At 38.1% G+C, this 101,966-nt stretch overlaps 1 protein-coding gene across 1 annotated transcript; it reads right to left on the bottom strand.

Moving 5' to 3' along the window:
• Positions 1–19,025: 19,025 nt before the first annotated feature.
• usp54b (ubiquitin specific peptidase 54b) lies at positions 19,026–90,940 on the bottom strand. The gene is made up of 18 exons (XM_067369537.1): positions 90,618–90,940; positions 68,515–68,607; positions 56,645–56,779; positions 51,832–51,945; positions 51,660–51,742; positions 45,141–45,246; positions 41,116–41,262; positions 40,138–40,287; positions 39,874–40,045; positions 35,696–35,872; positions 34,929–35,544; positions 34,058–34,185; positions 33,782–33,940; positions 28,367–28,535; positions 24,096–25,018; positions 22,720–22,841; positions 21,944–22,084; positions 19,026–19,232 (listed from the first exon to the last, which is right to left on the bottom strand). The coding sequence occupies exons 1-18, from the start codon at positions 90,762–90,764 to the stop codon at positions 19,146–19,148; spliced, it is 3,669 nt and encodes a 1,222-aa protein (XP_067225638.1). The 5' UTR covers positions 90,765–90,940; the 3' UTR covers positions 19,026–19,145.
• Positions 90,941–101,966: the final 11,026 nt, after the last annotated feature.

Raw genomic sequence — 101,966 nt, 5'->3', positions numbered from 1 at the left:
GTTCAATGTAAAACTGCACAAAACATAAATAAATAAAGCACTGTGCATGATGAAAATAAATAAATAAGCATGGCATAAGTTTTACAAAACACTGTTTTCAACAAAAACTTAAACTATGTATGCTTTTTGGGCGTTCATTTACTTTACAATGTGGGCCTGAAAACACAAGCTTTTGAAAAGGGGTTTCAAAGGGTACGTTTACAAAACAACGATATACTAAAAACGGAAAAGCTTTCTTTTGCGTTTTTCATGTACAGATGACAATGTTGTCAAAATGTTCACATGGATCCAAGAAAACGACTAAAAACGCTGTATTCTGCATGCCAGGCCAGTAGATGGCGATGCCACTTTGTAAAGAAACATTAAATTCACATTTTTGTTGTTTACATGGAGACAATAACAGTTTTCATAAACTTGCACTTTGAAAACCATTTTCAAAAGCTTGTGTTTTGAGGCCCCCAAAACGCCATTGTTGTGTAAATGAATGCTCAAAATGCATAAAGTTCACCGTTTTAGTTGAAAACGGTGTCGTGTTAAACGGCTCCAAAATGCAAGTTTGTGACAGGATACTGTTATTTACATGAATTTGCGAAAACGGTGACGTCATGCGCATGCATATTATGTGTCTATAGGCACATAGTGTTTCTTTACAAAGTGACATTGCCAACTACTGGCCTGGCATGCATAATACAGGGTTTTTAGTCATCTTTGTGGATCATTTTGACAATGTTGTCGTCTCTACGCAAAAAAATGCGTAGGGGAAACGTTTCATTTTTTAATACATTGTTATTTTCGTGTAAACATACCATTATTGTCACAATGGCTAAACGACCATCTAGAAATCACAATAACCAGAAATAACTAAATTGTTTTAAATTGCATGTCTTCATAGAAAGTTGACCTAAATCTTCGGTTTCAAGCATATCTGCTCTGTTACAGGGCACTTTCGCAAAGGACTTTAATAAACATCAAAATGAAAAAAGAAAAACTTTAATAAAAAATAAAACCTTCTGAAACCAGATAAACCAAATATCCCAAAGGGTTCTGAGTTAATGAGAAATGTTTCTTTCTTTCCATCAATTCTAAAATGCTTTTATTAAATTAAGTGGACATCTGTTTCTGTCTAAGAATAAAAAGATAATAAAAAAAGGAAACTGTGATAAGTTTGGAATTACGAGAGAAAATAAGTTACATTTTCTTCTTTTTTACTCTGAGACATAAACAGGCTTTCATGTTTTTATTTACTCTACAATCAGACACTTTTCTGCATTATCCAGCCAGAAATATTTCTGAATAGAATCATTTTCTCTGCCGCATTTAGCCTAGAGCTTTGTGGCTATCTATAGATCTGTCACCTCTTGTGCTGTTTGCACATGGGAATAATTGTCTCTTGAATGCACACAGCCTCAGATTCACTCTGGTCTGGAGAGAGCACACTCTTGCTAATGCTTATCAACTGTTACAGGGCTTTAGGCTTTTGGAATTCTGGGTGTGAAAGGCATAGACAGAAATTTTATTAGCCGTACAAGGAAAGATTTCAGAGAAATATTTCATTATTCCTTCGAATCAGATGAAGCGAGAAAGTGCATTTTGACTAAGTACATGAAAAAGCATGACATTACTGCGGAGGGAACTCAATGTAATTCTCACACGTTCTGTTATAAGGTTGAACTTGTGACTAGAGCACCACCTGATGGAGGCAAGGGCATAGTATGCTAATTGAGAACAAGATTATTGTGATTGAAGACTTTCTAAAGCAAAAACATGAATCTGACCTTGTTGGGTTAGACCAATTGGAGTCTCCAATGTCCCACACTTACAACAAAACACAAAAGAGTGCCATGGAATTTATCTCTGTACTTGAGGACTAAGCATTTATATATATATATATATATATATATATATATATATATATATATATATATATATATATATATATATATATATATATATATAAAAAAACCTGATGGCATTGCCCCTTTTTTCTTGACATTTCACAAATTAGTGACAAGGTGATAGCCCAGCTATAGCTGTTGCTATGCAACACAATTGCTCTTGCAGCCACGAGGGAATTTTTCTGTCCTGTCTGGCTTTGGCGTAAAGCACATTGCTGCTCAGGACTCCGGCAACAGGCATTCACTTCATTACCAACACTGGACTAATATCTTAATAGCTGGCTGACAATTAGAGCATGATATGTGGCGTTTTCATGTTTTCTGAATCAATGAACGTGTCCTGAGTGACTGGCATGCTGAACGCAACAAATTAATGAATTTCCACGGAAGGCTCAGTGTGTCTCTGGAAACTCATTAACATAAACTAATCACACAGACCGCATTCACCTGCTTGAGCTACTACTTTCCCAAGTGTTCAGTGAGTTGATTAAAAGATAAATAAAATTTTGGATGATCATATCATTTACCTGTTGTAATGGATTTCGTGTACATTGTACTGTAGTTCAAAAGTCTGAGACCACCAAAGAGAATGCTTTTATTTTGCACAAGCGCATACTTACGTGCATACTTCAGCAAAACTTTTGCTCTGCCATGACAGCAGTTGTACTGAAAGAGAAAACTGACATTTTAATTAATGCTATAACGTCCCTTGTGGTAGCACTGAGAATTAAGTAAGCACTCGTTTAGGTTAAGTTTGTTAAATTTCATAATCAGTAGAGTACACGCATACTGGCTGCATCCGGAAACTTAAAAATGCTGCCTTTGGAGGCTGCATTCCAAGGCAGGAAGGATCATGCCATGTCCGAATTCAGTGTTAGCTTCACTTCCTGTCTACTGAGATAGCTTTATCTGAATGATTTTTGAAGGCAACGTAGGTGTATCCTTCGCTGCCTTTGATATCCCACAATCCCATGCTTTCCATTCTGTTTAGCTGAGCTAGAAAAAGAAAGATTGTGTCTGAAAATTGTGATTGTTGTGCAGTTTGTGTGTGAATGTACATGTTAGACCAACGTTTTCCACTTCTGATGTCATTTGTAGTGAGAAATAACTATTATAAATATTCACTTAAAATTAAACAACACCAAAGCTTTAATTTGCTGTATCATTAAACTGTTACGCTGCATCAGAAGTCTGTCTGAAATCAGTTTTGTGAGGTACCTTTGTGCTCAAAGGCTGCCTGCAAAGTCATTGCCTATTAGGCAGCAGGCAACAAGTCAGCTTTCGGACGCAGCCAGCGTCTGCGCACAGATTTTTCAAACCGCACAAACTCTGTATGCTCAGCTCGTGCATGCGGCTTGAATTTTTTTCTCATACCTTCTGGAGAGAAATGGCATAGACACTGGACGAGGATGAAACTTTCTAGTATGCGCATGTGTGAGCGCCTGTGTCAATGCACGCTATCGAATAGTGTATACTTCGAAAGGCTATTGCTGCTTCTGAAAATCGCATATTCTCTGAGTAGGTACTTCTTTTAATTAAGTAATTGCTTCACAACCATTAAAAAGTTTGCTCTATATCAGGATGTACTATATCACTCATGTTGTCACTGCCATGTGACCTTCCATAGTCAGTTGCGTCGCTTCACTTCAATTGGTAAGTCATCCAGATAACTTTTCACCTACTGTTTTATAAATACATACTACTCTTTTCACACACTGTTTTTGCCTACTTTATAGTAGGGAAGTGTGCAATTCCAGATGTAGCCTATACATGATATGTTCGTGTCAAAACTTTGGGCTTTATAAAATTGTGCTCTGATGCACTTCAAACCACAACAATGCGCTTGTGTAGCATTCATGTACTTGTGTACAGTGTATTTTGCATAGGCAATTTGAGTGAAAAGGTGAATATAAAACATTAAAATATATCTCTTCGCATTAGGTTTGTTCCCCTGTTTCTTTAATGACAGTAACACTCAAGCTAAATGACCTTCACAAGTTTGTGTCAAACTTGATAATGTTCTCCACTATGATTTGATAATGACTCAAAGCATCTTGAGCTTCAATTAGACCCCGAAGCCGCCGCCAGGCGCCGCCATTTGCGCCATTTAGAATTTCAGCCGCCGCCAGCCAACAATTTCCTAAGCCAAATTGAGCCACCATCTGATAAAGTTTGGCTGAGCCGGCTAGAATTATTTGCATCAAATAATAATTCTATCACATAGAGACACACACACACAAAATATATAAACAATACACGAGATCTATTTTCCCACTGGTTTCATAACAGCACAGTCTTGTGCTCGTACCGATTAAAATGGCTCGAAGAAGCGATGCATATTTTTTTTTCTCGCACTGATGTGAAAAAGCGGAAAGAAGCAAGCAAGGTTATTTCAACGCTATCTCACGACCAATTCGTACTTATTCTACGAGGTGGCTATTTCGTATAAATTCATACGACCTCACTCGTATTTGTCTAAACCCCAGTGACGGTTAGGTTTAGGGGCGAATTTGTCAACTCGTAAAATACATACGATTTAGCAAAAAACGTATGAATTAGTACGAGTGAGGTCGTATGAATTCATACGATTTAGCCACCTCGTAAAATACGTACGAATTGCCGTGAGATCGGGTTGGTTATTTAGATCTTTTCACATACTTTCCTAATTCCTACTTACTTTTTTTTTTTAAACTTAGGCCTACCCAGACTTTTGTTAAATCTTCAGGGCACGGTTGCACAAACACCTGAATCAAAGATGTTATGAACCAAATATTCTGGAACGGAGAGATTTATAGCACTGAACGTGATATTGCTGCAGTAACAAACCACCGTTTCCACATTGCTAATTCACGACGCATGCGCCATTGTACACTGTACATTGAAGTGAAATGTGCAAAACTTTGTCCAAAATAACACTGATAACGGTGTGTGTTTATATTAAGGCGAGACACGGCAGGCAAAAACATCGGTTTTTTTTTTTCCTGGTCAAGTTTTAGATTTTTGGATATTTGTCTTCAATAACATGTCTTCTTTCAGACTTGTGGTGAAAAAAAGTCCGAAATACACATTTAGGTCTTTATTTTACTACACTTCGTCTGTTTGCGTCTGTATATTTCTCATAAATTCAACAAAAGTTTGCGTTCTTAATCAACATACTTCTCCGCGATCTATGCCGTCACCCTCTCATCGCATGCATCGTTAGGAATCTCTCTTCTGTACAATCCTGTTGGATCCAAATATGGTAGTTTCCTTTTTATCAGCAACCATACGTTGTGAAAGTAAAATCTATTGTTTTCTTTATTACATTGTATTGCATTTTGTAGAAATATAGTGTAAGCCATGCATTAGTGGAAAGATAATCAGTATGACATCTGTAGACATGGAGTGGCAGCTTCAGCCATTTGCAGCTATGAAAAGTTTGGCGGCTGCAGCAGCCATTTAGGTTTTGGCTGAGCCGGCTAGCCAGCCAATAACTTCATCAGCCAGCCATTATTCTCAAAAGAAATGGCTTCGGGCTCTAGCTTCAATATAGAAGCAAGTGCTTATTACCATCTGCACAAAGGAGTTCAAACGACCAATGCTTATTTTACTTAGTGCAAAATCTGAAATATTTCTTATTCAATTTGTCAGTGATTTATGGTCTGGAATCTTAAAACCTTACATAACCAGATTCAATGTGGACCCCACTGTAGAGGTAAATATAGGTGTGGGACACTTTTTGATAATTTGTGTGGAACTTAAAAGAAGACATTTTGAAGAATTTTGATAACCAAACAGTTTTGGTTACAACTGACTTTCATTTGTCAAAATATATTTTATGTTCCACAGTAGAAAGTTATACAGGTTTGGAAAATTTTTGTTTTGGGTTGAAATATCCCTTTAATGCTCATTTTTAGTGGAAGAATATACATACAATGACATAGGACTATGTCTTACTTTACCTGTATTCAGCCTATCTAAGTTCCACATAAACCTTACAAAGGAGTTAGTTTAGTGCTTAATTCATCCTTGACAAACCAGAGAACCCAACTGTAACTCAGCTGAGAAACTCTCTTCAATTGACCAAAGGTGAAGCCCGTGGGATTTTCTGAGGAAGCGTGCAGAGGAAGAGAATGAATGTAGGTGTCTTTGCCATTACCTAGCATGCAAACCTCCTCACTCACCCGTTATGGTAGAAATTTCCTCCAAATAAACCTGCTGTGAGATACAAACAAATAGATAAAAAATGAAAAGCTCAAAGAACCAGTGGGCCAAAGAAGTCACGACTCTTAGTCAGTCAAAGAGAGTAAAAATAACCCTCTGGTTTCTATTTCTCCCTTCCTAATGTGTGAGGGATATTTTTAGCAACTCAAGACGTGTTTCATTGAGGCAGCAGACCCACTCGTCTATGGCTGGGCACACGTGAGGCTGTGGCACATGCAGGGATGAGAAAGAGAGAGGAGGGGAAACGGATCAAGTGCGCATCCAGAGCTGAATCACCGGAAGCTACAGCATCACTTTGCTTTCAACAACTCAACTCTGCTTTTGCAAGCTATACTTAAATCCATCATTCATAAGAAAACAGCACAAACATTTCATAGTTGAATGTATGACATTGTTTGTGTCACAACATTGATTCACATTGACACAACAGCAGTAGGTCAACCAGTGCAAGTGAGTTTTTTTTTTTTTTTTTTTTTTTTTAATTAGACATTCTGTAAGAATTCAAACGCTTAGTGTATGTTAATTATGATGTTTACTTGTATCTTTAGAAGTGATGGGAAGATTTTCCTGACTTGATCTTTGAATATCTTTCAGCAAAAATGAGCAAATCTTTATTCAAGTCATTTCGGTCATTTGAGCAGAGTTAAATTATAGGCCTACATTTTCTCAATAACCAAATTACCTCCACATCTATTCATGCAAGCTTTGATCATACTCCGAATTAGGAAATCACGATAATACCAGCCAAAGACAAATCGGAGAAAAGATTAATGATTAATTCACCTCTCAACTGTTTTTGTCAGAGTCGTTGAATAGTTCACCTCCCGAGTCATTTTGTTCATGAACGAGATGATGTTGCACATGCGTACTCACAAAACCAATGAAAGAATCCCTCTCTGTGACAACTTGTTACACTTGCTATATGTGTAGTTCAATATGAACAAATCATTCATGAGCAGCCATCACTAATCTCTAGTCTTGGTCTATTAACTGTGGCAATAATTATACAAATAAGCCTGATTTTTTTGTTTTTTTATTACTGATAGATCTGGCCTTTAAATGTCATTTCAAGGTCTGTGCCCTGGCCTTGCTCGAGTTTGGGTCTGGTTTAGTCCAGGTCCTTATCTGATTCAGGGATACTCTTGGAACCATTGCACTTTTTAACTGTAATTGTATTAAATACTCAGAAAAAAAAACAGACCGACTTATATATTTATATTTCTGTTTTCTTCAGGATTCAGGAATGCCTCTTGAGTACATTTGAGTCAGATAACATGTACATTTGGGTTCATCTATTTCCCTCTGGCAACTTTGGAAAGGGCATCTCAAAACAGCAGTGCATGCACAATAATGAAAAGCTTTGTTTTCCTGAGCCACATCCAGAAATGCTGTGGTGTGTGAAACAGAGTTCATTTGAGGATCTGCAAATGTTTCATTTTCTATCACTGTCAGTTGAACTAAAGAGAAATGTGCAATTTACCATTCTTTTCGGGGACAAAACCCATTGAGCACTTCTTGGCAAAAAAGGAAGCATTGCTGGAACACAATCCTTCCTGTAGAAAAAAAAAAGAAGACTTCATCTTTTCTTCTGCATGGACTGTCACAATTGTAACACAAAAACTGCTGTATTTCACCACAGACTCACTGCAGGGGTATCCTTCACTGCACTGAATTTATGACAACATAGTTAAGAAGAATTTGCTTCACAAAAAAAGAAGAGGAAAAAAAACACTAAAAAGGAGATTAAATAAATAAATATTTAGAAGACTATCTATACTGACACCTTGTGGAGGAAACTGTCTAAACAAACAGAAGTTGTGGCCATCACTTCTAAGCAGTTGTTACAGTGCAGTCCCAAGAATACTTCAGGTTTTGTAAGGATGCTTCCATTCTGGTATAGAGGCAATAACCAAAAAAGGGAGTTACTCTTTATTTTGGTGGTCCACTTTAGACATTCTACTAACTAAATGTAACTTTGCAACTACATGTCAACTAACTCTCATTAGAGTTTTAGCAGATTGTTGTAGACTGTTAGGGTTAGGTCGGTGTTAGGGTTTAGGTTACTATAATAAGTTAACATGTAGTTGCAGTTACTTATAGTCAGTATAGTCTTTGTTTGGTGCTGTGCCTAGGACAACTAGACGAGGAGTTGTACAGCTGGCTGAGTGCTCTCTGTTCTCAGTCTTGTCTCACTCACTGTCTCATTGGACATGCACCTGAAGTGGTCTCCACAGCCTGTGTCCACAGGTGTCTATACACACGGCTCTGGAGCTCTCACACATACCCTTTTGTCTATGTGTGTATGATGGTTTGGATGATGGTTATTTCCAAAAGTGTCTAATAAACTGTTGCACTAAACCTCTGCTTTTGAGTCCTCCATTCACACACTCTGACAGAATCTACTGACCAGTTATGGACTCAGCAGAGGAAGCAGATGTTCACTGGGTCCTCAGGCAGCAAGGAAGGGTGGGCAGAAGGAGGAAAAAAACTGCCTCTTGCTGTGCCTTTCGGAGCTGTCTCTCCAGCTAACGCAGCTCATAGAACAGCTTGATCGGTTCCAGGTCAACCCTCCAGTGGCTCCTATTGTACCACCTCAGCCTGAACCTGAGGTGGCCATTCTCCATTCCACCTACACCATACTCTTGTGAGCCCAATTCATGCTGTTCTTTTCTGTCACACTGTTCTCTGACTTTTCACTCCAGCCCTCCTGTTTTCCCCTGAAGCAATCTAAAGTGGCCTTCACCATCACACGGGCAATGATCGGGCAAGCGAGAGAATGGGGAATAGCCATGTGGGATTGATGTCATCGGCCTTCGAGCTCTTGCATGGGGCAACCATGTTTACAAAGTTGGACCTCTGCAATGCTCATCACCTAGTTCGTATTAGGGAGGGGGAGGAATGGAAGACCACCTTTAACACTCCCACGCGGTCTTTTGAATATTTGGTCATACCTTTTGGGCTTTCAAACTAACCAGCGGTCTTCCAGGCACTTGTCAATGACGTGCTCAGAGACATGGTCAACCGGTTTGTATTTGTTTACCTCAACGGCATCCTGATCTTCTCACACGAGTATGACCATGTCCAGCATGTCAGGCAAGTGCTCCAGCGGCTGCTTAAGGATTGTTTATTCTCCAAGATGAAGTGCCAGTTTCACACATGGCCGCTTCCATTCCTGGGATTTACTCTTTCACCCAAGGGTATCTCAATGGATCCTGCCAAGGAAAAACTGGTTGCTCATTGGCCTACCCCAGGCAGTCGTAGAGTGGTGCCACACAGCACAAGACCCTGTCCAGAGGTTAGGAGGTTAGCACCAGGAGGACCAAGAAGTTAGCACGCTTGGCCTGACCAATAGTTTGCGGATGAACCTCATGCAAGAGAGGGGCCATCCAGTGGCCACCTCTGACAGCATCATCCAATCAAGGATCTGAAAGGTGCCAGTTTGCACTTCCCTCCTTCTAAGGACAGATTAAATGGCTTGTCTCTGAGACAGAGAATCGTTCCAGTTTTCAGGTTGCTGCAGTTTCCTGTTCTGGTTCCAGGCTCCAGTTCCTGTTCCAGTCCCGGTTCAAGGTTCTGGTCCCAAGATGTGCTAAGCTCAGTCCAACTCCATAGAGTTGTGAAGTTGCTCTTTCAAGACTCTGAAGCTCTAAAGAGAGAAACAAGAAAGTTCTGCAAGAAGTGAATTTGGGGAGTTTGAAAACTGCAACTGAGACAACAACGACAAGCTTAGCCCCCCCATCTTCAAAATATCTTCTGCACCAACTTCAAAATCCTCTCATCAGAGATCCTCCAGACCTGCATGTTCCAGACTGACCAGATCTGCACAGACCTCAGAATCTAAAGATCCTTCCGTCTGCATGTTCCAGAGAATAAGGATCATCTGCAGAGATATCAGAACCTTCAAGGCTTCTTCTTCTGCGTGTTCCAGGAAAGGACCTTCTCTGTGCTCCAGGAGTTCAACGTTCACAAGTACTTTGTGTTCAAGGTTGTGAAACGGATTCCAACTCCTTTCTTCCCACTGCAACACTACTCACCCTCGGATTCAGCATGACCAGGCAGACGTAAATATCACCTACCAAACCTCTTTCCAGAGACCTTGGCATTAGTGTGTATTGTCAGTATAGAATTATCTAATTTGCATTAGATTTTGCATAGCTGATAACAGTTAATAACAAATAATCTCTCTACCTTATTTCTTCTACAGAAACTAGTTTATCTTCCATAAGATTAACTTGTAACTGCCATAGTAACATCCAACTCATTCACTTGCATTTATCAATCTTTTTGCATTTTATCCATTCAGTACACTGTAAACAATTTCTGTTGTTTTCACAGTATTATTGCTGTATTATCAGAGAAAGCTTACTGTAGAAACAGTTTACAGTAAGTTGCTGTCAATTTTATAACTTTTGCAGTATTATTGCTGTAGTTCCAGCTTTGTCTTACTGTAGAAACTATTTACAGGACAGTTGCTGTCAATTTATGCTATTCTTTGAAAAAAACAATAGAGTGGGAAAATAATTACAGTAATCCTTATATTACTGTTAAATTGATGACAGTAATAATCCAACAGACAAGGAATTTTATTTATTAATTATATATTTATTTATAAGGAATTTTATAATACATCGTTTCATAAGGTAACCCATATATTAAGGCATTTAGCATATAGTTAAAAAAAGTTTAATGTTTTATGTGGGTGTTTTTTAATTGCGTATCTTTATGGTTGCCAGATTTTGACAAAACCAACTAATCTCATAAGTTATAGCCAACAATTTTGTGGGTGGGAGGTAGTTGTAGAGATGTAGATGTCAATAATATAGGCTAGGTAAATAGATAAAATCAATTCCCATGATATTTTTTTATTATTATTATTTTGCTTTCTATTAAACACACTAATTACATAAAGAGCGGAATCGCAAGGGATATACCTGGCAACCAATCATCTAAACCGTCAGCCCGCACTCATTTTCCAGTTCATTTGCTGAGCCTTTGAGGATGAGCAAGACCAACAAGAACCAGTCAGGTGAGATATACAATTTTATTCAATATCTTAAAGATGTGTATTTCTAAAAGTTTCACCCCAAATGGGAAGATATTCGTTTTAACGTTACCACTAACGTTAACGTTAAATAATCGGTGGTTTGATAGTAGTTTTGTAACACAAACATTCTAACTTTAACGTTAGCCAAATACTAATTATCACAAGGTTTGCTGTTAATGTTAGTTAATAATTTCAAGTTCAGAACAAAGTAATCGAAATGTTCTTGTTTCTGAACATTTGTGTGTAACTTACACCGTGTGTGTGTGTCCTGTCGCGATCAAGGCCTTACGCGCCTAAGCCTAAAGCTATGTTCGAAATCGACCTGTTGCACTAATGTTATGCATGACTTTCGGTTAATAAAGAGGTAAGTCATTTTCAGCTATTGAAGAACGCAGTAAAATTCATAAAATGAGAGCGGTTTTAGCTTTGTAACGGATCGAGGAGATCAGGATGCCTATGCAGTGTTGAATTTGTTTTTCATTTCTTTTAGCGTGTATGTTGTTCGACATTGCAGCGTGCTGATGAGTATCTCTCTCGGTTAATAAAGAGGTAAGTCATTTTCAGCTATTGAAGAACACTGTAAAATTCATAAAATGTGAGCGGTTTTAGCTTTGTAATGGATTGAGGAGATCAGGATCATTCAGAAAGGGGATGCATTGTGAAACGAATATCTCTGTGTAGGTCTATGCAGTGTTGAATATGTTTTTCATTTCTTTCAGCGTGTATGTTGTTCGACATTGCAGCGTGCTGATGAGTATCGCTCTTCGGTTAATAAAGAGGTAACGTTAAGTCATTTTCAAGTCTGTTTATCACATTGATGTCTGTCAAGCTGTAGTGCAACTCAATTTTTGTGTTTTGTTCTCTATAGGCAGCAAAAACCTGGGATCTGCATTGGCCCTGTCAAGTCTGGAGAGTGTTTTTACCGTTTAATGAATTAAATTGTAATAAAAGTTTTTAAATGGACTTCTGAGTGTTGTCATAATTTATGTGACATCTAATAATCAGTAATATAACTGTGAAATTTTTTTTTGCATACAAGCCTTTATATTTAATTATTTTTTAAGCATGTAACAGATTGTAGTTAGTTATATGTTGTGTATATATGCGTATATGTGAATATAAAAACTACCGTAATCAATTATACTGCATAATAACTTTACTGTATTTTAAAATACAGTGCAAAAACATGAACTGTAATTAATTTTACAGTATAAATATACTGTAAGTTATTATACAGTATGTTGTGAACTACTGTAGTCAGATTTACAGTAATATTACCGTGGAATAAAATACTGAAGCTTGCTGGCTATTTGTTGCCAGTAAGTTACTGTTGATTTTACGTTAAATTTTTTACAGTGTAGTTGTTAGTTACTCGTCTATTTCTTTTGTTAATAAAATCCATTTATTACACTTGTGTCTTTCTTGTGTTTATAATACAGTAAGAGGCTCTACAAGTTAATGATATCTTACAAATCCTTCAGATTGGTCAGATGATGAACTTCCTCTAATTTATATAATTGTAATTCAGTCAACAATCTTCCAGGATTGTTCTTTATTGGCAAGGTGAGAGTCCTTGCCTGGTGCCCTGAAATATTGGAAGGAATCATCTGACTCAATAAAAATATTAATAAAAAATATTAAAATTATTATTTAAGACTATAAATAACTACATTTGTGGTGCCCTTATGTGAGGCTAATACAAAATCACTACATTTGTGGTGCCTTCATGTGAGGCTAGTCCAAAATCACTACAGCTGGTGTGCCCAGGACGCCTAGACGAGGAGTTATACTGCTCGCTGAGCGCATACTATTCTCAGTCTTGTATCACTCCCAGTCCTGTTGGGCGCGCACCTGAAGTGGTCTCCACAGTCTGTGTCCGCAAGTGTCTGTACGGACAGCTCTGGAGCTCTCACACATCCCTTTTTGTCCATGAGTGTATCACAACACTTTGGATGTTGGTTATTCCCAAAAGTTTCCAATAAACTGTTGCACGAACCTCTGCTTTTGAGTCCTCCATTCATGCACTCTGACAACTACCATTTTTATTGACATACAGCTCTGGAATCACAAAATTAATTGTGGTTAATTTAATATAGCATTAATCCCAGTTTGAGCACAAAAGCACAAATCATTATGCTCAATATGATGGCTGTAAAATGGCATCTATAGTTCCATGAAGAACCTTTAAAGGGGACCTATTATGCCCCATTTAACAAGATGTAAAATAAATCTCTGATGTCCCCAGAAAGTGTATGTGAAAGCTCAAAATACCCTACAGATAATTTTCTATAGCATGTTAAAATTGGCACTTTTTGGGTTTGAGGAAAAACGCGCCATTTCAGTGTGTGCCCTTTAAATCCAAATGAGCTGCTGTGCTCTGCCTAAGAGGGCGGAGCTTCAAGAGCTCATTCTCCGGTGTCAGGAGTCAGTCAGGATGCACTATAATGTCAGAAACTGCGAATATATGCTGCATTGAGATACAGTAGAACAGATATAGTGTAGTTTAATTACGGTTATAACTTATATTGTCTTCTTCCACTATATTAATACAAGCCTGTTGTATCGGACCCCATCTGAATGATGGACAAAACTTTACCGATGAGTTTTATGACGTTTGTTGTACTTCACACAAAAGATGAAGCGTCCATTTTCACTCTAGAAAATCACTGTAAGAGCTTAATAAAACACAGTGCACGTGTGCATTAAAATACTATCCATAAACTCTCTCTTTCTCCCTTGCATTATCATCAACATACACAGCAAATTACACAGAAACACTCGTAACAACTAAGTATAAACAAATATATAAAGACCTTATGCCCTTTCGGGTGATGCTTAATAAACTGGTAAACTTTATATCCGTAAATCAACTCCGATTAACTGTAATAAAGTGCTCTCACCTTCATTACTGACATATCCAGTATCACTCTGGAGCCTGTAAGCTGAATCATGAACAGTTTACTGATCTATCCTTGAGTAACACATTTTTAGCACAACCTCTGTTTTGTATTGACCCTTTGTATTGACATTCGTTCACAAAGCAGTCCGGTGTGAAATGATTTGCGCAGACAAACGAATTTCGGTAGAGTTGAGGGAGCATTTTCTTTGAAAACAAAATTAATTCATCTCATCTTCAGCAGCTCAGATTTAGGGAGTAAATGGAGAGAGCTATGTGGATTAATCCATCCAGCTACAGAACACCTAAAATGCTTGGGAGACATTCTCGTCAGTTCAGCAATGGTGGACTGTACAACTGGCTGTGAACTCGCTCAGGGTGGTTCTATGTTTAAATGGCAATGTCTGTCAACATCCGTGGGCAGGGCCTGTGGCTAATGTGACGTCACACTGCCAGGGATCTGGAAATGTCTTGTTCTGAGACACTGTTTATGATTTATAGGGATAAAAAAAAAAAAAAAAAGAGATGTTGGATTTTTATCATTATAGGGTGGTTGTGTACACACACTGCCAACACACATTTATGTTCAAACACCAAAAGTGAATTTTGCATAATAGGTCCCCTTTAACATGCATGGAACCTTTCTACTGCACAAAAGGTTAATATTTAGATTATTAAAATGTTCTTTACACCAATACCAATAAAAAAAAAAAAAAATGGTTGTTTTAAGAGCTGATTACTGAAAGTTTCTTGTTCTTGTATGGCATCGTTGCGAAAACCCCCTTTTTATTTTTAAGAGTGTATGAATGTAAGTCCTGCCTTTTTGATAAGTTTTTTACTCTAAAATGTATATACATTAGCTGTACCAGCCTGAAAATGACTGCAAGCGATTTGAGCTAAAGAAATGTATGATTTTACACATTTTATCTTATTGAAATACATAAGCATGACAAACACTTTTTATAGTATAATTTACACTGTGAATATGGAAGTTGAATTAGAGCATTAGAGAGAAATTCTGACTGGCACGATGCAGATCATATGTTGAGAAATTAGCCGGATGCTCATTCAATACTCCCATTGTGAGAGGTTTAGAAATGGTATACATTACAATAGCATTTGATATAGACTTTGTAATAAGAGAAAAACATTTCCTATGAAAAAAAAGAAACACTCAGACACAGAGTGTAGGCGTTTGTGCAGCGCCCCTGCTGGAGTGCATTGGTAATAACTTTATTGCAAAAATACAAGTTCACTCAACCTCAAGCATTTACAAACGAGTCCCGAAATGGAAAACCCTTGAAATGCCATTTCATCTTTGAGAAATCCACCTCCCACTGGCTACAACTCGCATTCAAAGGCTGTTAACTGTACAGACATTAATAAGTAAAGATTCAACAATTCAGCAGGAAATCATTTTCTTCTCCAGTATATAGGAAAAGAAAAGAAGAAAAAATATTTGATTTTGTCCCAGTCTGACTCTTTGCTGGTAGATCAGGAGAGAGCATTTTGCATAGCATACTCATACACCACCTTTGCTACATTCTCAAACATCCTTTAAACAAAAGTAAAGATGAATAAATGACAAAAAAACAACAACATATCTTTGTGTTAGAGCCAATCTTTGGTTAAGACAAAGTTAAATAAGATCTATTTCTCTTTAAGTTATATATTTTATAATAAATTATATTTTAGCACTCAGAGGCTTTTAATGAAAAAAAAAATACATATCACAGCACAATATGATTAGAATGAATAAAGTTAAATACCACATTAATCATATTATATTGTGATACAACATCTGTTGTTCAGTATTAGATTTTCGTTATATATCTCACAAATCTTACTTGAATAACAGTATGAAAGCATTCCTTGCACAAGGCCCCTTACTGTCCAAATTTCAGTCTAGTGAAGCTTTGCATAAGCTTCATGTACTGTACTCTATCAAGTCCAAACATTCTTCAGCGGTGTTGCTTAAAAGTAAAATCTATTAGAAACAATGTATATTCTACAAAATCGAATGGGATGAGAACCTTCAACTATTACAGGCCTGAAGATCCATCATGTGCCAGACTCATAACTGTGGTTTCAGTGTCACTGCAAGTTAAAATAAAAATCGAATCGTAAAATAAACAATAAAAAGGAAGCTTAACTTGGCATATCTCCCTGTATAAATGGGAGAACTGTCAATGGAATTAAAATAGCAGATTTTCTCCAGCTTTACACTTCTGAAGTGTACTATACTTGTCTTAATGCAGATAATAATTATTACCACTAGAATTGATTAACATTCCATAACGTCATTACGTAGTTTCTCCATTCCTCTGTATATTTCTTAAGATGTCATAGTTTTTGTTTTTTAATAACAATAAATTTATCTATTAGTGTATGTTCAGTCAAACATGTACACAGTCTTTGCCTGTAACACGAGACACAAAACAGCTGTGTGCTACAGGGAATGCCCGTATCAGAGAAGTAGGAGGAAAAAGGTTAGAAGAGACAGTCTCATTCCATTCTCCACGCCAGGGCCGCAGATTTACATGCCTGCTCCGACAAAAAGCACCAGAGCTGAGAGATGACACCGTACAAAACATCTCTATTCACTTAGTACAGGTTAAAGTACTTAGCAACTACATGACATTAACCCACCCGCTACCAAAAAAAGTTTGCAGGAGAGTTGGGAAAAGAAGTTCAGCAAAGCGAAGATTCCGGGACATTGGTTTGCTGAGGATTTGCATCTGTGGGACAGGCGAGGAGGAAGGGTAAAGTGTGTTTTTCAATACACTACTGGTCAAAAATTTGGTTTTTATATATTTTTGAAAGAAGTCTCTAATAATCACAAAGGCTGCATTTATTAGATTAAAACTATAGTAAAAACTGTAATATTGTGAAAAATGATTGCAATTTAAAATAACTGTTTTCTGTTTAAAGCCACAATGTGTAAAATTTTGCCGCTAGAGGTCGCTTATTCAAAGAAAAGTTTATGACGCCTTGATTTCGCGGAATCATGGGAGGTGTTGTATTCACGTCTACAGCCGGTGGAAAAGAATCGGGATGGGACTTGGGCAGAAATCATGTTCATGGATGAGATTATTAGTGTTACTGAGATCTGTGAGAGCTGAACGAGCTGCTGGAGCGATTGCTAATGAGAAACAAGCGACACACTGATCGAGAGCAGTAGAGCTTTTATTAAGTTGCAGTCGCCGGTCATGCGTATGTGGGGTAACGCAGCGCTGTTTTATCATATTAGACACATTTGTGTATTTAAAGTTGCTATAATGCTACTCTGTATTCGCTCAGCGGCTGCTATGAGACACTTGTTGCACACTGCAGTATGCTAGATTGATATTAGTCATGGTAAAACAAGTAAAATACGAAAATGAGATTTAAACAATAAAACACTTACTGTGTTGAGCTTAGGGCTGGGCGATATATCGCATGCGACTGTCACACGCATTTCGTCAGTAAAGCCGGTTCCCTGATTACCGCTAAATCGCCATCAACTGCTTTCAAATGGAGCGGCATTTAATAGACAGAACCGTAGTTCACTGACAAGCTACGCAATATCGCGCTCATTATTGAATGCGATTCATCTGCGATAATGAATGCGATAATGCGTGGCTTGTCAGTGATCTACTGCTCTGTCTATTAAATGCCGCTTCATTTGAAAGCAGGTGATGGCGATTTAGAGGTAATCAGGGAACCGGTTTTACTGACGAAATGCGCGTGACAATCGCATGCGATATATCGCCCAGCCCTAGTTGAGCTATATAACAATGATTAGTTTTCTGTAAATAAATGTTTCCAAACAGTTGCTCACCTGTCTAATAAAACATATAATATACTAAAGTGTCTTTGGTGTTTACATGGTTTCTACAAAATAAAACTAGGTATGAAACCGAGGGTAATGCAGGTATAATGTCATTGATAGGCGACGCATGGACATGGCCCGTGTCCTGGTTAAAATTGCTTATTTCTCTGGATTTAAACATTCTTGGAAACATTTGGCATAAGAGTCAACAAATAAAATATATAACATTTTTCTAGTGGTTTTTGGATATTTTAATCCAACAATCCTACATAGTGTTTATTAAATATATTTTAAAAAGTTATTTATTCCTGTGACGGCAAAGCTAAATTTTCAGCAGCCATAATTCCAGTCTTCATTGTCACATAATCCTTAAGGAATTATTTTAATATGCTGATGTGGTGCTCACGTAACATATGAAGTAGCACAACCTTTTTATTATTGATAAGAAATGTTTCTTGAGTAGCAAATCTACATTAGAATGTTTTATGATGGATCATGTGACTCTGAAGAGTAATGGCTGCTGAAAATTCAGCTTTACCATCAATGAAAAAAAAAAAAAGTTATATTAAACTGCAATAATATTACAGTTTTTACTATATTTTTGACCAAATAAATACAGCGAGCATATGAGATGTCTTTCAAAAATATAAAAAAAACATAATTTTTCCAAACTTTTTACCAGTACTGTAAAAGTCAAAGAGGGCAAGGTTACAATAAGCCCCTCTCCTTTTACTACCCAACACATGCACACACGCATACACACAAACACACATTTACTGTTTAGTGCAGCATGGAGGTACCATATGATTCTCCTCTGCAGTTAATTGAACGAGTTAATTAAGTTAAGTGCTTTGGGTTGGATGGCTCACTGCGGGAGGTCCGAGTCTGGACCCCACGCTCCTATCATTGCATGCTGCAAGTCTGACCATAGGTTAGTCATACACACACACCTGAGCCCCAAAGCATCACACCATACTAGTGCTTGAGGAAAAAAAAAAAGTTGGTTTCTGTGTCTCTTTCCTGCATGCTGTGGATCGAGCTTTGGGGGCTTTTGCATGGAAAGATTTACCAACTAGCGCAAGGTAACGGAAGGACATCATCCCAGGACCAATACAGAGTGCAGGGTGACTGAGGATGGCATCAGGTTTTGGGACGTGCTCCTTCTAGTTCTCCAGGAAACTGTGAAGAGAATGGGACTGGTGTTCAGAAAGGTTGTCCAGAGGAACAAATGCATCTGTTGGAACCTTCCAGGGCTGGAGGACCTGGTTGCATCCAAAGCCAATTGGTTGGGACACCTCAGTGCTGGACCGTAGCGCTTCCCACTGGAGACAGTTTGACGCCAGTCAAACACAGCCAGAAACTTGGAGAACCTCTGGAGACGTCCTGCAGTGGGGTAGGATGGAGTGTGAAGGACAGGATCCAGACCAATCAAAGAAAAAAAAAGCAACAACAAAAGAGGAGCTCCTTCAACAGCAGTAAGGAAACGAAAATGAAGCAAATGCAGACTGTTTAGCAGGGTGGCCACTGGCACCTGGATTCAAATGCAATGCGATGGCAGAAACATGAATGTGGAACAAGCAGGAAATGGCCCTTTGAATGGAGGAGGTGGTCATGGAAGTGGAAAACGAGAATGAGCTTTACCTGGGGCCTCTCTGCAAGGCCCAGGCTGCTGAGACAGAGGTGAAGATGATGGAAGGAGATGAAGACAGCTGGGTTGGAGCAGATGGAGGTCTGAATGAGACAAAGGAAACTGAAGGCAGCTAGGTGAGTACATGGAGCTGTGATATGGTGTAACCCCGGAGTCCCCCAGCTAAGGTACACAGACATTGATATGCACAAGGCAGAGAAAACACACAAGTGCATTCAGTCAAAAGAGAGAAAAACAGGAAAAGAGAGGGGTAAGATGGGGAAAGAGGAAAAGATGGGGAGCACAAAAGTAAGGCATGAAAAGAATCAGGGGCCTCATTTATAAAATGCACATAAGATCAGATCTGATCCCAAGTCAAAAATGAGGAACAAATTGAGATTTATTAAAGGGATAGTTCACCAAAATGAGCACTCTATCATCATTTATTCACTCTCTTACATAGTCAAATCTGTATGACTTACTTTCTTCCTTATGTGGATCCAAAGAAGATATTTTGAAAATTCTTTTTTCTTTTTTTTTTCATTGTCCATACAATGTTTTGGACCCACTGACTTTCATTGCAAGGACAAAAGTGCATTCTTCAAAATATCTTCACTTCTGTTCCACAGACTAAAGAATGTACAGCTAATACAGGTTTGTAGTGATGAGAGGGTGATTAAATGATGTCTGAATTTCCATTTTTTGGTAAACTATACTTTTAAAGCAAAAACTGATGTAAAAATGTTCTTACACGAACGGCAAGTGAAAAGCAGCTGTACAAACTATTTTTGTGCTCATGCATTGGTATGCCAGTGCACGCTGACAAGATTTTCTAATGACTTTCAGTGATGCAAATGCAATAAGTCAGTGAGTGAGTGAGTAAATAAATGGATGAAATGAGTAACCACATTTACATGATATATTAATATTCAATATGCAATATTTATATTCAATATCAATATCAATCCACGTATTGGCCGTACTATACATACTGTACTTTACATATATATCATATTTCATATAAAAATCTTATTTTATATCTTTGTTTTTTACAAACCTAAAAAATAAATGTGACCCTGGACCGCGGGTATATTTGTAGCAATAGCCAACAATACATTGTATGGGTCAAAATTATCGATTTTTCTTTTATGCTAAAAAAATCATTAGGATATTAATTAAAAATCATGCTCCATGAAGATTTCAGATAGATTTCAAAGTAGCTGTATCTCAGCCAAATATTGTTCTATCCTAACAAACCATACATCAATTGATGAAATGATGTATGAATCTCAATTTCAATAAAATTGACCCTTATGACTGGTTTTGTGGTCCAGGGTCACAAATAAGCATATATCAACATAAACAAAATAAATAATTAACTACAACAATCTTACATTTATAAAAAGGAATTGTTGAGGGTTTGAATGACAAATAATTATTTAAAAAATTAATGAAACATAATAAATTGCAAAAGCGGGGACTAGATAGTATTTATTTTATTTATAGTATAGAGTAGTGAAAATACATAAATTCTCCAGTAGCTGTACAGTCTTTGGAAGCAACTAAACCTCTTTTCAGAATTAACATTTAATGAGAACATGGCCTTAGAAATAAAGTGCATGTAAATTAATTAATGAATTAATTAATCTAAAATGAATAATAAAAAGGTATCACTGACAGGATAATAAATTGAATGAATATGTAGATATACAGTATGGTCAGGATCTAGGATCTAGTAAGATTGACCTAACAAACCAAATTTGATGCATTACCTTTTTCATATGTGCTCATTCATGTACATAATGATTAATGAAGCAAGATGGACATGTTTAAAGTGTATACAAATGTTTACATTTGGAAAGATGATTACATGCATGTCTTTATAAATGGGACACCAGGCCTCTTTTCAAATGTAGTGAAGTTACAGCATATGGACACAGGATGGCAGTATGACTCAGTAAGACAATGAGAAGTTGTGCATATGTTTGTAAGTGTCCTTGCCTGTGTTAGTGTACGCGGATGTCATGTGACAATCCAGTTATGAATTCATATATTTCTGGCATACATTACATATTAGAAATTAATGAATGCCAAAACACAATATATATACACCAAGCAGCTTGGGATAGACAGCATCTGCCATGAAAATATGTAGATGTAAATTTAGAGTGAACATAAAATGACCTAAAGCTCAGCAGTGATTGACAAGGGACAGGCAGCACACATTGATCAAGCTAAAGTGGCAGTAGCTGCGTGTTAGCACTCTTCTGCATATGTGACAGCACTCTTATCAGGTTTCTAAAGCAGATATCTGATCCCTTACCCTCTTTTGGCCCCTCTACCAAACCCTTGAATGCCAGTCACTAGCCCCAATATTTCACTCATATTTTAGCCATTAGTTTGCTCCACAGATTAAATAAGCCAGTTGGAGCTCCTTTTTAGTCTTGTTCATGAGTGGGATACTTACGAAACTTCGGGAGACAGCAAGGCGGTTCTGGCGTCTCCCTATCATAGTTCCACTCAGGCTGCGAGCAATACGACGCAGGTGATCTGCGTCATACTGGTCTTCCTCTCCTGACTGCAGCTCTTGATGGGCCACTGACAGGGGCTACAGAGAACAAAGAGTTACTGCAGCAAAAAAAAATCTGGATGAAACCAGACACAACACCCAAACAAAATCAACATGTGCTAACAGATTGTGCACGGTAAGAAAAACAGGCTTTGATGTGGAGAGAAAGCAGACATAACAAAAACAAAGTGAAGAGACAGCAATCCCTCATTAAAGAACCAGCAAATAATAAACAAACAAAATAAGTAAATAAAAGCTAGACAATTTGAACTAATGCTGCCCACGCATTATACGATTTTAGCTCTTAATTTTGCTCTTGTCGAAAGTTAATGGAAAAGATACAAAAACCTGAAATCTGAAGCAAATTGGGATATGATCCGATGCATTGCAGATGCCTGAGCATGTTAACTTGACCTTGACTTGACATGTCCTGCAGTGTGAAATGTGTTTTGAATGGAACTGACGTCGGCAACAACAGATAGTTGCGTTCAAAAAAACAGCAGGAATAAGTCCAGAAATTAGGGACTTGTGGCCAAGTCTGCTAGATATAACATGAGACTCCATGATATATTAAAAAATGCAGAGAAAGAAAATACCCATGATTTGAAAAATGAACCTTGGTCAGAGTTTTGCAATTTGACCAAAAGACAGGAGTACAGTACCTAATTTCTTACCATGCTCATGTATCCAGTAGGGCTGCTACAACCTGGTGGTCCATAAGCGGTTCTCTCAAGCTCAGCTGTGGGGGTCCGAGAACGTCCAACTCCAGTGAGCAGCTTTCGTGCAGCAGGAGGTACTGTCCGAGAAAATCATGACAACATATGCTTCAATTTGTTTACATTAGTTAATATATTAATCATCATCAACTTTTCACAATATCTATATTTACAGACACGCTTTTGCATAGTAGAGTTACAGTCTCCAATGCATAAATTAAAGGGTTAGTTCACCCAAAAATGAAAATTCTGACATTAATTACTCACCCTCATGTCGTTCCAAACCTGTAAGACCTTCGTTCATCTTCGGGACACAAATTAAGATATTTTTGATGAAATCCGAGAGATTTATTACTCGCCCATAGACAGGTATATAACAACACTTTCAAGGTCCAGAAAGGTACTTGTTAAAACAGAAAGACATTGTTAAAACAGTCAACGTGACTACAGTGGTTCAACCTTAATTTTATGAAGCAACGAGAATACTTTTTGAGTGCAAAAACAAGACAAAAATAATGACTTTATTCAACAATCTCTTCTCTTCCCTGTCATTATCCTTACATAGGTAAAGCAGTAAGCACAGTGCAGCGCTTCCGTGTTTACATCCGAATGCCGGCTCAGTATTGGCCAAAGCTGCACAAGTGAGCAGCACGCCACATGCGTGTGATGCTGACGCAGGAGCCAGCCAATAATGAGCTGGCGTTCTGGAAGTGCTGGGCGTAAACGTATGAGAATGACACAGAAGATATTGTTGAATAACGTCATTATTTTTGTTTTGTTTTTCCACACAAAATGTATTCTTGTCGGTTCATAAAATTAAGGTTGAACCACTGTAGTCACGTTGACTGTTTTAACAATGTCTTTAGTACCTTTCTGGACCTTGAAAGTGTTAATCATATTGCGGTCTATTGACGAGTCATGTACCTCTCGGATTTCATTAAATATATCTTAATTTGTGAACAATGGATGGATTAAAAGGACTGGATTTTGCCCACCAAAATTCACTGAACAATGGTAAATATGACGATACCTTTAGTCTGTCTGAGACTGAACTTTTAAAGTGCATGTAAACATACTTAGTTTGAGACAATCTATAGCCTGGTTTTACAGACAGGGCTTAGACTAAGCCAAGAGTAGGCTTAGGGACTTTTAAGTAGCTTTCATAAACGTGAAAAAACATTACCGGTGTGCATCTTGAGACAAAACAATGGAACTGACATATTTTAAGACATGTCAGAGCAAGTTGCTTTCAGTAAAAACAGCACAAATGTGCATTTTAGTCTGTGACTAAGCTTAAGCTTTTCTCTGAAACCAGGCATAAGACTTTAATTTACCTTGTCTCCCAACAGCAGGTGAGCTGGTACCACGCAGAGCTCGGCCAGGACCTGGGCCAGCCTGGAGACTGGCCTGGTAGAGTGAGTCCAATTCAGAGAGTTCCTGGTCCTCAGCCTCTGTGGGTTCCAGCTCCATGCTTTGGAAGTTTGAGTGCTTAGAGATGTTCTTCTTCCTGGTGCTAATGGGACTGTGAGGAGCAAGGTGTCTTCCAGGTGTGTGTTGATAGAGGGCGGTTCCTGTCCGCTGGTTCTGGTCAGGTGGTGTGTCGTATGGAGTGACGACAGCATCAGGGCGGTCTAGGCTCCAAGAGGACCAATGACGGGCAGCAACAGGAGGGGTCAGTTTGGTGCATGGCTGGGAAGATGCACACAGGGGCTGCCAAATGGGGGCTCGTCGGGGCATTGGCCCCTTCTCCTCAACAGGGGCAGGTGGTGGACTGGTGGCCCTGCTGGATTGGGGTATCCGGTCTGAACAATCTGCAGTGCCATGCCACAAAGGAGGATTTGGAGATTGAGAGAACGAAGCTTGAGGGTGCTGACAGCTGGAGACCTCTTCGTCCTCTCCCAAAACACCCCAGAAATCAAGGGGCAAAGAAGGTAGAGATATGGCTAGGTGTTTGCGTATGGGCATGATCCGAATGCCTGATGCTTGGAGAACGTCTGATAACCTGATGCCACCCCATTCCTCCTCATTCTGGGTTGACCAACTGCTGCGTTCATCGGGCTCTTGGGAATGCCCCTGAGAAGAGGAAGGCCGAGGATTGAGCGATGGGTGGCTAGAGGACTGAGATGGGGAGTTTGTACAAGAGGAGGGTGATTTCATGTGTTGAGGAGAGGGTGGGCCAAGCATAGAAACCTGATTGGTCTCCCAGACCTCCTCCTGATTGTCTGTCAACAATACTTGGACCGGGCCAGGGTGTTCACTGAAAAGGCAAGAAGAGTGAGAAAAGGATTTTGGTTAGACACTCGTTGAAAAAAGGAGCATGGTTATCATGTGAAATGAGTACAGTCATGTTTATTATCACTGAATTAATGATACTAATTAAATTATTGGCATAATTAATTTAATTAATGGCATAATTAATTACATTAAATCAATAACATTTTTTAAATAATTATAGGCATTCATTTAACTGTTTTTAACGTTACATTTTGTAATTAAAACATTAAGATTTGAAATGACTTCATACCAGTGTTGTTATTGGTAACTACAACTATTTTAAATGTTTTTTTAGTCGAAATAAAGTTAATAAAATAAATTGTATTACATTAAAACTGACATAAAAATATTACAAAAGACAAAAACTACTGAAAATATAAATACTATAATAAAATAATACTAAGATAATACTGCTTCATACTTTTATATTAGGTGAGATTAATTGTTTTTTTTTTGTCATTACATCACCCTATATTATGTTGAAGGACAAAACTTTGTGTCCCTTGATGACTTCCTTGTGCATAAAAATGTGCACTGTGCATGTGCTGAAAGGTTTAACATTTTTTTATTGATATTTTATACAACCAAGCGTATACAGTATGTATTCATTCATAAAGCCAAACAAAACATAAAATAAGAAGCCGAGTTCTAACGAGTCTTCAATAAGACCAATTGGGTGTTAGGAATATTTGTAAAATTGAACCTTAAAGGGAAAACAATACCCATTCATTCTCAAAACACTCATTTATGTCAATGTCCAATCCTACCTAAAAATGGCTTTGTTGTCTTAAACCCATTCTAATACATTTTCTAACTCAAAAATGTTAAGTTGCTGCCAAGGACCAAATTCAAGGAGACCTGTGTCCTTCACACCAGTATTCATGAGCCACTTCTCATAGAATGCACACACACACACAGTTCCCACGTGCTTTCCACAGCTGACGCACTACGCGACCTTGACATCATTTTCATAGTCGTTGAATAAACCAGAGTTACAGCAGCCATAAATACGCCCAAAAGCTCCCAAGAAATGGAGAGCACGGGAATGAGAGTTGGCTTTGCTCCAGAAGGGAAACCTGCTCACTATCTGCATTCACCTCTAATAAAGCAGAGCAGAGCATCCATCAAAATACCATCAATCCTCCTTCATCTCCACTGGCCCTCAGCGACCCACCGATGACCCGTGTGATAGATTCATTTTCAGATAAATCTTTATCTAATACCAGTAAAAAGCCTCTGAAAGATCTAAACACACAATTCTCAGTGCATTTAATCCGTTTGTGCTGTTGCTTTTAGTACAGTTGTACAGGGATCCCTGAAACTGACACTGTTAACATTCATGGTGTCTCACAGACAAAGGGTTTTCAAATCTCTAATATATTAGCAAGGCAAGCATGCTTTTGAAGCTGGATATGACAGTCTTAAGCATACAAGCCTAGACAACCCTTTTATCCTTTAGATTTGTTGTTTCTCTCTTTTTCTTTTTTTCTTACGGACTCCCACGGCTCCATTAATAGGGCAAGTATACCTCGTTAGCATTAAATCAGAAATGTGTTCTTAACTTAATTATTTATATTTTTAAATTGATCATTATTACAATTACTCACAAAACCTAAAAACTATCAATTACGTAGGAGGAAATATAATATTCTAAGTAGCTTTATCTCAAATTGAAGTGGTTGGAAAAACTATACAATCTAATTTTATAACAATATACATTTTTTTTAAAGGTTGGTTTGATTATGTGAGACATTTGATTTCACTGAAAAAGTAAACATTGTTTAATTGCTGTGGAGAACCACAATATGAGTAAAGTACATTGTTGCAGAAATAAAATAAAAAAATAAAAAATAAAATAAAATAAAATCACAATGCTGCCTGGAACCTGCTTACATCAAGTACCCCTGGGATACCCATGGTTGGGAATCACTGGTTTAGAAATTGAGAAAGCAGTACTGGGTGATAGGTGGTTCCTGGCTGCTGCATGCCCTAGAGTGGTTTTAGAGGCAAATGAACTGAGAGAGGTAAACATCCCTGATTAATGTGCTAGAGTGCTCATTTACTGTAAATACTTCCTCAAGCACTACATTGGGTAATTACCCAAGGGGCTTTGGCCAGGTCAGGCCATACATCACATCAACACCTTTAATCAATGGAGGGGAAAGAGAACGCAGGGAACAAGAAAAAACAAATACAGTAAAACAACCGCATTCCATGGGACACACTGCAGCAGTGACCATTGCATTGTTCTAGAAGGTTACTTTATTAGTAAAGTGGCATGCCATGTGCATGTAATATCGGTGGTTAGTTATTCACTAGTTTGGGTTTGCCTATAACTCAGCTGACTGCCTTCTGCTTTAAATATTTGGGCTTATCAGGAATCGTTAACACCCATCCTGGTCTGTATGTGTGATTTTAAATTAAAAATGAACCTCTAAAAGATCCAGCAAAGCAACTATGGCTCTTTGTGAGAGTGAAATATCAACTGCCATTCTAACAAACTGATCAGTTACAGTAGATAATGCCTGAAAGATGTTTTAAGATAACACTGCATTACAATGACAGACATAAAACAGAAATACAACACAGCCTTTTCTCATCACCACTCAACAAACATCCAACACACTGTAACTGTAATTTTTTGACTTCGGTATGATACCAGCTTTGGTACCTCAGTATCGATACTACCATACAAACAAATGTTAGGTAGACCATTGTATTATGTATAACAGATTTGCATATCATGTAACTGGAATATTTACTAATAACTAAAATATACATGAAATCTGACAGATAAGGCCCATTTGTCATGGAATAAACAACAAGTTATAACATATTTCATAACTTATGAAAAACAATGATCATCAAAAGGTGCATTTCAGCATTTAGTTTACAAATAAATTATTGCTGTTTTAAATATATTCTTATTAAATCAAAATATTCCGGTCCATAAAGGTTATATATCCTGTTTAAGCAAAATAACAGTTAACAGTCCTCAGTCTTGCATGAAGTTTTAAATGCTCTTGGCAACACAATGGGTATTATTATGCTAACAATTTATTATAATAATTGATTTATAAATTCCATAATCAATTCATTTTGATTCTCAAATCGTGCATCAATGCTTTTTCACACCCTTATACAGCAACTCTGCTTTCACGTTTCAAGTTACATAAACTATGTTTGTATGCTGGTATCATACTTTTTAAAAAAATTTTGGTACCATGGTGCTGATTTTGTATCATTATACCATACAACCCTCGGGGGGTCTGGAAGAGTACTGATCTGAACAAGCGGATTAGCTGGACACACAGGGTGACAGTACAGGTACCTGTTGGGCCCCTGTGGGCGGCTGGGCTCCTGCTGCTGCTCTTGCTGTTGCTGCATGCGCTGCTGTAGGCCCCGCGCTCTCCTCATGCATTTTTGCAGCTTGGCGTCAGCAGCCATAGTCCTGCTATGAGTGTTAGCACTGCCCTCATGCATGGAAAATCTTAGTTTAGCTATAATGCAAAAGAACAACAAAAAGGGAAAGGAAAGAAGAGCAGAAGAAAAGAAAATGCAGAAAAGAAAGAGCCGAGTTATGAGGGGCCGGCATGCGGACCATTTCTTTGTTATAGAAACGACAAAGTAGTGAAATTTAAAGAAAGAGGACAGAGTGATGGCAGGATATATTCCACCTTTCACCACAGAGTGAGGTCTAGGCTGTGTTCAATAGGCAAAGCTTTGCAAGTTAGTTCATCAATGTTGTCACACAGTTGACTGCATGTAATACGTTTATACGGTAGCTTTCAACAGAAGCGTCATGCCCAATTTAAAACTAACATTGAAATAAAAAACACTTTCATAATTACAGTACTGGTACATAAAAAAAGTGTTGTGGCAGAAATCATCTGTCTAAACAATTCACCTGTCTACATTTGGTCAGTCCATCTGGTTGACCTTTAACAGAAAATTCAGTCGGCTGCTCAAAACATATATATATATATATATATATATATATATATATATATATATATATATATATATATATATATATATATATATATATATATATATATATATATATATATATATTTTTTTTTTTTTTTTACCAGCTTTCTTTTTTCTCTCTAATATTTTTATATTATTTTAAAAATTATATTATATTATATTATATTATATTATATTATATTATATTATATTATATTATATTATATTATATTATATTATATTATATTATATTATATTATATCAGATTTAGCATTTTCCTTCAGGTCAGTCCTATGTTCATAATAAAAAATCTGTTTAAATGTCCAATGTATTATCCTGTCCTTTTAACAGTTAAGGGGTTTTCCCATGACTGACAGCGCTAGTCAAAGCATTTGTCAGTTGCGTCTTGTTCCGTGTTCAAAACAATTCAGTGTTTTCAATGTAAAAGTCTTCGCTACTGACTGACACACTCATAAAGACTTTGCTGCCATCTAATGGCATAATAATGTAACTTCTGTTGCCGTTCACGGTCATGGGACTATTTTTCCGGCGGACGGAAAGCTTTAGTGAAAGTTTACTTCATGAAAGTTGCATTGATAAATATTTTTGGCTTTAATATTTGTATTGTGTGGTAACCGTTTTATAAAAGCAATAAGGTACTCGAGGCTCGAAGCAATAAGGTACTCGAAGGTACTGCCGTGACTTATTCACAATACAACACAGCCTCTCGTACCTTATTGCTTACATATATTATATATGCTATTTAATATTATTTTATATTACATTTACAACAACAACAATAATAATAAAAAAATATATAATAATAATGATCAGCAGCATACAAAGGAGTTATCACAATGCCAAATCTCTTTTTTCATGCAACAAAAATTGCATTGTGATTGCTGGCTGATAAGATCAATAGAACTTTTGCGTGTTTTTTTAAAACAAAATTGTATATTATGTTGGAATTTGAACCCAGGCCTTCTTGCACATTACACAAAAGCTATTTGCCTATAGCTCCAGAACTGCTCAAAAAACTAGGTGCATGACGCCCCTGAGTTTCATCAATTTCACATTTTCATTTAAAAAACATTGCCTGCAGTGTTTTGCTTACTGAACATACCCATCCATAATGAGTGACATAAACAGAGTTCAGAAAGATCATATTATGGAGAAGCACTGGGCTGCTCTGCTGAACGACAAGAGAGAAACCACGACTGTAGTTGAGCTTTTAAGCCCTCATTCACAATGTGTACTAAACAACATGTTGAGATCCATCACACTGATTAACTGTTAATTGCCTTTCCAAAATGAGTTTGCATTAAGAAACAGTTGATTTGGTTGCTCTCCCGTCTGGGGCTGTAACATGGAAAACCGCATGGGAGGTTAGTGTTGCCATGGTTTCCTTGAACCCGTTTCATTTAAGTCTGGTTTAGCATTAATTCTGCCTATCATAAAAAAGCTATTTTCAGAACATTTACTGTTGTCAACACCAGCTGCGCCTGAGCTAGCTTTAACTGCCGATGACGTGCATCGCTTTCAATGGGTTGAAAGGGAGCTGACGGCATTCTGGGAGATGCAAAGGGGCGAAGTTTTAGGACGGCACACCACAGACTGAAGACACAGTTAGCAGGAGCAACAGCCAGGACAAACATATAAACGCTGACACACAAAACCAATGATGGATTGTAGGGTTGTGGCAAGTGTTGGTTTCATTTGGCCAGAGGAACAGGAAACTATTATTTTATATAATGAAGGCATGACCTTATAGGCTGCCACTGGATCTTAGAGGCCTATATGCGCTTTGGGCCAAATCAGATGTGTCTCAAGGAGACAGCGAAAGGGCTGCAGGGATCTAAAAGAGTGGAAATATTTACAAAAGCTGTCTTCCCTTTACATATATTAGTGTTGTGCCGCACACATACAGACATGCACGCACATATACGCACACACTGTGAGCAAAGCGAGACAGAGATGGAGGGTTTGCCGACCTGGATAGTGGTTTGCGAGTGGTATAAATAGCTTTGTGGAGAGTTTTGCATTGCTGAAATTGTCCTCTGCTCATTAATCATTCAAGCAGGTATGCCAGCGCTTCGGACAAAAATGTTGTTGTTCCAGGTAAGCGCGAGATACACAGCCACCTTTATTGTTTTAATTTGAAGAGTGCTGAGAGATTTAGACAGGATTGTGTGGCGGTATCCACACACAACGGCTTAGCAGAATCACAATCCAATCCTTCCACCAAAAGGGATTTATAGGGGTCGGGAATGTTATGATGGTGAATCCAGAACGGATTTCAGCTCTGTTAACGTGTGGCTGTGGGTAAGGCTCATTCAAATGGTGATCCAAATGAAGGGCTCACGCACAGAATAAAATGTTCACAAAAAAAAAAAAAAAGATTAAAATGGTTCCAGCCTCTGTCTGGCACAGATCAGTGCTCTCAAATAGCAAAAGCCAAGCGCTTTTCAATAGCACACCACTATTAGTGGTATTAACAATCAACAGGCAGAGCCACATGCCCAGTCATCCAATCAGATTGTGAAAATCTGTCCAAAAGGTGACTCAGATCACAGCTCTAAGAGAACAAAATCAGGGATGCACCAAGTATTAAACTGAAATAACAAAATAGAAAAATTATAAGATGCATATAATACAATAAATATAAATAAATACATTTAAATAAAAATTAAATTATAAATAAATTCTATTCAATACAGATAAGCCGAATATTATTTTCATGTAATCAATAACTAAATAAATAAATTCTATACTATTTATACTATAAACACAACTAAATGTTGTAGTATATTTTAAATACAAAGTATTAAAAATTAAGCTAATTTAGGCATCAAAACATGATGTACAGTATGAAATTTGATATTAATTTTGAGATTTGTTAAAGATTACATTTAGCAGTATTATGAATCTATTAGTGTATCTAATCTAAACATAATATAGATGTAATCTAAATATTAAAATAAGCATGGGTAACTTCACCAAAAAGATCAATTCAAAATTCTCTAATATTAACTGATAGTGTACCTATATATAGTGCATCCCTAAAGGAAGGATTGGATGATGACAAATAATATGCCACACACATAAGCGAGAAGAACAAGCACACAGAGTGACAAACAGAAGCAAACACACACAGGGTGCTGCAGGAAGGGAAGGCAGTGTATTAATGGTGGGTTTGTGTCGTGTTGCAAGGACATGAATATTTTGGGAGCTGCTTTCTTACAAAATGGACCTAGAAAGGGCATATATTGGGTAAGTGACGGTTACCCGAGCAGATAGCGTAGGAGTTGGGCGTAGCAAGCAGAGGCAGGTTAGAATTACTTACACACAGCGTGGTGGGAGAGCGCCAGGGCTGTAGCTGTGTCCCCAGCTTGCTCCAGGCGCAGCGACTGCTCTAAGAGAGAGTCAGCCTCCGCCAGGCAGTGCTCAAAACTGCCCCCCTTCCCTGCAATTAACACACCAAGGCCAGGCCTCTGAGAACACGCTCATTCACGCCCAAACACTGCTCACAGGAGCCCCCGTGTGTTCCCGGGAACACGCCACTCACAACTTTTGCACAGCTTATCGGAAATGGAGACGTCAACTGACACACAAGCGCACACAGTCTAATGACTGCCACCAGCACAACTCATAAACACAGTTAGACATGTAAGTACACACACCATGCACACTGACTAGGGAAAATGTTGATTTAAGATTAAAAATATAGATTTTAATTGATTAAACAATATTGTAGAGTGTATTGGTGCATTTTTATGATGCTTTAGCTCTCATCTTATAGCTCAATACTTAATACAGTGATATTTCAACTCTTTTATCATTTAAAGATCCTAAGACACTGGATTAGATGAAGAGTTAGAAGAGAGTAAAGGCTAAACTTTTACTTCTAAAACACCCCTGTTGAAAAAAAAAGTTTGAACCGGCCTAAAGTGGTTTGCTGATCTTAGCTGGTTTAAACTGGTCTAGCTGGTCTTCCAGCATGACTAATCTGGAGTTAAACTGGTTTAGCTGGTCGGTCAACCTGATCAGGTAAAAAGTGGGCAAAACCCTCTAGAACCATCAAAACAGACCAGCCAAAACAGCTTAGCCAGCCATTAATATGATCAATTAAAATATATCTAATATCAACCGCTAATTAATATGGGACCAATGTATTATGCATCCCTAGAAACCAGTCTAAAGTCATTTGCTGGTCTTAGACCAATTAAAAAAAAAAAAAAAAAAAAAAACTATAAAAAAATCTCTAATATCAACCGATAATCAATATTGTAGCAATATATTGTGCATCCCTAGAATCCAGCCAAAAGTGGTTTGCTAATCTTAGCTGGTTTATACTTGTTTGCTGGTCTCCCAGTATATAGCCAATCAGTTTGGTTTTAAATTGGTCTAGCTGGTCTCCCTGCATGGCAAATCTGGTGTTAATTTGGTTCAGCCGTTCAGTCAGCAACTTCCCACAACCCTCAAAACTGACCAGCTTTAACAGCTTGTTCAGTCATCGAAAATATCAATTAAAAAGATCAACGGATGACCAATATAGTACCAATACATTGTCCATCCCTAGAAAACCATCTAAACACATCAGTCTAACCAGCTTAGCCAGACTAGGAGACCAGTTAACCACTTTAGTCTGGTTTGAACTGTTTTTTGCACAAGGTATTGCTCATAATGCAAAGCTGTGGCTCTATTAGCTTTCTCTTTAAACAAAAATTTTATCTCTTTTCATTTGGTTTTTGACTGTTTGGCCTTGTGTGGCATTTACCCTGGTGCTGAAGTTCGTCCAGGTCCATGAACTTGCTGGGTCTGGGGTTGAAGCCCTGCGCTGCTTCTCTCTCCTTCTCCTTCTTCCTCTGGAGCTCTTGCTGCCTGGCCCTGCGAGCAACTTCCTCCTGCAATTCATCGAGCTCGCTGCGCCCCTCTCCTACACACATATACAAACACATAAATAAGTAACAGTAATATTCATGTCCAAGTTGACATGAACACCTTGTAGCAATAGTGGGTTAATGCACATAGGCAAAGACTGGCGGTGACTCACCCAAACTCAGTGGAGTGCTACTCCAAGTGGGTGATTTGAGGTCTTGAAGGATGGCACTGCTGCTTTTGGACTTGGGCACTGTGCGCCAAGAGGGCCCAGAAGTTACTGGCCTCTTACTGCCACTGTCCCTGAGGTGGAGGAGAGCAGATGTCATGACACTTAAACATCATGAGAGTCAGTCTCAGGGTCTATGTATATAGTAAATCTGTTTGTGTTGGCCTATACTACAAGGCTTATGGTTATTTAAAAGGGTTAGTTCACCCAAAAATGAAAATTATGTCATTAATTACTCACCCTCATGTCGTTCCACACCCGTAAGACTGTTCGTCTTCGGAACACAAATTAAGAAATTTTATGTTTTGAAATTTCAATAGTTAACGTGAATTTGGCAGTTTGACACGCAATCCGAACCACTGGTTCCGAACCAAGGTTGAACCACTGTACTCACATGAACTGTTTTAAATATGTTTTTAGTACCTTTCTGGGCATCTGAAAGTGTTAATTATCTTGCTGGCAATGGAGGCCTCACTGAGCCATCGGATTTTATCAAAAATATCTGAATTTGTGTTCTGAAGATGAACAAAGGTCTTACGGGTGTAGAACGACATGAGGGTGAGTAATAAATGACATAATTTTCATTTTTGGGTGAACTAACCCTTTAATATTTAATTCAATATGTATAGAAAAACTGTGTTAAAATATCAAATATGATACATTGTTTTTCAGGATTCTTTGATGAATAGAAATGTAAAAGAATAACATTTATTTGAAAAAACAAAACAAAAAACAATAATTTTTTTACAATAATTGTATTCAATATATATATTTTATTAATTTATTGCTAGTTAGTTTAGGCGAGTTGCTGTGTTACCTGTGAGCACTGGTGCTCTGGTTGTCGCTGAGGGGCATGTCCATGCTGATGGGGCTGTTGCTGTTCCTCTCACTACTTTCATAGCCACTCTCCATTCTCTGGATCAGCCGAGGCTGCTGTTCTACACCTCTTAAAGGTGGTGGAATCGGTAGATGCTCCACTGCTGTCTCTGACAAGCCCCCTGAGCCATCGTTCATGCCCCCTGTCTCTGCTGCTGCAATGTTTGACCCCTCTGCCGCAGCTCCTGAGACCAGCTCACTGTGCACTGGTGACATCGGGTCTTCCGGCAGCGGAGAGGGCCCGAGCGTGGCATAGCCAACCGGCCGATGCCTTTCTCGGCTGAAGATGCTGTCAATGTTCAGGGCCTCTCTCCTGGGTCTCCAAGTGGGCCGATAGCGCCCTCCACTGGAGCTGGACTTGGACTCACTGCTGGTGCTCTCGTCTTCCCAGTCCCTCGACCGTGCCCCAGCCTCCGAGCCACCCACTCCTGAACTAGAGGACGATGAGAGGGGTCTGCTGTGGATCATATTCACAGTCTCTTTATAATCCTGCAGATGGCCAGTAGAAGAGGTTCTTGGCGTACAAAGGGGAGTGGCCTGGTCTTTAAGAACCTCCCCTAAAAAAAAAAAAAAAAAACTTTTACAATTCTAACTTAATCAAAGTTAGAAATATTATATATTTGACAAGGCATGTGCCTTCTCAGTTGGATTTAGCATGACGATTTGTTGGTGGCATTTATATTAGAGAGCATGCTTGCGTTAATGTACCTGCAGTGTCCATGCTGTTCTGGGAACTGCTGCTGTCCTGATTACACACCACAGTTCCCTGAGAGTCAGAAGAGAAATGGGAGGCCATGGACTCATGGTGTGATCGAGAGTGCTTGTAGCTGCAGCTGTCTGTGGAAGAGTCTGTGCGTGTGTCACTTGAAATTGAGGGCTCCCTCCCTGATGACAATAACAACAACAGCAGAAAGGGCATTTAGAAAAAGAGAAAGTTAGCTTCAGCTATCTAACTGCAACTGCTCAAAGGTCAGTTCTTAAAGGGATAGTTCACCAAAAAAATGACAATTTTTATTTTTTATTTTTATTTATTTATTTTTTTAAAAAAGGACAATGCACATTAATTAACACAAGAAACAAGTCTCTTATGTAAATGTGCCAGATTTAGCCATTCTGGCTAATTTTCATCTGCAGTCCCTGGCAGGTTGTTGGTAAACACACACACAAAAACAAAAAAATACATAAAAAAACAAAAAACAAACAAGGAACCACTATTTATGAAGACATATTTGATTATCCAATAACCACCCTTTTATCATTTTAGAGAAAGAAGCAAGAGATGTAATATTTCCTAGTTCTATGGGTATAGTATTCCAAGTATGTACTGCTCTATAAGAAAATGCTGACTGCCCAAAAGCACTTCTTCTATGAGGAATTTTACAGTCCCCTCTAGTAGTGGCTCTAGTAGATAAGTTAAAATTTTGTTTAATAAATTCATTAAGTGGAGGGGGGCCATACCATGCAAAATTTTATACACAAGTAGGATATCTGCAAATTTAATCATATTTTCCCAACTTAAAAACCCATATTTAGTTAAAATTTTACAATGGTGATATGAATTAGACCTTTTGTCCAATATTTTCAAAGCCTGCTTGTAGAGTCTGTCTAATGATTGCAGAGTAGTCCCACTTGTTTGTGTCCAACTGGTCAAACAGTAATTCATGTGTGATAAAATCATAGCATTAATATATAATTTTGAAGCCTCTTTGAATTAATTATTACTAATATGTCTAAAATTGGCCAAGTTAAATTTAAATCTATTTCCAACTTTTTTAACTTGTTTTTTAAATGTGAGTTGTGAATCAAGTACTAAACCTAAATATTTATACTCATGAACCACTGATAACCTTCTACCTGCTACTGTAACATCAGGGTTGGGATCTCTATTTGCAGACTTCGAAAAAAACATACATACAGTTTTACTAACATTAAGATGTAAACAAGAGTTGTTTAACCATTTAGTAATTTTATCCATTTCTGCTGATAATTCTTCTGCAGCTTGCTTCTTACTTTTAGCATGCAAATATATGATTTTATCATCAGCATACATCTGGCAGTTTACAGTAGGTGAACAAACATCAGGCAAGTCATTAATGTACAAACTGAATAGCAAAGGACCTAATATGGAACCTTGAGGTACACCAACAGAATTAGTAAGCAATTGTGAAATTGTATTATCTACTCGAACACACTGTTGTCTATCGGTTAAATATGATCTTATCCATTTAATTACTTTTATTGAAAAATTATAATTTAATAATTTATTAATTAAAACCTCATGATTTACTGTGTCAAATGCTTTACTTAAATCCAGAAAAACAGCTCCCACCACACCACCTTTATCCAATTTTAATTTATTATTTACTAAAAGAAAACAATTCGCAGTTTCTGTTGAATGATACTTTCGGAAACCAAACTGCATCGGATGCAATGAGAATGGAGTATTATTCAAATGTGATACTATCTGCTCGGAGATCCATTTTTCTGCAATTTTTGAAACTAATGGGAGAATACTAATGGGTCTATAATTACTAACTAACATATTATGACCAGATTTAAACACTGGTGTAATTACTGCAATTTTCCAAGTATTCGGAAACACTCCTTCTTTTATAAACCAATTAATAATTTTTAAAATTGGAATAATAAGTGCCTCTTTATAAGTTTTTAAAAATATTGTGTCCATTCCATACACATCCTTTGCAGTTGAACTATTAAGAGAAGAAATAATTTTGTCATCATTTACTCATCCTTATGTTATTCCAAACCTTCCACAAAATTCAATGTATGATTGTGCTTTTCAATGCAAATGATAATACAGACTGAAGCTTTCAGACTTTAAAAATGTTGTCCATATGATTTGTGCACAGTCTTCTAAAACAGTATTTCTCAACCAAGGGGCCAGGGCCCACTAGGGGGCCTTAGCAAACTTTCAAGGGGGCCTCAATGACTTAAAATGTTTTAAAATAAGACAAAACAAGGAATAAAATATGGTAAAACAAGTAAAAATCAAGATTTAATTTGCCCCCTAAACAACATTTTTTTCTCTTTGAACAAACAGGATTCTTAAAACACCTGTAAATATGTGTCAGGTATAGGGAAGGACGAGGACTCAATAATGCAGGGAAGAGGGCTTTTTATTAATAATAAAAAAATAAAACAAAAACACAACAAAAACTACCCCGTGGGGGAAAACAGACTTAACAAAAAACAAGACATGACTTGACTTGGCTTGACTAGACTAGACTTACTAAAAACACCAGGGAAAGTATGACAACGAACCAGCACAGGACTGCAAACAAAAGGAGAATAAATAGGAGAGCAAATGAGGCAGGTAATGAGGGAGGACAGGTGGGGCAAATCAACCAATAAAGAGGTAACAAGGTGGGTGGGGTCAAGACAATAGACATGAGAGCACATGGCACAAAGAAACACATGACAAGCCATGTGCTCACATCAAACAAAACAAAGACACAAGCACATGGCCAATGAAGACAAAATCACAAGCCATGTGCTTACACAAGACGAGACATGAACACGTGACTATGAAAACTCATAAGCCACGTGTTCACACAAAACAAGACAACATGAGAGCACGCAGCCCGTGAAACACAGACTGCGTGCTACACAAGACAACACCACAACATGAAAGCACGCGGCAGGTGGAAATAACCGCGTGCTACACAAAACATGAGACAAGAGCGCACGGCAAGTGAAAGTACACACAAACCGTGCGCTCACAATAAAGACAGGACTGGGAGCGCGAGTGTCCGAATCCCGACACGAAACCGAAACTAGACACGAGTGCCGGGATCCGAACGCCACGCTCCCAACATGAAACAAGGCACGCAGACAAGAGAGCGCACAGCCCCGAGAACCCTCGAGACCGTACGCTCACACAAAAACACGACAAGAACGGGAGTGTCAGAGCTCTGTCACAAAACCAAGAAATAAACAAGACTGAAGTGACAGAACCCTGACAATATGAGGAAGCCTAATTTTAAAAAGTACGATTTCTAGACCCCAAAAACTCATAACAGAAATTGTATTATTAAAAAAATCCTGAAAGTAAAAAAAAAAACAGTTTAAAAAAAAATCCTCATTCATAATCCTTGGGCTATACAGTGAACAATGAAAAAAACCTAAAAAGTCATGGGGTCTCTGAATATTGTTGTGGACAATGGGAGGCTTTGGAGTCAAACCACTGTTCTTAAGTCATATTATACCTTTGTGTTAGAGACAGAACAAAATTTAAGTTGTTATTCACTGAAAATCTTCCTCTCCATTAAGCTGTTAACTCAAGAAACACTGTAACTGAATGACTGAGTCAGTGATTTGTGAACCAAAGTTGTGAATCCATTAACCAGATCAGGCCAATACATGAAAGAATCATTCAGATCAGTTTTTGTGAACCAGGTCAAATGATTCAGTAAAAAGATCTGATTCAAAATAATGATTCATTCAGGCATCACTACATCTCTCATGAATGTTCCAACGACAGCTAAAATAGTTGTCAAGATTTTTAGTAAAGTAAAAAAAAAACTAATTTCTTTTTATAAAGCTATTGCATGGTTTCAGAAGAATTCGAAAATAGAACATGAGTCATCTGCATATGACTAATTTTTATGATGCATTTGACTCCTTTATACGCTTCAGTAGCCATTCATTGCAATTGACTGAAAAAGTGACCACATTCTTCAAAATATTCAAAATATGCACTTTTGTGTTCCATAGAAGAAAGTCATTTGTTTGGAACGACTGAATTTTAAATTTTTGAGTGTATATTGCTTTGTCTGATTCTGAGAATTAGACATAATAAGTAGTATTGTTTCTTTTGTTTAACCCTCTACATCTCCATCCCACCTCTCACTTCCTTTTAGTCTCACCGGAGTCTTCGCTGTCATAGCCAGCCTTGCTGCTGTGATGCAGGTCTAACTGCGCTGCCAGCATGTCCTGCGATGACACCGGCGTCCCTCGTGGGTCAGCATATAGCAGCAGGAGTGGCTGGTAGTGGCCTTTTATACATCTCGACACCACATCCTTCCATTTAGGTCCAATCTGTGACAGTTTAGTACATCCAGAGTTAACCACAGACTCCATTCACAATTAGAAACACTAGAATCAGCAGCTCGAGACAGATGTGTCATTACCTCCTTCACATGTGCGTCATCGAAGTACATCCACTTGCGTATCTTGGTCTGGAAGAAGAAGGTGGAGTAATGCTTGCCGTAGTAGCAAACCATGCCCACAAGGTAGAGCTCTGATTGCTTGGCTCGCTCATCAGTCACACGGTAGAACAGCTGGAGGGCAGGCACATAAAGAGAGAATTGACTGTTAGGACCAATCAGATTTAGAGTTTGAAAAAACTGTAGCAAGGCGTTAAATTTTTCTAAATATTGACTCGTCAGCATTGGCAGACCACGTTTTGAATCATAAGAAAATAAAATTAACAGTTAAATTAATATATTACATATATACAAAATGCAACCTTATAAAAATAAACATATCATAATGTAAATTTACTGCCTAATATAATGAGTAAATGAAGTGTTCTTATTCATAATAGGAATAACAATTTATTAAATTTAATAATATCTATATAATAACAACAATAATAATTATATTATACATGTATAATATCATTATTTATATATATATAATGACTGATTAATTTTGAAGAAGTTTTGAAAGTCTCTTATGCTCACCAAGGCTGCATTTATTTGCTCTAAAGTGTAATATTTTGAAATATAATTACAATTGTTTTCTATTTTAATATATTTTAAAATATAATTTATTCCTGTGATGGAAAAGCTGAATTTTAAGCAGCCATTACTCACCACATATGCATTAATCCATTTATTCTTTATTCACTTAAATTCAAATTCTACATAAATTTGACACAGATTCAATTCAGAATGGCACACAACCCTGGTGTGAAGTATGTGAGAAGGCTGTTACACTAGTGGGGCTGTGGAGATATTGAATGTGACAAAGAGTACACTGCGTTTCCTCCTTTTGTCCTAGACTGTGCATAAGAGAGGGGGAGCTGGAAGCTCAAGGTTACTGCGTTGAGGTGGCGACAAAAAGGAACAGCAATAGTGTGTTGTCCGTGCATGCTTGAGTCTTACATCACCCAACCGCAGGCACGTGCCCAGGCTGTGGATGACGTCTTCAGCCAAATCAGAGTGGTCTGAGTCCCACACCAGGCCGATGCTGATGATCTCCGGGCAGTTCATCAGAACCCGCCGAATCCGCAACATTTCGCCACAGTTACTCTGAAATGATGAGACAAAAAAGAGGGCACCTTAATTAGGGATGATATTAAAGGATTTTTCTGTGATGTATATTGCAATACGAAAAATTACAGGAAGATTATTTAAATAGCTCTATTTAAAAAGAATTACAGTATTAATTCGAGAACGATTGGGGTGATTTTGTTGGGGAGTGCATATGCATAAAAAAATTAAGAAATAATAAAAGAAAAGAGCAGAAAAATTACTTTTTACTATGAAGACTTTAAGTACGAAATCCTTTTAGAGCTGAACAATTTGAAAAAAAAAACGTGAAAAATATTGGTGTTTGTACTAGAGGTTGCTCTTTACAAGAATCACCTCAAATCAAAAAGTGAAGAGTTAAAAAAAATTACATTTTTATAGGCCACATTCACAATTTTGACCAATTTCATATGACTTTAAAACAATAATAATAATAATAATAATTATTATTATTTTATTATGATTATTATTAAATATTAACAAAAAACTAAGAAAAAATATTGTAATAATACTATTGTAAATCAAGTAATAATTTAAATTTACTGTACAATTATAATACTAATATTTATGTCTTAATTTCTTCATTTTCAAATGCTATACCATCAAGCTTTTATTTTGATGGGTTGCTGTCAAATAAATAAATGTGCTGCCTGTTTCAGAGTGAAGGCATTGTATGTTCATTTACATGCAAGTAGCGCAAAGTGTTTTAGAATTTCTTGATTCACAGTAAATGAACCAAGCCGTTCTGAGACTGAAACCGCTCTGAAACACTGAAATCACGAACTAGACGTGTAAATGATGCGCTTCACTCTAAAGCCGGGGACACACTTAACGATTGCAAGGCTGATTACGAATGTAATTTGATACTAACGACTGAACATGCCCAAACGTGCCGAGTCAGAGCCAGTTGCGTTCAGTCGGTGTTTATAGTCAGCATTTAAAATCATACAGTGTGTTGAGTTCAGTCTTAGAATGTTTCAGCTAGTCGTTAAGTGTGTACCCAGCTTAAAACCAGTAGCACATACATTTACTTAATTAAATCGCTGATCTGATAATCACTCTAAGCCATATCGTGATATTGATTTTATTTCAATACATCATGCAGCCCTAATCTCGATCACATGTGCATGTGTGTGAGAGAGAGAAAAGGTGAAGGAGAGATGAAAGGAGCGCTTCAAACAGTGCAACACGGTCCAGCAGGGCCTTATGTTCAGCACCCAATGTTCTAGCTATGCTCTTTGAGTCACTGCCCTCCGCCGAGCGCTTTGGCAGCGGTATACGGAAACAGGCATGGAGAAAAGCTCTGGCTACGAGCACCACTGCCAGCCTGACCTCTTCCTTTAACATACAAAAACATAGCTGGGCACTGCCTTTGTGAAGCGGGCAGCGGGGCGGCACCAGGCTGGTACCAGACCTGGGCAGGAAGGGATTAGACAAAGAGCCCAGTTCTCAGAACCTCTCTCTCTCTCTCTTTCTCTCTCTCCGCCTCAGTCGGTCCATCACAGTCAAGCACACATGCGAGGCAGCCAATGAAGAGCCAGCAGCAGCAGCACTGCTGAGCTTTGGGACAGGCACACAGTGTCCCATTAGAGATCATTGTTAGCCTCAGCTCCACAGTCTGTCCTGCCAAGTGCTGGGAATCCAGACAAACACATGCTTTCAGGGCCAGACGACTAAGCTTCTAAAGAGCAGTGACGTTACAGACTACCGTGATCTCAGCTGCATTTCAATAAAGTCATTTCAGGGAATTAACAAACGGAAAATCATTGGAAACGAAGGCATGGATTTCAGTTCAAATTCATTTTGACTAATTTCGCTGATTTGGTACAGAGCAGACTCCAAAGCCGCTGACATGGGTTTCTCCATAAGCATGCTGAATGATGCTGGAGTGTGTTTTGGATAATGAAATCATCCTCCTATGGCAGGGTGAGGGTGCACAGTGTGTGGTAAGAGCTGATCAGCAGCTGGTGTGGAATAGGGCAGGACTGTGTGTGTGTGTGTGTGTGTGTGTGTGTGTGTGTGTGTGTGTGTGTGTGTGTGTGTGTGTGTGTGTGTGTGTGTGTGTGTGTGTGTGTGTGTGTGTGTGTGTGTGTGTGTGTGTGCTTTTGTTTATATTACATTGTGGGGACCAAATGTCCCCATGATGTAATATAAACCTGAGTTCACCTACATCGTGGGGACCAGCCAGCGGTCCCCACAATGTAAATGGGTTTATAAATCATATAGAATGAGTTTTTGTGAAAAAGTAAAAGTTTGCACAGTTTCCTGTGAGGGTTAGGTTTAGGGGTAGGGGCAGGGTAGGGGGATAGAATGTACAGTTTGTTCAGTGTAAAATGCATTGAAGTCTATGGAAAGTCCCCACAATTCACAAAAACAAACATGTGTGTGTGTGTGTGTGTGTGTGTGTGTGTGTGTGTGTGTGTGTGTGTGTGTGTGTGTGTGTGTGTTGTGTGTTGTGTGTTGTGTGTTGTGTGTTGGGGGTCTGTCTTCTGTTGAGAACATAGGAGTAGAGCAAAATACCCTCTCGGGCAAAAAACAAACGATTGCACTCTAGGTGAAGATCAAATAAATATGCAAAATCCAAGTCTATGACATTATTGAAATAAAGTAGGCATGACTTATTTTATAATAGGGAAGAAAAGACTATCCTATTTTCTGTTTTATGCTGACCTTAAAAAATAAAATGAAGAAATACGCTATACATTTTTTATATTTTTAAAATTGACTAATTAATAGACATATTTAAAGGTATTTAAATCATGTTTTAAAATGTAATAAAATAAAATAATAAATTAATAAATAATTTTTAAATTGATAAAATAAATTGACATTTAAACCAGTTTATTTAATTAATGAATGCACATATTAAATTGCATGTTGAGTGGCATGTGGGTGCGGGGATGGCTTGAAAACTGATTGCCCCCAAGAGTGAACCGTCCAATGTCAAATTTTAAATTGGTTGACAAATGGATAAAGAAAAGCATTTTACAAAACAATAAAGAAAAGCAATTGGGAGAAAAAAAAGAAAAGCATTTGGCAAATGGACAAAAAGCAACTAGCAATTTTTTTTGTAAAAATTAAAAATGTGTACCTAAAAGTGATTTTATTTATTTACAATTTTATTACACTACAATTTAAAATATGAATTAAACAGTTTACTGTATGCCTATTAATGGTTTATGTCCATTGTTTGTTTTTTTTAACACATTGATCATTTTCAAGTCTCACTCTTAGTCAGTGTTGCCAAGTCCGTGGATTTCCTGGGGAATTGGGCTACTTTTACACGGTTGCCGCGGGTAATTTTTGTGGTCCACAGATTGAAGCGACCCCCCCTCAGGGATAAGATTTTTACCAGCATTTTAACCAGCATTTAGCTGGGGTTTGTTGTGCAGACCTGGCAACCTGTCTTCTAGACCTCTATATGCTCTCCACAGTGTCTTTCTTCTCGCCAATTAAAATAATTTCACTTAATTTAACTTAAAAAAATAAAGCATTAAGAGGCCATGCATTTTCATTTGTTTCTGTCTTGTTTTCTTTTGATGTTGACTTCATCTCCTCTGGTCAGCCACAACTCTAGACATCCCAGTTTATTTGAGTTAGCAATACTTTATTCTTTATTTATTTCTTAAATAAATGAAGAAAAGTATTAAACACTGATAGTATTAAACACTGATTTGTAGATGGTCTATGACTGATTACTCAAATTCTTCAAATGAAAAACCCTGAAACTGTCAGAAAAACAGATGGAAAATGGTGAGGTTGACTGTAATTTGTGTGTAGAGAGGTGTGTGTGTGTGTGTGTGTGTGTGTGTGTGTGTGTGTGTGTGTGTGTGTGTGTGTGTGTGTGTGTGTGTGTGTGTGTGTGTGTGTGTACTCACCGGACAGTTTCGCAGGTCGCCCATGGTGCTGGCGTTGCGGAGAAGCTCTCCAAACATGTCGGGTGTGGGCTTCTCCTTACATTCCAGCATTCGCACAGCTTGGTTACTGCAGCAGAGGGAATAAGAGACAGATGTGTCCTCAAGCACCAGTGTTAGCACCACTGACGGGACATGCACACACAACTTTACATGCAAAATAAGAATAATAATACATACACCATTATTTCTGCTGCTCAAAACCTTACAAAGTCTACAGTACATATATATATTGTCAGAAGACCACTATTCCCTGGAAGACATCAGAAACTAATGTAGCAGCACTTGTTCTCTGTTCCATCTCCACATGGTCTCCATCAGGACAAGAGCCGCAGGCCTGCACAGAAATCAGCGTACTTTACTGGCTAATGTTTCCTTAAGCTAAGCGTGATAGCATCCATTTGACATGCAGCATATCTGCACACATGAACCGTCTGTCAGCATGTCCGCATGGAGGAAATGTGCCGAGACAGCCCCTTAAGGGCTAAATACAACCTATACGCAGACACTAATTTAGATCAGACAGACAGGTCTACCCTTTCTTTTGCTGTCTTACTTTAAGCATTATTCAGTGTGCTTTACTTGGAAATGACGGTCATACTGAGAATTACATTATATATGTTCTTTTTTACGGTAAACTTACTCCATAGGTATTAAAATAGCCACTTTGACCTTGAATCACTCTTCACATTGTTTAGCATGCAGTGTTTATAATCTCAGATTACCCCTCATCATATTCAACACATTAATAATGCTGTTAAAAGGGTGGATGTTATCATCTTTTTTCTTTTCTTGCATATTCCCTGCATATTCATCCATCTATATAAGCTATCACAGGCATAAATCTTAAGAATATTATCATTCACAGGGTGACACATGATGGTAATATGGATGATTTGCATAATTTATGGTGGATTTATGAAAGACGTAATGTTACAGAAAATTTCTGTTCCATTCTGGTGTCTAAACCACTTTACTGTGTGTGTGTGTGTGTGTGTGTGTGTGTGTGTGTGTGTGTGTATCTAATCTATCTATCTATCTATCTATCTATCTATCTATCTATCTATCTATCTATCTATCTATCTATCTATCTATCTATCTATATATATATATATATATATATATATATATATATCAGAGGCATTATGGCTTTATTTATTTAGATTTCCATTTAGTTAGTTATATATTTATGCTCATGAAAGATCAAAAAGTATGCAGTGCCAATAACACCAGTACAATTCTATGTAAATGCGATCTGGCAAACAATGAAAACAAACCTTGAATAAAATTATGTACATGATAACAAGCTTAGTATGCATTTCATTTGGAGGAAGAATCCCAAATGTACCATGCCTAGGTAGATGCCTGGTTTATAGTGTAGAACTGTACGTCAGTTCTTTCAGCCTTCCAGTACAGATAAACCTGTTCAATCCATTTCAGCAAAGAGAGAAATAAACAAATCCTACGACTTCCATTGTTTTCCGTGATATGTGCGAGCCTGGTTTAACAGCTTTGTATCTGGATGGAAAAACACTGAGTTAGGATTTTGAGCATATTGCGTAGTCTTTGTTTTCTGGTGTGTGTTTGTGTATGCATGTGGACGTGGCTTCCCACTGAGAGTGTGTGTTCATATTAAAGCCGTTGTGTGAAAATTCAAGGCTGCACAATGGTACCTGCATCCAGAAGTGAGGGAACACAATGTACTATAATTTATTGCTGTACGGCCATGTGGCAAAGCACACGATTTACTGTGGAGTGAGACTGTGTTTGTGTGAACACAAGAGAGGACAGAGACTGCTTGTTTATTCATGTGTGCAACACAAAGCCAGCAAACTGTGTGTGAAATGGTAAAGGTTGATGAGTATTTAGCCATTCAGAGTGCAAACTCTGCATGTGCATTCAGACCTGGGGCCAGTTGCACCAGCTGTGCGAAAGTTACAACTTAGCCTAGTTTTGATATAAAAGGGCACTAAGTTACAACTTACACACTACTAAATATTTTTGTGTTGGACCATTAAACTTATTTGAAGCGTAAATCTCTGTATAGACTAAATATTTACGGAAGCCCACGAGTCATGACCAGGAGTAACGGTTTGAATAAAAAGCAGACTGATTGAATTGCATTAATAAGCTGTTGTTTTACCCAACAGACTTCACTACTTACATATATGATAATGTTGACATTTACACTAGATTACATTTCAAGAGAGAGAACATTATGTGCATAATTATTTTGTTAGCTACTTTTCAACATGAACCCCTCCTAAACAGCATGCCTCTGTGTGCATTGGCCCATGTTATGCATTTCAAATAAAATGAGTCATATGTTTTTGTATCAGTATTTATTGATCCTTTTTAATTACAAATACAGTTTCTGAATGTTATTTACATATAAAATACCTGTTATGTTATTCATGATTAAGCAGTATCGTACTTTAATGAAAACTTATTTTCAACATTATTTTCACGAAAGAAAGTTAGAATCAAGGATAAACTGAAATTCATAATTGAAGGCTCTATTGGATCACTGAGGGTAAACACCATATTATGTTACTTATGCATTACTTTACAAAGAGCTAACGACCTACAGTACTAGCTACGTTCTGCCATAAGAACTAATGGTGTGCTGTATAAAGTACAATGTTAGTTACAAACTAGCTAGTAGTTACCTCTAGTGTGGACTTTACGTTCCAATTCAAGTAAAAACTTAAGAATGGCTGGTGCAACCCTACCCCAGAGAATTGTTGCTTTCATATCTGATACAGAAATCAGTAAAGAATTTTTAAAATCTGTTTATTTTCCCCTAGCCAATCACAAAAGATGAGTATGTGTGCTCAATATTCCACTCTATGCCAGTATGCTTTTTCTGTTTGTAATGAATTGCTTGGATAAATGTCTTAATTACAGTACACCTATAGATAACAGTTATGGTATTTGTGGCTTTAAAGCAATATTGTATACAGTGGTATAAATAAACGTGACGTGACTTGGTAGTGCCGAATTGCAGAGCTTGTGCAAATTTATCCACATCACTATGATTAGTTTCTTTCTTTACTGCTGTTGTCTCACCGTTGGCGTTTTTTGTTATACGTCTATTTTGTTATTGAGAGAAAAGCACGCAGCACATATTTGCACCTTTATCTAAATGGAGCTCTCTTCGGATGTTCGTTATCACTGCAAAGGTAAGCTATATTTTTTTTTTCACCCCTAAGCAAAGAATGCAAAAGAACTTTGCTGTTAGTATAATCACAAAATGAATCTGTGCTAACTCAGTTTCTCCACACATCCTTTCAATTTCTTCTCCTTCTTTATTCTTAACTTTAATGTTTACTGTGCATTTATGTATAAGGATCTCACTTCATTTAAACAATATCTGAACTCCATGACCTTAGACCTACTGCTTATTTCACATATTCGCAAAACAGCACATCACAAAGGGCATTCTGGGTTGAGTGAACGGCCCTAAGCGGAGTAAGCGAGTGGAGTGGAATCTTCAGAAAGGCACTTTCCACTCCGGATGAAATATTTTCGCTCACATGCTCTGATCACAAAACATCCTTGAGTGCATTTCATGTGATTTTAACACCTAACATCACATGATTCTAACACCTAACATCACTTAACATGGCGGCCTACCCTATCCCAGAATTCATTGAGCTCAGGTGACAACAGGATTTTTGTTTGTTTGAGAGAGAGAGAAATTGCCATTTTGTTTCCTGTTTTGTTTTCAAACAGTTGAATATAACTTTTAAAAAACAATCCTCTATAAGCTATACCATCCCATTTAAGAATGCTCAGTCCGACCTTTGCGGACTTCCAAGGCGTGACCTTTGAAGTCCTTCGAAGGATGCAGCATCTGAATTGGGACACTGCTGACTGCTGGGCAAAAGCAGCTTTCTACTTACGGAAAAAAACTAAACTGGTGCCGCGCTTGTTCCGTAAGTCGAATAGGGAAGGCGTAGGACATTCAGCGTAAGCGTTTTGAAGAACGCAGAAAGCGGAAGCACATGCAAGGTGATAATTTGAGTTTATAAAGCATATACAGTTGTATTTTTTTAGAAAATGACCGATTGTTTTACTAGATAAGACCCTTATTCCTCGTCTGGTATCGTTTAAAGCTGCCCTGAAAAAAACTTAATTTCTTTTCAACTGACGAAAGACATGAACATCTTGGATGATATGGGGGTGAGTAAATTATCAGGAAAATTTTATTTGAAAGTGGACTAATCCTTTAAGACACAAGACTCAAAAATGAGACAATAAGCCCATTATAAAGGTTTGCGTGTAAAAATCATTTTGTGTCTTATTTTATGTTTTAATAAATAAGGCTCTTAGTGGCTATTCCATCATTTGGCAATGCATACTAAAACAAGAAAGTGAAATTCTGAATCATATTGGAAACCTCAGATGGCCAAGATGCTGATAGTGATTCATTCTGATTTGTGATTCATTCTGTTCTATAGAGTAGGCTGGGGACAAGATTCCACTGGGAGTGATGGGTAATGTCCTATTTGTGTTCTCATTGGAGAAATGGTCTTATGGTCTAAACATCAGATGGGTTGTGAAGCTCTCAGAATGAAATACTGTACAGCAGGCGAGAACGTTTTCAGGAAGAGTTAAGAGTAGGTGTGTGCACATACAGTATGTGGGATTTATATGTGGGAATATAGGGGAATGGGGATGGATAGAGATGAAAAGATGTAAAATATGGCAGATGAAGGTTGCATGTGTGTGTAACAACCTATACTCTAGAGTGGGAGAATAGGACATGAGGGAGGGGTTTGTAGAGAACACATTTCCTGTACATAGCTCTAGCAGATGGCTCTCACGGGTCTGATATGTACGTTGACAGCTAATAACCTGTGATATAGAGCCTCATTCCAGCCTAGCAGTTCAGCTTTAGCATTCAGCTGGAGCTGGTGGCTCACTTACCCGATAAACACTGTGAAAGGCTCCCTTACCTTCAGTTTCCAGGCTGATGTGTAAATCTAAACCCTCACTCAACATCAAAGTGACAAAAGAGCCACAATTGTCCATTTCCAGCACTAAACGGCGTACACACACTCACACAACCCCACTAAGTCCCAATAGATCACCCTCAACTGCAAAAGCATCCATCATTTGTGAAGCATAAGAAAAACTGAACCAAAACACACAAGACATAACAGTTGGCAGTAGTATGGTGAAATGGTTGAAGATCTGTGGTGGCAACTGAAAGTTGTCAGATTGACAGGGGTGCCATTAGCACTGGGATCTTGTTTAAGACACTTAGGCTGTGTCCACCAAAGTGTTTTTAGCCAGCTAAAAATGCTAGATGCTCTGCTGAAAACGCAGAGCATCTAGCATTTTTTAGTTGAGACACTTTGCTTGCTATGATACAGAATATCCGCTGAAGTGTTACTAGTATTTAATTTCACTGATAGTTTGTTTCTGTACTGTTTCTATATAAAAATATCGATACAATGTAAAGTATTTGCTCTGGCTCTTGTTTTAAATTATTTTGTTCCAATATTATTCTTGTTGTTGTTATCTGTTGACATCGTACAAGCAGAATGTGGCAGCTGGTCAGTGATGTATTTGTCTCGCCCCTCAGTGATGAGTTCTGCATTTTACCCAAAGTTGAACATTTTTCAACTCCTGGCGACCAGTAAAAAAGGCGAGTGCTCAGCGCTTCAGCGTGAAATAGATGCTCAGTGTCTCGTTATGCGCCTGGCATTTTAAAATCATGGCACTCCCATTGAAAACAATTGGAAAAGAAGTTCCCTTGTAACAACATCTCTTCACTTCTCTGATGACGTGTTTACTGGACAAGTTGTCACCCATTTGAGATCACGCAATAGCAAATGACAATGATCCTATGATCAAATCAATTTCCAGTGGACAAAATCAAGTCCTGCCCTACATTTTTGTTTCTTGTTCGAGAAGCTGTTTCACTGGGATATACTTCACAGTAGGGAAGAAAAGACTATTGCAACTTCCATTTCATGTCGACCTCATGTCGCTCCAGTCTGCATGAAATCAACACTGACCCCATTTACTTTTTTTGGAGCACATTACTAGTCATTATTAATCTGTGCAAGTTAATCCACATAAAAAAAAAAAAAAAATGTCTTCATAATCTTTGGTCAAAATCAAAAAATTTGCTACCCCTCTGAAATGGCATTTCTTGATGACATCAGTTTGAAAGCTTGAGCAGAACATCCTTAACCACTCCCCTCCAACCACAAGTCTACTGCGAGCTAGAGATTGTGCGGAGGTGTGCTAAAATTAAGCTTAATATTTTGTGTGACCGGAAATACGTCACAGTACTGAAGTAAGGTCGGTCACTACTTCTGGTTCTTTAAGGTTTTTAGGATGCTGACTATTTAGCAGCTGTCTATGTAGAGACTAGGCAGTGAGTCATCTGACTACGTTTTGGAAGAGAGCTGAATACTTTCAAAGAGCAAAAAAACCTATGCATGAAAAACATGGTCCTCCGCTTACCAGAGAGAGGTGGTGGAAATGTAGTGCACCATCTGAATGAAGGGGAGAGGATCTGAAGTAGCTCCACAATTATTACAAACACACTGGAAAAGACAAGAAACACACAAATAGAACAAATGTTAGGAACCACATAAAACATAAAATAAAGAAACCGATAATATCCCTAACCAACCTGTTCGAAAAGTGTCATGGCAAACTTCTGATGTGGGATGCAGTGCTTGGCCGTGCAGATGTCCTCCTTGGTCTCATCCGAGATGTGGAAGTGGATCCGCATCAGGAGATTCTCCTAGAGAAAACAAACATTGAGCATTTGGATAATTTCTAGTAACTGCGAGTCTGTGTGCGTGTGCGCTTTGGCTTTCTTATTTCTTTGATTCTGTTTTAATAATTCTGAAACAAGATGTTTAGTGCCAGTGCAGAATAGCATGTTGGCTATTCGTACAGCATTTAAACAGTGAGGCATTTTTGAACGGTTGTTTGTGTATGTGTATCAGAGACAGTGAGTTGTGTGGTCCGGCTCTTATATTCATTTTTCTCTGTCAGCACTCACTTCACGTTAATCTGATCAAGTGAGAACAACACATCTATTTTTCATAAGAGTCCTTTTTATTCCCTGGCTGAACAAATTTAAAATCAATCGATCACACTGCAAGTTCCTGACAAAGGAATACAGGGTGAACGAGGGAGTAGGAGAGAAAGTGAGAGAGGTGAATAAGGCCATACATCAAATCTCTCCTTCCCTTCCTTTCATCTCACTAACAGCACGGACCACGCCTGCAACACCCGTACTACAACCCGCTACTTGCTACTCCATTTTCCTCAAAACAATATACACAAGCATCCAATCTGAAAACGTAGTTAATTACAGTTACTAAGGAAACAAAGAATCATTGAATCTATTTAAGGCAACACCATTTTTTGTACCTAACTATTAAAAAACAACATGCATTACTTTATTTATTTATTTATTTACTTATTTTTTTGCAATCAGATCTGAGAGAAATAAAGCTGAAAAAATGAAACGTACAAAAATATGTACACTAAATGAAGACTTCAGATGCAAAAGCCTCTAAGTGCCATCTGAAATGTTCTTCTAAAGTGAGCATTTTTATCAAGCTTGTATGTTTATGTTCAGTAATTTCACTTTAATGGCAATTAATAGGTCATTTTCGTTGCCATTAAAGTGAAATAACTGAGCATACACATACAAGCTTGATAAAAATGCTCATTTTAGAAGAAAATTTCAGATGGCACTTAGAGGTCTTTGAGTCTTCAAATATAACTAATACAACATGAAAACTCCCTAGTTTATATAACTATTAACCAAATATTCAAATAGCAGTGTTCAACAAAATATTTTGAGTGCTAGCTTGTGGTTTTGATAACACACAAAATATACACACATATTGCATTAAAAGTCATTTTTAATATAACTACTTTAAAACTACTGAACAGTGTTATTTTTGTGTTATTTGTTTACTATTATAGGATTTTATTCATATTTAGAATCAGCTTTTATTTTTATATTTTCCTTTTTCCTTTTTATTTTAGTATAGGTTTTAGTAATTTTATTATTATGTGATTTTGATATTTTTATTTTAATATTTCTATTAGCTTTAGGCATTTCAGTACTTAAAATTATTTTATTTCAATTAGTTGACAAGGCAACATTTCCATTTAAGATATGTGTAATTATTATTTATTTATGCTTTATTTTATTTCAATTTTTAATAGTTTAGTTTTAGATAACAATATAACAACACTGCCTGAATAAAATGTATTAATCTCACATTGTCATCAATGGGAATTTTCAAAGGATACAGTGGCTCAAAAGAAAAGAAAAGAAAAGAAAAGAAAAGAAAAGAAAGAAAAGAAAGAAAGAAAGAAAGAAAGAAAGAAAGAAAGAAAGAAAGAAAGAAAGAAAGAAAGAAAGAAAGAAAGAAAGAAAGAAAGAAAGAAAGAAAGAAAGAAAGAAAGAAAGAAAGAAAGAAAGAAAGAAAGAAAGAAAGAAAAATGAATAAGTAATTTGGACCTCAATTTCACTCAGCTAGAAAGCTTTGTGCACTATATAATATTAAAGTAGCTTTCTTTACAGTAGTACTGTTGCTACTAGTTACAACTCTATAATAACTCTGAGTTCACTGAGCTCAGAAATAAAGACTCTTCACATATTGAATTCAAACTAATTTTTCACTCTGAAAAATATCACATCTCATGCCCGCCACTAGACACTTCTCATTGAGTATCACACAACAAATCATTAGTGTATGGAGCGTTTCATTTCCGGCTCAGATAATAACGCAGCTATTTATGCAGGGGTGCAGATGTGCAGAGGAGCGAGGCAGAAATGAAGAGTTGGCATTTCACTAATGTACTGCCTGTCATCTGGTGCACGTGAGGAGAGGGGTCGGCATCTAAAAGCGGAGACGGATGGCACAACGAGCACTTTGGCCCTGTGCCTGCATCTGCCTCGCAAATGCAGCAGTCAAACAAATGGGAGAATTCATGGCAGTTCCATTCAACAGATCCTCGGCTAAAAATAATGAGCCCACGACAGAAACAGACCTTTGTTACCGAACTGCAGACGAGGTGCTAATTGAGCTAAATAACACTTTGATGATGCTGTCTTTTGTGACCTTATGAGTAAGCACAGCTGCATTCCCATATCTATAGAGGAAAAACCCTGACATAGACAGTACAGGCTGCATATAAATGGGTATTTAAGATGGAGCCAATCACTGGGTCTCTCGGCGAACTATCTTGATTGGACAGCTCAGCCGCTCGCCCGTGAATGATCGTTCAATTGCTTATTTGCTTAAAAGCAATTATCTGTATTGATGCTCATGCGGTGTGTCCTTTAAGGACATAAATGTGAGATAAACACAATCTATGGTCCTTAATCAGGTGCGGCCGAATAATCAGGTCTGGGGATTAGAGGAGTGGGTTGGGGAGTTCAAGAAGACCTTATAGAAAGCTTCCACATCCTTAATGATCACATCCAAGCTCATCTAAAGCTACAGCAGGGCCTGTTCATATGTCTGCTGTCATATGCCTGTACAACCCACAACATTCACAGCCATAAATCTAAATATGCACTCAAAAAAATGGCTCTGTTGCAAAATCCAATGAATGTGTGAGCAGCCTATCAGTCTACATAGGCAACTACCTTACATACAATGTGTTCTTAGGTTCCATATTAACCTTAATTGTATTGTATAGTTTTTGAACGCAAGCAAACATTTTGTTTGAAACAGTGTTATTATAGCTAAAATGAATAAATAAAAACTAAATGGAAACATTTTTGCTACCTGAAATAAAAATAGTAACTAACATAACTGGGAAAAACTAAAACTGCAAAACAATATATATATATATATATATATATATATATATATATATATATATATATATATATATATATATATATATATATATATATATATATATATATATATATATATATATATAATCTCAAAATCAAGGAAGCTGGAATACTGAAGTGAATCTCTTAAAAATAATGACTTAAAACTGCTTCATTTTTAGCAACTTCATTTTAGCAATTCATTTTTAGCTATTAATGTTCGTCAAATGAAACACAAGTGAGGCACTTCCATTACCACTCACAGGTGATTCCAGCTCAGTCAGGGGCTAGCTTGTGGCTAAGCTAACATCTTCATGCTCAAAAAGCAAATAAAATACATAGAGCACATATATTTCATGAAATAATCCGTTATAATTACACCAAATTACTCTGAAGTGCTGAATAAAATATATTAATTGGACCATTTTTACTGAGCTTGTCACAACGCATTCTAGGATTGCCTCGTCCAAGAAGGATACAGTGGCAATTAAACAATTAAAAATGTATAAATTTTTGGTGCATTGTAAGTGGCATTAATTTTAAAGAAATAAAGCACAAACATTCTTTTTAAGCACTTCACATTTTAAAACCGATATAATGTTCCAAATAATTACAACAGAATTATGTACTGGAACAATATCACAGTTCATGTGATGAACTAAAACTTTGGCTACTCTGCTTGGGGAAACTGGCTTTACACCACACATCCACTAAAATCTCCTGGTGGTTGAAAGTCATTGCAAAATGTCTCAAAATTAAGAAGTTAGTTCTGAAAAAAGGTCTATTGTCATTTGTTTGCAAATGTGAGATGTGTGATGTCTTGAGTGCAGATTAAGTTGTCAAATACTTTTTGTTGCCACAGTACATACAGTACTTGCTGACAAAACATCCTTCATGTCTAAAAACTAGGTTCACTAGGTCTTGGAACATACCTAACAAAAGTTCACAGACAGAATTAACATGAGATCATGTCACAAAATCATATTAGATAAAAGCTATCTCCCTACAATGGGAAAAAAAAAAAAAAATCCATTATTTCACAGTTAAATATAAATCAACTTCAGATGGTTTTATTTAAAATCTCATTGCATTCTAAGAGAATCCTGTCAGCCAGACATTTTGAATCAAATATTCTTATCAAAAATACAGCAACATGCCTGCCAGAGACGTCGCCAAAGCACATCTGTTTCAGTGCACAGAGTAATATATGAATATTACAAAAAGTTGTCAAACTTCAGCTGTCTGCCTTTCTCAAGAGTTATTTTCCTGACGCTGCTCAGACTTCATGTTTCCATTTCTACCACTCTTCAAACCACACAAGGATGTGCACAAGCAGCAGTGCCTGAAATTCAACACCTAACATCTCTGGAATCTAAGATCAAAGTTGACAAAATCCAAGAGAGGAACAGAAAAAGACAGAACTGGAAGAGGTGATGCGAGGAGAGAAGAAAGAAGGGTTGAGGAGAGGTGAGAGGAAGAAATGCCTGAGAGAGAGAAAGAGGGATGAGAACAGAGGAGGTAAGACGGGTATAGCTGATCACTGTGTCAGCAAAAAGAGAAAAGTAACTTATTAGGGGAAAGCATGAAAAAAAGAGGTGAGATGGGGATAAAACAAAAGTCTTACGAAACACTCAGCCGCGTCGTCCATGATGCCCAGCTGGAACCGCTGCTCGTCTTGGAAGGTTTTGGCCAGAGCGCTGCGCAGAGCGTCCGATGGGAGCACCTTCTCACTGCTGAACTGGAACTGGGCAAAGATGCTCTGAAACCACAAAGGGAAACAGCACCTCAAAGTAAGAAAGAGAAACTGATGCAACTAAGAAACGCCACAGCACACAGCAGCTTTCGGCAGCCTGCCCGCTTACTGTGGAGAGAATATACACATCAAGAGAGGAGGGCTGACATACTGTACTGTAAAAACATTACACCGCAATACAACCAATCACAGACTCTGTTAGGACAAATCAATAAACAAACACAGAGGCTGTTTCAAAACGTAGTGACTTGCCTACTTAGTCCTTGGAAAGAATTTTTGCATATGATGGCCAACAATGCAGTCTAGCTACATAGATCAGCTGGTTTTGAAGGACAGCAAACATGCCAACATGCCTCTGATAACATCACCAATGTTCTAAAGCACAACAAATGCTTAAAGTCCCACTGTAGTCAATAATTGTATCCGTTAAAACTCATCTTTGATCACCAAAATGACACATTTAAACAATAACGTCATGCCTTAAAATAGCTTGAATGTAACTCTACACCCTTTCCTCATTTATTATGCGTGGATATATTAATATGTTAATTAGCCCTGCCTCCACTCACTCGCACGAGCTCAAGAGATCCACTCGGTGAACTTACTGAGGTAAACGCTGCACAATGGTATCGCTTTTTACAATGCCAGACACATAACGGTAATGTGTTGCTAATGTTACACAAACCATGTCCCCATTTGCGACAGATCAGTATCCTTAGAAATACTTTGAACACCTTACTGTCATTGGAGAAAGGCATATAGTTCATCATAACATCGTTACACATCATACACCCGCTATAAATCTACCCGATTTTTTTATATCAACAGAAAAATATATCAGGATTTATTCTGTAGAGACTCTCCTGGGGGGATACGGGTAAGGTTAGGGAAAGCTTTGGTGGTATGGGTAGGTTTAAGGGTAGGGGTAAGGGTTAAGGGATGGGTCAACAGTGTAATTATAAATTTAATTACAGAAATTAATTACAGATGTAATTACATGCAGGTGTTTTTAAAATATATGTACAATGTAAAAACATGTATGTACACAATACGTGCATTGTATCAAATTATTAATTTAAATGTAAGTACATAGTAGTTAAGGCCACTTAATATAAAGTGGGTCCCAAAATAGTAATTTAAATTGCCTTATGTTAGCAGAATAAAGAGGAAAAAAACAAACATCTTAAGTGAGGGTAAACATAAAATTGAATGTTTAGGCAGCCATAAACTAGTATGTCAAAATGTGTCTATGATGCCAAAAAATAAGAAGTAGTAAACTCCTTTTTAACAGTTAATGTTTAAACAGATTTGAACGTCCAATAAAACAAAGAAAATGTGCCCACTAATTCTGTCTAAATAGGCAGATCAGTACATTTTGAAACACAGCAAAAGTTCAAATGTTTCTAAGCAGGCAGGTCACTAGAATTTTAAGCAGTTAATATTGGATTTCCAATAATGTCCAATAATACCCAAAAATGTTGTATAGGTAGGCAGCTCATTAGACTTTAAAACAGCTAATGCATGAAATATCCAATAATGTCCGAAAATACAATACTACCATTTAAGTTCAGTAACATTTTAACTTTTTAGTTAGATTTCTTTAATGTCTTGAAAAATGTCTCTTAAGTTCACTAAGGCTGTTAATTGCTTTGATCAAAAATACAGTAAAATGACAATACTGTAATACTGTAAAGTACTGCTACAATTTAAAATAGCTGTTTTCTATTTTAATATATTTTAAAATATAATTTATTCTTGTGATGGCAAAGCTGAATTTTCAGCAGCCATTACTCCAGCCTTCACTGTCACATGATCCTGCAGAAATCATTCTAATATGGTGCTCAAGACACATTTCGTATTATTATAATTGATAAAACAGTGGTGCTGCGTAATATTTTTGTGGAAACCAAGATACTTTTTTAGTATTCGTTTATGAATAGAAAATTCAAGAGCATTTATTTGAAATACATTTTTTAAAAACATCTTTCTTTTTTTGATCCGTTTAATGCATCCTTGCTGAATAAAAGTACTAACTTCTGTCCAAAAAAAAAATATTCTGATCCCAAACATTTGGATGGTATAGGGTGATTAGTTTTGAAATGGAGTGAAAATGGAGTGAGCTTTCAAATGGGCCCAAAAGGTAGATACATTCAAACAGATTTATGCCTACTTCTTCACAACATAAAATTTTGTGGAGTCTCACAACCCTCATTCCATTGGACAAGCTCGTCCCTGTAGCACCAGTTGGGAAACATCTAACTAAGATACTGAGCTCATTAACAGTGAACGGCCAAACAAATGCAGAGTCCTAAATGCCTGCGGTAGAATCTATTCTCCTGTCCATCAGCATTGGCACTGTTATTGAACTCAATGAACAATGACTGCAACACAATGCTCTCTCACCAGAGGACATCCTGATAAGCTGAACAAATGGACTCGGGCAAAACTCACAGTGCAAAGGCAAATATTCACTGCGGCTGCAAACACACACACACACACACACATACTGCAGTTTTAAAACCCTCATATATGCAGTGGGCACAGTGCCCAAGGCAGTCCCCCTATATGAAGGTGGGATGGGGGGTTTACCCCTGAGTGGGATGGGCCGGTGGCTCTGGAACAGGTAATGCAGTGTGATGACTGCACTGCGCCAAGGATAGAAAGAAAGAGAATGGAGGGAGGGTGGAAGAAAATGAGAGAAAGAGTGGGAGGGACAGATGTAGAGGGTTATGTACCCCACTGAGGAAACTCGATGAGAGGAAAATTCAGCCACTGCATCATTTCCCCATGCAGCTCTAATCACACACTGCTCAGCCCAGCTAAGAGCCTGGAGTGATTTTCGCCTATGGACATATTTTAATGTCCTCTTCCTTCGCCATCTCTCTCTCTCTCTCGGAGCTGATGAAACACTCAGGACAGATAAGGGCCAAATGGAAGTCTGGTGTGTGTACGCAGCAAATATATCACTCGGGCAATCAGTGCCCAACCAAACTGCAGCTCTGTTCCGCTCTCCTCAGCGAGAGTGGGACAGCAGCACACGCCCTCACATGCTTGCAACAAACTCAGAACTCAGATCTGATGTAGAAGAATGTCTAACTAAAGAAATCCGTTCTCAAAATGTAAGGGGAAAAAAACAACTGTTGAAAAGCATATGGTGTGTTTTATAAACTTGTTTCAATGTAGATTTGTGTGTAGTTTTCTTAAGTCGCAGTGGAACAACACGGCACAGCTTGGCTCGCTTTACTTTCAGTTTGCTTTTCCACTGCAGTTGAGAACTTCAAATGGGGTGGGATTATAGACTGATCTTTATAGTTGCGCCGCCTCTACTGCCGGGAATCCACTCCTCGGCTACCAGCGAGAGGAACGTCTGCACCTCGTCTACTGACCACGATACAGCCATTACTTTTTTTAAGTTGCGTGCAATGGTCATTTAAAGCAAGACATTTAAAAAAGTCACATTTGTCACATAACAAATTATACTGCGGTGGCTGTTACTGACTAAATCTAGCGGGTTTGGTGTCTTGTGTTTCAAATCTAATGTCGCTGGTAGTGACGAGTCTCTCTGACCAATTAGTAATCTGCAGTGTTTACATGTCGCATTTTAGTATCAGTACAGCTCGCTTGTGAGTAGTGGTGTAAACAGTACTTAAGTATTTTTTGGGAGAATCTGTACTTTACTTGAGTTTTTATATTTCTGTCTACTTTTACTTTTACTCCACTACATTTCCTAAATAAAATGTATACTTTTACTCCGATACATTTTCCCAAAGTATATTCGTTACTTGCTACAAAATAAAGTAGGAAGAACACAGACCAAGCAAGTATGTGCAAACATGTGCTCGCACAACCGCTGTTGATTTTATTTTCCGGGTGGTGTCCGTTGTTGGAGCGGCTGAGAAGAGTGCACTGTCATTATACAGTACAAGAGCGTCCTCTAGAGGCGAAATAAAAAAACTATCACTGAGATAGAGTAGAGTTTGTTTTGACACGTGATGTGAGGCTGCTTGCTGAACCGAGCGGGACACTTCAAAACGGATTTAAAATATAGACTACAAAATAGTATGTTATACAGTGTACACTACAGTAAATGTTTTCATATCATTATAAAGTAATTAGTTTGCTGACTGCTGCAGTAGTATGTTTGCCATCGAGGCTGAGAGGATGCTAACATTAGTAGTACCTCAAGCAGTTAAAACAATGTGGCAAAAACACCAGCTGTTTAATGTCACGATTGTTACCATTAATTTGCATTAGTTTAAATCCATTTGTTCGCTGTTACACATTCATTATCCAGCGAAGTTGCATATTTAAACTGTATCCTCATCATGCAGCGACAGAAACATAAATCAGAAATGTATTCAATTTCAGTTCTTTTTTTATCGGTACTGTAACACATATTTTGACTAGATAATCATCAAGTTTTCTAAAATAGAGGCAAATAATGTGTGAAAGTATACATATAATAGACCTATGCTATGCCTTTGTGTGTAAAGGTGGTAATTTTTAAGCATGACTGTTTTGGATTTGTATAAAATGGTAACACTTTACAAAGGTTAATAAAAGTATTGTTCATTTTTTATTTCAACATTCACATTTTAACATTATAAAGTTGTCTCTTACATTAGTTAAAATGCACTATGAATTAACATGAACGATCAATGTATAATTAATATTAGTATTTTTTATATTAAAAAATTACAATAAACATTTAGCAATTTTTTTAATTCAAAGAAACAAAATGTAAGAAAGAGTTAAAACTGAACACAATCTTGCTGCTCAAACTGTGTGTAGAACAATTTTTAATAATATATTTTTGCTCCTTTTGTATTTTACATTTACTTGTACTTTTACTTTCAATACTTAAGTATGTTTAATATCAAAAAAATACTTTTCATACTTAAGTACAAAAAATATCACATACTTTAAAACTTTAACTCAAGTAACATTCTAAATAGTGACTTTAACTTCTACCAAAGTCATTTTCTGGTATGATATCTATACTTTTACTCAAGTATGATTTTCGAGTACTTTATACACCACTGCTTGTGAGGTGGTACTATTTAAGCGAGCCATACCAAGCCATACCATGCAGTGGAAAAGCGTCATTAGACAAAAAAAAAAAAAAAAAAAAAAAAAAAAAAGCTTCAAGAAGCTTCTGAGCTTTGTGAATCTTTTGTTTTGAATTAGTGATTCGGATCTCCTATCAAACGGCTAAACTGCTGAAATCACGTGACTTTCGTGTTCCAATTCACTGATTCGATTTGTAAAGCTCTGAAGCAGTGTTTTGAAATCGGCCCATATAAATATTGTTACAAGGTCTTTATTTTATTCTTTATTTTTTGGCACACTAAAAGTATTCTTGTCACTTTATAATATTAAGATAGTTCATGTGAGTTCAGTGGTTCTGTTTCAAATATGTTTTTAGTACCTAGATAGTTCATGTGAGTTCAGTGGTTCTGTTTCAAATATGTTTTTAGTACCTTTATGGACCTTGAGAGTTTGAATGGCTTTGCTCTCAATAGAGGCCTCACTGAGCCATCAGATTTCATCAACAATATCTTAATTTGTGTTCGGAAGATGAACGAAGGTCTTACGGCAGTAGAACGACATGAGGATGAGTAATAAATGACATTATTTTCATTTTTGGGTGAACTAACCCTTTAATTTCTTCACGTTCTCCTCTGTCTGGAGCACAGTTGAGCACACAAGCTCTTCAAAGTATACTCTATTGACCGTGAGCGCGGATGAATGCCCTCGGACCACTACCTAATGGACCTAATTTTCAAGCGCTTGCATGCGCGCTGTTGTCCGCGCAGACACAAAAATCGAGCTGCACACAGACAGTGTTTGAGGAAATCAGCAGTCTGTGCTAATGATGAAAATTACATCACGTGGAGTGTTCGCAAGCCACAGCGGAACGCAGACATGGTAATACTTTTAGCTCGGAGCTGTGACACACCAAGTTGACTTTTGGGCCGCTGTTTAAAGTATTTCAGTGTGTCGCACCATTGGCACTAGATGGACCCCCATCTGCGGCTTTTCAGCCAATTGAGCATAAGCGGCAGCAAAAGCCCATCAAGGCAAGAACTCACTCTGACTGGCTGCTCTTAGAAAACCAGTGAATGAGAAGGAAAAACGGAAGTGATAAGATGACAAAATTGTAAGCAAGTGCTGCTTTGTTTACAGTTTCTTATTTCTTTGGGTTTTCCTTTTTAAATAACAAATACAGACTACTGCCACTTGCTGGCAAGGAGAGTTACTTCCTCTCAAGCAGGCTCAGAACATTCATGCAAGCTGGCCATTGGCTGTAGTCTTTGCGATGTTCCAGCACAATTTACAGCCCAGACATAGGTGATGTGAGGCAACAGTCGGCTTTTGACACCACTAGTTCTTTGATATCAGCTTGATTTGTCTGGGCCTTTATAGTCCTGGCCAGGCTTGTCTTCAGCTTGTCTAGATGGTCTCCCAGTCTGGCCAGCTGAAGAGGGCTCAAAACCTCTTTAAAATAAGCCAAAAGACCAGCCTAACAAGGTGTGGAGACAAGTAAACCGTATTAGGCTGTTTTCTCAGCAGGCATGATTAGTTTATTGAAATAATCCAAACAATGTGGAATATTCAGTTTTGCTCATGGATATCTAGTTAACTTGCTATTTGCCTCAAACTCTTGACTATCTTTCAAAGACATGATGCAACTAACCTGAAAAATGTACAAAAATCCAGAGACTAGTTAACTCCCAGCTTAACAAGCCAAATTACCCCAATCAACCAGCTTCACTGGTTCTTATGCTTGTCAAACCAACACTGACACTGTGGCGACCAGGGCGGGCGAGAGCCGTGAGGGAACTGCGTGTGGCCCACCTGGGAGGCGCACCGGCCTCGAGTCTCTCACGGAGATGCTCCAGGAGCATAAAATGAGGAGCGACGACAGTGAAGGACGAGAGAGGACCAGGCCTGGATATTATTTTATGTTTTATTATGTTTGTGTGGCCGGCAGACATCCGCGAGGGTCTGCTGGCATTACTTTCATTTTGTTCTTTGTTTATTTTGAATTAAAGTTTTGTTGAATGTTCGCCGGTTCCCGCCTCCTTCTTCCCGTATTTACGAACTGTGTTACATTGGTGCCGAAACCTGGGAGGAAGGAGGGACATGCTGTCGGAGAGCCCTCGCTGCTGAGGGGGATCGCGGTGCTGCGGAGTTCTGCAGCCTCTCGCGGTCTTCACTCCCGCGCTGCCTGAGGCGGTGGTACTGGAGCCTTGTGAAAGGTGGGACGGAGACCCGGATGCTGTGCTCCTGGGAGGAGGTGGGGTGGCTGCCGTCCAGGAGGGAGCGGAGGAGTCGCCGCCATCCGCCATGAAGGGGAGGAGCAGGGGACGGGGGACTCGCTGCCGGCTGCCCTCAGCCGGAGGAGCCATAGCCGGCCACCAGGAGGCGGTCGAGGATCGGGCCGTCCACCGAGTGTCCAGTGCCATCACATGGCACCGCGAGGAAAAGCCTCTCGGCAGGCTGAGGACCGAGCGGCAGTGTGTCTGGGAACCGGACCCAGAATTTTCTTTCTTTCTTTTTCCTCTCTCGTCCTGTCACTCCCCTTGCTTCCGTCTCCTTTCTCTCGTCTCGTCTGTCCTTACCCCCAGGTGCTGCGGCCACCGAGACAGGCCCCGGGGGGGGGGGCAGTCTCGGGAGTACCCCCCAGCCTGCGAGGGGCGATGGAGGTATGTGGCGACCAGGGCAGGCGAGAGCTGTGACGGAACGGCGCGAGGCCGGTGGCGCGAGAGTTAATGAGCCCCACCTGGGAAGCGCACCGGCCTTGAGTCTCTCACGGAGGAGCTCCAGGAGCATAAAAGGAAGAGCGATGACATTGAAGGACGAGAGAGGACCAGGCCTGGATATTATTTTATGTTTTATTATGTTACGTCCGCGAGGGTCTGCCGGCATTACTTTCGTTTGTTCTTTGTTTATTTTGAATTAAAGTTTTGTTGAATGTTCGCCAGTTCCCGCCTCCTTCCCGTATTTACAAACTGTGTTACAGACACATAAACCAGTCTGAACCAGTCCTGGCCTTCCCAATAAGGACATTCATCCAAACTTCTCGAGGTTCAGCCAAAAACTGCCTTGAGTTTTTATATTATATAATGAGAAATTGTAGAACTGGGAATCCCATTTGAGGATAGAGTTGTCCATGTGTGTAATAGCAGGTAATGTAAAGTGTGGCAGTGTGTGTGATGTAAAGTACTTCTCATCTCAAACAAGGACATGGAACCCAACTGGACAGGCTGTACTCAAACCATGCAAGTCCAGTCATATGCATACATATACATACACACACAAACCACCAGAGATTGTGGTGTCAGCTGTGAGCCCTCAAGCGTAGCCTGTGAAATGAGACATTAACCTCCACTCAAAGACACTAGACACAGTCCTCAGCAGTGACACATATCATCTGCACTGCTCAAAACTCACAAAGGCAATGAGAAAGTACACACATGCACACACACCCTCACAGAGACAGCAATCTTGTGACGCACGTAAATATATTAATATTAAACACTCCCTGGGCTCAGTTTTCAAATTGCAGAGGGATTGAATCTCATGCTGATTATGAGTTTGTAATTGGGTTTAACTCAATCGTTGATTCGCACTACATAAAACGGCACAAACATGGAGGTGTCACTGGAACTTCTATAACAGGAAACATCACCGTAATAGAGGTGGCAGCTTGTGTGAGTGACTGTGACTTTGCATTTATTTAGTTTGGATATGTGTGTGCTGCCTCAAGCACTGCAGTTCCTCAGCAGGGCCAATGGTCAGTAGAGGTCACCAACCTCAAGGCACTATCACACCTCGTGAAGTGGCAGTAATGTGGGCCCTTGCCACCCAATGTCACAATTCAGCCTCTGTGACATGCAGCCTCTCTGGTGACATGCAGCCTCTCTGGTGACATGCAGCCTCTCTGGTGACAACCTCTCATAAAATGACAAATTACTAGTAACAAATAAACGTAAAGTAAAAATGCAATGAATCAAAGGAGTCAATCAAATAATATTGGCCAAGTGTTGCATACTTGTGCAAACAATCAATATGAGATTTTTCATCTTCATTCCCCTAGGCTCATTTACATCTCAGTAAATAAACATGATATTCCCCACAGTGAGAACGCTTTCAAATAAGCACATTTGTAGAATTCGGTTTGTAGAAAGGAGCGGTGTGGTGAGGGCATATTTCAGCACTCATTAGTAGCGTTAGATCATTAAATTTCAATAACATGGCTGGCAACCAGGCGGCTGGCGGGTGGCACGCGTGAGGAACTCTCAGAACCAATCGGCCGAAACTAACGCTCCTCCATTAGAAATTAAAGAGATGACATAATGTATGCCATTCAAGGTTATATGGTAGGGGACAGCCAGAGCCACATGAGATTACATGCCACCAGTCCACAGAGGGTTTGGCAGGAAAAGATCTCAGGGTGAAACCTGAGGGACTGGAATCCGCCTCAGATTCTTTCAAACTTTTAGCACAGGGCCTAAACAGAAGCCTGCCGTCGTGTTATTAAGAGGAAAAAGCTATGCTGCCTTAACACTGCTGAAAAATTATGCAGTCAACTTGAAGGCATCTGTCATTTCAGGTACTGCAAGACAAATTATTTTGAGAAGCACAGTCATTCTTTTTCCTTTCAAATCATAATGGAGGCTTAAAGCTTGTTTGCTTGGACGTGTTTAAAATTAAAAAAGTCTCTTTCCAAGTCTGCCATTTTTTTTCTGAACACAAACGCATCACCTGGATGATATCAATTGCTTTAAGTCCCCGAATGGTTTAACAGTGAATAGGAATGGAGCTAAATTTAGCAACAGGTTTAATATGGTGAGAAAACAGAAGCAGGAGAAAAACAGCCAAGAGTGTGAGTGACGAAGAAAGAATGGAAGAGCAGGAGAAGGACAAGAAGAACATATCCTGGTAAACAGTCATAAATCCTGGCAAATATGTGAAAGCGTTCTCATGATACGGCTTTGTGTCACCACAGCAGAGTGATTTCTGATGCCTCAGCACTTCACACACACTTCATTTAGAGAGAGAGAGCGAGAACACATTTCAATCACTGTGATGGATTTCACACAGGCTCATTTGTGTTTCTTATCAACAAAGTAGCCCAGAGAAAACAGCACTATCTATCTATCTATCTATCTATCTATCTATCTATCTATCTATCTATCTATCTATCTATCTATCTATCTATCTATCTATCTATCTATCTATCTATCTATCTATCTATCTATCTATCTATCTATCTATCTATCTATCGATCTATCGATCTATCGATCTATCGATCTATCTATCCATATGTATGTATTTATTTATGTATGTTTGTATGTACAGTGTGTATGCATCTATCTTTATCCATCCATCCATCCATCCATCCATCCATCCATCCATCGTCTGTCTATCTGTCTATCCATCTATCCACTTATGAGATGTCTGTCTGTTCAGCTAGTTGTCTATCCATCTATCCATCCATCCAGCCATCCGGAATACTCTTGAATATTGACTACAAAACTGTATCACCATGTCCAAATCCTACAGTTTTGCAAGTTTTACCACACACACATAACTCATTCTTATAAAATAATAATTCAACTCAAAAAAACATTTTATGGCCATTTATTATTTTATTTGATCCATACAACCATCCATCCATTCATCTATCCATCAACCAGAACCAAATACATAAACATTAAAGACTCAGGACCATAGAGTTTCTCTATCCTCATAGAGGCACCACTATGAAATAATCTCACTTTGACTTCTGCAACACCCTACGGACAATTCCGCAGAGCCAACAGACCACTTATGTCCAATCTCATAACTAAAGACAACCAACTCCAAGGAAACCAAGACCAAGAGGCACAGACTGGCTTTGGCGTGACACTGGGCTATCAGAGAACAGAGTAGCCAAGGTAACAGGTAGCCGTGGAAACAATGGAGCAGGACCCGTGCTTACATCTGCAGAGAAACCAAGTGTTCAGTTCAGAGAGAGCAAGACGCCTGGACATGAAATAAAGAGGTAAATCACTCAACACCAGAACAAGATTAGACCAGACACAAAGTAGAGAAAGAAAAAGACCTTTCAATCCATCAGGCTATTTGTACTTCTCCTTTTCTCTCAGGCGTAAACACAGCCAACAAGAAACGTTGGTATTTTTGGAAACAAATGGCCGAGTACAAATCTGACGGCAAAGTTTCTTTTAACACAAAACAAGGATCCTCTTAAAGAAATATGTCAGTTTTGTGACTTTTTACCGGTATGTGACACCTTTAAATAGCACAGCTACTTTTAGCCTGAGGGCAACTAGAGAACAGGATATTGTTTGAATGAGAGGCCTTTGCTTGTTATTTAAAAAGAGAACCGAGTTGCTTTTCCTAGCATATATCTCCCTCTCCTTCTCCACCTCCCATCTCTATCAGCCGTCAGGCAGGAAATTAAAAAGACTTCCTCGAAAAGAGCGACAGTGCTCTTGATGTTGAGAATCTCATTTCCATTCTGTTCCTGTGCTACAGTAAGGTCAGTGAGGAAGTCAATTAGTCCGAGCAGCCTCTACCCTCACCGTACTGGATCATTAGAAGAGCAGACTGGGCACTCTAGGAGACTCTTGTAGCCTCAAGCTACTTTTCTGAGAAAGCAATACTAACAGGAAGCACTTCTAGGTCTGGTATGCACAAGGCCCTTTTTGGGAGGAACTGGTAACACTCACCTTCAGAGCGCAGAAGATGCACGAGTCCTCCATGCACTTGTGGGTGTTCAGCTGACGGAAGCTTCTGCGGAAGATGTCAAGATGCCAAAGGACCTGCGGTCAAGAGAACAGAAGGGTTAAGTCAACTAGTGAAAGTGCGTGAAATTCGAACTGTCAGGCGGACACTGAAGTGCCCATCAATGAAAACATCTTATAAACTACCCAAATTTTCAAAATAACGGTCACCATTCCAGTTGAAAAGACCTGTAGGTTTTCTGTAGGTTTGGATGATTCTACCCACCATGGGATACAGGATTTTTAACTCGTTTTACCAGTAAAATATTTTATTTGGGGCAGTTGATGCCTAATGGTTAGAGAGTCAGACTGGTAACCCGAAGGTTGTGGGTTTGTTTCCCAATACCGGCAGGAAATGACTGAGGTACCCTTGAGCAAGGCACCTAACCCCCAATCGCTCCCCGGGCACCACAACAAAAATGGCTGCCCACTGCTCTGGGTGGGTGTGTGTCCACAGTTTGTAGTGTGTGTGTGTGTGTGTGTGTGTGTGTGTGTGTGTGTGTGTGCATACCCACTACTCCTAATGTTTGTGCACTAACTGGACAAGTTAAATGCAAAGGACAAATTCCGAGTATGGGTTACCATACTTGGCCTTCACGTGTCACTTCCAGTAAGACTTCCTTGGCTATCCAACTTCACCAGAAAGACCATGCTGGGCTGACCAGTATTGTTTGGTAGTAAACAGCATGCTTATGGTCCACCTGCTAGAAAAGCACTAACCAGCAGAACTAGCAAACCCCTATATTTCCAATATCACAAATGAAATGCTGAATTGTGCAATTTCACATTTTCATAGCACCAAGCAAACATCATCAAACGGCATTGCAAAAATGGCAGTTTTCAAACACACTTCATCCACTTCCATTGTTCAGGCCAAACAAGCAGGTCCCACCCCATCACAAACTCCATTTGTCAGGCTTTTCAGGACACCCTTGCAAATGAAACAACACTAAAAGTGCCACATACCCACAATCTTCACTTTTTTTTGGGGAAATCAACATACCAACAGATGGTTTATTTTCTTAATTGCCTCTGCACAAGAAGCTGGGATAGCAGAAAGTAATTCAACATAGAAAAACAACACACTTCGACTCTCACTTACCCTCAGGGCAGGTTTTCACATTACACAAAACAGCCCAGAGGCTTCTTGGCCCCGTCCCGCAGCGACTGGCCAATATCTGTACAATCCTCCAATCCTGTCAATAAATATGAGCCAGTCCTGGCTGCCACTCTCACTCTGATCATCTGCCAGCTATCCACTCCGCTTAATCTTCTCGGCAGACCAGGAATCCAGCACTTCCAGAAGCTGTCCCGGCTCCGGCAGAGGTTCAGACCCGGATCCCGGTAGAATGAGAGGTAACGGTGAAGACAGAGAGGAGAAAGGATGGAGCGGAAGACAGTGAGAAATAGAGATGCGAGGACACAAACTGTCTGGGAGAGAGAGGTGCGCACATGAGGAAGAGAGACGGAGAGGGAATGAAGGAAGGGGAGGGGGGAAAGATAGAGCGAGAGAGAGAGAGAGAGATATGGAGAAGTGCGTAAGAATAAGAACGCGTGTGGAGCGCAGAGGGGGAGATTGCTGCAGAGATATGAAGCTATGAATAACCGAGACCGAACATGCGGTACACGCTGCGGATCAGAGTTGTTTGGAGTTCACCTGCCCCGGGCACGACTTGCACTCATCATATAGAGCGAGACGAAGAGAACCTGCAAAACTAAAGTGGAACAAACAGCAAGACTGCACCTTTACCCGCAAGCAACCATCTGGACCTGAACAGACACACACCTCAACGTTGATCAAAGCTTTATCCATTCCTAATGCATCCAGCACTGCCAAATGGGCCCGAACACAAACCCATAATATGATCATCATCCAAAACTGGGCTTATACACACAGACCACACACATAACAGATCAGCATTGTTCTTCAGTAAAGCAACAAAAAAAAGACAACAATGCAGAAAAGCAGCAAAATCTCACTCTGTGTGGAAATCAGTTCTATCTGCTAACAATGCAGGAATGCCATGCTCAGCTTGGGAAGCTGTGTTTTGTTATTTTCTGTAGGGCTTGCGAGGATACAATAGCCTGTCCATACTTTACTGCAACTAATACACTAAGGCACCGTGTGGTAAATCCTCAAGCATATTTGGTCATCGCCAAAGCACATTTGGTCCTAGATAAAGGGTCAAACATAGAATAAAATAACAATTGTTGAATATCCTAGTAAGACAAGCAAAATACAACTTTAGTAAAACTTGCTAGTAGATTGTAATGCTGAACAACACATGTTGGTGTTGTTGGCTGGTTTAAAGCAGGGCTGCAATGATTAATCGCGATTAATCGTTTGCAAAATAAAAGTCTGTGTTTACGTAATATACATGTGTGTGTTCTGTGTATAATAATTATGTATACATAAATACACACACATACAGGTATAACGTTTAGAAATATATGCATGTATTATAAATATATATATTTATATATATATTTTATATTACATATAAACATATTTTATATATAAATATAACATTTTTCTTAAATATATACATGAATGTGTGTGTGTTTATTTATATATACATAATTATTATACACAGAACACACACATATATATTACGTAAACACAGACTTTTATTTTGCAAACGATTAATCGCGATTACTGACGTTCTACTTGACATACTCCTATTTGCGTACTCTCTAGCAGGGAAGTACACGTATTTGAACGCAAGGTGTGTGTTGACAGAAATCTATAGCAACCTGCTGTGTTTCCTCACATTTGCTGCCCTCTGTACTGCAGAAAGCCATCACATTAACCTGTGCGTGCAGCTCTAAACCAAAGCTACTCTCCTCTGAAAAAAGGCAGAGACAAACAAACAAGGAAATAATCACAAACAAATCGCTAAGTGCAGGACTCCCCTGAGACTGGTGGAAAATAAATAGATGTGTTTCATAACTAATACACAAAGCATCTGCATTAGGTCCGAGGAACAAAGAACACTAAAGCCCCTTTGATTGGGCTAAATATGTGGAAGGGGATTATATAATGCTTTTTTCTTCTTTATCTCCCTCTCCTTCTAACACTCCCAGTTTTTTTTCAAGCACCCACTTAATGTCTCTTAGCATTATGAAATGATCCTTTGGGTCTTTACCTAGAGTCAGGATGTAGATAGATTATGCCATCCCTGTTACCACATAAAACATTACACCCCTATCCTTAACACATCAAATGGCTTTCTCATGTCCACTCAAATGCTAACACACAGGGTCTCACACACACACATCAACATATTTAAACATATATACACAAAGCAAAGCTCTGGAGACTCAGCTCTCTTCTCTGTTCCCAAAAGCCCCGTGGCAGCACTACGTGATTGTCAGTTCAGTCTCAGGGCAGATTTGCTGCTAGTCTCTGCAGCTCTTAAACCTGGCCTGGTTTCCTCTCAGCAGCAGCAGAACATTCTCAAAGAGCTCTATACTCTGACCTGCCTGCCCTTGCTTTTTGCTCATTTGGCAGCAACAATCAGAAAAGCAACAATGGACACTAAAACATGTATATAAATAAATAATGTATTTAATAAAGCATTTATATCTGTGGTTAGTCCAACTGTATATATCTACATTGCATAATACTCTTGAAAACCAATCTGATGAGTTTCACATTCGGTCTAAGGCTACTTGGCATTAACATGCAACCTGTAGCCAGATGTTGTCCACATACACATTTATAAGACGAGTGTAAACATGTTTCTGATTGGAATAATATACAATCAGCATGTCCTAGTCCAGCGGCATTCAAAGATCTCAGTGTAATGTAAACCTAATTTAGCCATCGTGTCAGCATTCACAGGTGGACGTCATATAAATCACCGCCCACTCTCTCTGAAGGCTGTCAAGAAATTAAACTTATCTGAACTTGACAATAAACATCAATATCTAAAATGGTTTATTTAGACTTACATGATACCCTGTCATCTTTCATTTTAATTGTGCAACATTATCTGAACTAGGCGATTGTCAGGGCTGCCGGTTTAATCAAAGTTGTGAAAACTAAATGAAGAGCTGCACGCTGCTCAAGTTGCTTACTGCCAGATGAATAATCTAATACACTTATTTTTATTGTTATACTTTTTTATTATTATTGTTTCAGCATGTTTATTATAAATAATCTCCCATTTTTGTCTAGAACATATTAATTGCATTTATAATTTTTGCACTTAAACCCAGATGATATGACTAGTTTAACATGATCTACCCATTATTTTTGAATAATAAACTCTGGAAATATTATAACATATATGTTTTTAAACTATGATTGGTTTTACGCTTTATGAGACAATTTTAAGCACCTTCCTTTTGAATGGGTCTGTGATAAAGGTATTTTGCAGACCAAATTTAATTATTGTGCAGGGAACAAAAAAAACAACAAAAAAAAAAACAATCAGTTATCCTGATATGAACTGCATGATTGGATCACAGTGATCGCATGTTAATCCCAAGTGTAAACACAGCCTATGTGAAGTCTCAAGTCTTTTGGGTGCAAGTCCACATCAAGTCTGAAATCTTTGAGGTCCAAGTCAAGTCTCAAGTCTTTGTTCTATTTTTAGCAATATTACTTTCAGCTAGTTAGTGTTTTGAAATATCAAAACAGATTACTTCTACATAAAATGCCTATAAAGTACACAAAGTATTACTTAAAACATTAAATTAACACTTAACAATAAGATCTAATTTGTTAACATTAGTTAATGTATTAAATAACATGAACTAACAGTGAGCAATGTATTTCTATTTTTCGCACACAGACTCAACAAACCCATCTCAAAATGAGTCGTACAGGGTCATGAAATGCATGTGAAAGTGTCCATCTAGTCCAGATGCAAATTAACTTGGTAGATTTGGATATTATATGCATATGGTAGCAAATACTTAGAAGAAAAACATGAAAATGTTGTGTTTCATGCTGTCATGTTGGGTAGTAGAGAGAACGTAATCATGAATGCTGTAACAAAATGACCCCTGTTTTTCACAAGTCTCTGTTTTCAAGTCCAAGTCAACACTCAAGTCAGTTGTTCACGAGTCCAAGTCAAGTCGCAAGTTGCAGTATGCAACTCGAGTCCAAGTTGCAGACTTGAGATTCCATCTCTGGTAGACTGTAATGCAGGACAAAATTTGATAATTTAATTTCTTTAATAAAGTTGCTTGAGTAAAGAAATAAATATATTTGAAATAAATAAAACATGTAATTTATAAGTAATTTAAATTAATTAAAACATTTATTTATGGCAGCGGCTATTTGCACTAGATAAAATAGCAATAGATGCTATTTAAACTAAGTGAAAATAGCGATATATTCTATTTACACTATGTGGCAATAGCAGCATTTTCTTAGCGATATGCTTTTTACACTAGGTGAAAATAGCGACTATTTACACCATGTAAAAGTAGCAGTTCCTTGCAATAAGTGTAAATAGTAATTAGATGCTATCTATAGTTTATGATGGCAGATACTAATTGCACCTCTGTATTTTTGTACATTAACAGGGTGCAATAATATCTTACAGTGTAAATGATTATATTTATTAAAATTATTAAATGGATGCTGCCTTATTAGAATAAAAACCCTCCCTACATCTTCCCCTAACCCTACCCAATAAATACTTTTAATATTATTAAACACTCGTTAGGCAGTTTATTTCCACTTTTAGAACATTATTTTCAATTTTATTGAAAATAATTGCCTTTCTGATGTGATATGTGATTGGAAAATGGAGAAAAACGAGATCAGCAAAAGGCAGATTTAAACCCGCGCCAATCACATTAAAAGCCAGGTCTACGAGCCTTACTCGCTACTGCTGCGCCACTGAAGATGTTGAATACCACGTGTCTTTTTTTTTTACTTGAGTGGCCCAACCAGAAATTGGTGGGTGGAGCTAGTGTAAATAGCATTTGGCTTTATTTATTGTCTTCAGAATAAACTGACTGATTTCCTTCAAACTGACAGATTTTTTGGTAACACTTTACAATACGGTTCATTAGTTAACATTAGTTAACTACATTAGTTAACATGAACTAATAATGAACTGCACTTATACAGCATTTATTAATCTTTGTTAATGTTAATTTCAACATTTACTAATACATTATTAAAAGCTTGTTACCATTAGTTAATGCACTGTGAACTAACATGAACAAACAATGAACAGCTGTATTCTCATTACCTAACACTAACGAAGATTAGTAAATACAGTAACAAATGTATTGCTCATTGTTAGTTCATGTTAGTTAATCCATTAACTAATGTTTAACAAATGAACCGTACTGTAAAGTGTTACGGATTTTTTCAGTAAAATTTGTCAGTTGGTGCCTGCTCTCAGAGCCATAGTTCAAATCTAGCTTGCAACATCTCCTAATCCTATTCTATGTCCTGATCCCATTTCTGTCAACCAGGAGTTAATGCAGGGGACGAGGGTAGGAAATGAAGATGATGAAGATGAAGAGGTCAAATCCAAGGGCACTAAATCACTAGGATACAACCAGGAAAGGCTGGAAAAGGAACATAAGCGATGATGTAAGTTGTGTGCCTAATAGCGCAGGAAGATGAGACCAGGCTTAAGCAGATTAAGCACAGACACTATTCCATTCCAATCCTCTATTAAATGGGCCTAAACCAAACTCATACACACAGCCTCTACAGAGAGACCAGTTCTTTGACCTATCAGGACTTTCAAACACCATCGTATGGAAACACTCGGCCTTTAGCAACACACTTCAAAGCAGTGGGGCTGAATTTAAGGGCTTCAGCTGAAAGAGAGGAGCTTAGCAGAGCTGAAGGAGTGAGAGGAGAGCCGCTGGAGGATGACAGATTGCATTCTGGTGCTGGCGTATGCGCTTTTCTCTCCCCTTCCTTATTTTATTTAGTAGTGATGAATTGGCTACCCATTGAACAATGAGCTGAGTGGATATGTGTGAGGACCGGCACACGGTACCGCAGTTGCAGAGAGGGCACAGAGAGATAAAGAGTGAAAGAAAGAAAAAAGAAAGAAATTAGGAAAAGAAGAATAGAGCATTTCTTTATGCACTTCTTATGCGAGAGACATTTTAATAGCGTATGTGACTTAAATGTCATCAGTAGCAAAAACTGTATTAGAGTTAAGTTTGATTCATTTGCATAAATCAGTTCAAACTGTCAAACTGGATCCTAATGGTGCAAATTTGAAAAAAAAATACTTTTTTTATTACTTTTTTTTGTTAGTAGTCATAGCGTACTTGATTTAAAATATACAGTTACACTTTATTTTGAAGGTCCACTTTATACATTCTACTTACTGTAAGTAACTTGTCAACTACATGTCAACTAACTCTTGTTAGAGTATTAGTAGATTGTTAGGGCTAGGGTAGGTTCGAGTAGAATAAGTTGACATGTAGTTGCAAAGTTACTTCTTGTCACTAGGGGTGTAACAATACATCGATATAGATCGATACATCGATCTAATGTCTAACGATCCGATGCATCGATACAATGGGTAAAAAATCGATACTTGTGGGCTAATTATAGAGGCACCTTTGTTTTAACACTCTCCACATTTTCACACAATATCAGTCTATGCAATATCGCCAACACGTGCATTCTCATTTAAACTACCTTTCAGATCTTGTGTATTAGATATTGTGTATTCAGATCTGTATTAGAGCCTTTATAATAAATTTGCACAATGAAAGAATATTAATAGCCTGTCTTGTTTTGTCCTACCTATAATATGTTGTTGCTTCATTAAAAACCTGCACTATACATTTAAAAGAAATGTCTTTTAATTATGTGTGTGTATATGTATTCCTTGTTCATCAGTTTTTTGACATTACATTTTAGCACAGAACTAAAATACTTTCTTGACTGTTGTCATGTCATAAACTGTCATTAGATTACTGTGTGAATTTTTTATTTGTGGATGTCCCAATCAGGGTTCAGAATGTGAAATCTTGAAATAAATATTTGTTATATATTTTGGTTGCAGTTGTGAGTTAATAAAAATGTAACTGGTTGTGTAAAATAGGCTCAAAATATCAAAATTTTGATCAAATCAAATCGTATCATAATCGTATCACAGAACTTTTTGAGGTATCAGAAAATATCGAAATGCTGGCTATGAGAATCGATATTGTATCGAATCGGGGTGAACTGTCCGATTTACACCCCTACTTGTCACCAGAATGTCTGTTGAGGGAGCAAAATAAAGTGTTATTTAACATATTATTTATAAAGTGTTATTTACCATTATTTAACAGATATTAAGCAGACAGTTTACTAATACTGTAATGAGAATTAGCTGACATGCTGATATGACGTGAAATATTTACTCATATTAGTCTGTATATTTTATTTTTAAAAAAAAGTTCATTCTGGATCTTATTGGTACAATAAGAAAAATTAGTAACACTTCATCAAAGTATAGAATCAATGCCTTTTTTCTTTTTTTTTTTTGATTTTTCTGTATTTCATTTCTTGCAATATTTTCAATGTAACTGTCAGAAAAAATGCATAAATATCAAGATCAAAAACCTAAAAAGTATTGAGATAGTATCGTTTATGCCACATTAACTTACTGCAGAGTCTAAACAGGCAGCATTCTGCAGTGTGGGCCCCAGCTCAGGCACTCACTCCAGGTTTAACATGGTGAAAGGATCTCATGGAAACAGAGACAACTTTAAGCACAGTGATAAATTACACTCTCCGTCAGCAGCCCTGCGGAGAAGGCTCTGATGCTATGAAGTCTGAGCAGGCCAGGGGCTGCATCGAGCAGTAAGTGTGTGTGTTTATGTGTGTGAATCCCATGTGGGCAGGCTGGAATGACTCAGAGTGACAGATGCACACGCACTACCGTACCCCTCCCGTTCAACGTCAGTGACCAATCGATCATCCCTAAATCCTGAGAGGAAGGCGAATTTGCGGCACTATGCAGAGAAAGAAAAACATCAAAGGTCTTCAGTCAAAGGTTAATTTAAACATACATATACTTAAACTCTGTGAAGCCAGTTGCACGGATGGAATGCATATGTCTCTTGAACTGCTGAATCTTCAACACCACAACAAAAGAGATGCGAGTGCAATGGTCAAACACGTCTGTCTAGTACAGGGTTGCCCTTTCCTGTTCCTGGAGATCTATCTACCTGCCGAGTTCAGATCCAACACAATTGTCTGTAGTTATCAAGTGCTCTTGAAAATCTTAAAGGTGCAAAAGAGGATCTTTTCGTCGACTGAGAAACCAAAGACTGTTAGTGAGTTTTTGAAATGAGTGCATGCGTAAGAACAACCGCCCTCCTTCACAGCTCATTTCAAGGGAACTAGTGCACGAGTATTGGAACACGAGTGTTTACCACCGGCATTCACTGTGTCGTGTTAGTGGATTCATTATGTCGGACTCAACGCAGGTAACTCATAATCTGCAGTTGTTACTCCTGTCTCCTGACAGGAGTCAGGAAAAAACATTGCATGCGGCGCCTGTAGAGTGTGGAAAGTTACTGGAGCGCGCAGCCGCACACGTCTCTCACAAGGAACGTCACGGCAGTGATTGACAAGCCAGAGGGCCAATCCACGCATGTCTCTCACAAGGAACGTCACGGCAGTGATTGACAAGCCAGAGGGCCAATCGTTTACGCGATGATCGCATAAACGATTGGCTGATGTTTTTAAGGCCCTACCTCGTGCACAGATGATGTATATTAATATTATTCCTTTCAGTGCACCTAATAAATAGTCTTTTATCAGTTAGTAAAGACAGTTTCAAGTAATATTGCAAAAATGTATAAAACAAAACATCCTCTTTAGCACCTTTAATTTGCTGGTCCAGGTGTGTTTGATCAGGTTTGGAGCTGAACTTTGCAGGAAGGTAGATCAAATGCATTGGTGTAGTGCATGTTCACAAAAACTTTGGAAAAGCAGTACAGTGGAATGTAGAATCGCATTTGTGTGAACGGCTTCAAAAACATACAGTGCAACAAATGTAGTGTGATTCCTGAAAGAATAGTTCAAAAAGATTGGTTTGAATCAGTCTGACAAATACAGTTAAGAGTCTGTGAATCATTCACTCAAACAATTCATTCAAGACTCTAAGTTATTTTGGAACAAACCAATTGACTTTCCTCATGAGTGAATCATTGAATCATACACTAAACTGAATTGATTCTTTCAAAAATTATGATCCACTCAGGAATGAAACACGCCTGCTGTATGGTTGATGGTTTATTCTGATTTAACATTAACTGGAAGCATTGAGTCTAAAACGTAAGATACTCAATATTAAAGGGTGGTATCGCACACAGTTTCTGCCAATCTCATGTTAATCTTGAGTACATATCTCCAAAAAGCCTTTAGTTTTATCATATTTATAAAAGATAGATATGCTAAACCGAGTCTTTCCGAATAAAAGCCGAGATCCTGGAGGCGTGTCTGCCGTCAGTGCCATGGGCGGAGCTAAAGAGTCACAAGCGTGCAGCTTTTGCGTGGAGATCGTCTGCTAGCTGCGACACCATTATAAATAATAAGGGAACAAAAACGTTTGTTGTTTACATTATATGCACTTGCGCCCCGATTGCCAACAAAACACAGACATCTGATGCAGCTTTACTCACCACCTGCGATCTGCAAATCCAGCACTGAACTGGGACTTGTTTACAAAGTATTCATCACTGAAATCCCGGGAACAAACAAACATACGCACACAACTCCATTGCTGCCCCGGAAAAACAAACTTGACGCTTAAACTCTTGACGCTGGGTTCTTTGGGAAGCTGAAAAAGGTAATCTTTCCCTCACAACCAAAAACACACTCCTTCAGTGACAGAAGCTGAGTCTCATTTCAGAGGCTGCATCCTTCGGAGATCGCATTTGAAGGCTGAATACTTCATCAAGGATGTCATATTTAAGAAAAATAACTGTAATAAAATTGACTGATATTCATTGTGAGGTGTAAAATGCTGTCATTTCTTTCTTACTTTGCAATCTAACGGTTATTTTTCTTAAATGAGACTGCCTCGATGGTGTATGCAGCCTTCAAAGGGTGCAGCCCCTGAATTGGGACACAGCCATTGTTGAAAAATCTCTCAGCTTCCGTAGCCCGAATGAAGCGTGTTGATGGGCATGTTTTTGCTCTTGCTCTGGGTGATGTGTCTGTGCACTCTTATCAGTGAGAAGTGCCTATACATTCCGCTCTCTTTTGACGTCATACAGGCCATAATTGAAAAAAAAAAAACTCTCCGAAACTGGAAGTGGTGTATTTGGCACAGAAATACTCTGTCATACGCCCAACTCGTGTATTGAAACTTTGGCCATGTTTAGCATGAGAATGCAACTCTTTTAACAGTGTAAATAAGTCAAATGCATGAAATAGCATTACAACCCCCTTTAAACTTTTGGTTATTGTATAATAAAAAAATAAAAATAAATAAATAAATAAATAAATAAATAAATAAATAAATAAATAAATGTGTAGGTAACATTTTTATATGATTGGCTACTGGCTATTGGCTATGTCCTCTATTCCTTAATTTATACCTACTAGAACAAAAAAAGCGAGTGCAGCCTATCAGTCATCATTAAAGGCTGCGGAGTGGACAGCTTCCAGAAGACAATTTGTAAACGTTTGAAACAGGCACTGAAAAATGAACAAAGTTATAAGAAATGGGCCAACACAAGGATGAAAATGAGAGAGGGTCTTTTCATGTCCTTCAGCACTGGGTCTCCAAGCATCTGCTACCTGATCTAGCCTGCTGGTCACATTTTTATTTCTCTGATACTCTCACTCTCCTCAGTCCTTTGGGCAGTAATTAATACGACAGACTTTCTGTTAGGTCGTTGTGCGTGTGATTAATTTTGTGGGAGTTGTAAAAGAAGTAGTCCTAATGAACTCTTTTCTCTTTGTAAAGTTATATAGAGTTCTCTCTCCCATTGTTTCATCCTCACTCCTGTACTATACTAATGCCTCGCCATTATGGAAACAAGCCAAGACAAATATTACAGGCATGTTAATGGTTCTTTCTAATAAGACAGAACTCCTACAGATTCGGTGGGAGTTTCAATCTTTATAAAGGTGGAGATGTTATATTCCATTCTGTCCATTCATGAACATAAAGAGAAAGTTTTGCACAGCCAAGTTTCCTTACGTTTTAAAACCAATAGGTTCTCTCTTCTTTTTAAAGGTGCAATCAAACTGAAAATTGAATTTACCTCGACATAGTTGAATAACAAGAGTTCAGTACATGGAAATGACATACAGTGAGTCTCAAACTCCATTGTTTCCTCCTTCTTATATAAATCTCATTTGTTTAAAAGACCTCAGAAGAACAGGCGAATCTCAACATAACACAGACTGTTACGTAACAGTCGGGGTGTACGCCCCGAATATGTGCATATGCCAGCCCATGATCGAGGCACTACACAAGGGCAGCCAGTATTAACGTCTGGATGTGCACAGCTGAATCATCAGACTAGGTAAGCAAACAAGAACAACAGCGAAAAATGGCAGATGGAGCAATAATAACTGACATGATCCATGATAACATGATATTTTTAGTGATATTTGTAAATTGTCTTTCTAAATGTTTTGTTAGCATGTTGCTAATGTACTGTTAAATGTGGTTAAAGTTACCATAATTTCTTACTGTATTCACGGAGACAAGAGCGGTTGCTATTTTCATTATTAAACACTTGCAGTCTGTATAATGCATAAACACAACTTCATTCTTTATAAATCTCTCCAACAGTGTAGCATTAGCCGTTAGCCACAGAGCACAGCCTCAAACTCATTCAGAATCAAATGTAAACATCCAAATAAATACCATACTTATGCGATTAGACATGTTGCATTTTGAGGGTTATATTAGCTGTGTGAACTTTGTTTATGCAGTGATAGAGTTGAGAGCTCGGGAGGGGGCGGAGAGCCTGATTTAAAGGGGCCGCAGCATGAATCTGCGCATTTCTAATTATGCCTCAAAATAGGCAGTTAAAAAATTAATTAAAAAAAATCTATGGGGTATTTTGAGCTGCAACTTCACAGACACATTCAGGGGACATCTTAGACTTATATTACATCTAGTAAAAAAATGTTCGATGGCACCTTTAAGTCTCTTTTAGATTTGATTTGAACATTATGTTTAAGCATAATCACAAGCCAGTATAGAGAGGGGAGGAAGTTATTTGGGAGAGGAGACCTTACAAAAAGAAAGTATACTGAGATGAATATATAGCAGGGGTCACCAATTAGGGGACACTGCTTGCACCATTTTTTCCGTTTCTATACAGCTTAAGTGCAGAGTGTCAAAACAACAGAGTTGTACATTCCTCCACAACATAAGGAATACCAGGACCACACACACACACACACACACAATGCAATTACACTTGAAATGACTTACATTTTTTCTAGATTTAGTGGTCAGGCTGCTACACTGTACAGCTGGAAAAATATCTAGCTTTCGCCAGACCGCCTTCTGTATTCAACTTAGGAAGAAAATGCTTTTATCTTAAGTAGAATACAGAAGGCATAGGACGTAGCATAAGCGTTTTGAACTGCGAGAGTCATTACACTTTCTTCGTAAGTTGAATAAGGAAGGCAGTCTGGCGGAAGCTACATATTTTACTTTATAAAATTGTTAAACATGGATATTTTTCTTACACCAACGAATCGCTTCGCTTCAGAAGGCCTTTATTAACCCCCTGGAGCCATGTGGAGTACATTTATAATCGATGGATGCACTTTCTTTAGCTTCATACTCGTTGTTTCCATTCACTGCCATTATAAAGCTTGGACACATCAGGATATTTATTAATATAACTTCGATTGTGTTCATCAGAAAGAAGAAAGTCATACACACCGAGGATGGCTTGAGGGTGAGTAAAGCTTGGGGTAATTTTCATTTTAAAGTGAACTAGTCCTTTAAGTGTTATACATAGGTATCTCACTTTCAAAATCAATAAGCTAATAGTCTGATTAAACAGCTGATCTTACCTGATAATATTCATATCCTATTTAGCTCAACTAAAGAAATATTTCAATATTGTTTTGCAAGAAAAATTCTCAGACACCACTGCTTTGTCCCCAATATCTTTACCTTGATGACTATTTTGACTGATTTGGAATTTTTTCTAAAACCACCATTGTCCAAATGGAAATTTATATATATTTCAGGAAAATTATTGCCCAGACCTCTGCTAGAAAGGTAAATATAAACAAATAAGGCAGATAAAAAAAATTGGTTTGTAAATTTTACAACCCAGACAGTCAAAGTGACGGATAGTGATTATTTGCAGTGGAACATACTTTGTAGTGACCAAAAAACAAAGCAAAGGCACTCCTTTCATAGTACTTGTTAAGGGACTAAAATGAATACACAACATGGACCAGAAATGAGCACCAAAGTCCAAACATAAAACATTACTGAAACATGCGATTGTTTGCTAACGTCTACACTTTTTTCAGATGGCCATAAAAATGTTTTATCTCGCAAATAAATGCAAAAATGTTTGACCCTGACTTCCTAAATTTAAATAAATCATTACTTTACTATGAGACCAATAAAGTGTTCCAGGAGGTTACACGATGGTGACAGTGAGCACACACATCCCATCCTCAGGAGAGAAGTGTCCCTCTGCCACCAGCAGAACAGCACAGGCCGTAAGGCACACGAGGGCAAGGGGGTGACTGACATGGAATGTGGTCTTATAATCTGGGTCACTGAGCCTCTGCAGATGTGTGACAGGTGTGAGAGGAGAAGAGACAGGTTGCAGTCTCCTCTATAGGGTTATGGGGAGGTAAGACTGTCAGGGCAGCTTTCTAAAACTAGATCTCCAGTCAAGCAGACGGCACTGAGGGAAAGGACTCGGGCAAATGATGGTCAGTTGAATGAAGAAAATCATGGGAATGTTCCAGCCACAAGCCTTTGAGGGGTTTGAGTGTTTCCAAAAACAGGGAACAAAGGCAGCCCACACTGGTAACCCTAGTAAGAATTTGACTTAATGTTACATTTAAGTCAACCATATCAGAGATTAAGTTAGTAAAATTTTGTTAAGCAACAAAAAAAAATATTTGCGTCCGGTGTAGACATGGTGTTAAGGTTTTGCCGCCAATCCTTGACAGACTCTACTCTTTGCAAAACTGCAACATAACATTAAACACTAACACATCTCTCCTTATATTAATCTTGTGCAAAAAAAAACACACAAAATAACACTTCATTTCAATGTTAACTCTGCTTATTCAGTCTGACGCAAAGCATGCTGGGAACTAGAAATCTGTTGCAAGCTTAATAAATTCAGTTATTGAAGTTACTAACCTTTTTCTATTAAGTACAATGAACTTTCAGTGATATTTGAGTGACATAAACTCATGTTATTTAGTTAATTTCACTGTTAAAAACTTAAAGCTCTATATAGCCATAAAGCTTGAGGACTTTATTCCTTGAAGATGTTTCTCCTGCCTACATCTGCATCCACACAGCTGTGTGACAAGAACAGCCGGGCTATAATAGCCCACTGGGACTCTTCCATGCAGCTTCTAGTTCCAACCCAGTCCATTAATCCCTACTGTAAACAAGCCAGTTCCTGCAGATGTTTGCGTTGCCTCCAGCTCTTTGTACGCAGCCACATTGTGAACAGGAAATCACGGCCCACATGGCTTGTCAATTTAAAAAAAAAACACTTCAGATATTGAACAGATATTGAACACTAAATATAGGTAGATCTTTAACAAACACACTCCAGACATATGCCAGTGCAGGTTAACTATTTAAGTTTATTTATGTTGTTGCATTTTTTCTTCACACTTGCCGCAACATTTTGTATTGTGAGACAGGAGATGACGTAGCTGCCATTTCATCACACGGATAAACACCAGACTAGAATTACGGTGATTTTTTGGTCTCTTTCAGCATAGAGTGAAAGTGCTGCAACATCACAGGCACAAAAAGGTAATGGCTATTACAGTTTAATAGGTGTTACTAATCTAATTTCAAGCATTAAACAACCATTCACAACAACAGAGGTCCATATTACACTCCATTTTTGAAGTATGACGCACGCACTGTACTTCATGCACTAGGCAATTTTTTTATATGAATCATTACAATGTTTATTGTACTGCTGCATACTGTATCACACAGTAATATTGCACACCAAACATTGTTAATTTTGGGGTTACCCAAGGTAATGCTTTTAGATTCATGTGCACAGAAGTGAACAGGCATATCCAGACATTGTTAACTGATATATTTTTTTTTTAGTTTTTAGTCTTACATAAAGTGCATAAATTACCATAAATGAATAAGGAAACATATTTATCCTTGAGCCAGCACTCCCCAAACGGTTTCCACAAATGTAATGGTTGTCTCTCTCAGTTAAAGCTCATCAGGACTCAATGTTTTGTTGTTAATTATTTATCTTATCATACTAATTAACTACTACTATATGAACATGACAAGAAAAAAAAAAGAAAACTGAATAAAAAGGAGTACAAATTAAAAGGAAGGAAAAAAGAAGGATGTAAGAAATTAAAGAAATTAAAATAAAAAGGGAATGAAAGACAAGAGAATAGGAAGGGAAAAAGGACAGAAAATGGAATAAAGGAAGGATGGAAATTAAATGAAAAGGAGGTAGGAAGGAAGGAAGGAAGGAAAAAGAGGTGAAGGAAAAAGAATGGGCAAAAGGAAGAATGGAAGAGAATGAAAATGAAAGGGAAAATGAAAGTGAAGGAAGGAAGGAAGGATTTAAAGAAATGAAAATAAAAAGGAATGAAAGAATGAAAGACAAGAAAATAGGAACTAAGGAAGGAAAAAAATGACAGAAAATGGAATAAAGGAAGGATGGATATTAAATGAAAAGGAGGGGAAAAACAGGACGAATGGAAGTAAGGAAGGAAAAAGAGGTGGAGAAAAAGGAATGGGCAAAAGGAAGAATGGAAGGAAGAGAATGAAAATGAAAGGGAAAAAATAAAAGTGAAGGAAGAAAGAAAGAAAGAAAGAAAGAAAGAAAGAAAGAAAGAAAGAAAGAAAGAAAGAAAGAAAGAAAGAAAGAAAGAAGAGCCACACTGTTCTGCAGTTTCAGTAATAAAAGAGATATTTTGATTATGCAAATAACTCATTGTGAGGAGTAAAAGAAACAATGGCATGCCTCATTAGTTCCTTTCTGTTTTTCTTCACCATTGCTTTTTTATCTCAAGGTATTTTTATCAGTAATGATTGCATTCACAGCTGGTATGAGGGAAGACAGCTGAAAAATGGCTTTTTAAGTGCCGCAATCACCATAAAATCTGGATTTGATCAAGTTGGCTGGCAGAGGAAATAAATTAATGAAGGAAGGGAAGCCACGTGACCCAGGCCAGAGGGGAGACAAAGGTGGCATGGCATGGACCGGGATAATTACCGCCAGCAGTTCTGGCCCAGCTTCAGTCAAGGACACGGGCTGTTTATTCAAATGAGCTCTGATAAGGCTTAATGTGGACAGCGGCTTATTGCTCTCGTCCTAATGAGAAAAATCACAACACTCTCAGAACAGGTGCTCCAGCAGACAAGCAACACAGACAGCGCAATGTAAAACAGCACTAATGGCAGCTGAATAAGAAAAAAAGAGATAAAAACAAAGAAAAAAAGAGCCATGGTATGCTAACAGGGCAGGTGACACTGGAGGCTGTTTCTAGGCTAAACATATGCTTCATTATGATGTCCCATCTTTCCATTTAATACTTAAACAATCATGAATATAGAGAGAATTATTTCTCTGTTGTTAGCGACACTAAAGGGTGATTCTACCAAACAGGTGACATTTGTGTTTCTCATTTACATAAGTAATAAAATGATTTCAACAATGAATAGCTGATGCCAAAAACAGTTAAAAATCCAGTGACTTTATAGCTGTTCTCTTAACCCATGTGTTTTCAATATCTTTCTGATTGTCCAGTCGACAGCGTCACGTGATCCTTCAGAAATCATTATAATATGTTGATTTGACCTTTGAATGACTGTCAACCTTGTTACTGTCAAGCCTGTTACATTTACGAATGGATAATTACATTCAAACATGTATTAATTTAGCTTGAGATGGCAGAATGCAATTTATTAACACTTAAATGCATTATCTATCTGACAGACTGTATAAAATCTTACAGAAAAGTACTTTTAGAAAGAAAAGTACCTGATTCACAGAATGACCCTGCATTAGTTTAGGTACTTCTGCACACATTTTAAAATGAGATATGATTAGACACTTCATGAATAACAAAAAAAAATTGAGATATGATTAGACACTTCATAATAAGTACATGATTAAAATGTCTATTAATTATTTCAGCAAGGTTATCTCAGGATACAGTAAAGTAAGCCTTGGGCTCTCAACTGAAGCTCTTCCAGATTTCAGAGCAAAAAAAAAAATTGCTAAATTAAGAGCCTTTCGTGTTACTTAAGTCGCAGTGGGATGAGAATGTGCATGAAGGGGGGAAATTTAGAACTCAACTTCCAGGCTTAAATTAAACACCTAATCTCTGGAGGAGTCTGCAAGACCCTTTCCAAACCGATATTAGGCAGAGCCTCTGAGGTCTCGGAGCGACCTGCCTTCCAGGACGGTAGACTTAAAGGAATAGTTCAACCAAAAATGAACTCTCCCTCCTGACGTTCCAAACCTCTGTGAAAGATATTTTGAGAAATGTCTACACAATGAAAACCAATGGGGTCCAATCTTGTTTTTCACCCTCATCTTATTTAGTTCCACTTAAAAAGAAAGTCATACACGTTTGGAACGGTGTGAGGGTGAGTAAATGATAACAGAATTTTCCATTTTTGGCCTTTTAATTCTCAAGGAAACAGTGTGAAAAGTGCAAATTGCTTCCCTGGAAGATGCCACTGTCACAGAACTCATTTAGCCGAGCCTCTTTCCTGCATTGTGTTCCGACCACAGTATTAGTATAATAGACCATTTTTATTTTTCATTACCTATTAATAAGTCTCTATTGCGAGATGAAGCCGGGACCTTTTGCTCCCACACACCTGGCTGGCCTGATCCAGCTGAAAATGAGCACATCCATCGCTGAGCTCATTTTAGAAAAGCTCAAACAGATCTGTAGTGCTGGCCTTGGCTTTTGAATTGAAGCGCCCTAGAGGGTCCATGTTAACCCATTTACAACAGCTCACTCAGGACGCATGATGCATAAGATCCTTTGGAGAATCGGCTGCGGTGCTACAGTCTCGCACACATGATGAGCTAATCTAGAGAGGCCTTGCTAATAGAATTCCTGTCTAACGTCTGATAAGAAGTTAGTTTGACTTCACTGGATCTGCGATTTGATTTAGCTCTTTTAAGTAAGTTGCGACTGAACAAAAATGAAACATGAAAAAACCCTAGAGCATAATTCTGCTCCCTCATCCCTGTCCAGCGCTGTTACAGCGACTATAAAGTGATTATTAAGGATTCCTCTAAAGTGGGGAGAATAAAATTTTTATGATTTGATAACTTTTTCCTTTCTCTTTTTTCTCTATGAATCGTACCTCTCTCTTTTGTGCATGAGAGTGATGATTCTGGAATGCTCCGTTTTTGTTCTTTAAATCAATCAATGAATCTATCCATCTATGAATCAATCTATGAATCAATCAATCTATCTATCTATCTATGAATCAATAAATCTATCTATGAATCACTCTATGAATCAATCGATCAATCAATCAATCTAATGCTGTTGAATGCTTAAGCTACAGTACAGACAGTACAATAAATGCCACAGAAAATATCACACTATTACACAGTGTGTATACTATGTATATTACAGAATTTGATTCAATATTGATTATTTTGTAAATATTTCAGATAGGCCTACATGTTATTTGTTCTTAAGGGAAAAAAAACTCTCCAAACTAATACTGTAAACTAGGGATCCCTCTCATTTGGCACAATACTATAATAATTAAAGGTTAAAATTATCAACAAAGAGAAAACTATTATATTCAACTGCTGTTTATTTTCATATATAATAATCACACTCAAATAAAACTGAGTTGTATACAAACATTTCAATTGCACATAAGGGAGTTTTCATAACTTGCCTTCAAGACAGATTTATATAATTAACAGTAAATAAGCTCATCTGTAGTGTTTTTTCCAGCTAACTAATGAACTGAACACTGGAGAACTTTCCTGAGGTAAATGCAACAAAGTGCATGGTCTAAAAGGCGAATCCACTTTTGCTTGTTTAAGGACGGGAAAAATGGTCCGCGCACCCGGCGCATGGTCTAAAAGGGTTGTCCCTATTCTCTTAATGACTAATGGCTATGTTTTGGGCGTAATGTGCAATAAACCAATCAGAATCTCATCCAGTTGCGCTCACACCATGGCAGATTCTCTATTTACATGGCGGAATTTGCAATAAAAAAACTGAATACTTCTCTAGTGAGGAAATGGATCAGCTCATGTGTTAGGTTAAAGTGCATGAGCGGACCGTCTACGGGACAAACCGGATTCAAATCAGCATATTAGAATGACCTCTCAAGGATCATGTGACACTAAAGCCTAGAGTAATGATGCTGAAAATTCAGCTTTGACATCACAGGAACAGATTATATTTTACAAAATATTATATATATATATATATATATATATATATATATATATATATATATATATATATATATAAAAAGAACCGAAAAGGTCTACTGACTAGTCTATTATGAAAATATGGGATCTAGTTTGTAGTTTTGAACATCCCTTATGAAAGCAGTCAAATGGCTTTTAGAGAAACATCCAAGGCTATGTTGGGTAGGTAACAGAGAGGGATGTTTAATTTATGAGCAGACAGACTGTTTGGCCAGACATATTGGTGTAAGTGAGGACAGCCTACAAGAAAGACCCAGATAAAGCTCTGCTAAACTGGGACCGGCAGAGACCAACAGTGACATCAGATACAGCAGCGTGAAAAGGATAAAATGGGAGAGAGAGAAACAGAGAGAAATCCAGAACACTCTGAATGAACTCTACAGCCACCCCAGCAAACTAAATACTGCTTCAACAGCTCAATAACTTCTCTTCTCTGTCCTGTTGACACAAGGTCCAAAAGAAAGTTTTGCTAACTTCTTTTGATAACTGTTGTATATTTGTGACAAACAGAACATGTCATTATGTCACATGCAGCATCACATTAAATACTTTTATGAAAGTATTCATTTTTCACAACGTGTTTTAAACACATTGTGTATATAAACTCAGCATTAAATTGGTGAAAGTAAATACATTTATAATGTTCCAAAAGATTTCTATTTCAAATCAATTTTGCTATTTTGAACTTTCTATTAATAAAAAAATCCTAAGAATAATATATCGTAGTCCCCACAAAAATATTAATCAGAACAACAGTTTTCAACATTGATAATAACTAATGTTTCCTAAACACCAAATCAGCATATTAGAATGATTTCTGAAGGATCATGTGACACTGAAGACTGGAATAATCATGCTGAAAATTCAGCCTTGCCATCACAGAAATAAATTACATTTTGAAAAATATATTCAAATATAAAATGATTTATTCATTTATTTAAAATATATGAATAATATTTTTAATTTGTAATATTTCACAATGTTACTGATTGTACTGTATTTTTAATCAAATAAATGCAGCATTGGTGAGCATTAGAAATTTTTTTATTTTTTTTTAAATCGACATGTTTACAGGTGTCAATATCTATCCAATAGAAATGTTTCTGATAATAATTTGATTTTGACAAAAATCTAAATTATTTAGAAATTTGTTTTTTCTCCATGATTTTTAATATTTTATTTGTTTCCATAACTTTTTAAGGCCTGGAAATCACAATTTTAAAATTCCCTGATATCTCCAGGTTTTCTGAGAACACAGTGACCCTGCTTGTATTTCTTTGCAGTTTATAATAAAACTACAAGCAAACAGTTTCTCCAAAAACAATTTTTACTTGCATTTATCACTTAGCACGTTAAATTTGGTTACTGTGTGCACTGCATGTCTCTAAAGTAAAACATTAATGCAATACTCATAAGGCAAATTTCAGTCCTACCTGCAATGCACTGTTTAGGAAGCAGCTGTTCTGACCCGGCTCATTGCTCAGGCCTTTGCTGGGAGCGATGGAGGTCATGGTGCGTGGGGTAAACATCCCCTGCAGCCCACTGCTGCCAGACGCAAAGTAGTTCCGCTTCCACGACATGGGTCCAGCTCTGCTTCGCTCCCCCCTCCAATCACCACAAGAGCCACATCCTTCCCCAGCTAATCACGCTGGAGGAGGAGGGCATCCTGAATACAGTGCAGACGAGTATGTGTATGTGTGTGTGTGTGAGAATATGAGAGAGTGAGAAAAGAGTGTCTTTGCTGGGCTGTTCTCTATGTTACTCCCATGAGAGAGGAATATGTGGGTCAGAGATGGGTGTTTAGTCAGTGAGTACAAAAAAAAAATTATAATGAAAGAATCTGCTAACAGGTGTGAATATAATAGTGATGTTTTCTCTCGAGGGGGCAGGTGAGTCTCACTAATGTCTGTCTGTCTAAACGCCTCCCCGCACCTGAGATGGTAAAGTGGGGTCAAACGCAAATACTGGCCTGGTTAAAACCAGCTGTGTGACTTTTGCAGTGTTTGTTAGAGTAAGTGCTTGTGTCTATGTCTGTGGTCCGAGACACTGTCCGCACGACGCTGTGTCCACTTTCTGTCCGCTGACTGATCTTCACCTCTGAGCCTCCACAATGTGTTCTCTCTTTGCCCAGCTGGTCTGAAAAAAAGAAATAATAATTTACACTCAAAAACTTTTCTTTTATTTTCCCAATTTAAAAAACAAGTCCTTCTGATCTGTTAATAAAGTGAAAAAAGTGCACTGTTATAAGATTGATGGTTGGTCTAGGGCAGGAGGGGGATTAGGAGTGCTTGGGAAACCTGTTTGAAAATCATTATTATTTTTAACCTTTAACAGATTTAAATTTTTGTTCCACTTTCCTTACACAAAAGAACATGTAATCCTCTGAGAACATAAATGTGGTAAATTACTTTTTGGATTCTGAGTCTTAGATATGCACCTCCCTCAATTTATTTCTCTCTCCCCATTTTTTTATTTATTTTGGATAATCCGAGAACATAAAATGCTTTATATTTTCTTTCTTTTAATTTTTTACTTGATGGATGCAAACCAAAATATAAGATCATAAAACAAACAAATTGTCTCTAATCAGTACAAATACACAAAAGTTTGATGTGGGTAACATTTTTAATGCTTTTGAAAGTCTCTTATGTAGACCAAAGATGCAATTATTTTTGCAGATGAATAATTCTATAATTATTATAATTGCATTTTCCTTATATTTTATTGAGACTACATACAATATTTGTACTTTTAAAAATCAACACAATTTAAAATTAGTTTAAAATATGAGTAAATATGGTGAGTCAAAACTTAAAAGAAAAAACACATTCCATTATAAATATGTACATTTGAACCTAAAACCTTTGTATTATATGGCCAGGTTATATGTCATCTACCTATTTTCACATCACTTTATATCTTTTTACACCTCTCATATGTACAGTACATAAAGCAGTCCTGCACACCGATTTCTATGCAAATATATCAACTTAGGTATAAAGGCAAAATCTCCACTCTTTCTTCCACTCATCCTCCACTCATCGTATGCTTCATGCCCTCATCCTCTCCCCTTTTCAACCAGCAGAAAGTAAGTGAAAGATGAAGGTAAACAGAGAGGGAACCAGGAGAGGAAAGACAGCAGCACTGCAGAGACACAGCTTGCATCACAGAGCTCTCCTGCCAGGTTGGAGGCAGTGGCATGCTGAGCAAATGTCCTATTCCAACTACTACATAAATACACACCCATGTTCACACACAAAACACACACTCTGTCCAGCCGGAGCTTGAGCGAGGCATTGCAGTTTGTCCTGTTCTCCTGAGGCAGAGGCATGAAGAAGGATGTTCTGATGTGGAAGAACAGTGAGTGTGACAGACCTGAGGCAGATGTTATGTGGAATTCACGCTCATCTTAAACAAGGTCAGCTCTGTGTAAGCTAGGGATGTTTATGATCAGTTACTGATTGATTCAATGACATGGATAATTAATAAATTAAGCTCAACAATTTCTGCAAAAAATTAAGGTTGCATTAACTGAAAAACACTGATAGTTTGCTAACACGACACAACCAACAAAAAGGACACAAACTTCCTGTTTCAGTTGGAAATATGTCAACACAGGACAGGAAACATTTACTGGGGTCTAACAACAGGTTAATCTGTTTGTCTCCCTGCATTATCCCACCTGACCATCATGTCGGCACTCACTGGTGACCAGTGTAGGATCATGCAATGCATTTAAACTGTGTATTCAATGTCCCAAAATATTTAGTGATCCAAAAAGTGTTATTTTATGTTTAGCATGACTAGTTAAAGTCATGCTAAGCATAATACATTTTATTCTACTGTACTGCAATACATGTTGTTTAGCACGAGTTTAATTTGCTGTTATAGCTGCAGTCCATAAGTTTTGAAGTCGCCATCTCTGTTTGAAACCTGCAATTGCAGTTATTTGCGGAATTATCATCTTTACGTGGGTTGTGCATCGTCGCAGCTCCTCAGCGTGGACGAATCTAATTTTTAATGTAGTCTTGGAAGTATGACCAAAATAAGAATTTTCCCTGGGAAATGTCATCTGAACAAGTAACAAATCTGCCACATCTGTTCTGAACAACTGAGAAAAAAAGCATTACAATAAATCGCACTGCCAATGGTAATTAAATCTAACGTTCGCTTAGCTCGGATCACATATTATTGTTATACTTTGTTCTCAAATTGTCAACATTAACAACATCAGCATTGTGTGACTATGTATTTAGTGTGTATTAGCATTACCTGTACATTTAAATTTCAACTACGGGTATGGCTGGGTATCGTTCAAAATTTTTCGATACCGAGACGATACCAATACCTCGACTATGATACCGATACCTAAACGATACCTTTTCCGATACCAATTTTATAAAATCTGTTTGAACAAGATTACATAACCTCAAAAAAAAAATCTTTGGTTTTATATTTTAACTTTGTTGACTTTTTTTCAGGCTCAAAGACTCATCTCCTGAGCCACTGCGGGGAATAAAAAAAGCACAAATTAACAAAATTTACCCAACACAATAAATCAGTGCAAATAGTTTTAATAAAGTTTAGTTTTCAATGGAAAAATTCAGTATGTGATGCTCTTTTTAAATCACTCAGCAATTTTTCTTCTTCAAAAAATGTATTATTATAGAGTGCCCCAGGGATGACGTGTTTTTGTAGGCCAACCCGGAAGTTAGCGGCGCACGGGTTCCCTCGACTGAAAGCCTATTCATTTTTCTCATAGACTTTTGGAAAATCGCAGAAAATAAGCTCTGTGTTTAACAAAGCGTTATAACACTTACACATTTTGTCTATCAAGATAATCTTTACAAATTAACATAACATTTATAGATTTTGAAGCCTAAATAAAGTCGTCAGATATAAAAAGCTAACAGTAAGCTATCAAAGGACTACAGCACACCGTGGTCGTGGATCAACGTCGTCACCACCAAGCGTCCTCAAACTTTATTTAGAAAACAACTCTATTTAAAAACATGCTCACTGATTATGATCTGTGCTGTGTATAAATACTTATCCACTTTTTCATGAGAAATGCTGTCCAAATGTCCTGTTTGTCATGATGACGTCTAAAGTCCCCGCCAAAGGAAGTAGTCCCTTTTAGCAATTTGTTAGCAACCGCCGATTTTAAGACAGAGTAAAAGTTTTAAAAATCACAAGTGAGTTATAACTGGTGTGTTTTATGTCATAGATCAAAACGTGAAAGTATTTAGAGGCTTTGTTAACCACAGACCTTATTTCAGGCGATTTAGCAAAAACCCATTCAAAAAACCCATAGACTTTACGGCGTTGGAACCGGAAGTCCTAAAATGCTAACTCGCTTCCGGGTTTTGCCTACAAAAACGCATCATCCCTGGGGCACTCTATTAACAAGATCAAAGCGGAAGCAAGAGTGACGCAAGTTCTTTGCGTCTTACCGTGAAATAAGAGTTCTGTGCCTTTATTAAAATCAACACATTAATGATTCATCTCTCATCCACCCGCAATTAATTTGAATGTTATTTTTTTATTACTTGGCCCGACCCGCAGATTATCCGCAGTATCAGGAGGACGTGGATACCCCTTTTTCAGCAGAATTGTTCGCGTTCTGGAGCCAGAGGCAGAGCCTGTGCTCGTCCAGGCAAACGAGCCTGTCACGAACCGGTCGCGTGTTTCCATAGACTTGAGGGACGAACGCTGATGTAAAGCTGCTGTGTGTTGTACCTGTCCATAACTAGACTAAAAAACATTGCGCTTTCTGCTGTTTCTGCAGGCAGTGCGACACTTTTGTTTTTTGTTAACAGTATCTGTAGTGAACCGGCTGCTCACATAAACAGCCGTTTCTCACCCGTCCATTCGGAGATAAACTGAAAACGAAACCGTTGATTCACTCGCCCTCTCGCACATAGGGTCAATCTCGCACGTATAGTTTTATATATTTAGATATAAATAATAATGTAGCACAACGTTACTTGCTCCTCAACGAGACAGCGAAAGCATTTCTCCGCCCCTCTCCTCGGCTCCATTCTGAGGTACCGAAATTGGTACCGAATGACAAGACACTTTTCGATACTCGATAGTATCGAGGCAGTTCGATCGGTACCTAAAAAGTATCGAGTTCAGTACCCAGCCCTAACTACGGGTGAATCTCCAGTTGTCTGATGATTGTCATTTGGAACTTTCTGGATTACAATCTGCCATCAAAATAATAAGTTTAATTATTGCAGCTGCTGTGAGAAAAGGCTATAAATGATCCGCCATCCTCCACATGCCATATAGCTTACTAGCGGGGACTCCTTTATGTAAACAGACGAGACGTTATGACACAAAGACGAATGACTGCACGCTCGAATTTCCTGTGGAAACCCACCAGTACCGCTATTAGAAAACTTATTAGAAAACATTATTACAAGTTTACCGTTGTGAATCAGGCTACAGTAAGGAGATTGAACACTGGCTGGTTATGTACTTGCTCAAAAATTTATTTTGGATCATTTTTAAACAAAAAAAAAGTAATGGACTGCAGCTTTAAAGTATTACTCTTAATAATAATGCATATAAAAAATAGATACGTCTCTTCAGTAAAATATCATTTTATTGATCATTAAATATTTTGGACATTGCTTTTCATATATTTTAATATTTTTAAAATAATAAAATAATATTTAAAAATATTTAATTAACTTTAAATAACTTGAGTACTGATGTTTTCCTCATCCTTTATGTTTTACAGTACAGACAGTACAATAAAAAAAATAAGGAAAACATCAATACTGGAGTTAATTAAATATTTTTAGATATTATTTTATTTTAAAAATATTAAATATAAGAAAAGTATTTAATGATCCACAAAGTGATATTTTACTGAAGAGTCATCTATTTTTTATATACATTATTATTAAGAGTAATACATAAACAGCAGTTTGTTTGTTTTTTACCACTAGAGGGTCAAAAATTACATAGTGTACCTTAAAAAATATATATGCTGATATGCTGTTCCCTGTGCATGTGTGTCTTGTTTTACATAAAACAGGTGTAAACACTCATTCTCAGTGGGCGGCTCTGCTGAGGTTAGTGAAGGAGTTATTCATGGATGTTGTCATGTGACCTGACTGAGTAGCACGGGGTACAATTGTGAGTCACAGGCTACCATGACAACAGTGCAGTCCACCCCCCCAAGCAACGTGCTGGTCGATGCCCCGACCGATACTGTCATACACTAGCTGGCACTGTGCAACCATTGCACCAGAGGGTTTATGCATTTATATAATGCACTGCAGAGCACAGCACAACACAGCCAACAATTACGAAGAGAGGGAAAAAAAGAGAGAGAGTGAACTAATGAGAGAGAGTAGAGGGCCGTTCTGATTATCCAAATAAGCTCAGCCCAATACAGCACCTAATAAGATACACAAGACCAACAGCTCTGAAAAGGCTGTGTCCTCTGGAGCTGGGCGGATAGGGCCGTCTCATTAACCCAGCAACAATCAGACGCTCTGGAACCAATTGAGAGCCGCTATCAATCAGACCAGGTCAGGATGAACTATGGGAAGTAATCGCCTCCTGGCTAGTGTGTTAGTAAACACGTTACGTAACACTCTGTTGCACTGTGCAGCAACCGCAAAACCCCGCCTCCATACCTCACAGTTCTGCTGGCCACCAATCCCCCTAAACACACACACGCATCTCCCTAAATCCCCTTTTAATTCCATTAAATGGCAGAGTTCCATTGCCACACTGCCAGGATCCACAGCCGTGGAGATACCTTGGCAACCACACAGAGGGCACTGGGATTCTACAAAGAAAGAACAGGAGAGAGATGGATGAGGCTCTCATGATCCCTGATTTTCACCTCTTGGGCCTCCATATAAACATCCCTAGGGTTGTATTTTTCTTATTTCACAGAGCAAACAGGAGGGTTTTTTTCTAGTTCGGCAAAAATCCCGCCCACAGCCAATTTCATCGGTTACGGTTAGGATGTGAGGTAGGGTTAGAGGTTAGTATTTGTTGAAGCATTGTGTAGGCAATCAGCACTGTGATCGACATGACCAATGAAAGCTTTAGAATCGGCCGCAGGGTGGAGTTTGCGTTGAACTGGCTTAAACTGAAAACAAACAGAATGGTGGAGAAAACATTTTCATCAGGTTTCAGTTTATACAGCAGCAAAACCCAGGCAGAAAGAGTGTAAGCGACTCGTTACATCAAGCTTCATTCATCTCCTTCATTTGAAATGTGAAACTGTTGAACATGAAAACACATGAATAAAGTCAGGCTCCAAAATGAACTTGTTTCACACCAGCCAAATGAGAAAACTGAGAAAATCTACCAGTCATAAATATTTCTTAAAGACCATGAAACTGTATTTCTCATACTTTTTTAATTCCCAAGAAAAGAGATTTAGCATTTTTCCTTGCATATTTGGCCCTGTTTACACCTGGTATTAAGAAGTGTTTTTGTCAATCTGATCACAAGTGTACAACCTTAAATACAGGTGTAAACGGGGTCTAAACAGATTTAAGCTTGTCCACTTTTGACAACTTCCAGAGGTAGTTGAAAACGCATTCAACCGGATTGCTTTCTTGCTTTCTTAGGCCAATGCCTTCGAACAGCCACAAAAGACCCCCAACTCTCTGACTACTGACCAAATGCCTAAACATGGAAAGCGTGCTAGCAAGACGGGATTTAAACTTGTCGGCTGAAGACCTAAGTTTAGTTTGAAGACGAAAAATGTACCAAGCACAATGTTCTCTCGCCATTCCTGATTTCTAACATGCATTCACAGCGTTTGATGTGGTCTTGTGGCTATCAGAGCAGAAGCAAAAGCTGCTGCTCTCAGTATGTTTTTCCGTCATCTCTGGTCACATTCATATGTAAATTGTGCAAGCTTATTTAGTCCATTAGATTGAAAGATCTGAAAAAGCCCATTTATTTACCCACCCATAGACCTTCCCCTCGAAGAAATCAGGACAAAGTGGTCGAAAGTGGACTAAAAGAGACAGATTAAAACATCAGGTGTAAAGGGAAATGTTTCTCCCACATCTCCTTGAAATCCGATCAAACAAAACGCATCTTAATAATAATAAAATAATAATGTTAGGCATCCTACTTGTCATGGCAAATTTTCAACTGAGGCAAAAGTTAGAAGATACTATACTGTTCAAAAGTTTTTTAAATAATTCTTTTATGCTCACCATGTGTTTGACCTTGTTAAAACAGTAATATTGAGAAATATTATTTTAAAATATTTTTTAAAAAATTCTATTTTAATTTATTTTAAAATGTAATTTATTCATGACAAAGAAAAACAAATCTTTTAAAAAATCTCTCAAACTTTTGAACGATAGTCTATAGTATAAAATAGTAAAAGTAAAATGTAAACGGTGTGAAACTTGAAACAACATAACCCAGGAGGTTTGCCAAGGGTTTAGAATAACCCATAAAAACAAAAGAAGAGACACTACAGGAAAAGTACACATGTAGAAAGCAACAGCCATTAATAGAGCCTTTATAGTGCTGCCACTGGAGAGCAGACTCACTCGTCCATGAACACTCTCACGAACCCTGAAGAGCACCTCACCATTTACACAGTCACACTAGTGACAGACTTAAACATCACCTCTGTCAGAAACAACTTTCAGTTCCTGTATGGAGCAGCCAATTCGGTCATTACAAACCAGTGAAGAGTCTTTATGATTTACATTTTTTAGTTGTTAGTTAATAGAAGTCACTAGAATGTTAATATTGTGTTACTTGTTTGTTGCAGTTATGCATTAATGACGAAACAGTATTCAACAAATATCACGTAGACAAATATTGTCTACGTGTGTGTTTAAACCCAGCTGCTAAATGGTCAAGGATTCATTCCATTCCACAGAGAAAATGGAAGCCCATTCTGCAACCAATCCATGACTGAACTAAATGGAGACAAGAGCACAAGTCATCAGCTCAGCTATAAGGAATCATTTCTTTAGCATTAAAGTAAAGGTAAAAATGAGAGAATGTTTATCTTTGGGAATGAGTGTAATCCGTTGAAACTGAATTATTAGCCCAAGGGCTGAAACATTTCTTCAGCCTGGGTGCCACACCTCAGCCGGAAGCGGCCCTTCTGATGCCTGGAGCCCGCAGAGAGACTGACATCTGTCTGCATGTAGCTGCCGCGTCACCTTGCACCTCTCTCCGCCTCCCACTGATAGGGTTTGCGTGACTGCAGTACGCCAGGCACAGCAGGAGAGATACGCTGTGGAACTGTCAGGCTGAATCCGGCACAATGTAATCCGGTGTCGTTCACTGCTCAGGGATCAACAGTGTGTTTTTTTCTGCTTGCCAGCTGAGTCAGAATTTAGTCACTTTACTTCCACTGCTAGCATTTCACTACACCACAAAAAATTATTTCAACATAAAAAGAAAAAAATTAGATTTTTCATAAACCCTTTCAAACAGTAGTTCAAAATGAATCTTATGGCACATGTGTCACATCAGGAGGACACTTCGCATGCAACATCGTCACATGACGAACAGGGCAAGAGAGCGTAGATTTAGTAGGTATACATAAAATTCAAAAGTAATTAAATATTAATACTTTACTTACTCGATTATGAAACACTTGCTATTAAATATACACACTTGATGGTGTGATGGTATATGCTGCACGAAAATACCCAAATAAATTGGTGCTACAGAGACAAACACAACCACCATTAAAATGTTTGGGGTCAGTAAAATGTTTTTGAAAGACATCTCTTATGCTCACCACACTGTAAACCCTAACGCTCAAAATACATAATTGGTTTGAGTACGACAAACTTAAATTAAACAAATTAGTTCAGTTAAATTAACTGTTGTGAGTATTTAAAACTTTCTTTTTCTTTTGAGTTCAGAGAACTGACATATTCAAGTAAACTGAACTGTTTCATTGTTTTGAGTTGTGAACTCATTTCTTTTAATTTAGGGCTCGTTCACACTTTGTTTGGTTCGATTAAAACGAACCCTGGTGCGATTGCTCGGTTAGTGCGGTTCATTTGAACATATGTGAACGCTGCCATCCGAACCCTGGGGCGCACCAAACAAGTGGACCGAGACCGCTGAAAAGATGGGTCTCGGTCCGCTTCCAAACAAACTCTGGTGCGGTTCGAATGATATATGAAAGCAACATGGACCAAAGACATGTAACCGAACCAAAAACAGGAAGACGAGACCCTAAAGTGGACAGAATCCTCACGCATGTCGGTTTTTTTTGTCATAGTCACGAGTTTGCCCATGACAGGAATCAGACGCGCGTCTCCATGCAGCAGATCATTTGTGTGTGTGACGGATGGATTCACGCCAGTGTTTTGATTCCTTTACACAATTTAAAAGCTCTTCACGAGTTTCCAACTGGCCAAAATACCATCACATGCAGGCTATGCACCGCTACACACACACAACGAGCGCATTAACCTCAGCAAACAGCATTGTTTTGGATGTTTGGTAAGTTCCATCTCAAAATAGGCAATACGTCATAAAATCCGACCAATCACGTTGTGAATGTATCCCTATGCCTTAAGGTTCGGTATCTTTTGGTTCGGTGATAAATGTGAACGTTAAATCAGACCAGGACTAAATGTTTTTTTTTCTTCTTTGGTACGGACCAAATGAACCAAACGAACCGAACTACAAGTGTGAACGCACCCTTAGACTTAACCTACCTTAAGTTCAACTGAAACTGGGCTGGGATTTTTTTTATTTCCCAGCATGCTTTGCCCATGGCACTCGAAAAGGGAGAGTAAATGCTAAAATTAAGTGTTGTATCATATTTTTTTTGTGCAAAATTAATGGTAAGGGAGAATTAGTAGCGATTAATGTTTTGTTATGCTAATTTTGAAGATGATTACTCAAAAAAATTGATGTTACTTATTGCCACAAATTTTTTGAGTTAGCCCAACTTATTCGGATTTACAGTGCAAGACTGAATTTATGTGATCAAGATCCAGTAAAACATTAATACTGAGAAATATTATTACAATTCAAAATAATTGTCTACCTTGTCTTTATTTGAATAATTTGTGAGAGTCATTCTCACAAATTTCACCTCATCTGTTCTAGCCAGACAAGTTTATATCTGAATTATATGCAGCAATAACATTCAATACGTCACAGAAAACCAAACAGTCAAGTTGAAAATAAAAACACATGTACAACATAATCAATAAAGATGTAGTGACATTGCAGCACTGGTCTAATAGGGCTGTTGACAGTTTTGCCAACTGGCCCACAACTCTCACACACTGACCCCAGACCAGCGGTCCATCGTCACTGTTGAGCCCTGATAAACAAAGACAGGCAGGCTACTTGAAGAAACTGCTGGATGCTGCAGCGGTTTTCTTCAGCTCACAGGCAGGACTCTCCTCTCCTCTGCTTGTTATGGAGCCAGAAGGATCACTGATCCGCAGAGGAGGCGTGGGCGAGAACGGCCAGCGGGTAAACCTAGGCCAACGTGAACACCGCCAGCACTGAGAAGTTTAGATGCCAGTGAAGCGGTTTCATTTCAAGAGACCTTTTAAAGGCTTTGTTGTCATTCAATTCAATTTTGCTGTGGTAAAGTGCACTTCAGGGGATAGACACACATGCAAAGAGCAAACACAAGCTTTAGACTGCCTTTTTCTTCACAATTTTGCTCTTTCTCTACTATTTTTCTGTCAAATTATAAAGCATTTTTCCTCTTCACTCATTATGGTAGCAAACTAAACCAAAAATAGCACAAACATCTCCTGGCTGGATTTAAAGTCCAG

This window comes from Chanodichthys erythropterus, chromosome 19 (assembly GCF_024489055.1).
Source record: "Chanodichthys erythropterus isolate Z2021 chromosome 19, ASM2448905v1, whole genome shotgun sequence".
NCBI classification, from domain to species: domain Eukaryota; kingdom Metazoa; phylum Chordata; class Actinopteri; order Cypriniformes; family Xenocyprididae; genus Chanodichthys; species Chanodichthys erythropterus.
This window is presented reverse-complemented; position numbering and strand designations above follow the sequence as displayed.

Coding starts and splice junctions, on each gene's coding strand:
- usp54b (XM_067369537.1), bottom strand. CDS start 90,764: ATGTCGTGGAAGCGGAACTACTTTGCGTCTGGCAGCAGTGGGCTGCAG. Junction 40,046..40,137: donor ATGACGCACATGTGAAGGAG/GTAATGACACAT, acceptor AAACTGTCACAG/ATTGGACCTAAATGGAAGGA. Junction 35,873..39,873: donor CTATGACAGCGAAGACTCCG/GTGAGACTAAAA, acceptor TATTGTCATCAG/GGAGGGAGCCCTCAATTTCA.